At 42.6% G+C, this 121,896-nt stretch overlaps 7 protein-coding genes across 11 annotated transcripts; 3 read left to right on the forward strand and 4 right to left on the reverse strand.

The window, feature by feature from the left end:
- Nucleotides 1-39,541: 39,541 nt before the first annotated feature.
- Nucleotides 39,542-44,521, reverse strand: LOC127593015 (C-C chemokine receptor type 3-like). Of its 2 annotated transcripts, none has more exons than XM_052054189.1 (3): nt 44,202-44,521; nt 43,808-43,992; nt 39,542-41,404 (listed from the first exon to the last, which is right to left on the reverse strand). In XM_052054189.1, the coding sequence occupies exons 1-3, from the start codon at nt 44,430-44,432 to the stop codon at nt 40,552-40,554; spliced, it is 1,269 nt and encodes a 422-aa protein (XP_051910149.1). In that variant the 5' UTR covers nt 44,433-44,521; the 3' UTR covers nt 39,542-40,551. The 2 variants fall into 2 exon arrangements, with proteins under 2 accessions (XP_051910149.1, XP_051910150.1); XM_052054190.1 differs by having other exon boundaries at nt 43,808-43,997; nt 44,202-44,380.
- A 1,328-nt stretch (nt 44,522-45,849) lies between these two features.
- On the reverse strand, nt 45,850-81,476 carry si:dkey-225n22.4 (collagen alpha-1(XXI) chain). The gene is made up of 30 exons (XM_052054200.1): nt 81,347-81,476; nt 78,166-78,290; nt 77,716-77,852; nt 77,086-77,205; nt 76,283-76,399; nt 75,905-76,091; nt 75,565-75,730; nt 75,235-75,457; nt 73,842-74,015; nt 73,516-73,593; nt 73,381-73,392; nt 73,016-73,108; nt 72,286-72,330; nt 72,052-72,096; nt 71,843-71,887; nt 71,728-71,763; nt 71,281-71,334; nt 65,236-65,271; nt 63,958-64,002; nt 63,826-63,870; nt 60,499-60,552; nt 59,858-59,929; nt 59,529-59,564; nt 57,420-57,464; nt 54,182-54,214; nt 52,424-52,579; nt 52,224-52,278; nt 50,159-50,353; nt 48,354-48,431; nt 45,850-47,977 (listed from the first exon to the last, which is right to left on the reverse strand). Exons 2-30 carry the CDS (start codon nt 78,245-78,247, stop codon nt 47,790-47,792), a joined length of 2,652 nt encoding a protein of 883 aa, XP_051910160.1. The 5' UTR covers nt 78,248-78,290; nt 81,347-81,476; the 3' UTR covers nt 45,850-47,789.
- Nucleotides 81,477-82,981: 1,505 nt separating this feature from the next.
- On the forward strand, nt 82,982-93,728 carry zcchc2 (zinc finger, CCHC domain containing 2). 2 transcript variants are annotated; one of them, XM_052054171.1, is made up of 14 exons: nt 82,982-83,933; nt 85,043-85,163; nt 85,400-85,470; nt 86,547-86,618; nt 86,986-87,086; nt 87,258-87,361; nt 87,938-88,000; nt 88,279-88,333; nt 88,433-88,556; nt 88,680-88,741; nt 88,926-88,996; nt 89,191-89,319; nt 89,529-91,097; nt 91,703-93,728. In XM_052054171.1, the coding sequence occupies exons 1-14, from the start codon at nt 83,154-83,156 to the stop codon at nt 91,762-91,764; spliced, it is 3,384 nt and encodes a 1,127-aa protein (XP_051910131.1). In that variant the 5' UTR covers nt 82,982-83,153; the 3' UTR covers nt 91,765-93,728. The 2 variants fall into 2 exon arrangements, with proteins under 2 accessions (XP_051910131.1, XP_051910132.1); XM_052054172.1 differs by lacking the exon at nt 87,938-88,000.
- A 4,980-nt stretch (nt 93,729-98,708) lies between these two features.
- Nucleotides 98,709-107,264, reverse strand: ift74 (intraflagellar transport 74). Of its 2 annotated transcripts, XM_052054187.1 has the most exons (20): nt 106,986-107,264; nt 106,181-106,320; nt 105,877-106,012; nt 105,603-105,651; nt 105,321-105,419; nt 105,158-105,218; nt 104,794-104,853; nt 104,584-104,645; nt 101,756-101,894; nt 101,598-101,660; nt 101,308-101,451; nt 101,113-101,153; nt 100,956-101,035; nt 100,760-100,813; nt 100,348-100,445; nt 100,038-100,164; nt 99,772-99,935; nt 99,423-99,548; nt 99,056-99,116; nt 98,709-98,970 (listed from the first exon to the last, which is right to left on the reverse strand). In XM_052054187.1, the coding sequence occupies exons 2-20, from the start codon at nt 106,307-106,309 to the stop codon at nt 98,855-98,857; spliced, it is 1,809 nt and encodes a 602-aa protein (XP_051910147.1). In that variant the 5' UTR covers nt 106,310-106,320; nt 106,986-107,264; the 3' UTR covers nt 98,709-98,854. The 2 variants fall into 2 exon arrangements, with proteins under 2 accessions (XP_051910147.1, XP_051910148.1); XM_052054188.1 differs by lacking the exon at nt 106,986-107,264 and having other exon boundaries at nt 106,149-106,289.
- LOC127593017 (leucine-rich repeat-containing protein 19-like) lies at nt 101,935-104,613 on the forward strand. The gene is made up of 7 exons (XM_052054194.1): nt 101,935-102,266; nt 102,517-102,628; nt 102,734-102,981; nt 103,140-103,251; nt 103,498-103,585; nt 103,775-103,966; nt 104,042-104,613. The coding sequence occupies exons 2-7, from the start codon at nt 102,527-102,529 to the stop codon at nt 104,338-104,340; spliced, it is 1,041 nt and encodes a 346-aa protein (XP_051910154.1). The 5' UTR covers nt 101,935-102,266; nt 102,517-102,526; the 3' UTR covers nt 104,341-104,613.
- Nucleotides 107,265-109,474: 2,210 nt separating the features above from the next.
- Nucleotides 109,475-116,415, forward strand: LOC127593020 (cAMP-responsive element modulator-like). 2 transcript variants are annotated; one of them, XM_052054197.1, is made up of 5 exons: nt 109,475-109,943; nt 113,725-113,878; nt 114,760-114,906; nt 115,827-115,935; nt 116,207-116,415. In XM_052054197.1, exons 1-5 carry the CDS (start codon nt 109,938-109,940, stop codon nt 116,349-116,351), a joined length of 561 nt encoding a protein of 186 aa, XP_051910157.1. In that variant the 5' UTR covers nt 109,475-109,937; the 3' UTR covers nt 116,352-116,415. The 2 variants fall into 2 exon arrangements, with proteins under 2 accessions (XP_051910157.1, XP_051910158.1); XM_052054198.1 differs by lacking the exon at nt 114,760-114,906.
- Nucleotides 116,416-119,371: 2,956 nt separating this feature from the next.
- On the reverse strand, nt 119,372-121,553 carry LOC127593019 (MORN repeat-containing protein 3-like). The gene is made up of 7 exons (XM_052054196.1): nt 121,391-121,553; nt 121,211-121,303; nt 120,589-120,746; nt 120,350-120,507; nt 120,011-120,167; nt 119,746-119,930; nt 119,372-119,635 (listed from the first exon to the last, which is right to left on the reverse strand). The coding sequence occupies exons 3-7, from the start codon at nt 120,731-120,733 to the stop codon at nt 119,570-119,572; spliced, it is 711 nt and encodes a 236-aa protein (XP_051910156.1). The 5' UTR covers nt 120,734-120,746; nt 121,211-121,303; nt 121,391-121,553; the 3' UTR covers nt 119,372-119,569.
- Nucleotides 121,554-121,896: the final 343 nt, after the last annotated feature.

Below are 121,896 nucleotides of genomic sequence, written 5' to 3' on the forward strand. Positions count from 1 at the left end.
CAACAAATCAATTCACTATTTGATTCAATTTTTGATTTTGTCCATCACACATTCGCTTCAAGTCCATGCATTATGCCGTAGGCTACTGCTCTGCAGATTGCCTTGCCCTCTGTGTTTTCCCCACAAATAAATAAATAGTCTTCGATCATTTTCGTAGTGGATGTGGCACTTTGTCAAGAAACACGCGAATGTTCGTGAATTAATTACTGCCCATTCATGCTTATTTTGTTCATGACTGAAGCACATCTCAGTTTGGCCAAGTGTATTCCCCAAGCCAATTTTCAGATCAAAATATATCAATTAATCATACAGAAACACAGCTGGTCACGAATGTGAAAATGACGCCTACCAGTACTGGAGAGTAAAAAAAAAATAAAAAAGAAACCCCAAAAAGCTCAAATAGCCTACCGGTATATAATAATTTCGTAATATTACCATATGCCATAGGGAGAAGAGGTGGCCTTTTGCTTTCACAGCATGATGAATCATTCCCAATTTCATACTGTAGCCATAACCTTTGCATTACATTTGGATATTTCCCCGAAATCTCAAATGTAAGTGGAACACGACTTCAAATTTTATATTTTGTGGCTGACTTATGGAATCAATTATACTTCGTCATGAGGAAGCAAAATGACCGATGTGGCTTTCCGACTTGTGTGAATGGAAGTTCAGGTCCATGCCGTGGCCGGGGTTTGGACATGAAGTCTGTGTATGGGAGTGATAGTTTTTCCCTTATTGGGAAGTGATTTGAAATAGGGAGGCGTGGTTGGGGAATACTAGAAGCACATTCACAGCAATAAATAATTACCTGTAATGTAAAATGAAAATGTGTGTGTGTGTATGTGCGCGTTCGCAACAACAATAAACTTCTGAACTTGGCAGGCTGTAGCCAGTCTTTTTTTTTCTTTTTTTTTTTTGGATATACCTTCCAAACCAATACATTGAGGCAAACATCTCCCATTGCCGGTTTTGTTTAACCTCAAAGTCTCTGAGACAGTCGGACTTCTTTTGCACATTCACACAGACAAACAAAAGCATCCTCACAATCACAACAGATGGCGCAAGGCCACGCACAGTGATTTGCATCGTGGTCATTTGTCTTGCTACGCCGTTTCAAAAGTAGCATCGAATAATGGGAAGCGAACGTGAAGGGAAATCAACGGCGGGAGTACGGTAGGTGGACATTTTCTTCGTCGAGCGTGACGGCGATCGTTTCAGCGGATTGCACCACTTGAAGACTCCACACTGTCCCATATACCCGCTTGTGTACACCTTGTTAAAAATAAACGAGCGAGTCTGTCACTCCACATTGGCAAAAGGTGACTGATATGCCACTGACCTGTGCACTGACTAATTGATCAGAAAGAAAATGATCCAAATCTAAAACGCAATTTTCTCTCATCGTCATTCATGTGATGATTCTACAAGAATATAGATAGACAAATACAAAAGCGTTTTTTTTCCTTTCTATCCCATCCCATATGTTATGGGAACGTACATCTGTTTACTCAATCACATCTTGAATTTATTTGCACCCACAATCATATCATTTCAGGGTTTTGTGTGTGTGTGTGTGTGTGAGAGACAAACAGCCTTGAACGAGTCTCTGAGCGTTTCCATTTCACACACTCCCGTGACTTCCTGCGTGAGCTAAATGAGTCATTTTCACCAAGATTTGCTTCAAAAGTAATTGGTAGAGATGCTTATCAAGATCCAGACGCCGCCTTGTCACCTTTAGTTATTGCCCAAACGCAACCCCTCGCTGAGCTTTTTAATATCCTTCGAGATCAAACGAGCCGCTTCAAAAAGCACGTCAGCCATTCTTGGACTGAACATTTCGAAATACCACACTTCAAGGCAAATCAGGAAAAGCGTACGCCCGATACTCATTATAAATTATGAGATTCCAAAGCTACAGGTTCTTATTGTCCAATTAAAAAAAAAAAAACGCCTGAGGTTAAAGGTCACTGTCAAGTGTGTTTTATCCGCATCTCTCATCACATTACGAAACCACCATGAAGAAACTTCTCAATGTCGTGGAGTTAAAAGGTCAAAGCGTGTTTATAAGTTCTCGGCTTTCTGCCCATTATAACACTCAAATGATTTTTCGTAACATTTCAAGGAATAACCATTTTGGCAGTATTCTCATACGCTTGCAAATAGATGGAAGGTGGCGGTGATGGGGGGGGGGGGGGGGGGGTAAAGCATAATTTTAACATGGATTGAAAAGCATTTACACTTGGAGTTGATGGCACTCCTGTTGGCAGCATAACAGCTAAATGCTGCTTCACCATGTTTGCTTTGAACTCTGGGCTCCGCTACTTGACTCGAGGCAAAGCCCAAAGCCCGACTGGCATTCACATTTCTTTGAGGGACTTTGAACCATTCAGAGATTATTATTTGAAGGGGGGAGAAAGTTAGGCGACTGGTAGGATATCACCCACCATTAAGTATGTTTTTATTATTGAAAATTAGCATTCAGTGTATTCATGTAAAATAAAAATGTGATGAATTGGCAACTGGGGCAGCGAAGAACAATTGCAACTGTTAATGCAGGTGAGTGGGTGATGGCACATTTGATTCGAGTGTATCCTCGGATACAAACACATGATAGACTCCCTGCTGCAGATAATACAGAGCCACATGATACCCCTCCTTAAAGTAAATGGAAGCAGCTGGGGACATTTGACTGCGAAGAGCAGCGACACACTGATGACGTGCTCCAGTAAACACGCTTCATCAAACTTGGTCATCATCTTTGTTTGGACAAAAGATGAAGCCTGCTTCAACATGGCCAGAAAAACGCCTTTTAGCCAGGCGGTTGGAGATATGGATTTGCTGTCTCTTTCTCTGCGCCTTTCTCTACGTGACATCACTCAGTACACACGAACATACAATCTTCTGTTTTCTTCCCGCTTTCCCACCCCACACATGCAGCCCACTGGCTCAGTTTGCCAGGGTGGATTATAGCCCTCTCACGGCTATCATGATCTTACACAAACAGCATTTGTCAGCTCATTTATCACAGTTCCCCCCCGGTTGTCCACTCTTGTCTATTCATCTGTGCTCTATTTCTGCATCCCTGCCTCCAGGGTGAAAATACATGCTACCTCCACAACTGAATATAACCCCCAAAAGATCTCGGTGACATGTGTGCAAATGTGCAGGCGTCAATGGCAACGGGGCCGCGCCTTGCTAATTCCTTCCGACTCTTCTTTCATGCAAAATGGGGTGCGGGAATCTATCAAAGCACTGACACATTTTCATCATTGTCGCAGATGTACCTTTTAATAAGAAGACAATGCAGCTTTATATGTCCGTCCTCAAAATGCCTCACGGGGGAACAGGGATTCTATGGCTTGATCCGTATGAGTCACAGCACTTTGATACACATCATTGCTCAAACCTGAAGGATATGTGAGCTCGTCCTTACAACCACCCATCCAAGTATTTTCTAGGAGGGTTTTCATGTTGGAGTCAAAATAGGTAAAAAACAAAAAACAAAAACTGTGACAGCATTTAAAACTCAGCCGGAAACCTTTTTAATAGTCTTAGTGTAGATTATGTTAGGTTAATACTTGATAACACATTTGAATAAAAAAAACAAACACTTTGTTTGTTTGTTTGTTTGTTTCACACGGGGGGTTCAGTGTGATGGTCTGTAGCTGCAAATCCTTCAGGTGAACGTGTGGCCATCATTTGGTGCACTGAAAATCAAGTGCTCTTGAGGTTATGCAACAAGACAACAACCCGAAATGTAACAGCAAGTCCACCTCTGAAAAGCAAAAAAAAAAAAAAAAAGGGATTTGATTACACAAAAGCAAATCAATGACACTGTGTCCAGGATGACCATTGCATTTCGTAGGAAAAAATTGAGCTAAATAACAACAGGTGAACAAAGTTGTTGAATATCAGCTTTCAGCATATAGTTGGCTCATTTATGGGGTTTTTTTTTTGGTGCACAACTTATTGATTGCTTCCTTGACTCTTTTGCAGAGGGCAGCTGCATAGCTCCAGAGTCATAAAAGCAAATGCGATATTCAACTGCCAGTCCCTGTGGACAGTCGAGAACAATTTTTCAGCAGACCTTGGCCAGAGAGGGGAGAATAAACCTCAATAATGCACGGCGCATTCATATCAGGTTTTGACGATAAAAATGAACAGTAACGCTGACTCAATTGTAGCATAAATGAAGGCGTTTTTGGTACAGTGTTTAAAAGATTGTGTAGCCATGAGGAAAAAAAAAGGAGCAAGATGAGCGTTGACAATGCATGTGTATGTGTGACTAATCAAGGACAGGCGAGTTTGGTGAACAGCTTTTTTTTTAACAGAAAACCTTGAAGCGGGCAGTGTAAGAATGTTCAGGATTAATAATATGCCAATCAATATAACAAGTGCAGACCTTGAGTCTTGGGGAACTTGGGAAGGGTTCCGCGGCCTGGACATGTAAAGTTCTGAGATCCACTGGTAGCTCAAGCGGGAAGTTTGTGAGTTTGTTGCAACACTGCACCAAACAGCCATGGGGACAGGAAAACAGAAAGCAGAAAGGGTTTTGGAAGATCTTTTCATCTGGGACAGCAGCCTGAGGTGATGACCGAGAAAACAACGAGGCAAGGTCAGTGGCAGGCAGACTCGAAAATGAGAGCAGGGAGGAAGTGTATGTGGAAGTTTTGAAATCTGGCGAAGAGTGAGTTTCTTACCACGCTTAGAGAGCGTCTGATTGCTGATCTAAGCGCACCGATGGGCCCAGGCTGGGAATGGCTGACTGGCAGTGCAGAGCAATGCAGAGACATAAGTGGAATAACACTGTGAGCACACAGGCAAAACAATGGAGCCAAATTGGGACAATTATTATTTTTTTGGGAGGGGAGGAGTGTTTTAAAGGAAAAATATAACATTCTGTTGGCAGTTCAGCACAGATCCGAGGCGTCTTTATAAATATGCTGCATGTGCCGATCGAGCCGATGAAAAATTTCCCTCGCGGGGGCAGCACTTCATGACCAAGTTACTGAATTCGACACCATGTGCCAGTCAGTGAATATGTATTATGGGTAGCTAGGCGCTCCAGAGACCGATTTTTTTTTTTATCCAAGTACCGGTAATTATCTTCAATCGTAAAATCAAATAGTCCTGTAAATGATTCTGTTGTCCATTTGGCCGACTGGCATTGCAATGAGCAAAGGAGACGGTACAGCGTAATCATTTTGAGAGTCAATGTGACCGCATGCTGGTAGGGAATTGTTGGTGAGAGGAAAAAGAAAAAGAAAAAGAAGAAAAAAAAATTGCAGCCATTTATCAATCCCAGGTCAGTGACATCATTTCAAATGACACCTTCCTGTGGTGTTACTGCTGCTGACTAGGGCACTGTCAGCAGTGATGTCAAGCACCGTTTGTTTGGCGATGGAAAAAAGAAAATGCACACCAGCAGAGGTGGGGAATTTCAAGCAACATTGCCCCAAAGTTTAGGACAGCCTGCAGGCTTAGAGCAAGGTCACTGACACGAAGTAGACAAAAAGTGTTGCTCGAAACGAGCCCAGGATGCCATTTTGAAAAGGATGGATACATTGCACTCGGACTGAGACTTTTTCTCCAGTCGGGAAAATCACTCCGACTCCAGAATGTGTACATAGCACCGATTACGCTGAGGTAATTGAAATATGAACAGCAAATATTGAATGTTTGCTTTTACGAATTTAATATGTACATATTCTAGATGTGTAGTAAGAGGCCATGAATTTATTAGCCCTCTAAACACCCCCCCCCCCCAAAAAAAAGGATGATTAGGCTGCAATTGATTTGCTACGAATAAAGCTATATCTTATTTTGTATTTCTACATCAAATTTGAAACCTCGCACGCACACCAACTTGCTGCCAGGGAGAAAAATGCAACAGCCGGATTTCTGATCGGGTACCGTGCAATCTATCATTTTATTCAACAAGAAACATGGCAGGATTGTCACGCCGTCATTGACTCTTTGAACCTGCCTTATTTCCTAAATAACGACACGTTTTTGCCTTCGCCCCTGCTTTTGCATCACAACCATGACATTTCACGATACTGATTCAACTGCGGTTAAATGTTTGGCCCCATTAAAATGCCAGAGTGGTTTCTAACAACAGATGGCTATTTCAACTCCCCCCCCAAAATAAACGATGTGCTCTCATGCAGCAAAAACGACAGCGTCGTTTTATTTATTAAATTTTTTCCCCCGCTACAGTCAAGACGAGTTGTCATGAGACTCAAGTCAAATTGCTGTTTGCACTCCCTCGTGAGTTTCCCGTAATTAGGGTTTAAAAGTGCAAGAATAGCGGCTCACTTTCTCGCTGTTTCAACATGAGCTCCTGTGACCGGTGTTTAGAAATGCCAATACCTCAAACAACAAATTATGGCCGTGTGTTCTAAACTATATAATAGCGAGGGGGTGGGGTGGGGGGGGGGGTGTGATTTGAACAAATGACTCTGTCGTAATGGCAATGGTGTCGGTTGTATGCACACAGTTTTTGCGGACCTATAACTGATATGGTTGTTGACTGAGTACGGTGGACCATCATTCTTTCCCTGATCTAACAAAGTATTCGCTCTTTCGGGCTACGGAGTGAAATGGATTTACATCCTCCTTGCGTATCGGTGCCATTGTAATTGCGTTAAAGGGTCGGAGAATGCAAGTTGAGCTCTTGGTTTTTGTTTTTTGTTTTTTTGCCTCTGGCTGATGATTACAAACGACCGCGTTAAATACAATTATAGGCACTTATCATTCATACGGTAAGAAAACCAAATAACAAAAGCGTCATTAATACCCAAATGGATTGTTTGTGTATGCCCGCAATAGGATTTTCTTCCAGCTGATCGAATAAACGTGAGCTCAAATATTCAGACGCGAACATTTTGTGACACGTTCATATTTCAAAAAATGATGTTTTGTATATTTAGTCCCAGGGTCGAACATCCAGAATTCAATTCTGGATTTCTCCTGAAATCGAGTCGCGTAACCTTACTCACCCGACAACAAGAAGATCCGTGAGCCGGATTTGAAATGCTATTTTGGCCGATCGGAGGCCTGACAAAGCAAGCGCTGCCACTTTAGTTTCACAATTTCCTACTAAGTCTCAATATATGGATATTTTACAAAGTATTACACGCTTAGGTTTAAAAATGTGGACTTGTAAACTCGCCATTAGACAAAGAAGAACCACTGAGTTACGCACTTTTTACCCCCCCTCCCCTCCCCACCCCGCCATTGTGACACTCGGCTCACCCCTCCTCCACTGAAAAGTTATGCAACAGATCTGCTGTATTTCTGTGCTTAGAACAACGGTTCTAACTTTGAGTTACATTCTCCCTGACTTACTGGACCTTTACCCAAAGTCATACTGGGAGCAGCTCGGCTCATTTGTTTCACTGCCAGGCTGTTGGCGGTGTTAAGGCACGTGAGGCTCTTCATATGCTTCAGGTGGCTGGACTGTGCTTTGCTTCCTGGAAAGGGAACCGGGCAGAATTGTCGGATGCTTTCGAAAGATCGAGTCTCCCAGACCAAGTTCAGCCGAGACTACGAAACTCGTCGTTTGTTTCATTTGTTTTTTTTCTTCTTACTGTGGACATGCATTTGTAATTGACATGTTTATACTGTAGTGCATCTTCAAGTTTTTCTATAAACATTCATGCTGTATTATACATCATAGTCGGCGGCCATTTTATTGGAAATGGTTACAACGAACTTCTGTTTTAACGTACAGATTCGTTATACCCCCGCCACCCCCCGGGCAATGTTGTAACGAGGTTGGACTATATTTGGATGCAAGGCATGCGTTACGGTAATTTCTATTGATTAACTGTTCACCCCCCGCCACTCCCAAGTCATCAGAAATTGCTCTCCATTAATTCCTCACCATATATATAATGACTACATTTCATAGTGTCACTATGGGGTGTTGTGTGAAGAATTTTCTGAAACAATCTTATTTCAAAATAGATTTTTTTCACAAAACAAAATGAAGCAGTAATTACTTATTACTTTCTGGATGCGCTGTATCCGTCATCGTCGGAAATTGCCTCGCCTCACTGACAAGATCGAGTGCATTCGATGAAATCACCAAACAATGAGTCACACAAAAGATGAAATAGCAACACAACACAATTCTTCGTTAAAGTGGATTTAAAAAAAACAATTTAAAAAAACCACCAAATGACTGCATTTTTTTTGATTGCTTGTGTTGATACAATACATGCTAACTATTCCGTTTACTTCATCAGTCCCAGGGGGAACCTGCGCATGTGTTGACACCTCATGTTAGATGATTATTAATGGCTTGTTTGTTTAAGTCTTGAGAACTTCCTCTTCCTTGTCATTTTTAATAAGGGCGTGTTATGATAACACCATAATTGTACCGGCATAAAAATTCATTAGGAGTGCTTTATTTCAGGGACCCAATTAGCAAAAGTATGCGGTCGCCGCTTGTCTCTGGCAAATGAACGTGCGCCGTGCAAATCGCGTGCATGTTCCGCACGGAGGATGCTGAAAAAAGCAGTAGCTGACAAGCGCTCGGCGACCATGCACAAATCACAGAGGCGGACTTGCCTTTGATGTCTGCCTGCATGCGATGGTTGAATATGGAAAACGCATGAGGGGGAGTTAGGGATTAGTTTATTTGGCAATTATTGTGTTTACTCAACTCAAACTTTTTTGGAGGGGAGGTGTGGTGGGGGGGGGGATGTTTTGAGGCCCTCTGATGTGATCCTCATGTGGTCGCCTGAATTTTTATCAAATACAAAAAAGATTGGCTGGTAGAATTGGCTGTGCACTCCAATTTACGATTTTCTTAAATTGCCAACATAACAGGTGGGAATAAGGAATGATTGTTGACTTTTGTTGTTCCAAAGCTCCCTTTACAATGGCGCGGAGTGATCATTTGTGGTAAAGCCAGACTGGAAGCAATCAACATGCCCATTGACAGTACGGAACAATCTGTTTGCGTGAAAATGCAAGTCGTCCACAGGACTTCAGCAAGCGGCGGCGAGACGAGTTGTACATGAGGGGTGACGTAACCAGAAAGTTGCCTTGAGCCGTTTTTTTAATAAATGCGCCTTGCCTTGAAAGTGTACGCTATGCCTGGCAGCTCACGGCTGGGGGTGGTTTTGGAGGAAGCGCAAAATCCAGTTGTTCAGAAACCGGTGCCAGCCCACATGTGTGCTCCACATTGGCCTTCTGAAGTCCATGCTTGGATGGTGTTGAAGCACTTGGAAAAATCAAAGAACATCATCCTCATATTGCAAATGAGGCGTCTCCGCTGTGGAGAGTGGGGTCTGGGAGGCGGGGGGGTTATGACAGAAACTTCAATACTCGGTCCGGTAGCGCAACTGTTGCATATCCAGCAATGATGATTTTCTCGCAGCCTGCAGCTGAACCTCAAATCTTGAAATCTGTTGTCAGATTTCATTGCGAGAAAGATTTTGTTTCATTATTGACGATGCAATACGGTATAACAATCGCTTTGTGATTAAGCGGGTGTAGAAGTCAGAACTCTCCCGCCACCCAAATGCAATAATTGGGCAAACTGGTCCAAAAACTGGTTGTAAAAAGCTAAGCGGCCGTGTTTGGTGGTTTACCGTGTGTAGCTGGAAACTTTATTTCTTTCTCGTAGAATATTTTTCTCTTTGGCACGCCGTTTGACGACCGTACTTATGGCAAATCAGTAGTTTCAAAGTGAAGTCGCAGAAAAACCGAGGCTGGCTGGATTAGAGGCAGACGGGGCGGAACTAATCTGACGATATGTAGCTCTGTGACAAATAAAAATGGACGCGCACACCATCGCGGGACAAGTACGGAGGCGTTGGCGCATCTTTAATCCTGTATAGGGGTCTCGTTTACAACATCGAGTGGTAGCTGTTCAGACACTCCGATTTAATTCGCCCGGGACACAGTTTTTGTGCTGCTGTTCTCGGCGAACGGCATAATTCAAAACTCTGTAAGGTCCATTGGGGGGGTCTTTTACACGCTGTCATTGAACCCGGCTCACTCTCTGATAGCCACCCCCACTTTGAGGAATAAAAGATTTCAAGAGAATTATTTTCATGTGGATCAATGCACTGGGGCTGATAGTTTTGGAATTATACAGTCGCGGTCATGGTTAAAAAAAAAGTCGGACTTTTTTGATATTTTAATGAAATCAAGCCCAAGGAGGCCGACTGCCTTCATTAGAATAACAAGCCTTTATTCTGTCAGCGGCAAACAGGAGAGGGAAAGTTTTGCATATGGTGGTACAAAAACAACAACTTTGACCCCCATGATTGTGCCAAACTGTTTACGTAGTCTGAAAATCTGATTTATTTACTGACTCCGTTGAAAGTGCAAAATGTTAACAAATGGATACACTCAACATCGCCACGCGTCGCCATTGACAATGAAGGATATAACCCGAAGTTCACTCTCATTACAGTTATTTGTGTTCTCAAGGAGAACAATGCATCTCATACATAATAATGCCTTCTTAATATACCTTTGCCTAATTGGTTTTTTTTTTTAATCGCTCAGGCAGAAGTGACTGAAACTACAAAACAGATCACTGTAACAAAGCACGATCCTCTTCTTTGCTTTCAAAGTTTCTTTATTTTCCGGTCCTCCCACGGCCGGCTTGAAATAGCCAGAATGGCGAGTTATTCACAAGTATCATTAACCCACCTGACTCTTCATTGTGTTGTTTTCCCCCTCCGGAGAACGCCAATCTATTCTCATTCGCTGAGGAATTGTTGCAGCTCTTTTGTTTGCCGCCCAGTCAGCAGCAAAAGGCTGATTCTTGATTTCGTCAACTTTGTCGCGACTTTAATGCAAAGTCAAAAGGAGGGAATGCCGCTTCTTTTTAGCTTTTGAAACAATTTGTATTGGAGTGTGGAACCCTGACACCAAATGCGTGTCGCGGAGACAATGCGCCCTCCCAGCAGCCTTATCGTGGCGGTCAAATTGGATACGGAGTGGAACCAAAGCCCGGCCCAATGATTTTTAAAATCTGAGACACCCCACACGTGACGTCATTCTTTTACTGTGTGCAGTTCTTGAGAGGACCAACACGGCACATCACACACACACACACACACACACACACACACAACGATGTCGTAGCTGACAATCAAGACTCTGGCATTGTGCCAAGACTGACCCATGAGTGACGGTATGGTGTCGCAAAGCATTTGGACTGCGACTGAAATACATGCAGGAACAATTTAGGAGGGGTTTCGGAAACATTGGCATTTAAAAAAAAAAGCCTTTCTATAAGCGTCTACTCTCTATAGAGCTTTAAATATGGAAATGTAGGTCTTAATGATTACTCCAGCAGTTTCTCAGTCCTCCCTGTGAATCATTACTCTGTTATCAAATTCTGGAAAAAATGTAGAGCGGAGCGAGTCCCTGCCAAGATGTGACGAAATCAAAGCTGCTCAGACTGTTTCAATTCCGGGGCTGCTTTGTTCCTCCAGCCCTGGTAAATATATTTGACAGTGAAGCAAATCATTAGTGTATACCTGGTGTCTCCAAATTCCCCATCCTCTGACTCTCTGTGTGGAAGGGGAGATGGAACGAAGGAACGCCGATTATCTCCACTGCGGAAACCCCAACGTCAAACCATTGGCTGTCAAATAATCTGTTGGCGTCACATTTATTCCAACAGAGAAAACCGGAGTGGGGTAATCAGTGCTATTGTAAGATGGAAATCCGTACCGCGCGTTCTTGAAATGCGATCCTCTTATAAAATGACACTTTATCCGCTGACATACATACCCATGCGTGAACGCCGCACTTGGCTGCCGACATAATCATGCAGGCAAAACTGACATTCACCATTATTTTGTCTCTGTTGGACTTAAAAACGCTTATAAGGCTCGCTGCACGTCGACCATCCATTCCATATTGCTGTTAAACTATAAAGTGCCAAGAGGTAGGACAGCGGCTATTTATAAATGGGTTTATTTGAGAAAAAAACCCGAAGCCCCTCATGCCTGAGACAAACACTCGGCTCACCACAAAGTCCCCCAATAACAACAGACTTATTGGATTGTCACGATCACCCAATATGATGTTGGCGCAAGTGGGCAAATTGGCCAAAAGCAATTGGGAAAATATCTGCTTCGATTCGCCGGTCTTGCTGTCAAAGTGTCCTCGAACACGATGCCGAAGCCCTCGTACTGTGTCATCAGACAACGTGCGCCATTATCATTTTGCCAATAAGACGGCATTGCAAAAGCGCTCGGAGTACCTCTCCCGAGAAAGACGCGCCATGCCTGTGAATGGAGCCAATTTACTATTTAGGTACACTGGCTGTCTGTACTGTCTGTTCCCATCGCCTGCACTCAGAAACCACACAGTCAGCGAGGCAAAAGATTTCCTGTCAGAGATAGGAGACATGTGTGGGCTATGTTCCGAGCACCTTTTTCCAACCTCTCACAATTCACTCGGCTTTCACTCTCGCTGCTCAGGGATTCCTTAATGACATTCTACTTGAAGCTTTCCCGTGACCCGTCAATCATGGAGGTTCATGCTAAAGCACTGAACGCTTGGCAGAGAAGCGAGACGCATCAACCCCGCCCCTCTCTGCTGTCAGAAACCGCAACGTTTTTGGAAACGGCACTTAAGATTCTAAAATCCTAATACCAATTTTAGCGGTTGGGATGTATCTTATCAACATTGGCCCATTTCAAGCCCCCAGTGGACCCATAAAGACTGCAACAAATGTTTTAATGGATGCATTTGCTGACCCCACCCCCTCCCATCCTCATTGTCGTGAATTTTAAATGGCTTCTGTTTAATTTAGTGCCGTGGAATGTCAGGTTCTTTACGGAAAACGCTATGGTTTAGCACTTGCTCTGCAGAGGTATCGGCATCTGCTCAATCCGAAAGGTGCTCAATCATAAGGTGCACGGAAGAAGATGTGCTATTTTGCAGGCAAGGGGAACTGTGAAGACAGCCCGAGTCAAGTGAAAGTATCTTTATTGGCAAAGTCACACCGAGATCTCCATCTGTCGGAGCATATGCTCCTCGTGAAGCCGTCTGCATGGAGAGCAGGCAAAAGCTCAAGCCATGCAGCATTACGATTCCATTACCATTTCCGTCTGTCCTCAACATCTCTTCGCAGCTGCTCTGCCGTCTCCTCCTCGCTTTCAATTCAGGATTCCGTTGAATCCTTCAAGGTAGTGGGAGTGTGTGTCCATGTTAAATATTCCCTCTTGAAATTGTGATGAGTGATATATCGGTCAAACGGCTCTCGTGCAAGCGTCGTGACGGACCGTGGTGAATTACAAAACAATTAATCGACTTATATCAGAAGGATTCAAATGGTGATGGAGTTATTTGGAGTGTGTGGAGCATCTGCTATCTTGGTTTGCATACTGAAAAAACGACAGTTTCATTTTTGCATTTTTCGATCAGGATCGTTAATGTGCTCGTGTGTGCAAATGGGTGAGCGCCGATCGTTTGTGTTGGAATAACTGTTGGCTGAAATGAAAGTTGCGGTGAAATCCGTTTTTTTCTGCTTCAACTAGTCAACCATGAGCCGTAATTACAGTATATACTCGGTGTATTTATTTAGTGGCATTTTTCACTCTGTACCTAAATGGAAAAATGATCGGAGTCCTGTTTTAGCATTGCCCCACTGCTAATCTACAGTAGATATTATTCCATACAAGTACATTGGCTGGGATGCGTTGTTGCTGTTAATTTACTCCTGTTGAAACAATCTAAATGGAAATTGCGCTTCTCTATCTGTTCCTCCTAGACAAAATGAAGTAAGAATATAAATGACTTGGTTGTTTTTCATCCAGTCTGACACAAAGTGGATATTTAGAGAGAGATGGACCAAATTGGAAAACAACCTCTATGGCAGCAATGGCCGACTTGACCATTATAAATAGAAGTTATAAGACAAACAACATAACAAAACAATCAGTACAGCTCATTGCAAAGTGCCACCCAACCAATGGATTCAGCAACAGCTTTCTATTGTACTGTGCTATTTCTGAGCTTCCGTTCATTTCTGAGATTACGCATTCTGAAGCGAAGCTGGCTGCTCGCGCCTCGCATACAGGTGAGGCGCTGCCTCCCCTGACCGCATGTCCTCGATACACTATTTTGGACAACAAGAGCAATTGGAAAAAATAGCATGCTCGGGTAGGAAACTTGACTAAATATATTTGGAAGGTTTGGAAGACACAAGTTAAGTCGGCTTTTAACATTTTAAGGTCGGACGAAGTCAAATCTGAAGGAGAACGTATCCTCATTTGGACCCATAGCATGAGCAAATCATAATTTGTTATGGTCCTCCTTGGTGATAAAAGCATACGGAAGCTGTTTGGATCAGCAATTTCGTAACATGCCTTTCACCTGCCTCTCACAAAATAGCTCTCTTGCTTTTTATATCTATATTTTTTCCCTTCACAATCGATTTGACATTTTATTTTCCAGGTCGGGTACAATCAGGTCCCGAACATTAAGTCATTTAACGCGATCGATATGACACGGATGAAAGGTTATAGAGTAACAATTGCGTACCTCTGGCAATACTCTGACACCTTAAATTAGCCGTTGTCGTGAAAATATTGGCAAGTGGGCATGGTTCCGGTCCAAAGGGAGTAAAGTTTATACTAGGAAGAGACAAAAAGTATTCAGAGCAAATTTTACTCAAAGTAGTGCATTAATTGTACTGGTATTCCAAGCGATTAAAATCATTTTTTATTTGATGACAAGATAAGTTACTCACCCACATTATATGCCGACGACAGTAATTTTATCGTGTTTTTGTAATTCAAATTCTTACTTGTTTTAGACTGCCTTTTGAAATCTATCGGTTTTTAAATCTACATTCTGAAACAATAACATGTCACATGGTGACTGCATGTTTTATTTTTATTTTTATTTTTTTGTGTGTGCCTCCCGTGGTACAGCATTTGTTTAGTTACATGAGAATACATTACATAGTTCCATCATTCATATTTCTGCAGCAAGAGAATCCTTTGAATAACATAACAGCCAGGGAGCCATCTGACTTGATCAAATCCTGCCCGGCAGTCATTTATTTTTGCGGGGATTTTATTCCTGCTTTTTTGGAGAAAAGGACAGAATGTTTGTGTCGGTACATTTTTCATACTTTTAGTTGCAAGTGGATTCCCTGGAAATCTTTCATCCCACTCATGCATAATGAATATCTAGTGAATTAATGAAATGCGTATTTGTCCCAAAGTCCAGATTTTGCTCATGTAAACATGACATGTTTTTCTTCACATCTAGGGAAGGCCACGATAGTCACCCAGACATAACAAACTCGATATTAATTCACGAATAATGCGACGGTTGTATTTATTCATTTCTCCAGGGTTACAAATATGACAGAACCCATTTGCTTGTTAACATAAACAATGTCTTGTAATTTCCCTTACTGCACAGCATGGCCCTGTGTTAGCAATTTAAAATGAGAAATCCCTCACAAACCTGTGGCTGGTCTGCACCGCTCCGATTTTATGGGCACACCTTTATTCTTTGTCAATATGCAAGCGTCTTTTTTTTTGTTTTTTTTTGCAACCTGTGGCCATCTGTCACCCTTTGCTGCGAGTCAGAATTGTGGATTTTCGGCAGTCCTTGATGCGGTGACACTTTTGGCCACAAGATCTTGCCGCATTCTCTGCGGGCTCTTCCAAGTGCTGTCCTTTCTCCACCGGCCTCGCATAAAGCCAATGTTTACATTGAAGGAAAAATAACAGTTTCATAATGAGCTGCCCAAGTGCAGAAATTTCACCTCGCTCGAGCTTGACGTCCAGCTTCAGGAAGCAGGTTGCGGTAAATTTTAAGCCTTTCCGTTTTTCTTTTAATAAGTGGAGGAGTTACCATTTACTCAGAACTTGTGTAATCTTTTAAAAACGATACTCTTACTTGCGCACTGCACAATTCCTGGCTCCTCGACCCACTTCTGGTTGCAGCTCACGCGCACTTGCCTCTCAATTGGCATTCCTGACTCCGTTAATAAAGCCTGTTGGTACAAAGATGCAACGTAATGCTTTTGTAGTGTCTCTGAGCGGGGTTAAATTATTAACCCTGTCTGCAGGGAGTGCTCGGAATGATCAGGCTTTTCAAAATTCTTCTGATGACAACGATCACCTTGTTTCTCAGGATAAAAGAGAATCATTTGATAAACTCCTCTCCAGAATGATTGACAAATCACGTCCCGAGCGATGCCACGAGAACCCTGCAAGCCACAGAAAAAGAAAAAAAAATCTGAAATTCCCAGTGAAATGACATCCTTCAGTAATTGGCAGGTAGGAAAGATCCTGTCTTTGGGTGATCGGCGGGGTACACCCTGAACTGGTTGCTGGGCCAAACGCAGGGCACACATAGAGGAAAAAACATCCACAATCACACTCACTCCTAGGGACAATTTTGAGTGTACCATCAACCTGCCATGCATGTTTTTGGAATGTGGGAGAAAACCGGAGTACCCGGAGAAAACCCGCACAGGCACGGAGCGAACATGCTAATCTGTCGACTACTGGGCTGCCGCAAGCATATTTTTTTTTCCCGGTTGCTTGGAATCCATTATCACTTCTCAAGTCAATAACACGATCCTGACTGGAATATTTCAATAAGAGTCGCAGATATAAACTTCTAAGAGGATTTAGCCAAATGTCATTTAGGATTATTCAGCGTTTCTAAACAATGGCATTTTGGTGGGGCAACGCTAAGAGCATTTTAAGGCCGTTTTTGGATGTTTTGGGATTACAATTACTCAAGGCTTTATTTAAAATCGTTCATCTCTATAATTAGACGAGAAGGACTCTGTCTGATAGCGCAACACCAACGCAACTATAAAACTTATATGGGCAAAAAGATGTTATTGCGGCTCGTTAATATGCGACCTTCGGGAGTCTTGCGCAGGTGGGAAACCGCCAAAATGAATCTGCAGTGACAAAGGCTGCTGCCGAGTTTCAATTTAAATCCGCTGCCCGCTCCTGTCTGAGCCCAAGAATATAATGACCGCAAACAACTGAGAGGAAAATGGATAAATGCAGACTATAATTGTGTTTGGAATTTGCAATTACTGTTATCGCGGCCCGTTGTCGCCGGGGTTTAGTGTATCCGCGCAAGCAAACGGCAAAGATTGTCATTGTTTGAGTGGTCTGGATCAATATATACTGTGAGCTTGCGGCTTCACTTGTAATTACGGGTTTTTTTAATGAGTCACATCAACTTGTGTTGAGAAATAACAGGTCGATTTTGGAGCCTTGATAAAACCCTCCATATTTTTCTTTTCTTTATTTTTATTGCCAACTGACTCTGGCATATTTTGGCGCATTCCTTGTTTGCAAATTGCTCCGGCTGTCTAATTTTTAAGAGGTGTGTTTTGGGTCTTTATCTTATTACAACCCCAGGGGGGGCTTCCCTAGAACGTACAGTAGTGTTGATATAAATTAAAGCAGTGACGATACAATGCTCACGGTGATGACTTGACAGGATTCCCGCAGCTTCGATTTATCATTTAACTTTAGTTTGGCAGAGTTGGAGAACTCCAATTAACTGAAAACAAGCCGGTGCAATTAATCAAATATGATGTAATTACCAGTGGAGAAACGTTAGATTTGTTACCCTTCCAAAGACCGCGTAAATATTTTCCAGACAGATGACTTGCATTGATCACTTTGACAAAATTGGACAACCCGCATTTTTTTGCGGATCGGAGGCCTGAAACCAATGCATCTGTAAATTTGCGGGTATGCCACAGGAATGAATTCAAACTATTCTCCCAGCAACTACATTCATGATATTTTGAACATTTTGCACTGACTTTCTCAAAGAAGGTCAGACATGTTTATTTTTCTCCTAAAAACCATGTGCGTACAATTGTTGTCTCTAAAATACTCCTTTTCTGTGAGGTTGAGGATCAACTCGCAAGCAAAAAAAAAATAATAATAATTTTTTTAAAAACAATTCAAGGCTTCAAATACACCCAAAGCACCCCAAAGAGCACTTTTTGGTCTCCTTGCGCAGTCAGGTCTTGCCACACAATCTTGTTTAAAGGATCGGAGCAGGGCGTCATCACCTCTTGATGCTGAGCACAGCAAGCTTCGGCCTGGCTCCAAAGAAGGGTGCGACCTGAAAGCCTCTTCAGCATACATGTTTTTCAGAGGCAGTGAGCCAGGCAATTCTGCCATTTCAAGCTGGCGAAGCCAGGATAACGTAACCTGGCCAAGGATAATCGGATTCGTGTCAGAATATTGCTGATCATTAAACATGAAAAATCAAATTTTCATGAATTATTAAAAAAAAAAAATTAAAAGTCACTGACACTACAACTTAGCTTGATTAAAATCTAAAATGTCGTTCGTTTTTGCCTTTCATTTTAACTGCTTTTATTTTGGTGTTGCTAGATGGTCAAACATTTATTACTATATTGATAATTGTAGTTTATTAGACAAAACTTCATGAACTTTTTTTTTTTTAAATCTTGCAGTTGACAAATACTACACATTTGGGGGCAAAAGAAACCAACAAAAATAAATAAATAAAACAAGAACTAAAAGTGAAATTAAAAAAACAAATCTTTTTGAAAGAAAATAAAAATAAACCAACTGAAATTTAAAAAAAAACCTAAAAACTCTCATGCCCACCAGCCAGCCCACTTCCGCTAGGGTGTTGACTACCACATTTTGCCCAAGATCACAGCAACAGTACCGAACAAGGAGACAAGCATCTCCCCTAGAGCAAGTCATAATTTTTCAGTCCATTTGCTTTGTCCATATTGAGCAACAACGCACAGATTAAATTTAGACATGTAATTTCAATTAACAAAAATAAAAGACTTTACTTTGATTTTTCCCAGTACACCAGTTATTTACAAATTCACCCAACCATCCAAAGAAATGAGAAATGATTCGCAGCTCAACTAACAAGCAAGTTCTTGTGACTCTGTCATGTTTTATTTTCCTGTGCTCCACGAAATCTTGGCAGAAGTCCACCGGCAGAAGAAAAACAATGTATTTTTAAAAAATCATCAGCGTGAGCATGCACCTAAGTGTGTGTGTGTGTGTGTGTGTGTCAGTCTGTGTGTGTGTGTGTGCGCACAGCATATGGTGTCCTGACAAGTCCTCCGGACCACAAGTCTCCTGCCAAGACCTTTATTATTAAAGTGGCACATGGAAGAATGGGACTCTCGAGAGATCACAAACTCTTTCTAAAGACGCCACGAGGGTAAACTCCACAACTCGGCTCACGAAGCAGCACAGTCCCTTTGTTTTTGTTTTTAATAGAGAGGCCATTTTCACACAAACATATTCACAAGCCCACACACACTCACACACACCTCAACGATGAAAGCTATTTGGTAGGGTGCGGGGGGGGGGTAACGTTTCATCTCCTTGTGCTTTCGGTGAGATAGGAAGAGTCTGAACATCCCTTTATGTACAAGGACTATTAGAAGTGACTATGTGCCTGTACTTAAATATGAGGTGTTTGGCACCTGCCTGTGTGTGTGTGTGTGTGTGTGTGTGTGTGTCCATCTGCATGACGGCCCAGAGCAAGCTTCTCCCCAGAATATAACTTTCACAAGCATTTCGTTTCCTGCAGTCAGCATTCATTCAAACCCTCCAAGGAATTAAGTCGATCTACCTGCTTGGCATTTTCTTCTGTCGCTCCTGGCAGGCCTCTCTCACTCTCTCTCTCTCACACACACACACACACACATACACACAGTTTCCTTTCAAGGCATTGTCTCCCCACTCGGTCTGCAGGTAAGATAAGACTGCGTGCTGAAGAAAGGAGTCAGGCGTGATGGATGGTGTACTCAGCTGCCACAAAACACTATACCATTAATGCCTTATTGATTTATGTCCGTCACGATGTAAGAACCCCAAAGCACCTCCGTCCGTGTCCACTTCAACATCTTGTTGCTTATCTGCTAATTTGCCCCAATAAGATTATTTGGACTGCCTTAACTATCCCCATGTGATCCGTTTGAGATGTGTTCAATGTTTAAAACGTTTAGCAACCCAGTGGTCGTGTCAAGCCATCACCAGGAAGCAAAACGCATGTTTGAGTGACATGAGTAAAAACGTTGACTTTCCACAAGTCGGTAAAGGCTCATTTGACTCGCTCATTGAATGTCACTTCAAAAGAAGATGGTAGAGGACAGTAAATTGCTTCAAAGGGAGACTGATAAAAATAGACAGAAATTCAGATAGTAAGTCAGACTGACTTATTAATTCACTTGTGTTGCGCTGATTAATGGCACGGATGTGCTTTTTTGACGGTGAAGTGGATGCTCGGGTAAAAGCTGGTAATTGGGTCGGGGGAACTGTAAATGACGGTAAACCGGCAACCCAATCAAACGTTTGAGGCATAACTGTGAAAATGTCTTTCAAAAAAAAAAAAAAAAAAAAAAGAACCCACGATTGAGATTAGGTACTCAGTCTACTCCTTCTCGAAGTTGCTACTATGCCTTTGCAAACGTTCAGAAACAATCTAATGTATTTGGCGGTATAACAATTACTCTTGATTGTTTTTCATTTCCATCCACGTGGTCAGAAAAGTCACGAAAATGGTATGTAACGCTGAATCTTTACATGATTATTTGGTACTTCCATTTTGGCGCCGCCTGGTGGTCACGCTGCAGCATGTAAAGAATGGCGCGTATGGCTTTTATGTTTCCAATGGCCGCAAACAATCCGTCTGTGCAAGTACCACCTACGACAGGTACGCACAAATTGACAAAATGTCATTCCATGCCTTGCTTGGTGATGTAGCGCTACCTCCACTCGGATGACTTCTAATGACTTTTAGGGCACCCAAGAGATATAATCCTCGCTAAGATGGCAACATACTGTCACTAGATTAGTCACAAAACTAAAAAAAAAAAAAATTCAGCTGATAGATCTGCCATCTGAAAAACCTTCTCAGAACAAAGTGAATTTCATCTGCAAACGATTTTACTTTGAAACAAGTTTGGCCAAATAGCTGGCGGCCACGTCTGAGTGGCTCACCTTACCGTTTTTATTTTTATCAGCACTTAATGGCTACGGCTTGCAGTCTTTTGATGAAATTAATTTGCATCGCGGTGCATTCTTATGAAAATAAACTTGAAACAAACAGTTCCCTTCCTCTGGGATACCGAATGGTAAAACTTCAAAGGAGTGTAATGCACCGAAGGTGAGCTTACACTTTGCATGAAAAAACATCAAATTCCAGTTATCTCCTGCTCAAGACGTATTTGTGATTCCATGTGCTTCTTGAATAAAAAATAAAAAAAATTGGCTAATTTAAAAAAAAAAAAAAAAGAAGAAAGACTGAAATATGTCTTTTGAACCACGAAACAGAAGGTGACATTTTTATTGGGGTGATAATATTCCCATTTGAGCGCAAGCCACAGGATAACACCAAGCAGTATTGATGAAGCTCCAAAAAAAATATCACTCCACAGAGAAAAAAAATGAAGCTTAAATTAGGATAATTAATATATGATGAAAAGTTTTTTATTGACTGTGATTTCTCACATTTGGATTCTCCGCTCCACTCTCCCTGGTTTCTGCTGTGTTTATTTTTTTCCATCAAGAAATCATAGTCATTAGTATCTATACATAAACCAACATCGTTGCAAAATGAACAGAAACGACATTGTATGCAAATTGCCGAACTGAGGTTAACCGAGACGTGCGTTTTGAACAACAAAAAAAAAAAAATTGAGTGAATTTCTTTCTTCCACTTCACTATTCAAAACAATTAAAAGCAAGTGCCACCAGCAAACATTTTCCAAAACGGACTTCGTAACAACGCGGCTTGTGGCTGCAACGCAAAAATCAATTACTTGCTTTAAAAGTTCATTTGGACACAATTGTCTGCGCCGCTTTGACAGATGCCCGGGCAGCAAAATTGGGGGGGGGGGGGGGGGGAGAGGTAGGGGTTGGGTTCACAGCTGATAACACGTTATGATGGCGTCTGCAAGAGGTCATGATTGCCGCGGCTCCGTGATGGTTTCATGGGCTGCGGGGTAACAATCAATCCTGCCTCTCGGCACGCCGCAACCCCCCCCCCCCCCACCACCACCACCACCACCACCCTCGCACAGTATTTATGTGGCACTCTCCTCTCAACTTCCACCTGTTTCATCCGTCCCGCCTCCTCCTCTTGTTGCCTTGCTTGCGACACAAAGGATGATATACAAACCTGAAACGTAAATTGTATTGATTATTCTGGCGATGTCCACTTGTGTTATATTCGCCCCGATATCTTAATATAGTTACCCGCTCACTTGATGGGGGGTCGTAGCTCTTGCAGGCTATATAGTGTGTACTGTATACTGTATATCATAGCACTGCTTCCTTTCAGTTCAATTTATTCTTTTGTCTACAAAGCCTTTCTGCAACCCGCCCCGCTCCTCCTCCCGTGCTTGATATTTATAGATTCTTGCATTGAACCCGTCTCATTTATGCAGCACAATCTTTTTCATGTTTTTCTCTCCATTCTTGATGTCGTGCAGTATTTTCATCCTTTTTTTTTTTTGTCTAGCACATATCGAACTCGACTCATGATGTCACATGTTGCTCCAGGTTATTTGACCAAGTCAAGTGGAAAAACCAGATTGTGGCTTAAAATGATGATTCCGGCCTTCTTCTCGACCACCCTAGCTTGGATGTGTGGCGCTTCAGTCAAAAAGAAAAATGCTTTGTCGGGTAAACGGCCTGGATGGGAGAGCAAATGGTGGCCGTAATTTACATGATAACAGGTAGATTGATTTTAGCCCCAAGACTAGCATACACATTTCGAAATGAGCCAAGCCTTCATCAGTGATGCCATTTGCCTATGACAAATTACGCTCCAATTACTTCTTGGATTTACTTGCGTTGTGTTTTGCTCTTGCCTTCGTTCATGATTGACCCTTTCCCTCCCTGCCACACGTAATTCTTGTCGTTTTCCGAAATAATTCATATATTGTTTCGCCACAGAGAATTTTGCTGGGTTAAGACCTTCCCCGTTCCACTTCACTGTTATTTCCATTCAATATCCGAGCTCCAACGCACCACTCGGGCGGACCAACCTTCAACATTTTCTTAGTAAACCACCAAATGATTATATTTCCCCAATGAGCCCGCAAGGTTGGAAGCCATCGTCGCCCGGGAGCCAAAGACATCATTGTCCTTCGGTACCCCCCCGCCCCCTCCAAAAAAAAAATATATATATATATGGTACGGCTGATCGGCCCTATCGCCGCCCGCTATGAATGTCACTGCACTTTAATTTAAACTTACGCGCAAAGAAGAACAAAACATTGGAGGAATAAGAAGAGGGCATGCGACAGTGCGGGACACCGGCAGCTATCGTCGATTTCGAGGTTCATCAGTCCATAAAAAGTATTTGTTCAACATATGAAATAGGTGTGTGGTTCTTTTCGGGAACAGATAAGCATACGCATCCAACAATGACCTATTGTACTTAATTTTAAGCTTCTTTAGCTTGTTTGGCTTCCTGTGTTTTCTCTTGTCACCTGTCGTACATTATGTGTACATATGCAGTATGTTCCACCAGAGATAGAGCTTCTCCTATCCGCCCCCCCCACCCCCCACTCCTTCTCAGATGTTTATTTGATTTCTTCACCCAAACATCCTGCAGTTTTGATTTGGGCATGAATGTTCATGGGTTAATTACAGCCTTTAAACATTGTTTGCCTTGATAGAGAAAGTGGACAAAATAAAACCTTGTCGTGTGGGGGTACAAAAACCTGGAGAAGTGAAAAAAGAAATTCGGATGTAATCTACAGCCCAAAGGGCAACATTGGAATCTTTTCCAGTGGTTTGCCACTAATGACATTGCTTTTCTTGGCTTTAGAGGTGACATCTATTAGCAGTGGAGTCTGAAAACAGTCTCCAATGTCTCCTTCGGTCTTTCTTTTTCATCATTTGGCTCCTTTTAAATTTTTTATAGACTCTCTCGTGATGAATTCATAATGACGGGGGGTTGATGACTGGAGAATTTTTGGTTCCGTTGTTAAGGCTAATGTTCGGTAAAGTTTTTTGGTTTTTTTTAGATTGAGGTTAAAGCTTCTCTTTTTCATATTTCATCACGGTGCATCATAAGAAAATACTTGCCTGTTATGACAACTTCATCCATTATTCATTCCGGAGTGTCATCGTTCTCTCACCGCTTTCCGGTGTTTTGTTTTGGGATAATCTCGTCATCTCTGAGTAGCATATGTTCAGCCAGAAGACCTGCCTTTGTTTCAAGAAGTCAGAAATCAAGAATTTGAGATAAATCATTCATTGCGGAGCGGCCGATAAGCAGTTGGGATGGGCTTGTCTTGCCTGAATTCAATTATTCCGCTATATTTCTGCTTATGCCGTTATATTGTTTGGTTGCGTGCAAATTGGGCCCAGCAGTCGGTCAGTCATTCATCATTCGCAGTCGGCCGGGCCATCCGTCACTCCGTTATCGTTATGCTAACCGTGGTTCCGTCATCGGAAAAATTCCTGTCCGTCACCACTATTTTAGGACACTCAAACCGACTCCGCCGGTGACGCATCGGCGACAGCCAATCAACGTCGAGAACGTACTACTTCTTCCATTTTAAAACCTGCTTCTGTTGGTGCTCAGTCTGTCAGTTTTATCAAGTTTCCCGTCATTTGTCACTGGCCGACCAATCGGATGTCAGCCAGCGATGGACTGATGGACCTTCTGTCAATGAACAAATTTAAATACAAATATTAAAAATTCAAAAAATACAAGCCCCCTTTCATCTTGACTTTCCCCCCACAAAACAAGTTCAATCAAGGCGGGTTCATTTCAGAAGAGAATTTTTCACTGAACAAAATCAAACATCCCGTGGGATGGATTTGAACACGGAATGAAAGCCTTCTGCAGTCGCGTTATATGTTAGGCGGGAGAATTGATATGCAAATGCCAAAGACCTTTCCCGCCTGACTGGAAACGGAGGCGTTTTTCAAGTGTCGGCAAAATCAAATCGCACATCACTCACGTTCAAACTTTGTCACCTTGGCACGGCTGACGGTTAAACGGCCGATGCTTGAACCCCCTGCTACCCTGCCACGCAATGATGGACAAACACATTAGACATGGCTGACAGCAATAACAACTCACCGAGCGCACTTGAAAGTTTGACTGCTAATTCGTGCATGATTGATGGGAAGAAAAAAAAAAACTGGCGCATGATCCCACGCAAAGAAATGAAAGCGACCCCAAATTCATGCGCCATGATTAAAATACGGCCTTTGTTTTTGTACACGTGACGGCAACATTGTGTGAGTAGAGACTTATTTGACCCTCACAGGCCACTGTGTCATTGGCAATACAAAGTGATTCTTCCTCCTTTGAGTCATTCCGGACACGCTCTTGCTCTCAACACCGCTGCCTTGCCTCTGCCTCTCTGACCCGCGTCTCCGAGCATGATGTACATGGCTTCATTAGAGACCTGCCGCACCTCCCAAATGTCTCTACAAGACCCGTCTACAGTTCACTATGTATAGCATACGAGTGAGTGTCTGTACTATAATAAGCTGAAGTGAGTCCATTCCTCTGTGTTGAGTGAGCAACCATGTGTGCAAAAAGCCGGCCACCCCTGTAATATTCTCATTATTCATCAATTGCCAGCACAAAATGCGCATTTCTTTGTGGTTTTTCTTAATAGTGAAAAAAAACAACAACACTGCTTTATTTTTTGGCGGCCCGGTAGTCCAGTGGTTAGCACGTCAGCTTCACAGTGCAGAGGTACCGGGTTCGATTCCAGCTCCGGCCTCCCTGTGTGGAATTTGCATGTTCTCCCCGGGCCTGCGTGGGTTTTCTCCGGGTGCTCCGGTTTCCTCCCACATTCCAAAAACATGCGTGGCAGGCTGATTGGACACTCTAAATTGTCCCTGGGTGTGAGTGTGAGTGTGGATGGTTGTTCGTCTATGTGTGCCCTGCGATTGGCTGGCAACCGATTCAGGGTGTCTCCCGCCTACTGCCCGGAGACAGCTGGGATAGGCTCCAGCACCCCCCGCGACCCTAGTGAGGATCAAGCGGTACGGAAGATGAATGAATGAATGAATGCTTTATTTATTTATAGAGGGGGGGGGGGGGGCAGGTTGGTTGTCGAGTGTTTAACGCATTGACCCTCCAGTTTAGAGGTCATGAGTTCAATCCCGGCTCCGGCCTTCCTCTGTGGGTTGCCAGCGTGGGTTTTCTCCGGGTACTCCGGTTTCCTCTCACGTTCCCAAAAACACGCATGGCAGGTTAATTCGACACTCTAAAGTGTCCCTAGGTGTGAATGTGAGCATGGATGGTTGTACGTCTCTATGTGCCTTGCGATTGGCTGGCAACCGGTTCAGGGTGTCCCCCGTCGACTGCCAGAAGACAGCTGGGATAGGCTCCAGCCCCCCCACCCCCCCGGCGACCCTCGTGAGGATAAAGCAGATCGGAAAATGGATGGATGGATTGATGGATGGGGAAAAAAAGAACAATAAAACGCAATTATACAAAATGGAAATAAACTGTAACATAAAGTGGAATTAGGGCGGCCCGGTAGTCCAGTGGTTAGCACGTTGGCTTCACAGTGCAGAGGTACCGGGTTCGATTCCAGCTCCGGCCTCCCTGTGTGGAGTTTGCATGTTCTCCCCGGGTCTGCGTGGGTTTTCTCCGGGTGCTCCGGTTTCCTCCCACATTCCAAAAATATGCATGGCAGGCTGATTGAACACTCTAAATTGTCCCTAGGTGTGAGTGTGAGTGCGAATGGTTGTTCGTCTCTGTGTGCCCTGCGATTGGCTGGCAACCGATTCAGGGTGTCCCCCGCCTAATGCCCGAAGACAGCTGGGATAGGCTCCAGCACCCCCCGCGACCCTTGTGAGGATCAAGCGGTTCGGAAGATGAATGAATGAATGAATAAAGTGGAATTACTCTCCATTGAGTGTGCACCTTTAAGAGGCGTGGCCTTGAGTGGCATTGCATATCAGCTCGACCTTAATCAAATATGACATCGAGAAGAAGGCAAGGCTCGGAGCCAAAAAATTGACGCTCACCGCAACGAACCAATAGGAAAGGCCCGTAGATGAGGAGTGGACCGATATTCCACAGACGACAATCCGTAACCTGACAGATCGTAGCGAAAACAAAGTGTTGTGATTCGATTTTCGTAAACTATGTTTCTGTGCTCAAAATGACTGAAAGTTTTATTAAATGCTTACGAGCGTTGCGTGAACGAGACACCTCGGGAAAGACAGCCAGTGTCATAAAAGGTGAATGTTTGTGCCATTGAGCTATTGTAAAAGAAATATTACCCGAGATAGGAATTAAAAAAAAAAAAATCTATTGATGGCTTCTGCCATGTGGCAGTTAATGGCAAAGTGGATTACAAGGTAAGGAATAAAAGATCGTAAAACCACCAGCTGTGAAGATAAAGTACATCTCCTCATTATATTTATCATTATTATTTCTTTCTTGTCTATAAAGCGGCAGCTTCAAATAAATGGCACGGCTTGTATTGGTGAGCTTCAAAACGATGAGATTTCTTTTTTTGTTGTTTTTGTTTTCCTCCACAGCCTCATAATTGCGTCTCAAAGATGTTGAATCGGCTCTGATTGCAGAGGCTCCCCTAAATGCTCGCCGCCAGCGAGCGAGCGTCTTGGATGAACAGATCAAATCCACGTCTTTAACTTTTCGCTCATCGTTGATAAAGTTGTTCTGGGTTCGTTTTGCTAAATGCTTGCCGAATAGGATTTGCTTTCGTATACAGAGAAGCTTCCGTTAATTAGGTCCATATGTGCTTTGACCTCTCTATGTATCCGGGACATCTTGGGTGGAAGGTCCCGCTCATAAAATGTGCAATATGGTCAGCAGAGCATCTCTCCTTCGGTTTTTTTTTTTCATCTTTATTTATTGTGCACGCCATCTGCTTTGGGGTAATTCAGTCCGGCAGCCATATGTTCTCTCCGAGTAACTCACGCGCCGGCCTCCATTTTATCGAATGGACAATCGTGACAAGAAATTAGGGGTCATGTACAAATGACATGAGGTAAACTCCCCTTCCAAAAAGTATCGGAAGAATGCATCCGTTGATTTCGTCCTTCAAAACGCGCAGCCTTTGCTATTCGGGTTACTCGATGTCACAGAGGCGTGAAGGCGTTTAACATGCTACGTGCGACGCGGGCCATCCGCCACGGCCCGCGCTTGATGAAGCCATCGCCCCAAAACCATCAAATTACCCCCGCCCAGCTGGCTTTCAACAACTGCCTCAGCAGGGGGCGGAATAACTCCGGAGAGAGCATTTGGCGGCCATTTCAAGGGAAGATTTGCCATAGCTCAGGAACACACTGCTACGTCCATAACATACTCGCTGCCATGACAGCCAGAAATACCGATGTTGTTCAAGAGGGTAAAATGAGACACCCGCTTACAATCAAAGTGCCCAACGCAGCAGCAAACGGCGTTAGAGACACTTTATGTTCATTTATCTCAGTTGTATGCCTTGTAGTTTTGGCTGCGACTTTGAAACAAATTTCAGCAACAACAATTTTGACCTAAATTGTTGCTGGCACACATCACGGCGTGATGTAGCGCTTCAGAGCGTCATTTCAACTCAGTCGGCATGCGCAACATCGTGACCTCTTGCACACTATTATAGAAATTACAAGAGGTGTTTCTTCACAAAGAGTAGTAGTAGCGGCGTGTCTTTTTTTTCCCCTTATGCTAATGAGATGTGTGGCGGCCCGGTAGTCCAGTGGTTAGCACGTCGGCTTCACAGTGCAGAGGTACAGGGTTCGATTCCAGCTCCGGCCTCCCTGTGTGGAGTTTGCATGTTCTCCCCGGACCTGCGTGGGTTTTCTCCGGGTGCTCCGGTTTCCTCCCACATTCCAAAAACATGCGTGGCAGGCTGATTGAACACTCTAAATTGTCCCTAGGTGTGAGTGTGGGTGCGAATGGTTGTTCGTTTCTGTGTGCCCTGCGATTGGCTGGCAACCGATTCAGGGTGTCCCCCGCCTACTGCCCGAAGGCAGCTGGGATAGGCTCCAGCACCCCCCGCGACCCTAGTGAGGATCAAGCGGCTCGGAAGATGAATGAATGAATGAATAATGAGATGTCGGCAGTCCAGCTCAGTTAACTCACAACGAGTCACTTGCTATCCGCCATATGCCTTTTTTTGTCTCAAAGATTCAAAGTCACGTCATGGTCAGACGTGTCAAACGCACCGCTTCATTGTTTCGACAATTTTTTTTTTTAATCCGACCACCTCCAAACTTGTCAATATGCGAATTTATTTGACGACACAATGGCCACAAAAATAAAACGCGTTGGCTTCATTCTGAAAAAATCCCCATGCAACATGAATTCGAATCATCAAATAATTTCCGCTCCTCTTGCTTTGTTCATCAAACGTCTGTGTTTGTATGCGAGGAAATGATGAGGATTTATCTCCCAAATAATCACAGTTGCCGGCATAAAATATTATTGCGCAATATACCCTGGTAGAGTGAGATTCCCCAAATTTTTAACCGAAACTGAGTGAACTGTTTCCCTTGTCGTTTTATAGAATAATCGCATGCAATTATGCATTCCATGTTGTCCCTTGAAGAAAAAAACCAAAACAAAATAAACATCTCAAGCCGCAAATGAATCTGAGGTTAACCAATATCTCTGTTGTGACTCCTTTTGACCTCTTTGTTCCGCACTGTGACTCTAAACTCTTCCATTTTAGGGTCACAATGGTTTGAAGTTTATTCCGTGTCACTTTTAGCAAGAGGCGGAGCACACCCCGGACCGGTGTCGTTAAGGTTGCACGGACGATTTGTTTTAAGGCAAAAAAACAAATTGAAGCTCCGTTCATTCATTCTTAATTCATTCATAAGCCATTCCATTTAAGATGCTCGTTGCTCAGACATCTTTAATGAGACACTGCTGCCGAGCGGACCATAATGAAAAATGGGGGGGGGCACTTAAGCTAACCCATTAAGAACCAATTAATGCAAAAGCCTCCTTTTAATGCAAGTAATATTTTAAAGATAGATTAGGAGAACGTCGTAATTTAATTAACGTTTTGAAACGATATCTGACCGGTATCTTTTCCTCAAATATATAATACACGCACAAACAAAACGAAACGAAAGAAAACCCCGACGTAAAAATAAAAAAAAGGGTATTATCCATTCCCGACACGCCTGCATCCTCCTGAATATTGTTATTACATTTGAATGTCCACAAGCAACCGTTTCAGGCTGTTTTTCTTTATTACGGGAATAAACAGGCCAACTATAATTTAAATATGGAGCAGACCTTGACAGTCTGAGTGAATGTGGCAACCTTTTTTTTTTTTTTTTAACCTGAGGTGAAAAATAAACAAATATGTTTAAAGCAGCAAGTGGCTGTGGCGGTGAGTCCAAGAAATTTTGTGGCAAAAATAAGATATATTTGTTTTGCCCCGGGATAATCGTCAGCAACACATCCCGCAATAAAAGAGCCAAATAATTACTCTGCCAGAGGAATTGAAGTGTCTGTAGCCCCAAGTGCTGGTCGACACACTTCAGACGACCTACTGGCTGATGAGACGCCGAGATATGAGGGAATGATCGAGGGAGGTGTGAGTGATGAAAGCACGGAGGGGGAAAAAAAAATCAAGATGGATGCCAGTGTGCAGAATATATACACACAATATTTGTATTCTTTTAAAACTTTCTGACAAATGATCATCTTGAAAAAATGTTGCATTGCTAATGCACCTGCGGGCTATTTTAATGGTAACAAGAACTGTCCGAAAAAGAAATGAACCCCAAATTGAATCCAGAAACGTGGAAGCAGCAAGCAGGTCACAAAACTTCACGACTCTGATGCACTTTTCCAAACTTGTAAATCTGCTGGAAGACGTGTGCCCCAATGCAAGTGGACTGTAACGTTAGAATCCTCCCGAACAGCAAATTGTGTTGTTTTTGCATCAGCCTTTTAACTATTTACCAAACAGCGATTAAAAAAAAAACAAAAAAAAGTCTGTTTTAATTTGCGACCTCACCAAGACCATTTCTAGATTCTTCTTTGACTGAGAACAGGTTTAAAGTGCAGTCGAAACCTGACTAGATGGGATTGTGTGGTGAAAAAGTGGAGGACCCAAAAGCAGGAGGAAATCTCAAAACTGTTTACTTTTTTTTTCTTAAAAAAAAAAAAAGTATCTATGTAACAAGTGGAATAAACCCACAACAAAAGGAAACATTACACGAATCCAGGGAGCTACTGTAACAAACATCTATTTAAATTTGACCACGGCCGATTACCGTCTCGTGACATCCAGCTTTCCACTCTAGCCTTCGAGAGTGGCTTTTCAGACATTGCTATTTCCACTTAGCTCACATAATCTGCCTCTCAGCGTCTCACAAGAGCTCCGGCTTCCTTCGGAGTTCTCGCAAAAGGGCAGCCGAATCTATGCCTGTGTGTGCTGCCTGTTTAATTGGACTGATGATGTGCTTTGAGACGCGTCTGGGGAGACTTGATTCCAACTTGAGCCTGAAGAGAAACAAGAAGCTCACAGCCGTGTGTACACGTTAATGCCCGAACAGATCTCGCACATGCTGCCTAACCTACTGCGTTGGTGCTGATTTTTCCACCCGAATAGGCTTCTTCAAGCCTAAGACGTGAACTCCTGCTATGCCGCACCCAACGGCTTTTTGGTTGTATAAAGAAACAAAAGACGTACGACGTCGCCAACTCCCAGGCGAAAACCCCGCCATGTATTTTAGAAAATGTAGATGTGTGTTTCTGAGTGAAATGGAATCAATGTAATTGAGGCAAAGTAGATGAGGCATGAACTAGTAAGGTTCATGCCTCATCTCATGCCCACTGAGCCTCCAGATTATGATAAATTAACCCATATTTCCAGTCATGCATCTGCACGTTTTAGAATGGATTTACACCGCAGGTCAAATCATACAATTAATTTTGTGCGTGTGCGTGCGAGCGTCCGTTTTTACATTCACTTAGCAAAAAAAAAAAAAAATATATATATATATATATATGTACAGTATATAAAATAATTTTTTCTAATGTTTTTTTTAAATTAGCCAAATTAGTTTCCCATTAAGGCACTTAGCAAATTGGAGAGAACCAGAAACAGTTCTGCTCAAAGCCCCAGACCAGAGACTTCACTTGTCAGCGTCGTGTCTTTTCTGCAAACATTGAAGAACTACATTCATTTTGAGTCTGTCGTTGAGCCTAAATTGGATCGAGCCTTGCAATTACCGCATGAGCAAACCAGCGATGTACAAATGTGGATTAAAGCTCAGCAGTATTGATTCAATTGACTCAACAAGGCCTAAATTACCAAAAAGTTAAAAAAAAGATACAATTTAGATCACATTGATGGAGGGGCCATCGTGCTAAACGCGGTATATTCACAATATCTGTATTAATTTCCTCTCCATTTCCACCCAGCGGGACAATATCTGGAAGTAAACGCTGCAAAGTTGATCTCTGATCTCATATTCATCTTTGGACGTCAAAACCAAATGCTCTCAGTCTACGGCAAAGTCATCGGCCTCACTGTTCCGATTTGCATTTACTAGACAAACTTGCGTGTTTCGGTAGAGCATTTTGGTGTTCAATTCCACACAATGTTGAATTCTCTTTTGCCTTTGAGTTGTAAAGTAAGTCGAAAACTGCGAATGACAAAGAAACAGCTTGAAGCAAGCACACTTCTTATTAGAGGAACTGTGCGAGCAAGAGCGAGAACAGGCACCAGGGAATACTAGGGGAAAAGTTTAAGTGTGTGGGAGAGGTAAAACTGTTGTATTTAAAAAGAAGTTGGGGTTTCTTTCGATATATGGTGTCTCCATACCACAAGTTTTTACTCATTGTTGGTCGTAGTTTTTAAAAACAAAAAAAAGAAGAGACGGAGTGAATCATATAAATCAGCATGTAGTGTATTGTATTGTATTGTATGAGAAAAAATATTAGTATGTACCGGTAGTATTATTGTAGTAAGTTTTACTCTCTGTCGTTTAGTGGCAGAGCAATACTTCCATGCGGTGCCTTGACAGTTATTTAAATGGGATATCTTAACACCGCATCTTGTTTAAGACATCCCATTAAGGCAGCTTGAAGTGTTTCTAAATGGCCTCCCAAACAAACTCTCTATAGCTTCCCGCATATTAATTTTGGCCTTGTTTGAACTGTAATTTGCAACTCTTGAAAAGCGCCACAAAAGCGGGTAAACCTCCGCGTACTTACACAAGCCAAACAACTGCCCTCGGAAAACTTTCCGTTTTGTATCACGTCGCCACGTTCATTACGGCTGAACACGCTTTCAAGCGGGTCGCCTAATTAAGATCTTGTTGTCCGCATAACAATAAAGATATGCATTTCAAGATTACACACGTTTCTTATTCGACAAGCCGCTACAAATGGAATACCGAATCCCTGAATAGGCTTCAAGTAAATGAAGCAATTTGGTTTCCCGTGACATGGGAATACATATCTGAAATGTTCGTGGCCCACTTTAAATGAGTCATACAGCAATTGTTCTGAAATACACTCTTGTAACCACTCCTCATCAATATACGCGGAACAATTTGACCCAGTAGCAGGGGTCATATCGCACACCGATATCCTGCCGTCGGCGTTCAAGTCATTCTATTAGTCCGCTTGCTGATTCTCCTCTCTAGCACCCTCTGTTGGCCACGCGAGGCTAAACGCATTGCTTGCAATTATTTCATTTCATTTCAGTCACTTCCATTCGTTTAGAATCACTTTAGAGTAGATGAACACAACAGAGTTTTATTAGGGCGATGTTTCGACCGAACCTTTACAAAACGGTTAACATAAAGTAAAATAATAAACACAAGCCGTAACAAAACACGGACAGTCGTGCAATCTTAACTACTTTTCCCTCATACTGTTGTCCCCAAAAAGGTTTTTAATTACACATCGTTGCCACATTTTAGATGCCAAAGATGTTCTGTTTGTTTTGCTTCACAGCAGTCGCCTCCCCTGTGTGTTGTTATTTTGTTTGGGCAACTGTTTGCCACTTGCCTCATCAATCCCTCCGCTCTTTTTAGCGCAGTACAGCAAACCGCACGGTCCATCTATTATCCACAGCAGCGTTTCTCTACCTTTGATTAAAGGCAGCCATTTTGTCTGAGGAAAAATCTCACGGCACCCCATCAAACAAAAATAGTGTCATCGTGATAATCTCACCTCCATTTTTTTCCCCCCAAATTATCTATTCATTAAATCCGGGCTTGTGTCATGAAATCATGAAAAGAAAGCTATGCTCTCTCTCTCGCTCTCTGTCTCTCTCTTATACGTATATCTTTTGCAATTCGCTTCACCGGCGGTGACACCAACTGTAATTGTTTTTTTTCAAATACTGTATATAGGCTACACAGTATTCATATGTCGTGACAGAGTACACTCTGAATATTTTGAGACACTCTCTTTCTTCTGCTGTCTCCCGATTTACATCGCTTCTACTACATTTTCGTGAAACAAGAACATTCAGTGGCCCGGTTCTGGCCTTTCCTTTAAGTCACAACACCAGAGGCAAAAACAATTCATCTCCCATTGCCTCATTGTCAATTCTGTGTGCCACCCACCCCCCACCCCCCAAAAAATGTCTCTGCAAGGTGGTAAGAAGCACTGCTAAGAGGGCAAAGAAGCCTTGAGCTATATATAACAATATTTATGAGCTAGTGACGCAAAAAAACGGAACCTTTTAAGTATACAAACGTAGTTTCAGGCAATAAAATAAGGCGGTGCTCAAAGAAACGGAAAACTGCGGGATATGCTCAATGTGCCCAGTTGTGCAGTTCGAAGTTTATTGATGAATCAAGCATGAAAATGTCAGAAATTGTATTTTGTGGGGGTAGTGTGTATTTCGGTTTTGTTTTGATGGAGTGTAAAGCTACGGTGCCTAACGATGATGATTTTCCAAGTGTGACTTTGTCAGTGTCAGCCCTAGTTTTCTATTGTATGTTATGGTCGTGTAATAGTACAGCAATTATCATGCAAGGATTTAAAGGTTACAGTATGAGAAACTGACTCTAGAATTGCTTGTGCTCAAATAGTGGGGGTCTCAGGAGTGCCTGCCCACTCATCATCTGCGTTTCTGAAATGTCGCTTATTTACGTAATAACCTGCCCCGCAATTATTTCATTCGCCCCTAACTTCACAGTTTGGGTGGGCAAAGATCAAGCATCCGGTTGTCAGACTACGCCATCGGAAACACGATGCAATTGCCCAAAGGTAAACAGAGCAGCGCAGTGTTGTTGGAAGCACTAATTGGCGATAATAGCGAAAACGAAGTCTGATAAGTGGCGCATAATTGACTGCACAGAGAAGCTGTCAATACTTAAAAACATGAAATAAATGATTTGTACTTACTCTGTTATATATTCCCACATGCTTTATTTGATATTTTTAGCGTTCCCGTCTTGCTGCAATCAAGCCCATTTGACTCCTGTTGCGAGCCAGCCGTCATCCAGCTTCTGTTACATTGACAAGCAAGTGAATTCATCTGCCCCGTATTAGGCCAGAGCTCTTTAAACCCCCAGAAGGCTTCATTTTGGCTGGACGTATGAAAAAGCACCACCAAGTGCCAAGCATGAGATATGATGCTGTGGGATCAGAGAGTGTTGATTGTACTGTCATGCTCTTTACATGATTTATGACCGGGAGCTGGTCGTCAGTGATGATGACTTACTCAAGGCAACTTGAGCAATAGAACATCAACCTATACACATGACCCCGATGTGTGCTATAATGAGTGAAATGTAAAAAAAAATGTAAAAAAAAAATGATCAAAGCAATCTTTCAAGGCAATCTTTGCAGATAGCAATAGCTTAACGTAGCACGCGCGCGATGATAATATGCGATGTCAACCACACACAACAAAAAAACAAAACTTTTTTTTCATTCCTAGTGACCAATTTACATGATGAAGGAGAAAAATGCCACGTCTCGTTCCAATACCGGGCAACGCTCACCATACATCTCCGGGTGGCTTTACATGGAACAGGAGATCTGAAAGATGAAACAGAAGGGGAATCTAAAAGTGGATCCACATGTGCCCAGAAGTCAGTCAGTCAGTCATCCAGCCAAAGCGCCTCGCTCCCTCAAGGCATGTTATCAGCAAAGGCTGTGTGCAGGGTGAAAGTAGCTCTAATCCTCCAATTAATTCTCATTCCCCTCAAATGGATGACCCCGGAGAGTTTTCTTGACACTTCCATTAAAAAAGTAAAAATGAAACACAGCATGAAGGTGAAATGAGAGGGATCCCTTTCTTTTTGGCCCGTCTCAATAGGAGTAAAGTTTTTGGCAAGTACTTAAGTCCTCTTTCGTATTTTCTTTCTTCCTCCTGCCAGGCGTGAAAAGAGTTGCCATTCCGAACAGAAAGTGTTCCTCTACGGTGGCAGGAGAATTTGGAGAAGAAATACTAATTATGTTTCTAATGGGTCCCTATCAGTGGTTAAGGCCAATGATTTGCATAAGTCTCATGGACACAAAGAGACTCAATTTACGATGATTCGGCACGTGGCGTGACTCTCTGGCCGCTCGGTTTGCATGACATCCCGCGGTGCTTTGAAATTCCTTCTCTCTCCTCCTGCTGAGCCGACGGATCTCCTCTGTTGTCTGCGCCACGGCAGCCGTGTCATATCTCGCGGTGCGTTCTAGCTAAGTCCTGCACTGCTTTTCCCGGTGCACGTACACAGAATCATTTTCATTCAACTCTACGTAACACCACCCCGCAAGCAACGTCTGGAGTCGGTAATGAGTTTGGAGGAACTTTTTCACGACACCTTGCTGATCTTGTTCATGTCTAGCGGTGGCTTGATAAATGAATCATATCTCCGAACAACAGCCCTGAAGGCTAGCTGCTTTTAAATGCTGAACAAATGCTTACAAGTGAGCTTGATGATAAACGGGGACGCAAAGTGTAGTATGTTGGCTTCTTGAGTTCAACTGCATTTCCAAAAAAATTACAAAAAAAAAAAAAAAAGTTTACTGACTAATTTGTCAGGACTCACTTTCCCTTATTCTTGGTTTCGCAAAATAGGACTTTCATTTCGTATGTGATGCTGATGGCATTAAAAAGGATAACCGTTTGCTCTACATCGCATTGACATCTTGAGCAACTATACACACTTTTTTTTTTTCTTTTTTGCAAAGGTAAACTCATCTGAGGTATGTAGAGTCAATATCACGCAGTAAAAAAAAAAATAAAAAGCAGCTTAGTGTTGCAGTCTGGCTGTTTACTACTTGGAAGTGTGTGTGCTGGCCAGCTGACAAATTCAGTAGCTGCTGGATTAGATGACTGGCACGGTAATGGCTGGAGGTGCTGGATGACTTCCAGCGGGCTACTATATTGCTGTTGACTGACTGTAACCCAGGGGAACAGTGTACTTTTTTTTTTCGTTTGTTTTTACTGCAGACCAAAGTTAAATACTGGCAAAGGGCGATCTTTGGAAGGGCTGTGAAAAGTCATGGCAGCAGCCTGTTTTTTTGTCTAATTGTTATTCGATACTCCAAAAAGGGCGCAGTTGTCAGCAACGATCATGCGAGATATAAATCGCCAAACGCTATTTTTATTTTTTTTCCGGGCACTCCCTTAGAGATAAGGTGAGAAGCTCGGTCATCCGGGAGGGGCTCAGAGTCGAGCCGCTTCTCCTCCACATCGAGAGGAGCCAGATGAGGTGGCTTGGGCATCTGTTTCGGATGCCTCCTGAACGCCTCCCTGGTGAGATGTTTCGGGCCTGTCCCACCGGGAGGAGACCCCGAGGAAGACCCAGGACACGCTGGAGAGACTATGTCACCCAGCTGGCCTGGGAACGCCTCGGGATCCCCCGGGGAGAGCTGGAAGAAGTAGCTAGGGAGAGGGAAGTCTGGGCTTCCCTGCTAAAGCTGTTGCCCCCGCGACCCGGCCCCGGATAAGCGGTAGAAGATGGATGGATGGATGGATAGATGGATTTTTTTTCGACCTCCTCGGCCCTCCGTCCTCTCTTTACACGTTAGCTCCTCCCAGCAGACATCCTATCCAGGAGATAACGGAGAAATTAGACGCTCACTATCACTGTTATTAATTTATGGGAATGAAAGATCCATGTTGTTTGTGACAAAATGTGTAATTGAAGCTAGAAAACACTCTCTTGACAGTGTGGAAGGAAAACCTTAATATTCGTTTAATGCAGTACGGTATGGACATGTGATGAGTCGTCAACGTGCTGAAAATGCGACGCCATGCATTTGTGACATCGCTCTCTATGATGGGAATGTGAAGTTGAAGACTTTTGAGTGCATCTGATGGTGTTCGGAATCATATTGTGGTGTTGGCAATCAAGCGTTCTCTTGCTTTAATCAGGCGGCTGTTGACAGCAAACCGCCTTTGTTGGTGGAAGGTGCCACTGGTTGAAATACCGACTTAAGTGCAAGTAAATATGTTCTGTATCGTAAGGGTTTGTGATATTTGTAGCACGTTCGGATTGCCATCCTTTGCAAATGTTTCGGAGTAATACGCTATCGACATCAGTGGTGGCCATATACTGTACTTTTAAACACGACTGTATGGCGAGTGTAACTTCAGCATCGGCGTGCCTCATACATGTTTGTGGTTTTGTTTTTTTTTCCATCTTATAAATACCTCTTTCCACTCCCCAGCGTCTTTGGCACAAGATTCCACTTCCTCTTTCCTCCCGCGTGTGTGTAATAACTAAACTGGTGAAATACAAGGCACCTCTTTCAAGCAATACTTTTGACTGTAGCTCATTTGCGACAGCTTCATTTCAGTGTCTCCCTATCTCTCCAACAAGTGGAGGGAGGCACAAGTGTAGGCGAGCAGTTTATCACCAGCCACCATACACGGCGCGAAGCTCCGTTGAAGGGATTTAAAGCCAACCGAAGGCTGGAGGGTACTTCTGCTGGTGATCTACCTCTGTTTTAAATCAGCGCTCATGCTGGGACTTCACAATGGCAATGTGATAAATGAAAGGCAACAGTATGGTTGGAAATGTAACATAAATTCTTTTTATTTATTTTTTTTTACCGGTGTCATGTAGGCTATATATTTTCGCAACTAATCCTGGGCCGGGTTGTAATATTTCCTTGGAATGACTGTCACTGGAGTTGGGGTGATGAATACTAGCATCATTTACCCAAGAAAGGCATCCCGTCTGTGTGCTGTGCCTCTAAATTTTTGAGAAGGCAGACGATCTTTATCAGCGGTCACCATCCTGACAACCACAGGCACCCGCCGGCCTCTCGGGATCACCTGAGTGTTCTAAAAATAGCTCACCTCTGGTGGGAGATTGTGATTTCCTTGGAATGTTAGAGAAGGGATCGCTGATGAGTATTTTTAATATGTCTTGTCAAGAATGTTCACATCGATGAATAGCGTCAATTGTTAATAACATACTACATTATTGAAGGTCATTTGAACAAATGTGTCATTTCAGATGTTTTTATTCATAGGTACCAATAAGCTTCCACAAAAAAAAAAAAAAAATGAAGCAACTCCACTTCACAAAGACATACTTTACATAACAAAACTTTGTTTGGGTGGATTTAGAACGCACAGAATTGGATTATTTGTAGGGAGGAATAAATCTCAAAAGGCTTATTTCATTTTTACTCTCCATCACATTCAAATGTGTTTAGTCTCTGAAGGCGTACTGTCAATGTTTTTTTTTTTTTTTTTTCCCAACACGACCGCCAAAGTTTGCATGTGCGGAGTTCTTGGCAGATCAGTTCAAGATAAGCACAACCGGGATCGACATTAAATCCGAATGATGAAATAAAAAGCTTGGTAAACATGGTACAGCAGGTACAGAGTTGTTCACAAACAAACAAAAAACAGGTTGATACAAAAACAGAGGATGTATTTATCAATCAAAGTGAAAATAAAAATAGCTCATAGGCAAATGAATGAAAAAAAATACCCTACAGTCGTGGTTGTTTATCAAAGGCTGCTGTTTTATTAACATAATCCTTTCTTGACCTTGCATTTTTTTTTGGTCCATATTATTTCATGTAGTTCAGTGACTCAAATTCAACTTGATCGGCCAAGCTGATTTAAATCACAGAGGACGAAATGTCACCAGGACCAATTTGTAGGCAGGACAACCGGTGTGCCAATGGAAAGCTTTCATTTTACAGAACCATTTTTTTTCTTCTGTAATTTACCGGATACTGCTAGCATGTCTCCTCTGTCTTTATTTAGTCACCTTGACAAAGTTCTCACCGTGATCCTAGTGAATGTTAAAAATAATAGCTTGCCTATTTATTCATCATAATTTTTTCTGGGCGCAACCGACTCTTCACACGAAGACTAATATTTGAGCGCGGTTGCTTTCGCGACTGTCAAATTATCGTTTTGCACGGCTACCACAGAGACAATTATTATTCTGACTAATGAATTAATAAGAAAATTGATGTTTGTTTTTGTTTTGTATGGCTAAACATGCTGGGTCACAATGACTTGTGGGAATTTTGTGACCAAAGATTCTTTCTTGAACTCGTCTGTTCAGAAAACATTTTCTGTAAATGTCATCTTAACGGTGTGGAGGAACCTTCCCGTTCCTAAAACTAGTACGCCGTGCTTTTTGTGGACATATTGCTTCTGCTGTATTGAGAGCTTCTCAAAGATTTCTTGGATTTGGGGAAGTGTTTCAGGATCAGCTGTCTGAAGTAGGTCTGGAACTTTTTCCCAATAAAAGTATAAAAGATGGGGCTGATGCAAAAGTAGATGTAAGCAAAGTTACGTGTGATGTGAAGGGCGTAGCTTCTCTCCCGCGCCTGCTCACAATTTGGGGATCCGCCGTGTATCAGGAGCGCAATGTTGAATGGGGTCCAGCAAATGAAAAACAGCAGCACAATGACGAACACCAGCTTCACCGTCTTGAACTTGGCGACCAATTTAGACGAGATGACGGTGACGGCAATTCTCACGTAGGAGTAAACAATAATTGCCAGGGGGAAAAGAAAGAAAAGTATCAGTTGAAGGTAAAACCCAGATACTCTGACCCGAGACACGTCGATGGACGCAAAGTCTCCAGGATACTCTTGACAGTACGTCTTATTATTCATGTAATTGATGAAAGTCGTGTGGAGAATCATGGGCTCGATGCACGCAAAACTACTGATCAACCACACCGCCAAGCAGGAGACGACCGCGTAGCTTTGGTTCCTGATTTGAGATGTGCTCAAGGAGTACACGACTGCGAGGTGGCGGTCAAAGGTCAAAAGAGTCAGAAAAAGGACAGAACTGTAGAAGCCCAGATAGTAGACGGTGCCGACGACCTTGCACATGAGTTTGCCAAAGATCCAGTCGGAGAGCTGCATGTAGACTCCCAGAAAGGGAAGGCTGCTCATGAAGATCACCGAGGACGTCACCAGATTTAGCAGCAGGATGTTAGTAACCGTGCCCACCTTTTCGAACCTAGAAACACCAGATCGACATCAGGGACCGAATGTTCACCGTCCCATGTGGATTAAAAAGCCTACCCTTTTTTTCCTACCCATTACGTGTGATTCATCACATTGAAACGTGTTCACTGAATAACCCGCCCCCCCTTGCTTTGAAAATGACAGTTCGGCGTTTATTCCCGAGTACAGTGGATAATGGCCATTCATTTGTCGCAATCAGTGCACATTCACCTTAAGCAATTGGTGTCGAAAGGTTTCAGGACATGCCAAGGGGTGTCATGCAGCGCAAGCTTGTACGACAACAATTCAAAGAAATAACAGGCTTGGATGCATCGGGATTTTCGAAGCCGATCATTTTCATCAGTTGCCTAGCTTGCCGGCACTGTGTGAGAGGCGACAACGCGACGAGAAGCACGGCGCGTCTCTTTCCAATTATTATCTACTGGACTCAATAAACAAGAATGAAATTATGACATAGCGAAATGATTAATGTATTGCTGCGCTGTTATTTTGCGGGCTTGACTTTTGTCAGGATGTTACGGCAACATTATGCTAACGTGCCCGACAGTTGCCGAGCGGGCATGGAAAATTTGCTATTGCGAAGTGCAAGTATTTTTATTTTAATTGTTATTTTTAGGGACAGCGGAGAAAGCCTGAAAAAGAGCATGACAAAAGAAGGCATCGTGTCAATGGGTCACACGTTTGACGCAATCGCATCTTGACCGCTTCATGAATTAATCGTATTCACCACGGTGCTATTTCGTTCGAAATAACGCCGCCTCGTAAGATTCCTACGAGCCGCGGATGTAAATACCTGGAAATAAAAGCCGTGAGACTGTTAAACTCCCGTTTGCAATTATAGCAGTTCACTCCATTTTGCCTCAATTGCTTCAAGCCGCCATTAATCAACAATCAATTCCACGCAATTGAACACATTCTTAACGATCAATTAATCGATTATTATGCCCACCCCTGGTGTTAACGAACCATGTTACCGTCGCAATCATCCCTTTTATGCATGGCATCAAGCTTTTAAACTGCTTAAAAGTCTTTCACGTTCCAGAGTCCTGCAATAGTGACACATTTTAAACAAGTTTATTTCCATTCTTAAAGCGACGTAACTGGAATTTGAATCTTGTGAGCGTCGACGCGCGTCGCCGGCCGTCCTCAACCCAGGCTAAAAAAGTACTAACGTTATAATTATGGTAAATTACATTTTCTTCAGAGCGTTTCCACCGGAGAAAATCAAGATCTTGAAAAATGTCCTTCAGTTTGATCCACGAACGCAAGAACATATCGTAGGTCATTGTACTGTCTTTGCTGCCCCGTGTCTCTTTGATGTAATTACAAGGAGAAACTTTGAGCTTTGACGGGTCATTTTGAATCATATAAATGAGCCACCACTCTATGTGGCTGAACAGCCTCATCACTTATGATGCCTCACATTCATGAAATGCAAAAATGCTGAGTGGTACACTCAAAGGGAATGATTTCACAGCTGACATCTTATTTGACTTAATTTCAGTTTGGGGACCTATCAGTATATTTAATTAAATTATTTTTTTGCCCAGGAGATGACATAGACTGCCGCCTTGCATTTCCATAATTAGCCCATTGGAGTCCATTAGAGGAGATTTCTACTTTGAGGGGCCAGTAATTGACACCTATACGTGACGCTGTACCGAAGCAACAGCAACCCTACACGGAAACCACTTCTACTGTAATAAATTCAAACCAAAGTTTGCAGATTACAGAGGTGGCTATTTGTCACTGAGGTAGATGCAATACACATCTCAATGAACTTCAAAAAGTAAAAAAAGAAACTTTACACACTTGTATTTTTTGTTGGTGTTGCAAATCTGATTGTCTCTTAGCGGATACCATTCCTCATCAAGGCTTTCGCATGGTACTTGTTTGTAGTCCTGAACTTTAATGGGTTTTATATCTTCTTCTGAATAATGAGCACAATGTAATTCCACAAAAGTCTTTTCCAGCTCGCATTCCCATTGTGTTTCCTTGAACCTATTTTCTCTGATTCCAAAAGGCTGAATCAAGAACAGCGCTGGAGATGCCAAACAATGTGGAGGTGACCTTCGGTTTTGATTGAAAGTGTAGGCAAGGAGGTTAAGTGTGCATGGTGAACATTGGATTCTGTTCTCTGACAACCTAATTATATGTACTCGGTGAAATAAATTATTACTTATCAACCTGAGCGGCAAAATGTAGGCTAATTAAAAATCGCAAGGCATTGGCTCAAAGAGTTTTACCGTTTTGATGATCCCAACCTTAAATGCCTTACATGACTTTGAGACAGCAAAATAAATAAATAAATTAATTAAAAATAAACTCAGTTTTCTCTGCTTTAGTCCAGAGATGGACTCTGTGCATTAAATTGTTCAAGATGACACCCACTCACCGATAGATGATGGTCAAGACAAGTCCGTTGCCAAAGAGACTGAAGAGAAACATGAAGTAGTAAAGGATGGACAGCTGAGCCCCCACGTAGTTGTCGACATCCCCATCGCATGGCGCGACCAGTCGCGCCGGATCATCGCTGTAATTATCGTAGTCATAATCGTATGTTGTCGCTTCCATCGTCGCCTGGACTGAAACAAGTCAAATATGTCAGACAGAAAAATGCTGTATTGACGTGATGGGATGAGTAAAATGAGCTACTATAAACTTGTTTGGTTCTACCAAACAAACACCACTCAAAAGTAAATAACCTTCAGGGGGGGGACCTCTTGCAAAAAGCAACATTTTTTTTTTTTTTTTTGGAATGAATATCATGTTAATGAGAGCTGACTTACCGTCTGGCCTTGTCCTTGTTGTCTGACTCTCGGGACTCGAGCGAAGCAGCGAGCTGACTCACAGTGACTTCCAGTCACCCTGTGATAAATCAGACGGCAAGGGGGAAGGAAGTATCCGGGAATAATAATAATTTTTGTGCGTGTGTGTGTGACTACTGTTTGTTTTTTGGGAACTTGGAAGGCCTTTGGAATTTGTTTACATTTTGAATTTGTTGAATAAGGCAAAAACATCGAAGTACCTCGCTATGTGCGGGAGAAAGAGTTGAACCCTTGACCTCAAGACTGTGAGGTGAATGTGCTACCCACTTGCACACCGTGACACCAAGACTGTCGTGTAAATATTAATGTCAAATGTGTCATATGTCAGATCCCTGGCAATCCTGAGGACATTCAATCTGGCGGTGCAGGTTCTGCCTCAAGCTGATATCCGCAGCAGGGTCCACCTTGCCCACCCCCCCTTACATTAAAAGATTGTAATATGCCAACCGTGACAAGATAAGAATCATTTTGAGTGTGGACCTTTTATGTTAAAATATAGAAAACATTTCAAATGGCTAAATAATACCAAGTTACTAATTAAAAATGGACTTTTACTCAAAATGAGGTCAGCGTATGAATACAATATATCTATCTATCTATCTATGTATCAATCTATCCATCCATCTATCTATCTATCTATCTATCTATCTATCTATCTATCTATCTATCTATCTATCTATCTATCTATCTATCTATCTATCTATCTATCTATCTATCTATCTATCTATCTATCTATCTATCTATCTATCTATCTATCTATCTATCTATCTACTGTATCTATCTATCTATCTATCTATCTATCTATCTATCTATATATATATATATATATTTTTTTTTTAAGCCTTTCAGGGACAGCTTATCATGTTGTCTGGTTTACAGGGTGCATGAAAGAGTTAATATACTTGATCTGTTTTTAACTGTTAATAGCAGTTTGACTGAAATTATGTCACGTACTGTATAGGAATTGAGTTTGTGTTCAGTGTTTGTCCGGATGGTCCCAAACACTCGAGCTGACAATATTTATTGTCATATAAAACACACTTTTAAAAACAAAGCACCGCCACACATATTTTTTTCCAAACATCAACAAAGATTTTACTTCCGGATACATTGATAAATAATGCCCAAAAAAATAGAAATTACAATTTATCTTCCCGGGATATATTAAAGAGACATTTATGGCTTTGTGACACACACACACACAACACAAATGACCAACTAAAGGCAATGTTTGAGAATCTATCAATATAACTATTCAAGGTTTCAAACTCAGTCACAGTGTACGATAAACGGCGGGCGGGTGTGGAGGTATGTTACGATTTTAGTAAGACAAACCGTGTGATGTTGAGGCAACTACAGTCCACATTATTTGTTACGGCAAAAGCAGGAGAGTCAGCATGGACATCCACGAGTGTGATTTTGTGCTTTCAATGGTTGTTTTGAACCCGCTGTTCTGCTTGGTGAAAATATCAATACTCTGTCCGTGATTTGCCCTCACACGCGCCATAAGTCATCCGTGTGCTGTGAAAACCTATGGGCGCATTTCCTTCTTCTTGCTGATGCGCGCAGGCATTTCTGACGGTTTCAAATAACAGTTTTGTGCAGATTTTGAAAATTGAGAGAAGCCGGTTGTTCCGAGGCACCACAATTGAATCTGTAGCTAAATGCGGAGTGATACGATTTCAGTTTGAGCCAAAATTCTCCCGCTCCTTGCCGCCTACGCCTTGTAACTAAATATGTGTTTTCTTTTTGTCTGGAGAAGCTAATATGAACGCTAAATGCAGCTACCTGTCTGAAATAGCTGCTGTTTGTCTCAACGGCCGTGAATGGCTTCGGTTTATCTGCAATACCTTGGAAGCATCGTGTAATTCTGCTCTAAACGGCTTTGAGTCCCTCAGAAAGAACGTAAGAAAAATCATGCACACAAGTCATTGGGTTTTACCAGCAATCCTATTTGGGGGTTAAAAGTCGATTCAAATTGCCACCATCTCGCCTCCTCCTGCACGACTATCAGGAAAATTTCCCTTAAGAGCAATAGTCACAGAGGAGGTTTAAAAAAAACAAACAAGCTGAATCGTGTATCGGGAAAACAAGCAATAATAAGTCACACAGGCCATTATCAAGCGCTGCTTTTCATGACGGGAATTGCTATAAATCCAGATGAAAAATGTCACTTGCACTCAAAACAAAACAAAAAAATAAAACAAACAAAAAAACTCTATGCAGAGTTACTTTTCACTGATTCTGCCGCAAACATGTCAAAGGAGTGAATATTATTTTATGATATGCTGACAATGCTCAACTTAGGCGTTTTCAACTTTTTTTTTTCTTGATGACACATTAAATGAACTAAATGAAGAAAAATGGTCTGCGTTGAACAAGAATCTGAAAAAGCACACATTTGGAATTTCGGCTAAAAAGCTTCTTTTTTTTTCTTTTTTTTCCCCAGCAGGTCGCAGGCTTCTATTTAAAATATGAGAAAATATACAGTAAAAAGAAAAAAAAGTGTTTACATGTAAATGCGTAGATCCTAAAGTGTAGGTGAGGTAAATGAGAGATTTCTTCTGTAGCCATGCGCGGACATTCCACGCGTTTCGTCAGTTTTGCTTAGCAAGTCAATATAAATATCAGTAACAGGATTCCCCACGGCCTGTTTGTCACAGTGACGGGATTTTGCCCTTTTTATACCATTACAACGGATGTGAAATAAAACGAGCACACTTGATTGAAGAGCTACCAATGTACCATTGTAGTAAGAAAAAGGAATCATTTTGAGGCCCCGAAAGGGGAGGTCGTCGGCCTAACTGGATTGTAATATGTTAATACCTTATTTTTTTTAATTAAAGATGAAGGTCTACACTTAATTTACATATTGATTTTTTTTTCTTGTGGTGGTGGCAAAGATTTTGGTCAAGTCATCGTGCCAACCTTTCTGCCGACAGGCCTCGCTTTAATATGTTTAACCCTTGTTCTATTGGGTCATGGAACAAGTTACAGTTGGCTAACCCGATCAACTTGATTTGTACAATGATCCTCGCAAAACATCTTTAGATTCACTTTTCAAGAACATACTGACACGACCGCACGGTTCATACAATCATTATCGCGGGGCAGCACTGAAGCGCTCGAGGCAGAAATAACACAACTCATTGGAACGCTACTAGCCTAACCTTCACTCGGCTACGCATCAGTCAAAGTTACTTAAAGGAAACACCACTAAGTCCAAAAAAATCAGTGTTCCTATGTTTTGATGGCACTTGCGACCATAAACCTGCGGTGACTGAAAAGCGGAATTTTGTACGGCAGAACACCTCCCTCAGCTGACACTTGGACCACAAATTCTGTTCTCTCGGAATCATGCTCCACCCCTTTTCAGTTTGACTCAACTTCTGAGGTTATTTCTGCCTCCGGTTTGGCTGTGCTGCGCGCAACGTGCTCGTGCGGGGAGTCAACGGTCGCACATGAATCAGTGATTACAGTCAATGGCCTCTGGATACGTGCGGGTGTTAAACCCAGTGGCACTTGTGTCCCTCGCTGCTGCGGACGCCATCAGATATTGGGTCCTTTGCTGTAATGTTCCCTTAGGTTGTAGGTCTGATAACACACGGATAAGTCACATATCCCCGGTGTCCCTGGATTACCCCTTTTACCAGGATCTCCGGGGGGTCCCGGCTTCCCAGGAATTCCCTGGTTGCCCGGCTGTCCGATCCCATCAAATCCGCGAGGACCTCGAGCCCCTTTTAGTTAAAACAAAGGAAGAAAAAAACAAAGAATATCAGCACACATGACTACTGGTGTGATGCATAATTGATGGAGCAGAAAAAAAAACCTAACAAATCATCTGACTGACTGATGTAACCATTGCAAAAAAACAAATACTGTGCATAGCATCACCAAACAACGTTATGTACTGTAAGTGCTCACCAAAAAGCACCTACCCACGTATTTAGTTAAAAACGGAGCATCCTCCGTACTTTCCCATTAAAAGTGCACTCGTGTTTGATGAGAGCTCAGATGTCAGAAAACGGCGGTTGGTTGCGGAAACATTTGCCGCTCTCGAAAACGCAGTCATGGGAGTCTGCTAAATGAGTCTTTGATTCTCTTTTTCCATACCTAGCGGGCCGGGTGCGCCTGGGCGTCCGTGGTGACCTTCACCTTTGCTGCCCTTGAACCCTCTTGGTCCTACGTCACCTGGGGACATACGTGGGCTGCTCACAAATCAAAACATCACGTTGAACGTCACAATGGCTTCTCGAGAGATTTTCCAGTCCTGACGATTGTCGACTTTGCCTCTACCGGTGCAATGATTAATCAACAAGTAATTGATTAAATTATTTTTGGTTATTGAAAAAACATTTATCCAAATCCTTGAATTTACAGCTTTCTGTAGGGCTCCATGAAGCCAGACTGCTTGTATATTAACTATATGTTATGTGTTGTGTTTATTATTTTACTTTATGTTAACTGTTTTGTTAAGCGCTTTGTTACAGCTGCCGCTGTTGTGAAAGCGCTATATTAATCAGCATGTATTGTCTTGTATTGTATATGACATCATCTTGAAAATATGTCTTAACTGGAATACATTCCACTAGGTCTGCATCACTCGTTAAAGGTTTCTCTCAGCGAAGGAGCGGATTTAACTTGGCGGTCAACAACGAGACAATAGTGTCAATACAAAGCAATTACCAATGAGAAAGATTTGATCGGCCCTACTTCACATCGAGCATACATTTCTTATTTCACATCAGCTGCGATATCCCGTAGCTCACCTAATGAGGATGAGTGGTATATAAAAGTGTTTTCTAGCCACGCCTAAAAAAAAGAAAAAAGTTAACAAAACGCATTTGCTTGTATCTTTAAGTCCTATATGGATTTTTTTTTCATGGTCCCTCTGTGCTTCCGCGGATTTCCTCCGGCTACGCCAGCTTTCTCCCACGTTCTATAAGATCCATGTTAGAGCAATTGAAGACGAAATTGTCCAACAGGCTGAATGCGGGTCGAATAGCTTGTCCGTCTTTAACGCGTCTCGACGTTTCCTGTGATTGGCATCGGCTTAGCGGCAAACTAGAAAATGGATGGACGAGGATTGTATACCGTTGTTTGAGAAAGAATGTTCGCCTTTAGGCATGAGTCCAGTCCACGGATGGCTGAAAAATGTGCAAAACTGTTTTGAAAGGCATATCATCTGCATTGAAACGATGCACAGTTGAGCGGCAGTCTGCTTGTGGCTCCCACGCGTTCCATACGGTGTCAAACGTGGCTCTGACCTTCCATCGCAGACAATTTACTTGCGCGTTGGAGTTCAACTCTTACATAAATTTTCTCTTGCCATACTCACCAAAAAAACATGATAATAAAATCACTGAAATGAATCTCAATATCAAATCTCTGATCTACGTGCGACTCAAATTCCTAACGATTACTATGTATGATCGTTCTTATGCCGTTTCACACCTTTGCTGCTTTTCAGGATAACACCGCAACCCTTCCAATGACTTCCGTCATCCTTTAAACTAACAAGGTGAACTCACATTCAACAGCGAGTTGTTAGAGCGTGGCATCTTCCACAGAGGATTAGCCACGTGGAAGGGTTGATAAATCAAAAAACAAAAGCTCGTTTAAGTTGCCCGTGCACGCAGTATTTATTTTATTTTGCTCTGCTGACTTTTACTGGTGCTCACTTGTTTAATAAGCTTGTTTTACGGGCTACGTTTGAGCGTCAACACATCCGATTTGTTAGCCGTTGGCGCTCTTTTGATTTTAATCGTGGCTGAAAGCTGATGTAAATTTTCCCGAGCTGTTGTGTCTGTAAAGAGGTGGAGTCATTTGGGCGGGGGGGAAGGACATTGCGCTGACCTGTGCTCAGGATTAATCTGTCCATAATGTACGCCGACGGGAGTCGTTTCGCTACGCTTTACCTTTCAGGCCCGGCGGACCCTGCGCTCCAGGAGTCCCTGGATATCCTGCAGAGCCAGTCCTGCCAGGATAACCTGGGATTCCCATTGAGCCTTTGGGTCCCGGGGCACCAGTCTCGCCAGGGGGTCCCTTCACGACATGGCAGGATTCACATCTTGCCGATCGATCCAGGGTCTGAAGAAGTGCCGGGAGTTGAGCTAATGGCCAAAGACGCATGTTAGCCATTTTCCCCGAGATCTTAGGACACAGGATGCATGTAGAGTTTGCAATGAAGCCAAGATCAAATAATCATTTTCAGACCAATCAACATTTGTCTCCACACGTTCACCGTGTTGTTTTCTCCAACTTCCACTTTGAGACCTGCTTTTAAATGTTTGTGTCAGGCTCCAACAGGCGACGGGCCAAAACGACACCACATGAACGCATTCCTAGTCGGATGATGCCTTGCGAACGGAAACGTAAATCTCCAAACACAATTTCAAGTTAAAAGACATCTCGAACCACTTTACTCATATTATTTATCGTCCTCTTAAACTCTCCGTTTCTATGCCGCCACCCTTGAATAAGAAGTCAATCAGTGTTCTGTTTACCATTCAGCCGCAGCTAATAATGCGTTCCATTCTTCGCCTCAATGGTCTGCCGGTGATGGCGAGCCACTTGCTATCGCTCAAGTGACATGAGGAGGGGGAGGAGAATGGTCTGTAGACCTGAGGTAAAGTGCCCCGATACTTCAAAACTGCATTTAAATACACGATTATTGACACCACGGCCAGAACAACCTCTCCCATTTTCTCTCCTGCTGGGATTCGTGATTCGAACCTGAACCTCAAAAGTGTCAACGCGACGAAAGATGTTAATCGAGTGCAGTGAGTTGTGTTTCATGTACGATCTGGAAAGCGTGTACAACACTGGGATGCCAGGGCAGAGGGTCACCATGGTAACCACGTGTTACATCCAAACAACAGATGTGGTTGATCCCGGCGCGCACACCCAAGTTTTCCACACTGCTTCCCACTGCCTCACATTTCCCAGATCGCCGATCGAAATGGGCTGCGCCTCCTCAGGTAGGCCTTGTTACCTCGCGGTCCCCCCCCCCCCCCCCCTCGCCTCATATTCATGAAAGCTAATTGCGTCTGCTGAGTCTTCCTTTGCAACAACTGGTTTGTAATGGGAGACACCGTCATCTTTCTCACCCACCCACCACCAGCCCCCGCCCCCCCAAAAAAAACATCGCTCTCATTATTCTATCAGCATGTAATCAATCATTGTTCGTGACACCAGCAGTAGATCAATAATCACTTAGGCAGCGACCGACTGTGAGAATTTGTTGTGTCCGTTATTCATCGTTGACTTTCAGAAAGTTCATGAGATTTTGTAGTCTTATATCTGTTTTGCTGGGATGGCGGGGGGGGGGGGGCGCACATCATTTTATGCGGCCTGCTAAAGCACATGAGTTTGATTAATTCATACTTCTTGATAAATGGATTTGTTGCCAAAATAGTAAACCGATGAGTTAAAAAAAAAAAAGACAATCTAACCTGCAAACCTCTGTCAAGCTTTTATCGCTTTTATGACTGAAATCATTTTCTGGGTCGCCAATCTTTGGAATTTTGAAGAACTGGACTTTCGCCAGGCATTTTGTCCATCACCAAAATGAAGGTGGGCACTCTGCATCATAGCAAATTGGAAGTATGCCCTTGAAGAGCTGCGAGTAGAATATCATCCCGCATCAATCAATCCTATTATGAATCTGTTTCCTTGGCACCGTTGCGAAATTATTCATGAGCATGATATCAACGTCGGTCTTCTTGCCCAATATTATGAAACCTATAAATGGGCTGACTTTCTGGTTCAAATCTCTTGACACACGGGCATACTAGAACGAGTACAAAAAATCAAATAAAAATTTGAGCTTTGCATTCTCTTCAGTCTTTCAGCAGCACTCATCCAATGATGTGCAGTTGAAGAACAACAACAAAGACGGATTCAGATCATTTACGGTTTTCCAAACAGTCGTATTTGATGCGGTGTGTGGAAATCCTGATCACATTAAAAATGGATACTTACTGCGTAGGACATCAGTGCAGAGCTTCACAAGATGCTCATCTGATGGTGACTTGCCCTGAAAAACACAAGCAGATCTCAAACCAGCTACAGGTTGAAAAGAAGGTCGTAATTTTTATCTAAAGCCGGTGGCCACAAATGTGACTTTTCCATATCATGACAGGAATCACCTTTTAGTGAGATAATAACGAGCGTTCACTCACCGGCTTCCCGGGAAATCCGGGCTGGCCCGGTTGACCCGGCAACCCATCCAGGCCAGGAAATCCCCTTGGACCGACGGCACCCATGTGGCCATTGTGGCCCATGTCCCCTTTCTTTCCTTCAGGCCCCCTCGAGCCCTCATCCCCTTTCAAACCTTTCTGAAGGACGACAGATGAGAGAAAATCTTAACGTTCTACTGTCAGAACATCTTTTTGCGGCAATCAATCTAACCGCAACTTTTACAAGTTGCCCGGGCACCTCGAGCTTTGTTTTTTTTTTTTTCATGACTTGGCCTAAAGGCCTCGGTGGTGTCATCATATGACTGATAAAACAAGAAATTTCATGGTGGCCGAGACTTGAGCATGGTACTTTCAACAGCAGTCGTATCTAGTATTGATCCAAAACAAAAAAATAATTTGTGTGAAGTGTACTACACGCATCTTTTTTTTTTTTTTTTTAATGAATTACTCGATTGACATTTTGCGTATTGGTTGTGTCTGTCCACTGCTTGACAAATGAATTGTTTAATTATTTTGAAGGGATTATGATGACATGCACCTTATGATTTTGTTTCTTCGACCAAGAATGGACATGTCCTGATCATAAAATATAACAATAATGTCATTTCATGAGTAATTACCATCTCTACTGTGAATGTGAGCAAAGTATAAATACATTGCAGGGTGAAGCAATACTCTAATACAAAATATTAGGTATATACCTGTATATATTCATTCATTCATTCATTCATCTTCCGAGCCGCTTGATCCTCACTAGGGTCGCGGGGGGTGCTGGAGCCCATCCCAGCCGTCTCCGGGCAGTAGGCGGGGGACACCCTGAATTGGTTGCCAGCCAATCACAGGGCACACAGAGACGAACAACCATCCACGCTCACACTCACACCTAGGGACAATTTTTAGAGTGTTCAATCAGCCTGCCACGCATGTTTTTGGAATGCGGGAGGAAACCGGAGCACCCGGAGAAAACCCACGCAGGCCCGGGGAGAACATGCAAACTCCACACAGGGAGGCCGGAGCTGGAATCGAACCCGGTACCTCTGCACTGTGAAGCCGATGTGCTAACCACTGGACTACCGGGCCGCCTACCTGTATATATATATATATATATATATATATATATATATATATATATATATATATATATATATTTTGTAACTTGCCGACAAGTGGTGGGGACTAACTAACATGTTACTAGAAACGATAACTGAGAAACGAAACACTGAATCAGGCGCCATCCAGGTTGCAATCGAACATGTCATCTCACAATTTCCACTGGAATTGCTGCACGCGACGACCTAACTATCTAGCAAATTGGTTTTCCCCTCTTTCGATAATGTGGTGACATGAAAGTTTAAAAAAAAAAAAAAAAAGCCCGCAGCAGTTATTTGTTCGCCATCCAAAATGATGCAGCCGCAGGGGAGAAGTCTGTTTTATACATCATCAACAAATGAGACAGCACGTTCGCAAGCAGGGGAACGCTCGAGCTCCATAAATTTATAATGCTGCAGACAGTACAGGAAAGTGTTTGCTATTTCAAATGTGTTCCGGCTTTGGAAAGAATGCTTTTGTGATGTATATTTTTGCCCGGGGGAAGGTTAGATTTCCCCAAGCCTGAAGGTATTGGCTCTGTAAGTCTTCCAAAGAAGCCGTCGCGCGCAAGCTTGTCAGGGGCTCCTCACGGTGGGGCAGAATGAGAGAGAATGGATTATATCTAATACCGCAAAGTCTAATTTGACATACCTCTCCTTCCCTTCCCCTGGGTCCCACGTGGCCCTGATGCAAGAAAGAAAAGAGAGCAGAGAGGTTCGGGGGATGAAAAAGGAGACGGGGAAGAAATGTTGAAACATTAGAAATGAGTGCTTACATATCAAATGCTGAGACGGGAGTGTCAGAGGAGCGACGCTCGCAGCTCTGCGTTGGGGATGCGGAGCTGCAACCGCCGCACGCACGCACCCGACGTCAAAGCCCTCGGCTTACACAACGTTTTGGATTGCTTATTCCAATGCAATCTCCAACACTCCTCCTTTTGTATTTGAACGTAATGCAATGAAAAATGCATTTGTGATTCTTTTATTCTTTTGAAAACAGCATCTGCCGCTAACACCCATTCTGTCGGGCTCTTTTGCCGAATTAAACACTTGAACATCGAGCCGAGACTCTCGGGTCGCTCAATTCTTCCCCCCCCCGAAAATACCTTATTTTTGTTGTAATGAATCCGATCTGACGGCGGGTGTCATGTTTCACAAATGACTGTTGCCTCTATGGAGGCCCTTTCATTCACAGGCGTGGATGGCAAACATGATTTGGATTAGCGATGATATTGCGAGCGGAAATAACGTCGCATTGCAAATCAAAGCTTGCAAATGACATTTTATTTTTCTAAACAGGCCCCTTGGCGAGTAATTTTATCCATCCAAGTGCTTGAAGGAAGAAAATAAGCTTGTTCTCTTCAAAGTATTTAAACATGTGTCTTTGGAGATTACTTTTTAGATTAGATGTTTAATGAACCAATATTGTGGCAACAGTGTTGTAGCAAACACTGAGGCAAGTTCACTCGGTTGTGCTGCGTTGGCCTGAATTTAATTCCGAGCACAATGCTTCTTGCCTTCCTGCTGGATGATAAACAAAACAAGTGAATTTAAAAAAAAAAGTCCTTGTTGACAACTAAAATGACAACTTCAGTCCCATTATATTTATATCACGGTGTCTAACAACACCAAAAATGAATAATTCATTCTGATTGTTGTTCCAGTTGTTATGAATTGACTTGAATGCACTGAAATGTCCAGACTAGGAAACACAGAGCTGAATCGAACACGAAGAGCAGCCGGGGAGTCTTAGCAACCACCTGCGCAGCGCCAACATACAGTATACGGCATGAACATTGCCTTGAAGCCTTTACGACTCCCGTCTGGAGTGTTCATGTTCACCGGCTGCTGAGCTTCCCCAGTTTGTAGACCCCGCGTGTGTGATTTGGATCGTGACAAGTTGGACCTGATTCACACTGCCTACGCAAAGATGTCGGCTCGCCCATGCCCGCCGCTGACACTCGGTTATATTTTTTTACTCTACATTTTGATTGGACAACAATGATGACACTTTGCTGCAATTTAAAGTGCTCACGCTGCAGCTTTTGTAAGAACAGTGTCAGATAACTCAAAAGGCACAGCAGGTCGAAACCGCAGTGGCACAAAACGTGCAGAAAACCCCCCAAAGGGAAAATGTCCAAACTGTGTCCAAAATGTCAAGATTTTGTGTGGCCACCATAAAGTAGCAGCACTGTTCAAGTGAGCTTTACGGGTTGCCGCTGGAATCTGGAAATGGGGACAAAAGCTCGGGAGGGGCTGATGTGCGAAGAGGCAAGAGGTCCGCATCAAGCTCGGACAAATTTGTGATAAAAAAATTACGTTTCCCCGTGCCATCGTCTGACGAGTTGGAACTCTTTTATTGAGCTGGGTCATGCTGCCCACAAATAGATTCAGTACCATGTGAATCATGTCCAACGTTTTGGATTCTCACTTTTGTGTCGCATTATTTTTGGCAAATTTCAATCGTAACATACCGCACTGTTCTAAAAATATCATACTCATAAAAGATCGTGACTCCTTTTTATATATTCATCTTTGCATCCAAGAAGAAAAAAAAATTCTCTTCTTCGAAACCACGGCGTACTTATTCAACCGCATAGGAATTAGGAAGTCTTACAGAAGACAAATCGTCCCGCACATTTCAGCGGTGACACATTTGTGATTCGCCGCTGATACGTTTCACTTTAGGAGCTTGCCGCATGGAGATCTGGCCCTGTCGCTCAACCCCCCGGCTTTCCAGAGTCAACATTTAACCTGCACACCGAAAAATAGAATTGCTTTATGTTTCTCAAGTGTCTCAGCCTTAGATTACACAACTATATCTCCATGCGATACACGTGCCGGCGGCGAACGCAGAAATAAACCCGCATGCACTTGCATGCGCACACGCACGTGCACTGATTGGATTCATTGTCTAATCCCTCTCGGGGGATGTGACGATCAATACCGGGGTAATCAATACTTGGACTCGGTCTCAAATGGAACTTATTCCGTGTCATTAGGAAAATAATGAAATACAAATCTTGGCTTGGAAGTGGGAAATCGCAGAACACTCAGAAATGTCTGTCATCTTATCCTCACGTGGTGGAGAGTGATAGCTTCCATGTTTCAAGATTCTACAGTAGACTCAGTTACCGGTGAAAGATTTTTGATGGGGGGAAAATATTGAGAATGAGTATATCGTATTCTTTGAAGATAGTGGAATGTAGTTGATATACCGGTATATATTTTTTAAATGAAACCAAAACTGTACTAAACACGAAGCTAACTACATGATAGAAACCAGAATAGATTCCTCGCCATACATGATCTGGACGAATCTGCGCTAATTAAGAACATGCCTGAATAATCTGATCATATTCAGTCATGGAAAGCAGTTTAACTAGTTATGACGTACGTTTATGTGGTATGATTTGCAATATTCTGCAATATAATATTGGGGTTACTGTGACTGATTCAAGGGCACGTCAGCAGAGATGATGTTTCGTAAAAAGCAGTCCAATTCCCATGATGTTGCAGAGACTTGTTTTGTGTTCCTTTTTTTTAAATACTATTTTCAACAAAGTAGAGAGGGCGTGGTGGGGGGGGGGAACAATATGATTGGTGTACAGCATGGGCACGGTTACTGCTTTGACAGGCTTTGGGTAGAGATATGAGCCCCCAAGCCGCATTAAAAGGCTGTAACTCCTAAATTAGGTCTTGAAGACAAGACATTGTTCTTCCGGAGGATTTGCCTCATCCCCGTGCCCTTGTGCAGACACTTGTTCTCCATAAACTCATTAAGATTCACCCAAACACACATTCCCATTTTCAGTCCCTGTGCAGCAGCGAAAAAAAAAAAGCCCCCCCAAAAAACATAAGCATAAGCAACATAAGACGCCCGCACTTACAGGTATAGCTGGAGTTCCCGGCTCGCCATCTCCCCCTCGGTCCCCCTGCGTTGAGACACATCACAATTAGGGAAATGTTTGTTTACATCAGACGCGTACGTATTTCTTCTTATGTTGTGTTTCGTGTGCGTAGATGAGATAATATATGCAGCAACCGATGGAAACACGCTTGCGTGTTAAAAAAATAAATAAACAAGACATGGAGAGACAGAGAGAGGAGAAAAGGTCACGCTTACCTCGAGCAGCCAATAACAGAAACCCACAGAGAGAAAGGATAAGAACTAGCTGGCGGTAACCTTTAACAAACCTGACTCTTTCTGTCTCGTATGTGACTTACAAAAGACACTATGTATTTATTTATTTTTCATAACACGTGTGTTGATGTGTTTTCTGCAACCCTGTTACTGATACTGAGGCCCCCGAAAAATATTTTAAGTTTCATCCATCCATCCATTTTCCAAACCGCTAGATCCTCACTAGGGTCGCGGGGGGTGCTGGAGCCTATCCCAGCCGTCTTCGGGCAATAGGCGGGGGACACCCTGAATCAGTTGCCAGCCAATCGCAGGGCACACAGAGAAAATAGTGCAAATAAAATAAAATAAAATAAAATAAAATTGTATTCAATACTTGACTGACATTTACTCTAATTATAGGAACAAGGTTGAAACGCCATGCTCTTGAGTTTTTGCTAAAGCGTACGTGCTAACTGTGTTCGCGGGGATGCTAACTGGTCGAGAATAAACTTATATGAAATAAAAATAAGACACACTTTGATATATAATGTCTTAATCTGATGTGTAACAGGTTTGTGACCGTTAAAGTGACACACTCAATTACAGATGAAACGAGACAACGCTTTTCTTTGGTCGACCGCCGATCACAGCAATTAGCTTGATGTTGCCATGTCGCTCACTTTTCTTCCCTTGTTCTCTCGATGCCGAAACCGTTTTTTGGTGACCTGTGTGCATGTATTTGCATGAAATGAACCTTGCACTGTTTATATGTGTGATTAATAGTGATGCACCAAACGTAACTGATTCTAGCTAATGGGTGGAAATTCAACAAACAGCCTCATTTCTGGCTGTTGCAATAGGCATGCTTATACAGTATCTCGTGGATGCATGTTCTAATGGCGTAGTACATTATCCGTCTCCTTTTAAGAGCAATAGGTTGGTTCACTGTCCTGTTGTCATGATTCGACGTGTTACTTTCATGGAGGGGGAAAGATGTCCATAAATACTGCAGAGAGAGAGCTGGTCCAAAGTACTGCAAAGGCAAAAGACCTCAACTGCCTCCCGGTGGCTGACTGCGGTACAAGTGTATCCCCCCACCCCCGCCCCTTCCACCAGTGTTGGCAGATGGGGGGGGGGGGGGGGGTGGGGGGAATGTAACATCTGAGTACTTTTAGTGAATTCAAAGGGGATTTCTATGTTGTCCTGCATTATTACAAATGTTAAATGTACATTTTTCAAAAATAGATCTAAAAAAAACAGGATACAGTCATTGCTCACAGCCGCTCTCAATGCAAGTGTTGTCGAGAAATGTATACGTTTTTTTCTGACAAGTGCTGTTGTTTAAGCGGAGAAGAGTTCTAAAACCAGTGTTCCGGAACTGTCATTGTCTGTTTCAAAGCTATTAAAAACTTGGCAGACTTTGCCTCTAAATGATGCATGACAGCTTCCCCGGTATATTTTGCCTTTGGTAGGCTTTTTGTGGTGGCAATTAGGGAAATTTAAGAATTGACTTTGCACATGAACGGATAGCATGTTCGTACTTTATTCAGCATTACCTTGCACATTCTTGTTGTTTCAATGTTCATTGTTAGAGAATGTCTCGAAAACTCTCCAATAACAACAAGTTGTTAGAATGATCGCTTCGGGGATCTGAGTGCCCACTACCTAAGTTTTATGACTCGGACCATAAGCACACAATGCAGTAAAGTGGCGTTGGTCATCAATGTCTCATTTATATGACTATGCTATGTTATGTTTAAAAAAAGAAAAAAGTCTAACAGTGACTCAACGACTCTGTTAACATTTCATGTGTGAAGTTTGTGAAATGGGTAAAAGCGAGTTGCTGTGAGGAAATAACAAACCAGAAGCAATGTACCTTATTTCCTTTTGGGCCAGGCTTTCCTACTTCTCCCTACAGAAAACATTTATGTTAATACCTACATCAAGAATTCAAAGAAAACAAAACGATGGCATGTAAAACAAGTCGAATTAGAATTATCTATGATGCCCTTTGGTGCAATGCAGCAAGGACATGAAGCCGAATCTACGTCGTTAAAGTAAAAAGAGTCATACGCGACATGGAAAAGCAAACACGTCGATGCCCCATAGCAAACCAATAAATTATTCATCAAGCTTGAAATCTAAGGCCATCTTTTACTTAAGGCGAAAACAGTTTTGCTCACGCGTAACGTTAGGGACTCTTACCCAATGACCTTTGTACCCTGGATGGCCTGGGGCACCTGGCAGCCCTGGAAAACCTGGCTCCCCTGTTGAGCCCTGGAAATGTACATTTGTTTAAAATAAAATTGACATTTATTTGGTGGTGTGTTCTTAAATATTTCTAAGCTAAAATATGTGTTGGGGAAGCACTGGTACACTGTAGCACAGCCAATCCCTGTGATGACTTTGTAAATTGATCTTGCTGAAGTGTGCCTGTTGCATATGGTTGAATTTGCTAAAGAAAAAATAATAATAAACAAACATTGAGGCTTACAGTTGATCACACATCTGTTTCACAGTCAAAGGTGTCCAAGAGCTCTCAAATTCCTCCCAGGTTAAAAACAAATGCATGTTCGGTTTGTTGAAGACTTTAAACTGCCCATAGAGGTGAACGTGAGTGCAAATGTTTATTTATCTTAATGTGCCTCGTCTGTTAACTAGGGAGGAGTCCAGGATGTACCCCCCTCCTCTCTCCCTTGAGGTTAACAATGATAAACTCCAGCTCACCCGTGATGCGCAAATTATTTTCCCACTGAACACATCCCCCCCCCCCCCCCCCCCCTACAACAAGATACTGAAGGTCAGACCTTAGCAATGGAAGAAAGTCTACAATCTGATCAACTCACCTTCTGCCCTGGTGAACCGAGACAAGTATTAACCCGTGCATCCGCGCAGTTCCCCTTGAAGAAAACACACACGGTGTTTGTTAGATGCAACAACGTAGCATGCAAGTGAGTGAGGGTGCACCATACAGCTAGTTGCATTCGATATAGTATGGTTTAAATGGCCATTTAAAGAGGGATAATAGACCTGAAAATGATCGTAAATGTGTAGTATTTGCACTCCCGGTCCATTACAGGTCTCATTCCTTGTATAAAAGCACCAAAAGTGCCAACCTCAGTATTTCAGTGGAATCCTAGATAGCTTTCTCCATTTTTGACAGAAATACTTTGTGAATGAAATGAAGCTATTTTGTCACCCGATGCTCCGCACAATAACAATTTTTTTAACACCTCCGCCCCCTTTTTATGGATTTGCTTCATCTGCAATGCCTCCAATCCGAACATCCTTGCAGCCAAATGACCTCTGTCGTCCAACACTATAATGGGTGCCAACGATTGGAATCGAACTTCCAAAAAGCTCCGCCGACGCCGGCACCGAGCGTGGAAATGAGAGTTCTTATGGTGAGGAAATCAAAGTGGATTTCACAACAACACCATAACGAAAAACAAACAGAGATTGTATTTTTTTCTGTGATTAAGGGCTTTCAATAGCTTTTGGAAACCTTTCGATGATGACGTCAATAGAAACGAATGACCATAAAACCAATTGCAAACGTGCTAGTTCACTCGAAACTCATTTACTCTGTTAATTAAAAGTGAAGAAAAATGTCACGCAAATGTGCCATTTATTTTGTGCTGGTTGATTGAATTGTCCAATGATGAATTACCATTCTTGTTAAAACAAGCGGGATCGGCCTTCTAGGAACCCCCGCCCAAAAAAGAAAAAAAAAATCAATTTACTCCCCCACCTCCTTCTGTTCCTATTGTGCATCCTCTATCTCTGTGCTGCATCATGTAAACACACTGAAAAACGGCATGGGGCATTCCAAGGTCATGGACCTATCATCAGCGTGTCGGTGCACCTCCTTCTTCAATTGTCGTGATGGAATCACAAGCTCTTAACATCCAATTTATCAATACAATGACTGTGTTGAAGGATTTAGAACCCCAATAAAGTTTGATATGTGCGTCCGTGTGTTTGAATTCCAAGTGAATGGCAATTTTCATATGGTCAAGGCAGACTGACAATTTGATTTCCAAACCGGCTTACTCCATCCCTGCCAAATAAGCAAAATGAATTTTTCCTCCACAAGATTGTAACATGATTACGGCAGGAGGTGGGGATATTTGAACAGGCTGAGAATAGAGCCAGTCGACTGGGGAGGGCCATTTGCATAATAACTAATGATGACGTTCAACGCACAGACCCTGCGACGATCTTGGCTGATCTCAGCCGGCAGTCTCCGGGGGCCCCTGGTAGTGAGGGTGGATATTTGGATGGGAAGAGGGGGGGAGAAGGAGAAAGACGAGGGTGTGATGCGAGGGGGACGAGAGAGTAAAGGGATGAGAGGGAAGAGAGAGTTGGATGAAAGAGAGACACTGTGCTAAGGGCTGAATGTGACAGAGTGCATGACGGCTTAGTCAGGAGGCACTGGGGGAGAAATGAGATGGCTCGGGTCCACGCGCACGCATGCGCCGCATTTGCATTCTGGCGAAGGCGCACACATTGCCGAATCCTAAGCTACCAAACGGAGGGCTGCATTGAGAGGCCGGCTCGCGGCGGTGTATTTGATGAGCAAGTTGTGACTTCCGTCGTCTTTTTTTTATTTAATTGTCTTTTTCAATAATGCAGTATTTTTTTTCAATCTGTTTTTAAATGCCATATCATTTTTTGGTTTACTTTGAGTGACATTATCTATCTGCTGAGCAGACATTGTAGATTATTGGTTTTGGAAAAATAAGTCCGTCACCGGTCACGACAACATCACAAACGGGAACATTGGTAGCACCGTGATTGAAACACTAAAAATGTTGACTGCCAAAACTTCTAACCTCAAGTGCACCTCGCCCACGCTCCCATCCTCAAACAACTTGAATAACAAGTTTGTGTCTGCAGACCAAAAAAAAAAAAAAACTGCGTGTGTGATGATTGACTCTCAGGCGGGATACCAAGTCGGCGATAATAGTGGGGGACGTTTGATGGCTGTGTAATCATAGAATTTTGATTTTAGGGATGAAAATATGTTAATTGTAGCGGAGCTACACATCTGATGTGACGGTTAAAAAAAAAAGACTATAATTACTCAACTCCACATCGCAGATTTACATTTCATGTATAAATAAGCAGGCAGGTGTTAAAACGACGGCATAGTTGCTTTTGAGGTTCAAAATGGCTACAATTTAATTTAACTGCATTGCACAGTACAATAATATGAGGAGATTTAGTTGAAAGGAGAGTTTCGTTCTATTCATCTTATTCAAATGGCATATCGGGAACCGAACATGCCATTTGATTTATTTTCCATTTATTCGGGTCTAACAATAGCCTTTTGGAGTGTGTGAGACTTTGTCTTACACTGTGGTGCGCGCCAGACATCTTTCATGATGCGGTCTGCTGGGCAGCAGCATCTCGACAAAAGACAAAAGCGGGATTAACTAACAGCTCTGTCCTGAATCTGCCCCTGGACCCAGCGGACAGGGGTGGTGGTGGTGGTGGTGATGGGGGGGTGTAAGAGGTGCATACTCTAACAGCACCCACAGTGCCAGAAAGACCCACGGATGCTACGGTAATTAAACAATGCTCCAAGTCATCCCTGGAACTTGAGCATATTCCAATTGACTGAAAGCGAAAGGTGAACTATTCCTGAACGAGTCAATCAGGGACAGGCAAATATTCACACTCACATTTGCGCCATTTACTTCTCGTGGGAACCACATTTTTTTTTTTTTTTGCCCTGCATGGAAGTCAAACATATTAACTTCACTTTATGTGACAACTCTATTGCTATTTTCTCTCACGTTGGGCCATATGTCATTAAAAAAAAAAAAAAGTAAAGGTACTGTGAAGTTGCTTTATTGTCCTGCCCTCTAAGTCTACCACTATGTCACAAGAGGGCAGCAAAGCAGAGGACAAACTGCATAATCATCCACATGGTTCAAAAACATTGGGGAGAGGTGGACAAAGCAACCCTTCGCCAGAAATGCATCCTCATAATGTCACATTGTGCTTGTGCTCCTGCCACGATGTTATGACGGGCTACGCAAGTCAGCACAATCGTGCTGCAGAAGAGCGCTGGGGGGTTTTAGTTTGTTTTTCCCAACCAGTATCAAAATTGTCAAATAAGTCTTGAAGCTAATTCTTTCAAAAGTTCACAGCAAAGTGGAACCAACCGGTGGTCCTTGTATCCCAGGTGGTCCTTGGAATCCTTTCTCTCCCTGCAAAAAAAAAAAAAAACACACTGATGCTTTTTTAAAAAGTAATCGTTATCGTTCTGCCCAGATGCATCCCGGTTTGCCGTTTACCTGAGGTCCCCGTGGGCCTTCTTCTCCTGGTGGTCCCTGGACACCCTGATGATGTCAGAGCAACATGTTATGTCATTTTCAAGGCATCGATCCATCATCAAACCATACCACCACCAACTTGAAGGTAAATACTGAATATGAAACTAACTAATAAGAACTCATTTTTACAATTGCATTTTTGTTGTTGTGTTTGTTTACTTGTGATGGGAATCAGTTTCAGGCGGGGCAAAAAAGAGACAAACTGCAAGGGGCAAAAAAAAAAAAAATAAGTGTACATTTTTGGACAATTTCTATTGGTCACTTGCTGTGACATACACGTCCTTTTTCAATAAAATAGCAAGTTGTGCAAAACACACTCAAACCTTGAACAGGACACGTGCAGTCAAGTCTTCAGCGAGGGTGAAGTTAAGTTCAGCTGCTAAGGTTAGAGTGTATTTAAAGTTCATGCTGACGTTCCATAGCCTTAATTTCCCGAAAGAGTGGATGCTCGCCACTGAATTGAACTCATAAGACTCCTTAACCTTCCCTCTGACTGATCAGACTGCAGCTAATGGACAGCTTTCAGGTGTCTGAATAAAGTGAAGTATTGGGAAAATGCTCAGTTCATTAGGTCTACATATTAAGCATAAAGTGTTGGACTAAATACGCACTGCTTTCCTTTAAACTAAAACATCAAAGCGAAAGATTTTTTTTTTTAAAAAGCAAAGGGGGATTTGGCTTTGCTAGTTGAGCATTCCAGTCGTTTTCTAGAACACTCGGGTGAGATAGAAACTTTCTGAAACTTTGACTTGGGGGGTTGGGGGGGGGGACTTCTTTTTGTTCTTTTGTAAACGTACATTTGCTTTCACACAAACAGGTTTTCTTTTTCTTGTTTGGTGTTGCCGCATCACAGACGGACAGATTTATTTCCTCCACCGTGTTATAATTATTTCTGACTGCACCTTGTCCGCGTGCGTAGGCCCGAGACAGCTCTTGCCATCCAATTTCCCAGTATTTGTATGTATGTTTGCTTAAATGCAGGCTGTAAGTGTACCGGTGTTTGGACTGCAAAAATAAAGCACGTGCGTTCTCATGCTGATGTCCTAATGACTCTTTTCCTTCAAATCTCACGTGAGCCCAGTTCACATAAAAATGGCGCGGCGCCCCTCTCCACAAAACGCTTGGTTAATGGCAACTTCGTTTTGTTGTCATGTTCTGCAAGTCACGCACAGAATTTCATGTTTTTATTACACCCCTCGGTGCAATGCAATATGAAATATCAGTCCCGCGTATACTCACCGGGGCTCCTGGAGCTCCAACAGCACCAGGATCGCCCTAAGGACATGACACATGTGTCAGCGCTTTTACAAGATCCGGTGTGCTTCCTGAATAATGTGTGATGATTATCTTAAGATTTTGTCGGGTAAGCTTGTCAACACATGAGAAGGAGTCATCAAACACATCCTGAGAAGAGACAAGAGTGGGTCGTTTAGAATTAAATGTCGAGTTCCTGTTGCTGCAGTCTGCCCCGTCGACGTTTGGAAACACAAAGAGCACGAACACGAGACTGTCTGTCCCCTGACGGAGGACAAAACGATCCACCTTTTAAATATATCGTAACAAATTTGAGTGTTTTGTGTACAAATTGTAGACCCACAATCTGGCGACATATAATGGAGGTGACAAATGTGCCAATAACATTGTTGCTAACATCAGATGAAAAAAAAATGAATAAAAGGTGAATGCACAAGACATATTTTATAGTTGAAAGGAAAAACTGTCGTTTTCATTTTGGAAAGGTATTCATTTAGGGCGCCGTATTCATGAGAATTTTATATACCGTCGACTAAAATCTTTGTCTATATCTCAGTAAGATGTTCCGACTGTATCAACCAATCAGCTGCCGCGCTTTGTCTAATTTGTGATGAAACGAGCCATCCATCCTTGCGTTCCCTATAGCTCGCTTGACCTAATTTGTTCCAAAGTTTACATTTCGTCTCATCTCTCATTTTCAACTCACGCCTCGAGTTTGCCTCCCTGCCGCTAATTCGTGCCCTCTCACTGAAAATGCTCACTGGACTGCAGAGTATCATTTCATGACTCTTGTGCTGTGACTCACGGACACAAGAGTTTGCGGGGAACCTTGTGGCCAGCGGAACAACAAACTAACACATGCCGGACCACAACACGGCGTATAATTAAGGTCGCAACCAGGCCTCGTTCACAAGATTCGACTGCTTGGTTTTGCTCTCCGACCTTTCAGTACTTTTATGTTGTTTGTTGAACAGCTGCAGTATACCATGACTGGCTTTCCGGGGAAATTTGTTCCAATGTGCTTCGGTGGCAATGAACATGTGAAACGTGCTTTTAAATGAATCTCATGTCGCTGGAGTTGCAATCCTACTCTGTGTATTTTGCTCTTGTCACCACTTTTAGAAATTGCCATCTGTTTCAATGCAAACATATTCAAAGCATGTCTCAGATCATCCGACTGAGCAACTGCGGATGAGGCTGTTTTACTCTCATTTGCGTCACGGACCGGGTGAACTGGAGATGATCCCAAATGACTTTGAGGGAAAAGCTGGAAAAAAATCAAAAATAAAAAAAACGCACACAACAACTTAATTCTACGGAACATACAGAAAATAAAAATGTGCAATCATTCCACTGATGGCGCTTGCGTAGTAGCTGTCTACTTGAATGCCACTCAAACTATACCATTGCTTCGTCTGCCAAGTCGCGCTGACATTCAATCGTTAAATCAACATTTGAACCCGTCCAACCTATTTACTGAACTGAACTTGAGTAAACAACTAGCTTGTCTTTCAAATAGCCCGACAAGCTTAGGTCAATGGGAAAAATAAATTCACTGTAATTCCATGTTAAACTCAAAATCCCTTACCCCAAAATGTAGCATTTTAAACGGTGTATTCATCCACCTAAATAAAATGTTTTCCACCTCTTGGGACTTGGATTTGGCCCCAAGGCATCATCTGGTCGTCTAAGTACACAGCTTATAGTATATGACACGGCATAGGTATACAATAAAGGCCTTTCTATTTGATTTTCTGCGCACAGAGAAGATTCCAACTTCACCAACCATGTATTTGAAGTTTTAAAAAAAATGCAGCATGCTGGCAGGGAAGAAACAAGTGAATTAGCTCTCTCCAGCATCAGTTTTTCCCCTTCGAAGCACGAGGAGCAGCAGACTGCATAATTATAAAGTCAAGAAGCAAAGCAATATATGTCATGTGTCTCTGGGTGTGTAAAGTAAGAGCAAATGTAGAAGAACAGTGATACTGGCACTTTACATTTATTGAACGGACTTTGCTGTATATTGCTCCTGCTAGAGAGACGGGTTCCCGGGTTAAATACTGTCCACTGGAGCTGGAGATCTGACATGAGCATTAATAAATTGAAAGGGCAGCTGAACAATGTGTAACCGTGCAATACATTTTACCTGCTTTGTTTTACGGTATGAATAAAAGGTCACATCGGTTTCACTTTCCTGCCCTTTATTATAGTGTGGCAATGGACTGCGCAGTCAGTCCTACCAAAAGCTTACCCATATGTGGTTGGACCGATGTGATGCACGTTAACGCCACCTGCAGTCCTGTGCCAGTAATGCCCAGGTACAGTTTATGAAGTGCCCATGAATTTGGTTTGGATTTTAGTATGTAAGTCCAGTATCTCGTTCTCATGATTATCACCAACGGCCTTCATTATATCTGTAATTAATTGCTCAACTAATTAGACTGTGGGACTACAGTTAAGTGTTGGGTGTATTGTCTCTTGTTCATTTGGAGAATATTGCTCATGTTTGCACTCTCAAACATATTTGCGTTTGCATTAATGTGTTGTCCTTTGGGAGCCATACAAATGACTTTACATTATCAAACCATCCCTCGGTGCAACTATTGGTGTGATTAATTCATAATAAATATTGTGCTGAAAGTTGTCATGGTTCAACTCAAATGAGTGTTCTGTAAATGTCCCGCGAGGATGTTTTAAAAGTCCTGAACGCGATTACTTCCAATGGATATTGTGAGAAAAAAAATGATTACGAATTAGACATATGACACGGGCAGAGAGTGTTTCCTGAAAAAAAGCAACTCGGCTTTTGTGGAGGCTTTATATGAGACGCAAATGGGATACAGGTTGATGGTGTGTTACAACCTGAAAAGTTAGAATTGCTCTGGACTCTGAATCAGGAGAGAAGAAAAGATTTTTTTAAAAAAATATTGCCATGAAACTAATTTGCCCCAAATGGGACAAATGTTACTTTCCTGGGCAACATAATTTCAGGCATTCAACATTTTCCCAAACCGGGCGTTTGATCGGTGTAGAAGCCCCCCAAAAAACAGAAAAAAACAAAAACCGTTTGATCCGCTTCAAGTTGCAAAGAGGTAGTAATTGTACTTTCATTAATTACAAGAAGAGCGGAGACAGAGGTACCATCTTCTGTCACATGGAATGTCAAAAATGTCTAATAACAGACATGAAGCTGATCAGCTTTCTTGACATTCCGGTGTTTGCAAGCTTTGTGATTTTACAGTGGGAAAGTAAATAGATGCATACATGGCATGATTAAAGCCAATGTTTAGCACCTTATATGGTGTACTCAAGTTCAAGCCTCATTAAGAGTCAGTGGAGCCCGTCATGAATGGGGCCAGACATGTTTTACAGTTGATAGGAGATCTTTCTTGAGGCGATGCGTTTGTTTGATCCGGCAAGACTGACTTCTGGGTGTTCTTATAAATTCTCAACAGCTCAACCAGTAGCAAGGCAAGTGGATTCCAGTCAAAGTTGGCTGCGTAGCCTCCGAAAGCCACCTCAACATGCAGGCAACCGTTCTTTAAAACAAATAAATAAATAAGGCGGCCATGTTGAAATAGGATATCGAGTGATATCACTCGCAACTACGGAAATCTGTGTCTGTTGTCAGTTCCGGGACCATCTTGTCAACTGGACATTGCCAAGCCATAATAGCCAGGCTGTCAGGAAGCGTGATAAGAGTCCAAGATTTCGCCAGTGACTCATTGTGGTGACATTCTTTTCATACTTTATAAGAAAGAATAAGCAGTGTAAGCTTCAAATTGCCAAGTAACTAAATCGAGCAAAACTCCAACATCACATTCTCGCTCTGTAAGCAACCTGTCAGATTGTTCCATTAACAAAGTCAAATTGTACTGCCACTGTGAAAACAGCAGTGCATTTCCTTCACTGCGACTCGAGGAAAACGCAACTGCTTCACTCAGTTCAGCACGTGTACTCAAAATGAACTGAGTCTTTGTTGGACTTGCGGGGTCTTCGGCTCACCTGTGCAGGATTAAAAGTCAGAAAATTCAGCTCCAAAATAAATGTCAACAAAATTGGAGGGAAAAACAAAACATGCACCCGTCACACTTCAAGTACGTCCAACTAATGTTTGTTTGTTCACTCAGTTCAGTGTCAGTCCAAGCAAAACATGTCGAAATTACATAAATATCCACGGTATAAATATTGTATCCGTCCATCCATTTTCTAGACCACTTGTGCTCATGAGAGTCACAAGTGAGAGAGGCGCGAGAGGGTTATCAACAGTAAAATAAAACGCATGACTACAGTAAAATCACTAGGTCTGAAGACAATCCAGACATAAGTATTAAACTATGCTCAAGAGGCAATTACAGTGCTGCTATCCACGTGATCTTCTCAGAGCAGACCGGTTCCAGTAAATCGTTAGGGTGTTTAATGTTCCCTGACTTGGGTGCAGAAAGCCATCTTATCTGTTTATTGGTGTTTGTGAGTCAGCGCTGGTAGTGTCTCGCATTATTCCAGACAATGAGGATTATCGTGTCTCTTATGTACGGTTCCTACACGGCTCCACTGGGCTTATCGGAGCGGCCATCTGAATCTGAAAAAGTCACCCGGCTTCATGTTTGAGCTGCTTCAATATAATTCACAGCTTCCGGTGGCTAAACTATATGACATTGGGTCGGCACGGAGTTTTCCACACTGTGACAACGAGGCACTCTATAACAGCCACGTGAGCGCAAAGTCCCGGTCCACTTGTTGCCCGTTAAGTCCGATTTATTCATTTATTTTTTTCACTTGTTCTTCCACTCATCTGGCGCTTCCACCTCTCCACACTTGACATGCATGCACTCATGGTTGACTATGAGGCACTCTAAAGCGGCACTCAAAACACTGGTTTGTCTTTTTTTCGGTGATGTGTGCTCACTCATTGTCGACGAGGAGCTCTAAAGTGGTCATGGCAGTGAAAGATCCAAAGAGAAGCTGCATTTATGGGGTGTACTCACTGCTAGATTGCTAAGTGCACGTTGCAATTGAGCCAGAATCCATCATGCAAACAAAGAAGCCCAAGTTCTTAGACGGTGAAGTAGGGGCAGTGTTTTAACCACGCCCAGAAAAAAATATGGAAAAGATGAATCCTAGAGTCCCACAGTTGAGTTCTACATTGTTCTCAGTTTTGCACATTTTCCACAATTATCTTCCAAAGCACATCTCAGAATTTTCTTTACAGGGACTTTAAACAGTGGTAATTGCATTCACATTTTCAACATTTTACATTTTACTTTCCACTCAGGGCTTCTGTACACCATTCTCCTTTCTGGTGTAAAACACTTCCAGATTCCACGGGGGAAACACGGTTTATTATGATAGCAGGAAGAGTCCCAAATTACTGAGTAGACTTAGGCTGCTGCGGTAGAACACTCCGAGGAGTTCAGAGAAGGCCGAAAATAGCGGCGCACACATGTAACAAGTGGGCGCGCTCACAGATGTCTCTGTGTGTGCTCTGATTTCGTCACTTGCTGTTTTCGAGTTGCTCATACCGAGTGTAGCCGTAGAGTCACGTTTAGTTTCAGCGATTGACTACATGTATGTGGGCCAAACTCTTGGCCATCCGCGGCATGCAGCAACATCCTCACCACTAGCCAATGCCATGACTGAAGCAGTTATGACCGTTGTGTGTCTTGCATAGCAATTAAAAAATGATTTCCATTCATTCTGACCTTTGATCATAATGACCCCAAACAGCCCACTGATGCATGATCATGATGAGTCCCCGTTTCCACCTGGGTCAACATTCTGAGCGGAAATGTAGCATGACTGTGGCCAAATACAACATCGTGACAGTCATTATCTTGTTTTTCCTCCCACTTCAAATACCACCAAATGTGAGGTGATAGGGGGAAACAGATGCGCATACACGCATATCCAACTCGCACACGGACACACGCATCCGGCTAAATCCGGTGTCAAGATTTTTTTTCTTTACACCTTTGGTTGTCTTCAACCTGTGTGTGAACAGTTGACCGCTTCAATATAATCGTATCCTACCTTTAAACCCACTTCTCCTGGATGGCCCGGCTGACCCCTCTCCCCTGGATGACCCTGACAGGAAAATAGATGAATAATCATGACCAATGCATTTCTTTTTATATTGATGAAAATAAGGTCACCAATTACTTTCGTGGGTTTGTACGGTTCACTCGTAAAACACACTTTCCGGCATCACGATGGCAATAACTGTGATTCTGCAATGCAATTACCCTTAAGAGGACACATGCACTACCGTTTCTTGAATTATTTTACTATGCCTTACATTTTTATTCACAAATGTATTATTTATATATCTATTCACTTTATTCACACAAAAAAAAAATCTGAACATTAAAATTCAATAGATGCCGGCCTGCTCTGCTTTATATTCCTTATTTTAATTCAACTGGAGTTGTATGCACATATTAAACAATTCGTGTTTGAAACGTCTATATAAATGATTACCTGTGGTCCTGGTAAGCCCGGCATCCCGCTGTCACCCTGGTTAAAGTCACGTTTAATACAAACGTGATTATCAGTGCTACCCAACATTCATTCGTGTGTTTCTTCACAGTCTTACCTTCAAACCAGGAAGTCCTCTTGGTCCTGGCGAGCCATCCACACCCTGCAGAACCAAAAGCAGAAGTAAGTGATTCCATTTGAGAATTGGCTCAACATCCTTTTCTAAACTCAGCACACAGTCAGCAGTTCACCTAAAAAATAAAGAAACGGTATTCGACATCTGAGAACTGATCATGAGAAAATTTTTTTGTGCTTTTTTTTTTTTACCTTCTGCCCGTGATTTCCAGGAGGGCCAGGCTTCCCAGTTCCACCCTGAAAGAGAGCGAGAGAGAGAAAAAAAAGTACTTGACGTTTGAAATGTCCAAACAGCATGACTGATACATTTGCTCCAAATTTTTAACATATCAAATAAAATAGAGTTTCATACATTATGCGACAACACAATTTGTGACAATTCACTATATCATAGCACAGAGATAAATAAATAAACTGCGTACTCACAGGCTTACCATCAGCTCCGGGTAATCCGGCTTCTCCTTTGTCCCCCTGGAAACATAAAGGAAGCCTTTATAGAGAAATGCACATGAAAAGAAAACAAAAAACAAAACAGCAACACCATTATCCAGATAGCAAACCGATGGCCCAAACTGCATCTAAACCATCTGCTGTTTCTCAAAAGGACCAAATCACTATTTAAAGGTCGCACCATCTCAAGCTGCAATAAAAGCTGTTCAATTGGCCGCGTCCTTACTTCAAAATCTTCAGAGAAAGTTACAAAGAGGGCGGTAATCATTACTGGCGCTTAGTTGTGGTCTACTGCACCCACTGCCGTGTTCCCGCCTTTTATCATGCTGGTTAGCTTAGCATGGTTGCTAATCGGATCATTCTGTGTATTAATTCACTTTCGAAAGCTTAACAGATTCAGGGTCAGTGGAAAGTGGGGATCTAAGTTCAATGGTGTGTTCTACATTTTCTTCCTGCCAAGCAAATCTTTGGTTCACACCACTCACGACTCAATAATGCTATCAAAACAAAATAATTGAACCTTAAACCAAAACTAAAGTTGGGAGTCACCACAAATGTGATGACAGAATGGCGGGATTGGGAAATTAGGTGAAAACAAAAATCAACCGCTTCACACACTAAAACACAACTGCAATAAAATTCAGAGAGCTGGCTGATGTCGGTGACATTCTCAAAGACAAACAACTAATTGACGGCTTTTTTTTACCGTGCGTCCTTGCGGGCCGCGCTGCCCAGGGGGTCCAACTCCACCATAGGAGTCGTCCGCTTCTGCAATTGTGGCTTTTCGATTCAGAGGACACTGCAGAAGCAAGGATTGGACAAATGTTTAAGATAGCAAAGCCAGCCCAAACTTTTACTTATTTCATGTTTGGAAATTGCTTACTGTACTTTTTTTTAATTTTAATTTTGCCTTTAAAAGTGTATAGCAATTCCAGATTGACTGTCCTTGGAGTTTACAAGGAACAGCTACTTCATACCAATTATAGCTACATCCGCCTGAATTTGGAAGTGTTTGATAAATAGACTCTTACACACATTTGGGATGATAATTATTCAAGTAATTTCACTTACCCTTTCATCATCCTGTGAACCATAAATAAAAGAGAAGACGAGGGATGTTATTTTCAGGGTCGCATTATACATATAAATCAAACCGGGAAAAAAAACTGACATTTGCATTACTGTACAATCAGGTTAAAGGTTTACCACAGAGAAGATCTCACAAGCTGTCTCCCTCTCACTCTGAAGAGGATCACAGTACAGACGCAGTTTCTGGATTTGCATCTGATGTGAATCAAAAAAAAATCAAGAACAGCCGATTAGTGCCAAGAAGACTTTTGACTTTAGAAAATAAGTACAGATGTGGAAGCTAAACTAGTTGCGGTCAACATTATACCCCCTCCTAATTGCAGATGGCAATTAGCATACTAAACGAAATATAGCCAACATCATACCCACTAATGTTAGTATATTGGCACGTGTTAGCTTGTTTACATTTCGTTCAGTGATTCAACATAATGATGTGTACTTACAGGGACTGTGGCATCTGTTCCACGCCTCTTTGCCACCTGTGTCTTCCCATTGATGTAAATGGGCTCCATTGGCTCCGGTGTTATTTCCTGAATCCGTTGATCGTCAAGGAAGCTGGTGACCTGGCTGGGTCTCACCAGGAGTTTAAATTGATGCCACATCCCATCATAAAGAGCCTTACAGAAGGTACGAAAGATTATTTCAGATTATTAGTGTGGGTTATTCGTCAAAGCTTCAGAGCATCTCACTAGGTAGGTACAATGATTGTTGGGGATTACTATATTTTAAATTATTTTCACTTTACAGTCTGATGCTTGAGGTGCATGTTAGTAAGCACCCATAATATGTATTACCACCATTTACAGGATTTTAATCCATGCTATGTGGTAATCCTGTGTGAATCACATACAAGGGAACTCATATATAGCAGCCCTTTCTTTAATTTGTCTTCCCTTTTTTTTCTTGTGCGGCCGTGATGTGATGTGTATTCCTAAAATATCCCCAAATAGTGATATGTATTTAATTCAAAAAAATTGTAATAAATACCATGGGCCATTTATTATTTCCCTAATTGTCCTTTATTAAAACCGTAAGCCAAATACAAATGTGAGGAGAACAGAGCAGGCATTGTTTCCCATTTGCTGAGCCATAGCCAACGTCTTCAAAATGACAAATCACAGCCTACCACTTTGTGCCACATCAAAATAAATAAAACTCAAAGAAGTGCAAAAAAACAACATAATTGCAACCCTGTTCAGTGAGCCACGCTCAGTCTAGGTGTGTTAGAATTGAAAGGGGGAGTGTGCGTTTGGAAAAAAAAAACTGGCTGCTGTCTAACAGGACGTGTTATTATAAAGTGCCATGGAAATCGAAGCACACGTTCCAGGTGCGACACATTCACCAGCTAGTTTCCACCAGGGAAATGTTGCGGTTTTGATTTGGAAAGTTTTTTTTTCTTGTTTGTTTGGTTTTGGGAGGGTGGGGTGAGCTCCTCTCTGTCATCCTTCATATTTCATCCTCGGTGATTCATTAAAATAAGTGCCTTTCTTTTACCTGGAAGTACTTTTACCACTTAACAAATAACAAGTCAAGTCAAGTCAACAGTATTTATAGAGCACTTTCAAACAGCCATCGCTGCATACAAAGTGCTGTACATGGAGCAATTTAACATGCACAATAAACGTGGCAAGGGTGCCCTTTAGCGTCATTTGTTCTTTACATGTTACAGCAAAACAAGGCATCCTTATCGGAATTTAATGCAAAAAAAATGTCACTAATGCTCTTTTGCGAATCTTAGCCTAACAATTACCCACATTGACTGAAAAGTACTTCTAATTGTGCCAGATTTTTTTTCGACGCTAAAGGTCTGTGTGGGACAATCCTCATACCACTCACCTCGAGTCCCATATCGAAGACAATCCTCTGCTCCTTGTTGGTCATTTTAGTCACGGTAAAAGTGACAGTTTTGTCCTTTCCATTCAGTGTCACTGCAGCCTGGATCTTCTTGTCCTTTGATAGCACCCTCCAAAGGTCAAAGTTCAACTCTTTGGCAATCCCTTTTAGACGAACGGTGGCTACAAATACGTAGGATGGAGGAAGGCCCTCTGGGAAAATCTCTCTAGTAAAAAGAAATTTTGTGACGCATTGTATGAATGCAGCATAACATACATACACACTTTCTGTTCATGGAACATAATTAATTAAACTCTCCCAACAGCATGATACCTGGTGTCCTCAGTGATGTCAGTCGAGGTAGTTAGAGCAAATGCCGTCTCCGACACCAGAGACCCATTAATTTTCTTGCCTTTTTTCTCAATGTTCATGCCCACCATCAGCTCGAAGCCTTTCTCATCACGAGACGCCACTGGAATTCTTGTGGGACACACGGACTCTAGAATAAAAATGATCATTCGGTTAGACAACTTTAAGCTGGTCGGAAAAAAAATGTGCATAACTCTACATTAAAATGAATCGCGTCCACGCGTATGACAACTGTTTTAGTTGCATGCATTGTTGCTCATTGCATCTTGGTCGTGACAAAGAAGAAAGCAAATAGGACTTGTACCTTCGCAGAGCTTTTGTTCCATGGAGTCTCGAATACGGTCAATGGTGGTGTAATCTTCAGCGTACAAAACATAAGTGGAAGATGGTTTGTTAGCGATCGAGATTAGCTCCGAGTTGGTGATCTCACTCCCAACTCCCACTGCAAATACTGTTATGCTTTGAGCTCGCGCCTCGATGCTGGCATCCACCTGAGGAACAATTCAACTTTTGTGAAAAGGCAGGATGCGATTAGGTGGTGACAAGAAGAGGGAATGAACAGAATCGCACGGTATTAACACAACATCATTCGGATATTATCACAGTGTGGTTTGGAGCGCTAATCACATATCAACAATCGTGTACAGTACAATGTGTCACATAAGCAGTGAAAAATATTTACGACGTCATCTTGGGATTTGCCATCTGTGACCACAACAGCAATGCGGTTCTTGACTTGGCTGGCTCGCTGCGATGTTGAGAAAACGTGGTCCACGGCAAATTTGATGGCTCTGCCAGTCTACAAAACAGACGTGTTCAATTTTAGAACAGCTCAACCCCATGCATCCTATAATTGTCACCAAAAATGTGTTATGAGTATGGACATGCTGTGCCAAATGCAAGTAATAGATAACTCCCAGAAAAAAAAAACCTTAAAGCAGAGCTAGAGTGGGCACAGTACAGTGCCTTGTTTCTTGAAATTTCCATGGCGCTTAAGTTTTACAGTAACACATCATAGGAATGCTTCAAGGCAAACTTGGACCAGCCATAAGGAGAACAGTTTCCTAAACTGAATGTTTTGTTGCTTCCCTTCTATTCACCCTGCTTTTCCATCCCCTCTCAGCTTCAGAATTGCTTGTCTTGCCGGCTCTCCGGTTTTCATTTGGTTACACCTTGAACTGGTATAAATTTGAAACTGAGTGTTGACATTCAGCTGTAATTATTATTTACCTATTTAATGCAATGGGTAAGAAAACACAGCTGTCAAATCGTGATGTAAAAAACAGGAAATGTAAAATGAAATGTTGCCAATGATTCCAGTCTACAGCATGAATTAAAAGAATTGCCATCACTGTAAAACAGTAGGATGTATTTTCCTCCATGTCATAACCTTGATCCTAAAAATATAGCATCTATATTCAGATTTCACTTTTTCATGGAAATGAGGTTTGATGGTTGTTATATAAAAAAAAATGCTGTGCCTGCCTGTGTGTTTCCTCCCATGTACTTGATGCCTCTTATGGCTTTAATGAGTTCTGCGGCGCTTTGTTGTTTTCCCAGCGGGATCTCCAGACGATGAGTGTCACTGTACTGGATCACAGCAACCTGCAGTGGACACACCAAACATAAATGGTCGCTCTGTTGGCCTTGATCAAGATAAGAAAGCTAAGCGATGATCCACATAAAAAGGAAAATGACAGTAGGATATATCTTTTTGTCAGAGGAGATGCTCATAATCTCCTGTGATTGGAATGCCCCAAAAGCCAATGTTTGATTGCATATCACGCAAGTATTTCGTGCCACTCAATCTTCTGAGACTCAGCAAGTATCAAAGGACAACTTTGACTTAACTTTTTTGTTGTTGTGCAACCCTTATTCCGTGAGATAAACTGACCTCATTAAAGGGTGTTCAGCAAATATAAAGTCTCACTTTGATTGTGTCTCAGGTTATGACCTTTCCAACTATTTCCGGTTGGAAATGTTTTGAAAGGCATACAAAGCAGAAACAAAGCAGAATTGGTTTGTCTTCTACGCTTTCGAGTTTGTGTAGCGCTATATTATATCGAGGGTCGAATTAATGAGTGAGGGCGCGTAGGCAAAAGTGAGCCGCTCCACCTGGGTATAGTGGGAACTGATGTCAAACTGGCTGGTGATGTTGATAAGCCATTGCTTGGCCGTTTCGAAATCAGCCACGCCAACACTCCACGAGCCATCGACGATAAAGACCAAGTCATTGACTGCGGTGCTGCAGCCTGAACACAATACAAGTACAAAGGAAACAAAGCTCAACCGAAATAAGCAAACATGCATACATATCACAAGAAAGATTTTAACTGGCGTCAGAATTGACTGGGATTTTTCATCCCAGAGACAATTTGCGGCATCTACAATCTAGGATTCTATGCTTGTAAAATGAGCCCAGTTACATCCCATTAGTCTCTGATGAAGGCATTAATGGGAGGTGGAATCCCATCAGCTTGGATTTTAGACTGACGGGATGTAACCCAGCTTTTTACATTCCACGTAAGATTAAGAAATCTCATGATCGAACTGCATCATCTCTACCTGCTCGGATATCGTCTTCCTTTTCTGCAGCTTCCGGTGAAATCAGCAACACAATTATGCTCCACAGTGCCCAGAGCCACATGGCGGTTTAGGAGAGCGGTTCCCCTCAGTTCAGTCCAAGTTGGCTGAACCGTGATTGAAAACAACATGAGAAGATGAATTACACATCCAGCATACATGGTGATACATGCTTTGTGCGCGTGGTTGTTCCGTGTATATAGCCAACCGTTTATCCTGTTCAAGGTCACAACAATGTCTGGATCAATTTATCAAGCTAGTTGAGAGTGGATCGCCTTTGCACTTGTTGCCACTCATTCACAGGTGAGTTGGAATTGCTCCTGTGCCTGCTGCTCACCGACAGCTATGCGAGTTACTTGACGGCCTACTTCTTCGAATTCATCTCAACTCCAACATGGACACAGTTGGATGTTCCGACAAGATGATGATCCCAAACACATGACTGTTTTTGGAATGTATGGCGCTGGCAAAATAAATAAAATTGCCTCTCGAATTATCTTCCCAAAGCCTCGCTCAATCTAACCGAAAATGTGCTGATTGCCTTGTGTCCCTTTTACTTTGCAGACATGGTTCCACCAACCATAATGTTGGGCCTGACAAAATAACAATGTGCGCACTATGAAGAGCACTGATGGGAAAACTTCAGTATAAACATGGCAGAGAGCATTGCAGAGTTTTGGCAGGAGTTTTAAAGGCATGGGAGGATCGGTCAGCTGAACACAAGGCAGAGAACTCTTTTTCTTCACTCTTGGCATGTCGGATGGAATTTGCTCTCGTACAATTATGCATAATTTTGTACCAAATAACCTGAGGCCAAAATGGAACATTGAGAAGTGTGAAAACTACAGTGAGAATATAGAAACCATATTGCAGACTAGGCGGCCCGGTAGTCCAGTGGTTAGCACGTCGGCTTCACAGTGCAGAGGTACCGGGTTCGATTCCAGCTGCGGCCTCCCTGTGTGGAGTTTGCATGTTCTCCCCGGACCTGCGTGGGTTTTCTCCGGGTGCTCCGGTTTCCTCACACATGCCAAAAAACATGCGTGGCAGGCTGATTGAACACTCTAAATTGTCCCTAGGTGTGAGCGTGGTTGGTTGTTCGTCTCTGTGTGCCCTGAGATTGGCTGGCAACCGATTCAGGGTGTCCCCTGCCTACTACCCGGAGACAGCTGGGATAGGCTCCAGCACCCCCCGCCACCCTTGTGAGGATCAAGTGGTTCGACGAATGAATGAATGAATGAATGAATATTGCAGACTATAAACACCTCTTTATGTTGTCGCTGAATTCGTGGGGTGAATCAGAGCCTTTCATCTGCAGTTGGGATAGAGTTTGGAAAAAGTGTCCTGGTAATACCAAAGGATTTCTCATCTTGTCATCCGTCCATCGATTTAGTTACCACTTAGCCTGTTCTGGATCACACGTGGGACTGTGACTGAAGACTATCGCGGTTGCATGAAATGAGTGCATTTCACCATGGCAAGTAATAAGCTGTAAAAATTAATGTGGCTTAGAAAACGCCATAATTTACTTCTTTAATATATGTTGACATCCTGCAATGGCATATTGTGACGTTTGAAATGACATGACATGGTCGTGGTTCTAATGGCTTTAAGAACTCTTCATCAAGCCCTTGAGTGTGTATTTTGTTCATGAAAAGTTCTGCTGCTTACAACTGGTCTGGATCCGTAGTGCCTATTTATAAACATTGAAAAATGCAGTAATCATGTCATCCAGTGTGGCTCTACTTGGGGTGGAAACAGTAATCAAAAGGAGAGCCCACGCTTTCTAAAAATGACCTTCTAGGCCCCCCCCCCCAAAAAAAAAAAATCTCTCCTCTCGGATTGCATCTTTTCATCAACTCCTTCAGTCTGTTCTCTCTTTCCTTTCAAAGCGTGTCATTCATGACATACACACAACCGGTATAGGTACGTGCTGACACAAAATTCCAACTGACCTCACGGTACATTTGCCACAGCCGTGGTGCAGTGCGCCCACCACATCAACCACCTCCTCTGGCTTCTGAATCACAGAACATTCCTTGTGCAAAGACGTCGCAGACTCCCTTTTTTAATTTTATTTTTGGGGGGTTTTGTCAACCCATTCCAGAGACCACTTTAAGTTCTCGATATGATACCGGTAGGAGTATTGTTGACAATCTTTCTGTACTGGATAATAACTCTATTGTTGACACTTGGTTTGACCAATGAAATAATAATTCAGTTTTGCTAGGTTTAGCTCACTCCGGTTTCCTCACGAAATTCCAAAAAGCATCCATGGCATGTTAATTGAACACTCTACATTGTCCCTAGATGTACTTGTGATCGGCCGGCAACCGGTTCAGAGTGTCCCCCGCCATTTGTGTCTTTTGGATGTCCCCCCTGTGGTTTTGTGGGTCCACTCTGGGTGATTGGGCTTCCTTTCAGATTCCAAAAGCCTCCAAGTTACTTAAGACACTAAATTACTTGATGTTACTGACAATCTGCCTCTGGCTAAAGTCAGATGGGATCGTCTCTCTTTTGACTCCCTTGACATGATCATACAAAAATTCATTTGCTAATATTTGCCATTATGTAATGGTCACACAAAAAAAACAATTCTTCCAGTGTTGCAGATAAACATGAATTCTAATTTTCATTTCCAACGCGTTAAAAAAAAATAAGTTACATTACTGTCAAAGACAAGAGCAAGGACTTTACATAAAGAAACTAATTACAGTTTACAATCATGATTGTACAGTTTCACGTCTCGTAAATACGTACAATGGAAGAGGATTTTAGACTTTCCAGCTGCATTTCTTTGAAATACCAAAAGAGGTGATGGGAAGGGCTAATACTGCTTTAGCCGAAAGCAGAGAACCTCCCTGACCCATAATCATAGTGGTTCATGTGAGCGGTATATTTAGCTTTTTTTTCCCCCTGCATTGTCCTGATGGTTGGTCACCAGCAGCCAAACCAAACTAAGGCCATGAAAATAAAAGAACAATGAAAAGCTATCCAAACTCGCATCGGCTCAGCATACAACCAAAATCAATTAATTTGTCACACTGCTTGCAAATAACTTAAACTCCCTTTTGCTCTGTACATCCTAAAATTAAATCACGGAATGAAGGGCCCCTCCGCACATCACACAGCAGTGAGAGGAATTACAATAAACAAGCTTGCCTACCCTCTGTGGAAGCACAGTCAAGAAGTGATGACAGGGCCGTGTGTGACCTGCAGCGTCAAGTATTCACAAGTGACTGTGATGAGAAAGTGAGGAGAATGGAGTCCCGAATTGGTAGTGACAGTCCTCTCCCTGGTTGGCACATGGACTGGTAGGAGTGTCAGGGCCGGCCTTTATAAATCGTGGCAGCCTTCACCACAAAATGTAGCCAGAGCCCCATGCTGACGTCCACTCGACATGTGCATGTACCACAGCTTTTGGGTTTGTGTTTTACACATCTTTTGGTGTTCATTTTGTCACAAAGATGATATGGAAAGCCTCATTAGTTAACTACGTGCTGAAAATATTTTACAAAGGTAAGAAGGTAAGCTATAAATATGAAAAGAGGATGTCTACACAAATTCCTAACTAAACACACTAATTCAACAGTGGGGTCCTATTTTAGCACCAAAAGGAGGGACCGTGTGTAAAAATTTGCAATCTGTGTCAACTGGAACTGTGTAAACGAGTGTGTGCTTTCACTGAAACCACACAGTTTCAATAAATGAAAGGCTCAACAATAAATGTGAGATAACACATCGTGCACGTTGAAAAGGTGAGAATTGTTTTTTGTTTATTCTGGTCTTTCTGTGTGAAGTTTGCATGTTCTGATGCTTCTTGCTATACTTGTGTGGGTTTTGTCTCAGTACACTAGGCTTCCTACCACGTCACATTGTACAGATTCTCAAGATCTGTGCAAACGAGAAGTCACATTTGTTAAATTCAGAATTGTACAATCTCAGAGGCATTCAAAAGAGCTTGCAAATGCAAAAAAGTTAAATTACCTGTCACGACTGGATACATTACTCACGTGTAGTAATTATGCAATCTTTTTCTTTAAAAATATATAATTGATCTTAATACATGGAGCAACAGAGGCACCTTGCTTGTACAGAAGATTACCGGTAATAAGGACGTTGAGCTACTGGTGCCTCCTACTGGCCTATCACAATGAGAACAGTGAGAGACATTCTCAATGAAAACTCAATACGTTGGATAGAGAAGCAACCATTGCAGCTGTTAAACTATATTTTGTGTTATCGAGACAACAATTTTGGTTCTCACGCATCAATGAGAGGGGAAAAAAACAACAGTGGTGGTTTAAATTTCCTTGAACAACACTTCTGAGCTTTACCCAAACACACAGTGACAAGTTCATGAGAAAATGATGTACTTTGGATAGATGAGGAAAAAAATGAATATTTTATGACGTCACCCATATTCACACATATTTTCATGAATTATGTTTAAGGAATAACTATTCTTGTTGTACCATTTTGGATCTTCATCCAGTTATTGGCGGCCACACGGGCACTATCTGGTGCTGTATCGGTCACTTTTGCACGCGAAACTTGTTTTCCATTGCCTTCTGGTCACTTGTAGTCATAATTTACAGTACGCATGTTATCTGAAAGAGAAACAGGCAGAAGCATGGCTATTATGCCATAAAAGTAATCCTGAATTCCAGCCCGGGCGGCCTCTGAAGATGCTGAAACGGCTTTCGATTAATTTTGCTCAATTCAGTTGAAGTACTAAAAATCACCGGGAGATGGCAGCATTGCGCTGACTGCTAATGGTTACGCTACCGGAAATGATGTCATAGAAGAAGGAAATAGTATTCCACCACGGAGCCGCCCCGTTTAATGGCGAGCTAACAACAGCAACACTACGAGAGAGCCACTCAGGATGTGTTATATTGCCCAAACACGTCAATGATGTAGTCGCTTTGCTCCGCCATTCTGACTTTGGGCTCGTTCTCGCATCGCTGACAATGCCGAAGATGAAACTGCGGATGAAAACGGGCGAGGAAGGTGGCAACGAAACGACGGAGGAAGATGCATTGGCTCCGACGGAACGCCAGCATATCCCCAGCGTGGTCTTCTCCCCCACCTCGATGTCCAACAGCCTGGAGTGTTCTCCCAACGCTTGTGTCAATCCAGCCCGGCTGGACAAGGAGACTGTTTTTGAATGGTTCGGTCTTCATCTAAACCCTGCCAAGCGAATCGAGTTCATGTGCGGGCTAATGCACATGTGCCAACCCCTGGAGCTTCGCTTTTTAGGATCCTACTTGGAGGATCTCGCTCGCAAAGATTATCATGTTTTACGGGACTTTGAGCTTCGCGCAAATACTCCCCACGAGTTGGGGATTTTAACGGACTTGATCGACCCGGTAGTGAGGTCCAAGCTACTGGTGTGTCTCTCCCTCCTCGGATCTGACAGCAGGGAATGCGCTGGAATACTCTTTCGCATACTGAGCCATGTAGATCCGTCCCTGTTCTGCAAAAAATACGACTACTCCCTTCCTTCATTCAGGGACCCTCAGCACCACTCGTTGCATTCGGATATGAATGCTTGCAAGCAAACTTGCGGCGTCTCGACCACTGAGATCTCCCCTGGACCTTTGGACCAGTTAGCCCTGCTTTTCAGCATGGCCTCTTTACACCCAGCTTTTCATTTTCACCAGCGAGAGACGCTTCGGACGCAGCTTGATAAAATTGAGCTGGCAATCGAAGAGGAAAGACGACGGCTTCATCGAAACGCACCAACAACGGTAAGTCGAACACGGTGTCGTGCTACGTTAGCTCTTGTTTACTTTTATTTCACAACGTTAAGTTAAGGTTTCATTTTCTGCAGGTTGTTTTTGTCTTTAAATGTGATCATCAGCACGGTGGGGTCAAAACTAAACGTTATTTTTCTTTTTATTGAGCTTTCTTTCACGTCTCTCAAGTGACAGCTGTTGCAACAGCTAAAGGCTAACTTGCTGCTGGCGTGCTTAAAGTTTTGTAACTCGCGACAGTTTTACATCAGAGCACAGGTGGGGGTCATGTTACGCGTGTGCAGGTCTTACAGAGTTATGCAAATGAATGGCCTTTCACTTGTAGAGCGCGTTTCTACAATCAATGTGCCAAAAATGAGCTTTTAAAGGTCGTCCTCGTTCGCCTACTGATGATGCAGCATCACGAGCAACTTGCTCAAGGACACCTGAGGACAGTTTACCTGTTGGTCCATGCAACCTCATTACTTAACCTTCAAGACTCAAGCAAATCAAATCACCTTATTAATACAGTCATATAGCGAGAAGTACCTAAATAACAAATCATGACACAAGCGACTTTGAATCTCCACCTCTGCAACACAGTATAGGGTGCATGTGCTGTTGTCATGCCATATTTCCTCACTGCAGTCACTCCAAAGTACAGTTTCACTTCTGGGAAAATGAAACCATTGGATTTGGTTTGCTGTCCAGTATATATTTCTGATGCTGTTTTCCAACTCACCTTAATGCAGCAAGGTTGGGAAACAAAGTCAGTGACAATGGTGGTATACCTAATGAAGTGACTCATGAGCTTACAACTGTACAGTATATCTTTTGAAAGGTCTCATTTTACTCAATTAGTGTCATCATTAATGTGAGTGGAGGGAGGCCATGTGTGCTAAAGATGCTGTGCTCCTAATGAAATACATGTGCCCATTTTTAGAATGCTGTGCTGTGTCAGGACAAATGCGGTTCACCGAGCGAGTGGGGCTAATAAGCTTTGAAACAATGGCTGAGACTGGATTTAAAATGTTTTGCAGCCCATACATCACAAAATACACCACAGAATGCATGCGAAGAATACATAATGATAACTGGGGCCACCGCTCTCTGTTGAAACCCAGGATTTGCCAAGCCAGAAGGTTGACTATCTGCCCTCGTCATCTTTGGGTTTGGGAGAATGTGCAGACTCGCACGCTCCTTGCCAGAGCCGACGCTCTCGACGTAGGGCGATACAAAGAGAAGGTTAGTATAAACACAAGTAGATAACATACCATGAATTTTCTGCATTAAGGAACGGCGGCGAAACTGGATGGCTGCCACAAATTTTGAAGAGCATGTCAACAAGCTTGAAAAATAACATAGCATGTTTCTCAAGTCTTTTATTTTGTTACTGTTGTGTTGTGACAGCCACTAAACAAATGAAAATACAATTCTGTCACGACAGTTTTGTATCAATGTCTTCTTTTTTTTTCCCCCAGCTGTGCATATAGAGGCAATTGTGCTCAAGTGTATCTCTCAGACCAAAATAGACAAGGAATACAACTTTGAGGTGAGTAATTGAGCCGAAAACTTTCCACTCGACTCTATTCAATGCAGCAAGTCGAGCAACAAGTATCTTTGTGTGAGCAATACCGTCAATATTGAAAAAGGCTCCATAGGAAAAAGAATGTACCAGTACATGTAGAATTTGGTTAAAGAAAAGACTATTTCAACCTTGCTGAGAACGCTGACATCAATTCTAGCGTGCTCTTTCTTTGCACAATTTTTGTTGTTGACTAGCAAAGGCGTTCTATCAGTCATCCAACCGATGTCACTTGACTCTTTGGCACACAGTGCTCCCTTCCTTAAAGGGCAACATGCCCGCTCTTTCACAGAAAAAGAAACTTTTGAAATACTGTACATAAGACGATATCAAGTTGATAAATTATCGGTAACTGACTTTAAATACCCAGTCCATGCTCAGTTGTTTTGGTGTTCATGATGTAATTATTATTTTTTTTTATTATGATATTTTTGGGGGACTGTACATGCTTTGCAAAATGACCCACTTGGGGCTCTGCCACATGCTCAAAAATGATCCCAGACACCTTTCGAAGCACATATTCACTGTAGTATGCTCATATCAAACCGTCATGGAACAGTTTTGCTTGTTCTTGGTGTATTCTTTGAGCCTCCACCTCAGTGACCTTAACGTTTGCCGTGTTCAGCACAGCTATAGCTCCCGGTGTTGCGGTAGCCAAATAAGGCTATAAAACTACTTGTAACTGATTTGTATAAACTGTGGGTGACGTAGCCCTCACTTTTTTTTTGTTAAAAACTGGTAATGTACTTAGAAAACACATGGATATGATATATTTTAATGCAATCTTAACTGGGAGTGCCAAGTACTTGAATTCAAATCTGTAGCAACAGATGGCTCTTACAAGCAAACAGCCTTCTTGGTGCGACATCCAAAGCTCAATGTTGAGTCATTTTCCATGAGATTCGACTGAGTCGCACCATTGAAACACATCACTGAAATTGTTTCTAGTTTGTTTTTTTGAAGCCCCATTCTTAATGTAACAGCACATCGTGACTCTCGCCTTTTTTTTCTCATTTAAAAAAAACATTTTTTAACCGTTTCAGGTGAAGTGGTCAGACTCCTCCTCAAGTAAGGTGACCAAAACCCATTTGGAACTGGAAAATTTCCTTTTCAAGGTAAGCTCATTTTAATGGCTTATCCATGCACAAAGTGCCACAATTGTAGTAGCGGTGCAAACCTACCGTGATGAGTTTTGTGCATTGTGCATTGTGGGCACTAGAGTATGTCATGTACTTAAGTAATAGTTTTTTGGTTGTTTTTTTGTGAACGTATTCGTCAGAGGTGTTTGCACTGCTAATTCTATGCTTTTCAGACAATTCCACAAAGATAGCAGCCACTCGTCATGTCGCTATTTCCAGTTGAGCGTCATTAACATTTTGCAAGCCCCGACGCTGCGTTTGTTTTTGTTTACAAATCTTGTTGCTTTATTCCCTGCCGGTTATTCATTTTCCACGTTGAATGTTGTACACCTTCTCTCCGCAGCTTCCTAAAGATCAATGCACGGAGTCTTTTGAGAAGAGCCTCCTGAGACTTTTGAGCCAGGGGCACCACTATGAGAGCAGAGAGAACGAGAAAAGCCTCAGGTACATTATGCACGCTGGCACACAAACACCCAAACGCGACTGCTCGTTGAATTGAGTGAAACTGGGAAAACCTCGAAAATTAATTTTGAAGGCGTTTTTATGACATTTTGTTCTTCAGCTACAGTAGAACGCCCCCCCTCCCTCAAATTTTCCTTGTTCCCCTATCTCCAGGGAAAAGTTCCTTGCTGCTCCTCCAATTTTCAGGCAGACCAGGAAGGTGTGCATGTTCTTCAATTGTGAATCCGCTTACTCTACAAAACCGTCAAGTTGCCGTTGTAAGTAGACAATCATTCAAGTAAAAGCATCAGTCAAGTCACCAAAAACAACCAGTCACCATAACTCTTGATGCAACTAGCTGAGTGACTCACTGCCTTGAGACACAGGTGACAATAACACGAGCCATGGATCAAGCGACCTGATACGTCACAATGAAGTGAAAAGAACACAAAAAGGCTCGTTTTACAGTTGGCTTCCAGGAAGTAGTTTAACGCAAGAAAACACCTCCTATTTACTGATGTAGTGCTGAGATATTTGTTTTTCAGCAGCGAGGAAACAAAATCATTCGTAGCATAAAAGTCAAATTGACACTAAGAGTCCCGGCTTTTTCCAGTAATCATACACAAGTAAATCGCACATTAGCCACGTGTATATTTATGTGCACCTATAAAATTTGGAAACTGACATGCACATCAGAATGTTAAAAACATAACAGTGTAAATTTCGATATTCCGTGTTGGGTATTTTGATTTATGCCCACATCCTGTCAGATGAGGTCTTAACTGTGACTGTAAGAACGACGTATGTCATTGTAGAGCAACGCAGTGCAATTTCCATGTTGTTTTTCTATCTAGGCAATTGTCAGCTGGGGAAAAACTTACAAGGTGATTGCTCTGACGCCTCTAGTCAGGACGAAGGTGAGAGCTCATCATTTAAAAAACTGCTCTTATGGCTCCAAGAAAAGTTTGGGTTGCAAGAGAAGAATTAAGTAACGATAAAAATGCCTCGCACAGTCGATTAATGAGGCCCGACAAAATAAAGCTTTCCTGACTTTGGCAAAATGTAATTGTTGTTTCAAAGATATATGCATTCTCACTACATCATGATGTGCTGCCGTTTGTGTGTTTGACAATAACGGGGAACAATACAAATTGAACAATCTCGAGTTGGATTTTTATTTCTTTTACTTTCATAGGTATAGACTCATACAGTCAGGGGCACAAGAAAAAGCACGGACCCAAGAGTCAAAGGTAAGTAAGGAGATCTTGTGTTGTGAAGGGGGGAAATCGGTTTCAAACAAAAGCTCCTACAGATTGAATTGATTCCTATCGGAAGACTTCTCTCTTTAGTCTGTCTAGTGCCAAAGGCCCTCAGGGAGATAGTCGGAGGGGACCTCATGTCGCCGAGCTCAGTGGTCCTTCAGAAAGGAGGAAGAGAGGCTTCATCCCGAGAAGCATGCCGGAACCTGAACAGGTGGACAATCATCGTCTTAAATCTTTTTTTGGGGGGTCTCAATAAGGATTTCCTAAAGAACCTGATCAGAACCTGACAAAACAAAAACAGTCAGGTTTAAGTTTTACTGCCTTCCTCCTTCAGGACACAGAGAAGCGAAGCCACGCAGGAGCCAAGACTAAAAGCAGAGTCATGCCCACGGACAGGTAAATTACTGATAATCTGCAAACACTCAATAATTATTATTATTATTTTTTAATGACGAGCCAAGTCGTTATGCACAGTATAGAAAGTAAAATTAACCCAATGAGTTTGAAACTTATGTCAAGATTTATAGTTCATGCAGTCAGCTAGTCTGCCTGTTCCATCCCGATATTTCTTTGTTGACAGAGGCACGCAAAAGGGATCTTCATATGTGACCAATGGGAATCTGCCACCAACTCATTTGCCTCAGAAGAAAGGTGGGTGTTTGTGTTGTCATGCCTGGAAACTGTTTTTTTTTTTTTTTCTTTCTCCAGAATAGACTTGTCCATTTTCTGGTTGTGTTTTCTCTTCACTTTTCTTTGTGGATCAAGTGTGCAACGTTTACCGCACACACCACGAACATACTGCATGTTCTTTGAAGAATCGCCTGTTGCCATTGTGTTCAACGCAGGCTTGGTGGCTGTCGCCGGCTACGGACTGGACACGTTTGGTGAAACGTCATCAGAGAGCTACAGTTCTCCATCAAGTCCTCAGCACAGAGGAGCAGAGACTCTGGATAGTGACGAGGATAACAATAAAGGTAGCAAAACAAAACAAAAAGTGAATTTTCTTGTGTAAAAAAAGATTCCGATTGTTTCAGATTCTGAAACAGCCTTTGTATGACTGTGATGATGTGAACAAAACCGTGTGACCAAATTTGCTTTTAAATAGTTGAAATCATCATTAAGCATCGATGTTGTGGTTTGAAGACCGTTGTGCAAATGTTTAGTTTTTATTTTCTTTCCACAGATACCGACAGCCACTCTGATGACTCCTACAAAGTACCAGGCCCCGGCATGTTCTTCACTCATCAAAGTGATCCAAGTGCTGTGGGAAGCGCCATGTCTGTCCACCCTTTGCCCCCTAACATCCACGCACCCCAAATGGACTTGACTGGCCCCGAGAACAGCTTACCGTTTCCCCCCCTTTCTTTCATGCACCCTCTGCCTGACGTGCTCCCAAACGGCGCCAGTGACCCTCCGCTGACGGGGCCTCCGCTTCCCAGCATTCTCGCGGATGGGAAGCCAACCTCTGGTCCTCTGCTGATGTCGATGCCTACGGTGCTTCCGGTGATGCAGAGCCAAGGAGAACCGGATAAAAGGGACGTAGCGTTTGGTGTTTCATCGATGGGCTTCCAACCTGGTTTGCAGCCTCTGGTCCAGAGGTTCAAAACAGCTTTGCCACATAACCAAGGTGGTCACGACGGCTCGTCAGGAAGCACTTCTACTCCTGTTGCCTCGCAGTCCGCACAGCAAGCCCCGGTGCGACCTGCGGGGGCCGCGGCTTCCGGCCTCGCCCTGTACCCTTCCTCTCTGCCCTGCACGGACCCGGCCACTCTCAGTTCAGGCCTGACGCGGTCGCTCCCTCTCGGAGAGGCTGCGCATGCCAAGCACCCTGGTTTAAGCTTACCATCTGCTCTGCCATCCCCCTACGCCTTGCAACCTGGAGGTGCCCCTGCAGCTATCGGACTTGTAGCATCTCCCGGACACGTGCAAGCAGGCGCGCCTGCGGACGTACCCACGCACACCCCGGGGCCCGCCCCCAGCCCCAGCCCAGCACTTGCTCACAGCACGGCGCTCAGTGACTGTCTATCTTATAGCAACGCCAGTGCTTCCTGTGGAAGTGGCTGTGACAATCCTATCGCGCTTCAGCAAAGTCAGCAGCAACAAGTGCCCCCACAGCCGCCAGCGCCGCTGCCACCACCACCACCGCCGCCGCCGCCGCAACAACAACAGCATCTGATGGGCTGCGGGACTTGCGGCTGCCACAACAACTGCGGCAGTCGAGGTAGCGGCAACAGCATGAGCGGCTGCCAAGCGCCACTGTTTTTCCCCAACCACCAAATGGCAGCAGCGGTGCGGCAGGTCTTCAGTGTCCCGCCCCCTCTCTTCCAGCTCACGAGCCTGTGCATCAACAGCTACCTCACCCAGGGCCAGCCAACCCATCAGGCCAACGGGGCCGCCACCCTCCCTCCATTCTACCTAAGCGCCCCGCCCCCCGGCCACCATTCGGCCTACGGCCACCTGCACTCGCACCCTCACAGCCATACAGACGTGCCATCGCACATGCTGAGCACGCAGGTGGTAGCGGCGGCCGCCGCCGCCAGCTACAACCTCCAGCAGCAGATGACGCCAGGCGCGTCGTTCCAACGCATTTACCAACATGTCTACCCAAATCCTCTGGGGATGCTTCAGGCTGCTTCACTGGGTGCCGGCGGGCTCAATAAGAAGAACGGGAGCGTGTCGTGTTGTAACTGCGGCGTGAGTGGACACTATGCTCAGGAGTGCAACCAGCCCTCCATCGACTCCACGCAACAAGGTAAAATAAGCGCTCCTACTGTCTGATTCCAGTATTAGCTGATAATGAGACTTGGAAGCAGGGCGCAATATTATTGACTGCTTGCAGAGAGCGGAGGGGTGAGCAGTTACACACAGCAGTGGAGGGAGGAAGCAAGACAAAAAGGACACTGCAACCCAATGCAATTTTGCTCTGTGCATTGTTTTTTTTTTTTTTTTAAACAATACCAGCAGGTACTAGTTAGCACAAGTTCAACATGAGTAGCCCATGGTTCTGTACTAAAAATAGCCCACTAGTGGGACATTGTAAATTACAAATAGAGAAATCTTTAAAAAAAATTAGACTGTACTATAATTACCTATAGATGCCACAACATGGTGGAAAGGGACATATTTTGTCAAAAACAAGCTCCTATGGCACCAAATGGCCCATTGCTTGACGAGTACAAAAAAGGCGAATAGGTGAGTTTTTCAGCAAATGACCCAACAGGCAGTGTCTGTTCTCATTACAAGGCAGTGTAGCATTAAATCCTTTGACGTTACAAAAATGCGATCATTTTTTTTTTTTGTTTGTCTTTCTGCATATTCTGTTTGTGATCGCCTTGAACGCTTGTGTTCTCACGCCAGGTGGCTTCCGGCTAAAGTATGCAGCTTCACACGTTGCGGAGACACTCGATGGCACTGATTGAACAAGTGGAGCTGTTCTCACGCTAACGCTGATCCCGCCCTTCTTCCTGATGCTTCCGTGCGCTCCGAAAGAGCAACAACAACAACAAAAAAATGAAACCCGAGCCTTGTCACAGGCAGCGTTCCCTTCTAAGGGCTCAGCGGACAAAACCGACGAAAAAAAAGTATTTGTGCCTAAACGATGTTGACATGAAATAATTTCAATGTCTTGTGCACATGAGTTCCTCCCCTTTCAGTTAATTTTGGATGTTTTTTGCACTGAGGGTTGGAGAACATTTAACTTATTGTTACTTGATTATTATTATGACAATTTTGTTATTTCTTTTAGGGCGCTTTTAGAGATATTTTACTTTTTAAAGTGAAGATAAGCCTAAACAACAAACAAACACAAGTTATTCTGCTTCTAAACTGTAGTATTTATGCTTTGTCAACATTACTGTTTTTTTGGAATGTTTAATTTGTTTCACAGATTTTTTTTCCAGATAAAAACAATAATCAAAAATGTAATTGTTAAGAAAATAGTGTTTTGACCTCACTGTAAGTTTTTGAATGTATGTCACATTTAAGGAAGCTGATGTGAGATGTGTGAATCCAATGCTTGTTTTGCCACTCAATAAGATTGTGGGCATTTGAAGGTAATTGCTGCTTTGAATTTGAGTTTTGTTTTTTTGTTCCCCGCTTTTTTCCAAATGCCCCCCCCCCCCCCATTGTGCACTACAAAACCATAATAAGAAAATGAGTTCTGACTCATTCCAGTAAGTACAGTGAACCCTCGCATATTCACGATGTGGCATTCACGTATTTATGATTTGTTGTTTTTGTTTGTTTATAGTGTTTTGTTTTCGGTCTTACCCCGTTATTCTCTGAAAAACTTACCCTCATAATGGCGGGTAAGGGGGGGTCTTGTTGGTCTTGTTTACGGCCACGTAAGTTGTTTTTCTTGCGCGGTCATGATCTAAAACATTCTTGCAATGGGTCAAAAGGTCTGTGGATGCAATGTCAATCAGGTCAGACTTGTTATGATTCAATTCGTTCACAATAATGAATGCATTTCATGGATGGATAAATTGGTTAATTTCATCCTCTATAATAATAAAAAAAATTCAAGTGTTGTGCTTTGGATTTGTGGCACTCACTTGTTTGTTTTGGGCATCACCCATTCCAAAATGTCAATTTCTATCAACTACATGATTGATAATCAAGCAGGCACAAGAATTGCAAGCCAAATATTGTCTCATCCCAACAAGTCTGGGCTGAAATTTTCGGTCAAGAAGATTAGAGACACTTAATGAAAACCGCAGTCCACTGTAGCTTTAAAACCCAGTTTAAGGTACTATTAGTATCCTTTGTTTTCACAATTCAGTGCTCAAGTAGCAGGGCACACTAAAACCGCGGTTTATTTTGGGGATATGCGGTAAATGCACAAGCCGCTTTCCATACCAGTTTGGTAACAAAATATCCTCCGCTGAGTTCTCTCTCCACGTCCGTTGTGTTCATTTGAGCTGCTTGCCGTCGCAATTAAGAACTATGCATGTACATTTCTTGACACGCTAAGGTGTATCACTTAATGGTTGATTAGTTGGGATAACACTGTTGTCAGGATACATTTTCTGCAGTTTACTTCTGTTCCACGCTGCTTCAGAGAAATGGCTCCCTTCCAAATTTGATAGACTGTATCACAAGCATCGACGGCGTCAACCAGTCAAACTTGTGAAGAGGGAAGTACTGTGTAAATATACTGTGCAGGAGGGGGCGGGGCTTAAACTTAAGTCTTGTGTTGACCTCAGTGATGTTTAAACAACAACAAAAAAAACTGTTCACTTCCTCGGGGTCGCTCTTATGCCCCGCCCAGTTGAAATGTTTACTGTACTCTTTGATACTGGAAGGCCAGATATTTCTAGAGCAGAATTTGGATTTTATGCAAAATGTTTTAATTTCAATTAAAAGCAATAAATGGAGAAAAAAATGCCATCAATATCAGAATCGTGCTCCATTTAATGTGTTTTATTTCCTCACTGTTCAACAAAAGTTTCGCTATTTTTTTCAGTTTGTCAATGTTCCAATGAAACCACTGAAAAGACACCAGTAGAGCGGCCTGGTGTTCGACTCCAGGTAGGGCTTTGATTGTCACGCACATAGCCTTACTAAAATGGTTTTTGGCCGAAAACAAAATAAACCATGTATACATAGTAAGCCGTTTTTGGCCGAAAGAAACGGCCATGTATAGTAAGCATTTTTAGCAGAAAAAAACGACCATATATAATCAGGCGTTTTTTGACGAAAAAAACCAACCATGTATAGTAAGGCGTTTTTAGCCGAAAAAAAAAACGACCATGTATAGTAAGGCATTTTTAGCCAAAAAAACGACCATGTATAGTAAGGCGTTTTTAGCCGAAAAAAACGGCCATGTATAGTAAGGCATTTTTAGCCGAAAACAACGACCATGTATAGTAAGGCGTTTTTAGCCGAAAAAAACGACCATGTATAGTAAGGCATTTTTAGCCCCCCCAAAAATGAACATGTATAGTAAGGCTTTTTTTAGGCCGAAAAAAACGACCATGTATAGTAAGGCGTTTTTAGCCGAAAAAAAAACGACCATGTATAGTAAGGCGTTTTTAGCCGAAAAAAACGACCATGTATAGTAAGGCGTTTTTAGCCGAAAAAAACGACCATGTATAGTAAGGTGTTTTTAGTCGAAAAAACGGCCATGTATAGTAAGGCATTTTTAGCCAAAAAAAACGACCATGTATAGTAAGGCGTTTTTAGCCCCCCAAAAAACGACCATGTATAGTAGGGCGTTTTGAGCCGAAAAAAACGACCATGTATAGTAAGGCGTTTTTAGCCGAAAAAAACGACCATGTATAGTAAGGTGTTTTTAGTCGAAAAAACGGCCATGTATAGTAAGGCATTTTTAGCCAAAAAAACCGACCATGTATAGTAAGGCGTTTTTAGCCCCAAAAAAAACGACCATGTATAGTAGGGCGTTTTTAGCCGAAAAAAACGACCATGTATAGTAAGGCATTTTTAGCCAAAAAAAACGACCATGTATAGTAAAAAAATGAACATGTATAGTAAGGCGTTTTTGAGCCGAAAAAAACAACATAGTATATATAGTAAGGCTTTTTTTAGGCTGAAAAAAACGACCATGTATAGAAAGGCATTTTTAGCCAAAAAAAACGACCATGTATATAGTAAGGCGTTTTTAGCCCCAAAAAAACGACCATGTATAGTAAGGCATTTTTAGCCGAAAAAAACGACCATGTATAGTAAGGCATTTTTAGCCAAAAAAAAACGACCATGTATAGTAAGGCGTTTTAGTCGAAAGAAACGGCCATGTATAGTAAGGCATTTTTAGCCCCCCCAAAAATGAACATGTATAGTAAGGCGTTTTTAGCCGAAAAAAACGACAATGTATAGTAAGGCATTTTTAGCCAAAAAAACCGACCATGTATAGTAAGGCGTTTTTGGCCGAAAAAAACGACCATGTATAGTAAGGCGTTTTTAGCCGAAAAAAACGACCATGTATAGTAAGGTGTTTTTAGTCGAAAAAACGGCCATGTATAGTAAGGCATTTTTAGCCAAAAAAACCGACCATGTATAGTAAGGCGTTTTTAGCCCCCAAAAAAACGACCATGTATAGTAGGGCGTTTTTAGCCGAAAAAAACGACCATGTATAGTAAGGCATTTTTAGCCAAAAAAAACGACCATGTATAGTAAAAAAATGAACATGTATAGTAAGGCGTTTTTGAGCCGAAAAAAACAACATAGTATATATAGTAAGGCTTTTTTTAGGCTGAAAAAAACGACCATGTATAGAAAGGCATTTTTAGCCAAAAAAAACGACCATGTATATAGTAAGGCGTTTTTAGCCCCAAAAAAACGACCATGTATAGTAAGGCATTTTTAGCCGAAAAAAACGACCATGTATAGTAAGGCATTTTTAGCCAAAAAAAACCGACCATGTATAGTAAGGCGTTTTAGTCGAAAGAAACGGCCATGTATAGTAAGGCATTTTTAGCCCCCCCCAAAAATGAACATGTATAGTAAGGCGTTTTTAGCCGAAAAAAACGACAATGTATAGTAAGGCATTTTTAGCCAAAAAAACCGACCATGTATAGTAAGGCGTTTTTGGCCGAAAAAAACAACCGAAAAAACAACCATGTATATTAAGCCAATTTTTGCAAAAAAAAACGACCATGTATAGTAAGGCGTTTTTGGCCGAAAAAAATGACCGAAAAAACAACCATGTATAGTAAGCCATTTTTAGCCAAAAAAACCCCACCATGTATAGTAAGGCGTTTTTGGCCAAAAAAAACGACCAAAAAAACAACCATTTTTAGCCAAAAAATAACGACCATGTATAGTAAGGCATTTTTAGCCAAAAAAACCGACCATGTATAGTAAGGCATTTTTAGCCGAAAAAAAACGACCATGTATAGTAAGGCATTTTTAGCCGGAAAAAAAACGACCATGAAGAGTAAGGCGTTTTTAGCCGAAAAAAACAACCATGTATAGTAAGGCGTTTTTAGCCGAAAAAAACGACCATGTATATTAAGGTGTTTTTAGCCCAAAAAAACGACCATGTATAGTAAGACATTTTTAGCCGAAAAAAAACGACCATGTATAGTAAGACGTTTTTAGCCCCAAAAAACGACTTCTTTCTTTTGCCATTGATGTTCAGCAAGGCTTGTTTGAGGAAAGACACCCTCAAAAAAACAAATACACCTGCTAGGGAGCATAGCTCAGGGTTAGAGTGATGGAGTGCCAATCCAGAGGTTGGGTTTTCGAACCCGGGTGATTGCAACCATGTCATTCTTTCTTTTGCCATCAGTTTAGCAAGGCTTATATGAGGAAAGACACCCCCCAAAAAACAACGACCATGTATAGTAAGGCATTTTTAGCCAAAAAAAAAACGACCATGTATAGTAAGGCGTTTTAGTCGAAAGAAACGGCCATGTATAGTAAGGCATTTTTAGCCCCCCCAAAAATGAACATGTATAGTAAGGCGTTTTTAGCCGAAAAAAACGACAATGTATAGTAAGGCATTTTTAGCCAAAAAAAACGACCATGTATAGTAAGGCGTTTTTGGCCGAAAAAAACGACCGAAAAAACAACCATGTATATTAAGCCAATTTTTGCCAAAAAAAACGACCATGTATAGTAAGGCGTTTTTGGCCGAAAAAAATGACAGAAAAAACAACCATGTATAGTAAGCCATTTTTAGCCAAAAAAACCCCACCATGTATAGTAAGGCGTTTTTGGCCAAAAAAAACGACCGAAAAAACAATTTTTAGCCAAAAAAAAACGACCATGTATAGTAAGGCGTTTTTAGCCAAAAAAAACGACCATGTATAGTAAGGCATTTTTAGCCGAAAAAAAACGACCATGTATAGTAAGGCATTATTAGCCAAAAAAACGACCATGTATAGTAAGGCATTTTTAGCCGAAAAAAAACGACCATGTATAGTAAGGCATTTTTAGCCGGAAAAAAACGACCATGAAGAGTAAGGCGTTTTTAGCCGAAAAAAACAACCATGTATAGTAAGGTGTTTTTAGCCGAAAAAAACGACCATGTATATTAAGGTGTTTTTAGCCCAAAAAAACGACTTCTTTCTTTTGCCATTGATGTTTAGCAAGGCTTGTTTGAGGAAAGACACCCTCAAAAAAACAAATACACCTGCTAGGGAGCATAGCTCAGGGTTAGAGTGATGGAGTGCCAATCCAGAGGTTGGGTTTTCGAACCCGGGTGGTTGCAACCATGTCATTCTTTCTTTTGCCATCAGTTTAGCAAGGCTTATATGAGGAAAGACACCCCCCAAAAAACAACGACCATGTATGGTAAGGCGTTTTTTGCCAGAAAAAACGACCATGTATAGTCAGGCGTTTTTAGCTGAAAAAAACGACCATGTATTGTAAGGCTTTTTTAGCCGAAATAAACGATCATGTATGTTTTTCGACTAAAAACGCCTTACTATACATGGTCGGTTTTTTTGGCTAAAAATGCCTTACTAAGTCGTTTCTTTCGGCTAAAAACGCCTAACTATACATGGTCGTTTTTTATGGTCATTTTTTTCGGCTAAAAACGCCTTACTATACATGGTCGTTTTTTTCAGCTAAAAACGCCTTACTATACGTGGTCGGTTTTTTTGGCTAAAAACGCCTTACTATACATGGTCGTTTTTCACTGTCATTTTTTTCGGCTAAAAACGCCTTACTATACATGGTCGTTTTTTTCGGCTAAAAACGCCTTACTATACATGGTCATTTTTTACGGTCATTTTTTTCGGCAAAAAATGCCTTCCTATACATGGTCGTTTTTTTCGGCTAAAAACGCCTTACTATACATGGTCGTTTTTTCCGGCTAAAAAAGCCTTACTGTACATGGTCGTTTTTTCCGGCTAAAAAAGCCTTCCTATACATGGTCGTTTTTTCCGGCTAAAAAAGCCTTACTATACATGGTCGTTTTTTTCGAACATTTTTTTTCGGCAAAAAATGCCTTACTATACATGGTCATTTTTTTCGGCCTAAAAGCGCCTTACTACACATGGTCGTTTTTTTGGGGCTAAAAACGCCTTACTATACATGGTCGGTTTTTTTTGGCTAAAAACGCCTTACTATACATGGTCGTTTTTTTTTGGCTAAAAACGCCTTACTATACATGGTCGTTTTTTTCGGCTAAAAACGCCTTACTATATACATGGTCGTTTTTGTCAGCTAAAAACGCCTTACTATACATGGTCATTTTTTTCGGCTAAAAACGCCTTACTATACATGGCCGTTTTTTTCGACTAAAAATGCCTTATTATACATGGTCGTTTTTTTTGGCTAAAAATGCATGACTATACAAGGTCGTTTTTTCGGCTAAAAACGCCATACTATACATGGTCGTTTTTTTGGTTGTTTGTCCATGTGTGCCCTGCGATTGACTGGCAACCAGTTTAAGGTGTAGGATAAATGTACATTTTATTCACGTTAAAAATAAAATCATTACATATGATCTCTGTTACACCCACCAAAAAAAAACCTCAAACTAAAATGGTCTTAGTAAAGATCCCTGTACATTACAGTTATCAAAAACAACAATGTGTGTATTCAGCTCCTGATGTTCTGCAGTGAGTCTATGAGGCTCTTGTTGTAATCTGCCACTCGTTCGTAGACTTCCTTGGACACGGAGGCGAAGTCACTCTCCTGAGATTTTGAAGCGATGACTGACGTTGCCGTTAAAGAAAACAGCTTGCATGGAAATCGCACGACGACCACTGTCTCGGCCCACAGCACTTTTGGAAAGGATACATTCTTTCATGACAAAGTTATTCTGCTCCAAATGTTGCCACTTCCTCTCCAGGTTAGACAACTACCAAAAAAAAAAAAGAAAAGAAAAAAAGAACATGCGCAAACAAGTCAATTGAAAGTTAGGACTGATTCAAAATGATTCATATTCAACTCTAGGTCCATGTAATGCAGGTGTACAGTCTTGCCAATGAAATTATCCTATGAGAAGCAACAACAACTAGTCAGACACTATTTCCGTGCTGAATTGTCTTACTAGTGAGGGCAAAGAGCTTACTCGTGGATGGACCTTAAGCTGTCTGTCAAGGATGCTCAAAACATGCTCCATATGCAATTCATACAAATGCATGAATGCGTTCAGCATACACACCTGCGCGTGGGTCTCGTTTTCTTCCAGTTTGGTCCTCAGCGCCTCATATTTGTGGCTCATTTCCTCCAAAAGTTGTCGGAATGAATCTCGCCGTTGTATGAGAGCAACTCGCTCCTCTTGTAGTCTCTGCACAAAAACATCATAATGATCCTTTCGAACACCGGTTGCAAACTTGAGGCCGCGGGGGGCCAGATTTGGACCGCCACATCTAAATTGTTTTCATGTTGATGTTACTCGCAACATAGCGGGGGCAGGGATCACCGTGTATTGCTCCTCAAAGTAAAATCAAGGTTCTCGAACCAAACTGTCGGTGTGTGTACTCCTTTATGTGTGTGGCAAAGACCCCTACCATCTTCCTCTCATCCGCTGTGTGTCTCAGGGTTTCCAGGTCCCGGTAGGTGAGCAGCTCGGATTCCATCTGTTTGACATTTTCCTTCAGTGAGCTCAGCTCTCCCGTGATTTTGCCTTCCAGCTGCTGCACTTTCTCCAAGTCCTGCTGCAGGCGCTGGGACTCTGGGATTCGGACACAGGGCATGCAATGTGATTTTGGCGGGACCACGGAGGGGCGGGGCGTCAGGTGCGGGTCTATGTGGGGGGTGGGGGGGTGTCACCGACCAGAGGTCAGTCCTTTGGCGGTGCTGGCTGACTGCGACACCTCCGTCTCCTTGGAAACCAGCACGTCCTGCATGTTCCTCAGCTCGCTGGCAGTAATTGTATCCACTCGACGGAGCCGCAACATGTTCTGTAGCAAGTACATACTCGCACTCACTTATGTAGAATGTGCTAAAAGCAGTTCAAGATGGGGTTGGTTGGTTAAATATATTTGCCGGAAAAAAAAGTGTGTGTTCATGAGTGGATCCCCCGTTCCGCTTCCATCCCCATTTTTCTTCCCCTCCCCCTTTGCATCCCCTCCTCCTCGACTCACCCGGCTGCAGTGCTCCAAGAGGGAGATGATGTTCTCCTGGCTCTGAGTCATCTTGTTCTGTTCCTGAGACCTTAAATCCTCAAAGGCTTGCAGGAATCCTAGCAATGAACAATTCGGTCAGAGTAAGTTACAAGGAGCTGCGCACTTGACGTGATTGAACCCAAAAGGCAACCAATAAAACAGTGTGAAAAAAATATTTTGATAGGACTATTCTATGACAAGACATTAAAAAAAATGTACAGCATCCATAATGCATTTAAATCCCTCTCCAAATCTTTTATCACCACCAGTATATATGCAGGCGTTCAACATCATCAGCTGTTGTGTTCAAGGCTATTTTTAGATCTTGTCGTGTAGCATGTACAATGACGTGAATGTGAATAGAACAAGATGACTCCCGTGTATCAGTTACCATCAATTTCTTCCTCTTTCCTCTTCAGTTCCTTGTACTTCTGCTGACACTCCCCTTGAAAAGAAGACGCGCGTGATCATTTTCATGAAGTCTGCTGCAGATGTTTTTGTTTATGTTTTTGTTTTGTTTTTTTATACTGGCTTCTTTTGTTCAATCGAATTAGATCCGTTTTCAACAACTTGCAGCAGATGATGACCTTGAGCTTCCTCCGAGTCTTGCTCGTGTTGTCGGATCTCATCTGCAATTTGACCAGTCCTGTCCCTGATCTCCACCAGTCTGCCAACACACAACGTCACAGATCAATTCGTGACACAATTGGCCCATCCACTTTTTCTCAAATCAAAGACACGCACTGTCTGTCCATGCTGGCGATTTCCTGATTATCCTCTTTCACCTGGAAAACAAAGAGCGATGGTGTATGGAAATATATATATATAATATTAATATGGTTATCATGGACTTGTGGTGGTTGTCGTCGTGGTAGACATCTGAGCATCTACCCGCACGCAACACTGTTCTTCCATTGTTCCGTTTAATCCCAACCCAACCTGTTTCAATAGTTTCTCTCTCTCCTCTTGAGGCGTGCTGAAACTCTTGTGCTCCGCCTCCATGTTGTCCCTTTTGGCCTCCAGCGTCGACAAAGTTTCGTGTAGCCGAACCACTTCCTGTTTGATCTGCGAATGGGCCAGCTCCTACGCAAAAAAAAAAAAAAAAAAAGGCATGGAACAAAACAGAGGATAATCTTGCTGGAGATGCTTCAAACCTCAATCCGCAGATCAGGCGCCCATTGTTCTTTTCTTCCGTTTGTTTGCCTTTCTTCTGTTTTGAACTAACTCACCGCTTCGTATTCCTCCTTCCGGGTCAGCAGGGCATCCAGTTCTTCTTGGAGAAGAGCCAGCTCCTGGGAGGGAATGAGGCGGCAACATTCAAGTGATGGTCTGGGCGGTATGGATATTTTTTGGGCACACTTTACAAAGAAAGTGGCACAACAAATACCTGTAGCAGCTCCTCATTGGCTGTCGTCATGGTGAAATATTTCTCCTGCTTTGCAGCCGGCATGGCTTGGACAATCTCCTCGGCAACACGCCTTTCCTTCTTGATTTCTTCTTCAATGGCCCTGATGGCATCCTCTCTTCTGCAGAGCAAAGACACAAGAGAATAAAGGACGAGACTTGGTCAGAAACATTCAGAGAGAATAACCGGAATGAAATTCCCCCAAAAAAGAATACCAGCATACACACACAAAAAAAGGCTGACTGTATATGGTATGTATGTGTGTACGGAAGTGTGCCCCGAGAGTTGACTTCCTTGTCACTTGGGGTTGTGCTCAGGAACGAACAAGGAAACGTGCAACGACGAGCGACGTGATCAGACAACTGTTCCCTCCGGTAAAATGTTGCATGTAAGCTTTTCAGCGTTTACAACAAGGGGCAAAGGTCCTTTGCTGCGCCGGCTGCGCCGAGGTTGACACGCGAGTTCATCATCTTGCTTCTCAGAGAACAAAAAGGTATGTGGCTCGTGTTGATACTTAATACTATCGAGAAGACCATCAATAGCTGCGAGCAACGGTACGCTCGCGGGCGATTCCTCTTTACAGGGGTGTTAGGGGGTGGGGGTGGGGGGGGCCTCACCAATAGCACTTTTGCCTATCACTGAAAAAAAAAAAAAAACGATTGATACTTCTGTTTGTCCGCATGAATTATGTTCACCTCAGTCACTAATGGTGCCGGAAACTTTTTGCTTTGTTCCATTTTAAGGAGGCAGATTATGGGCCAGCCGCAGCAATTGATCCACCTGCTGTGGTTGGTCGCTTTCATAACAATATGGACAAAAAATAACCACGCTACGGTTGCCGTGCGAGATGTCCACGTAAGGATTCTCTCTTATTTTGATCTGACGTAGCACAGTCAGCAATGGCAGCTGGTCCAAGTATAGTTTTCATGCTCTCACCATCCATTCACGCTTATGTGGCAGGTGCGTAACTTAACCAACGTGTTTCTGAAAGCTATCCCCCCCGGCGACAACAACTCATCTGTGACTAGTCTTGTGGTTGAGAGGAATCAGATTACGCTGTCCAATGGGGACAAAATATCCTTGGCTGGTTATCCCCAACTTGTGGAGCTCCACCTGGATCTGAACCGGGTCACCTACATACCTGCTAGGTACCTATCGGTTGTGCCCAACCTCAGCGTGCTGTCGCTATCCAACAACCAAATCAGCAGGTAAATAGACATTTACAAAAATTAATAACTGCAATTTTGTTGATCCAGTATTGATCTTCGCAGTAACTAGCTTTTATGATCCTTTGACCAAAAGGTCAACATCAGTCTTAGTTGTTTAACTACCACTGACATGACTGTACATTTGGGTTTTATTCTAGCCTAGTACCCGAGTCTTTTTATGGCCTCGATGCACTCCGAGTGCTGAACCTGTCCCACAACCTGCTGACAAGTCTTCCTGCACAGCTATTCAGACCGCTTAATAATCTACAGGTAACGAATCATATACTTGAATCCCGAGATATTTACAGCATTGCGCAAAAAGTCTTGAGGGGGGGGGGGGCAACGATAGCTTTGTCATTGTAACGACGACTTTTGCAGAATTTTAGACGGCTAGAATAATATATTTTAAGAGACGTTTGTATTGGCGACTGACGATAACCGGGATAAGTGGAAAATAAAGTTGGTTTGATCTCCATAAAGGCATAATCCTGATCCACTCTGAATGAACTCTGTTAGGTGGTAGACCTTCAGGGCAACCCGTGGAATTGCTCCTGCCGACTGCTGAGCAGCATTCAGGAGATAAGAGCAATAGGAGTCACCATGGGTAAGAAATCTTCACCTCCGCCTTTTGTAACAAACGTCTTGAGAATCACGTCTTATGAATAAATCAGGAGCAAAACTATTGAAGAGTGATGATAGTGCAATTCTTTCTGTGTTTCTATTTAAATGTAGTCAAATGTGCAATCCTAATATATGGTCAATACGTAGTAGATAATCATATTTGGATCCACAGCAGGGACAAATACGACATGCGCTTCCCCTGAGCAACAAGCTGGAACGGATCTTTTCGAGGCTCTCACTGATTGCTATCCAAAATCAGCGGACCCCTCAAATCCACCATCCGGCACGGTCGGCCACTCTCAACAACCAAAGGTGCCACCCAATTTGCCAAAGGTTATGCTGACAACCAGTCCGGACAACAACGGTAAGAAATATCCAATTTTATAAGAAGCCGTGTGAATAGCTGTCTAAAAAAAAGACTGTTTTTAATTGAAACTAGTCCAAAAGCCAGCGCCCGGGAACACTTGGAGGTTCGCGGCATGTGTCGCGGCCTTGGCATTGGCTACATCCATCCTGATCGTGTGCGCCGTCAAAGGCCCCTCCTGGTATCGGCTCTTCCACAACTACAGACATAGACGACTCCAGCAAGAAGACAACCGAGAGGGCCGCGCGGCTTCAAGCATCTACTCAGAGACGGACGGGGGACACGTGAGCCAGAAGACGTTCACCTTTACGCACCCTGAGGGCGAAGAGGACCTGCACTACTTTGAGGATCCGTACGTCAAGGTACAGGAGTAATGGCAAGGACAAGCGGGCGCGAGGATTAAACCGAAAGACTTGGAGCAGACTGAGCCACATCAAATGATCATAGCATCACCAAAGGCAATAAAATATTAGCATCATTCAGTTGATTATTTATAATGTCTTATTTTTGCAATGAAAGCAAATCTATTCACTGGAAAATCGGCTACTTAGCTGAGACGTCATTTTTTTTTCCCTCGCCAGCTGAGGGCAAAAATTCAACTCCTCCGAAATACTTACTCTCTTCTCTCAATGAAGATGCTGTCGATGCTTTCTGCCTCTCTGTCATTCTGAGCTTTCAGCTGTTTGGAGGGGGGAAAAAAAGTGAAATGGTATTACATTTCACATTTTTGTATTCGCATCATTGACCATTCTTTGACTTTTTTTTTTGTCCTTTCTGGATCATTTATTGACAGCAGAGCTTATTGTCTCTTGACAGAGCGCACTTACACTGTTGTAGTCGTTGATCATTTCCTCCATGTCTGAGTTGGTGTTGAGTTTGTCCATCAACTACACATGAAATGACAAAAAAAACTAAGTCAGATGGCTATGTATCAAAAGGACCTCCATAGTCTTCAATTATGATTCCACTTGAGGCAAAAACGCTTTTGGTATTTTTCTAAGGCGCCATAGGTCCGCCATGATTATCTATATTTGGGAAAACGTGGTGAAAAAATATTTTTTTTTTTACTTTTTATTTTATATGTATTATTATTTTTAATATATATTTAATATAATAAAATATATATATATATTATTTTTTTAATTATTATTCTTTACACTTGATTAAGTGTAAAGAATTCAGGTGGCTTACCATGTTGTAGTCAGCGAGCTGGCCCTGCAGATCCCTGATTTCTGCAGCCAGACTTTCAGCCCTGGGGGAACAATGGGCAAATAGATCCATAAATTTGATCAATATAATTTATTGATTATCAACTGCAACTCAGTCACCTGTGCCAACCGAGATGGCCACTGACCTCTTTTCATAGGACAGGTAAACGGAGTTCTCCTGGTTGAAGGTGTCGATCTCTTTGTGGAGTTTGCTGATCTCTGCGGTTAACTCGTTGATCTTACTCCTAACACAATGGCAGCGACAATTAATTGGACCCCGGTCATGGGCTTGGATGTAACGACTTCAGTCTACACTTTCAGATGAGTGAATATAAATGATTTAAGGTGTAGGTAAACTATTTTTGATCACCACCACCCTCACCAAAACAAAGTAGTAAGTGACAGAGGTATGAATATCTGCGTGTTACCTGAGAAGACCCAAGTAATAAGACTTGTCCAGAATTTGTCTTTGAGGTCCTTCATGGGGATGGCGATGACATGGTAGTGAGAGACAATACAGAATGACAATTCATTGCTCAATAAATGTGCTTAAGATCTACATTTTCTCAATGCATGAAGACTGTTTACTAACACGCAAAATGAACACGCAGACTTAAAAAATGCATTTCTGTGTTCCCCGTTTCCTTCCACTTTGGGTCCACAAGGTCCTGCGAGAGGTGATGACTAGAAAAACTTGCTTACCCTTCAACCCGGTCTTCATACCACTGAGGCCTTGTTGCGTCACAGGCCTATCGGTCACTTTGATCTGTGCGGACAGGACTCCAGGACTGGTAATGAGAGCCCTCACGCCAGGATGAACACCCGTTCCCGGAACCATCTGGAGGATGAGTAGAAGAAACTCCATTTGGTAAAACCGGAAATACGGGTGGTTTATAGAACGCAACTGAGCCTTGGTAAAGGAAAGTTATGTGATGCATAGTTTGAGAAAAGAGACTGAAAAACATCTAACATACACATAGTGGAAGTACTGCAAACATTGTCATACCCCAGTTGGTATGCGTATGGCCGTAGGAGGAGGTCGAACTGCTGTTAATGGTCTTCCGCTTCCTGGTACCGCTGATCCAGTACGACTAATGGGCCGACCCATACTGGAGGGAGGCCGCTGACTCGACATCGTGATGTAACCTGTAAACACATTACATACTGTAAATGTATTTTTTGTGCGGTTGTTTAAGTGTTACACATCGTACTTGTGGGGTTTTTTTTTTTGTATGGTTGTTGAAGTGAACTATTACTGTGCTGTATCATAGCGAGTGTGTGGATAATACAGCCCCACATGCATTGACTTATGGTGCCAGCCAGGTGATTCGCAAAATAAAGGAATCATATTTGAATCAATACTTTTTGGTCACTGCTCACGTGCGATCACTTCATGAAGTGATTTGACAATTCAGACAAATTTCGGCTCGTGATGAAAAAATAAGTTTGACACACGCATTAAAACAAACGCTGTAAAATGTATTGACCGCCATTCTGTCAATGCAAATGCCGATTACCGGTAGTTTGTTTGCACAACCTCAGTTTGTGGATGATTTGCTGTCATGTCTGTAAATTGTACATAGAAGCTAAAGCTACCTCTATATACAAGCAAGACTTGCATGGCGTTACTGTCAGACATCATCTAGTCGTATTGATCGTTCTGTCTTGAAATATTGCGGGACAAATAAAGGATATCTTAATGTTTTGTATCGCTGCAGTATTCGCCTTTTTTGTACACGAGAAGCAGCAAGCCACTAAAAGACAGCACTGTCATATCGCAACATGAGTTTTGCAAAAACATAGTACATTACCTTGATCGCCGGTTTGCCTTTTTCGCCAATATTTCAAATGTTTATGTCGTTTGTCTTGAAGTTTGTCCCCGGAGCTAGCAAAAGAATGTCTTTACAGAAAACCCTCGACTTTGTTAATGTTACCATGGCAGCTTTCTTCATCGCTGACATTGCGGCGTCGTTTAAACACGAAAAGGCGTACTACTGCCACCAGCTGTCAATATTGTGTCATGACAGACCCAGTGTTACTTTGTCATTTACTTCACTGTATCTGTAACAACTCCCGGTACTTCTATACTGTATATATAATGTGCTAACATAACTTTTCAAATATGAATTTTTCAAATCGCGCTTTTTGTTTTTGTAAGTGTGTACGTGTGTGTGTGAGTGTGTTTTCTCCCCTGTGTCGTCAATTCATGGGGACGTCAGCAAGAGACGGCGTTTCATTGACGCACACCACAACAGTCGTCTCCGTGGTGGAAAAGGCATCCCATGTGATCATATTAAAGTGGGCGTGTGTTGCAATACAAATTTTAATGTATGAATTATGATAAAAGTAAACAGTGAGCCACTAAATTAAACGAAATTCGATCCACGCTGTTCAGATCCGCTGTAGTAAAGCACAAATACAGTATATGAAATGCTGTCCAAAATAAAAACAAGACACTTCATCATACCTCCACGTTGAGCCACGGACACTGTTGAGCATCTTGGGTACGAGTTGCCACACTTTTACCAGCGCAAAATGACATGTCGCGATCGTGTTGTGTGCAAGTAATAAAAGTTCATACGCGACACTCTCACGGATTCACAGCGTCGGAATCAATAATGGCCACGTTCAAGTTTGCGTAAACAGAACTGTTGTAAGAATAAGGAAAACGTGTTTGAAGCGATATTGTTAGTTGGCTTCATGCACATACGTCCGACTCGGAAGATTGGCTTCATATCCCAGAAAACGCCACTTGAGGACAAGAGGACAGGCGCACTTATGTAAATCACTTTCGCAGTACTTGTCAATATTTTTTACGAATATATTTTTTGTCGACAATTTCACAATGCTCGTGTGGAGTACCGGCCTCTTTGGATATTATTTATTGATTTGCTATGAAGATCCCCCCCGGGGAGTACTTAAAGGAGGAAGTTTGTTCGCACTTTTTTGGGGGGGTGGGGGCGTCTTCATGCCACCTTTGACATGGGTTCGGGAAAGGGTTCATGTTACCCATAATGCTCGACGGCGGCAATATTTCAGTCAAGAGGCCACCGACAAAGTTGACGCATTCGACGTCAAGACGCTTGAGAGCTGCGCGCTGGAGACTTTGACGTCACCAATGCCTGCGTCACGCGGGGACGTCGCTAGGAAAATCGCAGTCGAATGATAGGTAAACGAGGTTGCCTTTTCCTCCTCAAAAGAAGCCACTTTTTATCACGCCTTGACCTGGTGACGTTTTCTACAAAGTTTAAGGAAAGGTTTTACAAAGGTTTGGAGATGAGACCCCCTGATGTCCATAAATGAGTCATAACGCATGTCCCGATTGCATACCACAGTCATCTAGGCCAATTTGAAACTGCGATATTATCATGAGCAAAATACAAGACTTGTTTGTAATGTGTACATATGTGAATTACACCCACATTGAGCTCTCTTTTTCTTCAAGGCACCAATTTTAAGTGTTCAACATTTCTTCACATTCTTAGTGTGAAATTCACATCTGCCAATGCTTGTATGTTTTCCCGAACCAGCATTTACATCTGGCAAGCTCATGCTTTCCCGCTTGAAATAGTCAAATCAAAATGCTTTATATATCAGAATTTTAACCCCAGGTGTTTGTCGTTTCATATTCCACGTGTCTCAAATGTTTTAAACGCAACAAAGGGGTTAAAGTACACATTCACCTTTATTTATGAGGGTTATACATGATTCTGATTCATCGCATTGCCAATAATAAAATAATAATCTAATAAAAATCCACACGTGAATTCACACGCGCCATATTAAAACACAATTTACTTCTTCTTTGCATCATGGTAATCAGCATTTCACTGTAATGCCAATCGAGATGTATCTAATCAAATGTGCATATGAGAGAAAAATACATGCATGGTAGGCAACATGCATTACACAATTTTTTTTTCAATGTAAAATTATAATGATAGACAATGTTAAAATAAATTCCTGTATTTTAAAGCCTCTGTAAATCGGAAGGGTGTGCCATAAAACGGTAGACACATACAGGTATGTATTAGACGAACAGTTTTCTTGATTTTTCTACGTATTGATGTATTTTTTCCACCGACGCAGATTATAGCTGGAGAGGAATAAACAGTTTATTTCAGATGGCAAAATTAGCGTGATGATCCGCGGCAATCACCGCTTTTGGTGGCCACTTGTGAACTATATTGAAGGTCACATGAGGATACATTACTTGTGAACTATATTGAAGGTCACATGAGGATACATTCAAGCCGGGGTTGTCCGGGTTCATTCATATCTGAATGAATTCGTAGAATTCGCAAATACACGTGTGGCCCACGTCATACAGATGCCAGGCAAGTCCTACGTAAAATGCTTAAGACCGCATGTTTGATCATGTAGTCCACCAATTGCGCCCTTTGTTTGGACTTTGTCGCAAACAAATGACAGAGCAGGATCACATTCAAACACGCAAATGGTTTCATCTTGATTTTTTTTAAAAAAACACTTTCGCGGACGGTCGAGTTGACGCATGAATTACGTGACGTCTAACAAAGTATCACTGTGGCACATTTTAAGTGTAATAAGAATATTTCCATACAGAGCTTTGGTGACATAAGGTTCGACGCAATAAACAACCCGGGTTGAAAGGAAGACCGGTTGGCCTTGCGATATTTTTCCGCCAGATTTGTTGTCCTTTTGAAGATCATGTAAAGTTTTACGTACAAAGGAAGCGCAAAAGACATGTGATACATGAATTTTGGCACCGTCGAGTTTCAGCAATGGATGTGAGTATCACAATTACTAGTTCTGGTGTCGGGCAAGAATACGACAAATGATCATTTATATTGCATATACATTTATATATAATGTGTTTGTTTATCCATGTATTTTATTTACTCGTCGCTGTAGTTAATGAAATCGAAGTGTGTGGGTAATTGTCCGTTTTGTTGATTTTTTTCAGGATTCTATTTAGACAACGTTTACAATCCAGCCATTTTTTTCGTTTTGTTTCTACATTATATGATTATATCAGATTGTAGGATGCACACAATTGATTTATGATGCAATACGAATGATTTTTTTAAATGTTATCAGGGGAAAAAAAGAATTGTTAATTTCTGGTGACAAACGAACGAACACCATGTTATTATCTTTTTTTTTTAAAAATACCAACCGACATTATCCACCGTGCTGCACTAACGAACCTACTACTACTACTTTTAATAATATTTTTTTTGACTTATAACTGCTTTTGCCTTTAGGCTTGCTTTCTCCAAATGTTTCTGTGCACGGCAATCTTTCACCTTCTGTTATTGGGCTCAAGTAAGTTTTGGCATGTTTTACCAGTTCATGCCCTTCTTGACCCTACAAAGGTTACTTGCGGTGCGTCGCCCACTTTAGAATAAAGCCTACCACAATCACCTGCAAAGTGTGTATTAGTTTATTGATTTATTTGGACGTTTAAATAGAATAGTCGGGCGGCCCGGTAGTCCAGTGGTTAGCACGTCGGCTTCACAGTGCAGGGGTACCGGGTTCGATTCCAGCTCCGGCCTCCCTGTGTGGAGTTTGCATGTTCTCCCCGGGCTTGCGTGGGTTTTCTCTGGGTGCTCCGGTTTCCTCCCACATTCCAAAAACATGCGTGGCAGGCTGATTGAACACTCTAAATTGTCCCTAGGTGTGAGTGCGAATGGTTGTTCGTTTCTGTGTGCCCTGCGATTGGCTGGCAGCCGATTCAGGGTGTCCCCCGCCTACTCCCTGAAGACAGCTGGGATAGGCTCCAGCACCCCCCGCGACCCTAGTGAGGATCACGCGGCTCGGAAGATGAATGAATGAAATACAATAGTAGATGAAATGTATGAAATTGGATAAGTTAACCAAAGGAAAAAAATGCATCAATTGGCACAATTTCTATTTTCAAAAGAAGCAAAGGGGCTCTTAGATAGGTTAATATGATATTTGTGTATAATGAGGGTCTGGATTCTGTTTGAAGGTGTTTTTGCCCATTCTTCTTGACAAAACATCTTCAGTTCCGTCAGGTTTAATGGTTTCCGAGCATGGACGGCCCGCTTGAAATCACACCACATGTTTTCAAAAATATTCACAACTGGGGAGTGAGATGGTCATTCCAGAACAGAACATTGTACTTGTTCCTCTGCAATTCATTCCTCGGGAGAATTTGAGTAGTATTGAGAGTAGTTGTCTTGTTGAAGTATTCAGCAACTTCCAACGTTGTCACTGATTCTTGAACACTGTTGGCAAGAATCTGCTGACTGGAATCCATGCGAACTTGAACAAGATTGCCAGTACCTGCACTGGCGACCACGGCATGATGGAAAAATCAACACCAAATTTTACTGTGCGTAGCAAGCGTTTGTCTTGGAATTCCATGTTGTTCTTCCGCTGTGCATAGCACCCCATTTTAGGTCCAAATGATTCCCCATTTTCGTTTCACGAGTCCACAGCACCTCATGACAAATTGAATTCGGCTTGTCCAAATGCGCTTTAGCGTATCTCAAGCGACTCTTGTTTGTAACACGTGCACAGGAAAGGCTTCTGCTGCATGACTCCCGCGTACAGCATCTCCTTTGTGCAAAGTGCACTGAATAGATGAGCGATGCGCAGTGTCACCATCTGCAGCAAGATCATGTTGTGGAGGTTGTTGGAGCTGGTCTGTGGGTTGAGTTTTGACTGTTCTAACTGCTGTCCTGACACTCCGCCTGCACGAGAACTGTGCCTGTGGTTTTGTTTCCTCACAATGTTCCTCACGGTAGTGATGGGACCAACGGCACTGGTGTGGTCAGCACTGCGCCAAGTGTGTGTCAAACTCTGTGTTGGTGCGTGCATGGCTTTAACCGGTCTCCAAGAGTTGAAATCACCTTGAGAAATCGGAACAAAGACACTTAAAAAAAAAAAGTAATTGTTCCTCAATAAAAATGTATGAATTAATCATTTTTTTTGGGTGTGTTTTTCATATGATTGAACACTTTGGCACCCGACATCCCATACGTAAGTTAAACCTTTTAATTATGAATGAACACATTTGCTGTATTTTGCATGCCAACTCATTTGAGCATTTACACAGGGAGGAACATTTAACTCGGTTAAATGGAGCGAATGAAATTAAACAAATATGAAACCATATTTGAAGTAAAACTTAGCACTTAAATAAAGTTTAAATATTATTTCACGGGCTTATTTTTGGGTTCACAGCATGCAAGTTGTTCCTTTTTTTTTTTTTTTTTTTTTTACATTTTGTTGACCTGCAATGATTTCAGATGTACAGCAGAGGTCGCTATTGACTGACCAACACACTATCAATATAGTGTCAACAGTTTTTTGAATACACTCTTCGAGGTATCGTCTACCCATCACTGCTTAGCAGCTGAAACTGACAGCTGAAATCTCAGAGCTGTCTTTTTGTATCCTTTCTTCCGCCCATCGATCCATTTTCTAATCCGCTTCTCCTCACGAGGGTTGTGGGAGCCTATCCCAGCTGCCTTCGGGCAGAAGGCGGAGGACACCATGAACCGGTTGCCAGCCAATCGCAGGCCACACAGAGCCAACAATCATTCGCGCTCAACACTCACACCTAGGGAAAATTTAAAGTGTTCCTGAACCTGCCAGGCATGTTTTTGGAATGTGGGAGGAAATCGGAGTACCTGTAGAAAACCCACGCAGGCACGGGGAGAACATGCAAACTCCTCACAGTCGTAATCGAACCCTGCACCTCTGCACTTGTTTTTAGCCGTTTTTATTGTACCCTATTGGAAGACCCTTGACATGCAAGTGTGGCAAGCTTCCTAATTGAGCAGCACATTTCACTCCAGAATGCTTTGAGAGTGTTGATTTTGTTTTATTTTTTTTTGCACCCAGCAAACTTTTATCAAAGCTGCCAGATTTATCAAAGCTGTTTCAGGACATGACTGAGCCTGCTATTTGTTCCACAGTATTGGGTGCCAGTTTCTATGTACACCAGGCACAGGAAAAAAACTATTGGTACTGCCTTTATCATAAGAAAATTGTCCAGAAGCAGGCTTCAGGATTTTTGTATCCCTGGCTAAAGGGGGCGTAGACTGGGGGGGATGATAATATCAAGAAATATATCTTACAGTATCAAGCCAAATGCAGGAGGATCTTAACTGGGGCTGCACAGATTTGTGATGGGGCTATCGCAACCCCTGACCTTGGTGTAGTGGCACCCCTGCCCAGGAGTATTGGAGCTTGTCAATATGTATTTTAGCACATTCAGTGATTTTGTGCCCAACCCCCCCTCCCCACCCCATTATTTATCAAAAGGGTTGCATTGTTTTCATCCTGTGCCATGCGTACGAGCAAAAGAACATTGTATCAACTTGAAACAGCCAGCAGAGTCAGTTATGTTCTGGGGCTGCTTTGCTATATCCGGCACAGGGTGTCTTGAACCTGTTCCGGCTAGAAGTAATCACAGGACTATCAAGGCATTCTGAAGTAAAATTAGCTCCAGACAGCTTTGTGGAAAGGCAATGGTGACTTGACCTTTTCTCTGGTCATTGCTTTGCTAAGGACCTTTTTCTTTTTCCTTTTCAGCCTCCTCAGTCTCACACTCTAAACACCGAGGGGGCACAGACGCTGACAGCGATGACGACAATCAACCCGCAGACGCTTGCTCCTGAATCCAATGCTTTTGGCTACTATCAAAACATGTGGAATCACCCGAATAACTATTTCCCTTCAATACAAGGTATATTCCTCTTATCAATTGTCAATGACGGTTGTTATCTATAAAATCCGGGTACACGCATAAAAATCCGGAATATCGTTACCAAAGTTTTAAAAGTGAGACGGAAAAACAAGGTTGCACATTTTCACTTATTCTTTTTGTGTGTGGTGTACTTGAGATCACCGCCACAGGACATCCACCGCACACGTTACGATATCACCACCGACAGTCGAGACTTTCTTCCTCCAAATTAAATTTCTGTCGGTAGAACCAAGACTGACTTTGTGTAAGATTCAGCAGGGCACCCAAACTGCCAGAAAATAAATACCTAAAATAAATACAACAAGTGAGGCTAACTGTTAGCTGTTATCTGGTAATTGCGTCACAGATACAAACGCTTGTCATTGAATAAATGACTTGGGAGACTTCATTTATTGTCTGGAAAAAGCAAGAGTGACCGATTAGCTTCCTAATTGGCGATCATTCGGGTTCATGTCACAACCACGGAGTCTGTGGTTGTGTTGACGACACAAAAAAAAATCGGGATTTGCAATTATACATTTTGAAAAGGTTGAACATCCACACTTGGTGGCCCCAACCATTTTTCCCTCTTAACAGCCCCCCCGCCACCCCACACCACAGGACAGTTGGTCGGGATCATGCATTTTTTTCGGAACATCCAATAATAGGACCATTGCTGACTTTTAACCCGTGACTGTGACATCCAAACGACATCACATCAATTGTATTTACCACAGTAAAGCTGTTACACCAACAAGCTAACTCTTAATTTTTCTGTGTCCAGCAACATCTGGGGTGCATTTGTCAAAATGTAAGACCAGGCAAAATGTAAACTAAAATCTTATGCTTCTTAAATGACAGACTTTTCTTTCATTTTAAAGGAGGTCCTTTCTGTTATCAGAATGAGGGAGCACAGACGGTGGCAACAATGGCTATGCCAAGTACACAACCAACACAATCTCTACCCATTCCATACTGCACAGAGCGGCAGGATAACCTGCAGATGCAATTTGCTCAACCGCTTGCAGGTACAAATACTGAATTGCTTTTAACGGCACGCAAACAGGAGGTATTAAGCATTGGAAGGGTCATAAAAGTTGGAACAGTTACGAAAACCAGTGGAAAAGTGGCAGCTTTCTAATGGTTGTGGTGTGAAGGCTGAGGTGTGTGGATCCAAATGCAAGGAGGCAGGGTTGAAAACGCCTCACAAGTTGACTGCGATGGACTTTTCAGTTCATCGCGATCTAATAGAGAGGACAAGCCGTTCGGAAAATGTGCTTTGAGAATGAAAAAATAATAGTAAATAGAACTGTGCTTTGAAATGCTCAGTGACAGTTTGAAATTGGGGTAGCTTTGAGTTATAAATAGCACAGCTAATAAAAAAAAAGACTATCTATTAAAATTAAGTAAATGTAATTGTAATTAGAACCTGGTAAAATATTACTTTAAAAAAACAATTTCCAAACTCAATCCAAAAAGCAAATGCAATGACTTCTAAACAATGCTTGATGGGTACTCAAGAAATTAAAACGGTGTTAAATTACCGTTGAACTGGATGGAGTACATTATCTTGAGAGGTGTTTTACATGCACGCGGGCTCCCCAAAAAAATCAAAATAAAAAATTGCCAAGAATGTCATGATTTGACCATTTACGAAGACCAGTCAGTCCTACTGCGCGGCGTGAATAAGAACGGACTCGCGATAGGATAAGTCGCGATTCGCCCTGCCCAAGACAAAATGACTTGACTTTCTTAGAGACTTGAAGGCTACGACTTGAGACTCACTTGAGACTTGCATGTTTTGACTCGATCCCATCTCTGCTAATAATGTACTCCTTTGGTTAAAAATAGCAATACCTTTTTAAGAAATAAGCATTAAGTTTGATATCTTGGGGAAAAAAAATGTTGGGGTGCAAGTTCTGAATGTTTATCTCTGCCGGTTTGGCAGGTGACATGACCGCCACGCAGCTGCAATATGCCAACTCCATCCTGCCACAGGGCGTGGCACAGGGAAGCGGTCCTCGGAACCAATCGGAACGTAGCTTGATGAAGAACAGGTACACGGGAATTTCTGTTATTATGAAAGTGATTATTTTTTACAGACATTTCCAAAGCTTGAGTCAAATGGCAACGTTGGGTCCAGAGCTGTTTCGCGTTTGGGATCAAGGTGGAACACTTTGGCCAGCTACAAATCAGAATTCGATGGCGCTCGGCCCACAATCGAAATGTCAGTCGACAATAGAAGGGCACAAAGGGTTAAATGAGAATTATGTTTTAAAGTCCATACCAAATTTGATTCAGTCGCCTAAACATTTGCAATCCTTGCAGGGAAGCCGCCCGGGAGTATCGGAGGAGGAGAAAGGCGTATGTGCAAGGCTTGGAGGAACGTGTGGCAAAGCTTGAAAATCAGAATAAGGCTCTGAAGGAAGAGCTAAAAACCTGGAAAGAAATGTGCCATCATAACGGCCCTTGATAGGGCTGTTAAAATGGCTGCGTGGACTGTAAATATCATTTAATTCATGTACTTAAAAAAAAAATGCTGCTATCGGACGATGCCAAGGAAGGAAGTCGACCGTCTTCTTGACACATTGAGGACTAAGGGCTTTATACCTTACTGAAGAATAATCGGAACAGGTCAGATGAGGAAGTTGGGTTGAAAAAAAAAAAATCTTTCAATATACTTGACCTGCTCTGCCGTCACAAGCTCACATTGTACCAGAATACAAACTTGGAAAAGTATTTTGCACTGTGCTGGCCCACATTTGCACTAACTGTTGTGTATAATTGTCAGAATTGTATTTTAGAATTTTAGAATTTACAGAGATTTATCAAATGCCAGTGGTGGATGCTGGTCTGTCAAGGAGAGGAAGCTCAATTTCGGGCTGCATCATAAAATGTATCCTGGTTATTTATACATGAATTCTGATTCTCCGATCCTTTCCAGGAAAATGATCCGTGACCCTGTCATACCAACAAGGCGTCTTTTCCATGGTTTTAACTGGGGTGATATAAGTCAGTCTGCAAACACGAGCAACTAGAAAAAAAACACACCAGAAATAACAGATTCATCTGTCACTAGAGTGTGGCTGAGATGGTCGGCCCGGTAGTCCAGTGGTTAGCACGTCGGCTTCACAGTGCAGAGGCTCCGGCCTCCCTGTGTAGAATTTGCATGTTCTCCCCGGGCTTGCGTGGGTTTTCTCCGGGTGCTCCGGTTTCCTCCCACATTCCAAAAACATGCATGGCAGGCTGATTGGACGCTCTAAATTGTCCCTAGGTGTGAGTGTGGGTGTGGATGGTTGTTCGTCTCTGTGTGCCCTGCGATTGGCTGGCAACTGATTCAGGGTGTCCCCCGCCTACTGCCCGAAGACGGCTGGGATAGGCTCCAGCACCCCCCGCGACCCTAGTGAGGATCAAGCGGTTCAGAAAATGGATGGATGGATGGCTGAGATGATTAGAGGAAGTCTCTAGTTCAACTCAGAACCGAATTCAGAATTGAAAAATGCTCCCATGGATGCCGACACCATAAGATCGGTGATTGACTCATTTAGCTTCAATCAAAAAGAGATTCAGCCTCAGACAGATGTGAGATTTATGTGTTAGATTTATATTAGATTTATTTAGAATGCTTTTCAGTACTGCTTTTGATAAATCGCCATAACGCTCTTCAGTCTATCTACAACGTATGTTGACCTCATGGCCTATTCCGACAATATATATATACACAGTAGATTTTATTTTTTTTACCAGTCACTTAGCGTAATACTCTTCGAAGATGTTTTCGTGACGGGTGCATATGTAGCCCTGGTACAAAGATAATTGCTGTCGGTGTCCTGTTTTTCCCCTAGGCCAGATTTAGCGTTTATGAAATTGTCCTGTAGTCTAAGGTCCATTAAGACGTAAGATGTCCCAAATAACCTCCAAGTCACGACTAACTGACATGAAACTGAATGTAGCAAATCAGGTGACCAATCGCAGGAATTGCGTCTTGGTTCCTGGTTGTGTTTCCTCATCTTGGTTATTGTGGGGTTTACGTTTGATCGTGCAAGATGTCTGTATGGGAAGACTAGGAACTGAATTTTTATTAGGAACTGAATTTTTTTATTAGGAACTGAATTTTTATGCATGCACTGTGCTGCGTTGAGATGATCGGAGCACACAACATACAGTACGATCAAACCTGAAACTTTAAAAATGTCTGAAGATTAAAAAGAAAAGTTGTGCGTAAGCCTTTGGCAGTTTCTGTCCTATTTTTTCTGACTTTGATTTCAATTTGGTCCTCTAACTTGTCAAACTGTATATATCCCATCTGAGCTCATTGATTTTTGCCGGATTTATTTTCACTTGGGTGTCTAAATTTGAAAATGTGTGTAGACCGGCCCTGCGTCAACTATCCAAACTCCAGGTGTCTCAAAAAGCACCGTTGAAATTGGCAAACATCAGTGGCCATCTTGGCAGATGATACCCTGACCAACTGCTTTTTCCAGAGCCTGTTTCAGACCTCAAAGTGCACCCGTATTGTCCTCAAGAAGCATGACTCTACCAAATCTGAAACTGGATTCTCATGGTCCCTGGACTTCCCGATTCAGCAAAATCAAGAAACTGCCTCGTCTCCACACAGATGAGCACAGGACCTCATAATTCCAACTGTCACTTGGTTTGCGTCAGCGGCCGTTGAATGGTGGGACACTTCCCAGCAAGATGGGAAAATCCGAGCGCGAGCTCATGATCCACGGGTCACCGATTGCGACTCGATCCTTCTGACATTCTTTCAATGGTCGGCCGAACATCTTCGGAATAGGTACACTGGAATTGAAGATGCTGTAGAAAGTTGTGCCAATCACTGTGCCACTCAGGGCATCAAGAATCCATCGTCGGCATGGCCCAGCAAATCCACTGCAGCTTTGAGGTGTCTTCGTCATGCGCAAGAATTTCCACAAGGTTTTGATTTTCAGGTGACCTAACCAGAGAACCTGTTTCCAGGTTTTCCGATAACGGGGTTATCTGGTAATGCAATAGTGAAAACAAGTGACCAGTCCCAAGAATCACAACATTTTTTGAAGCCTTTGAACCCTGAAGTCCTGTCATAATGTCATCCTATGAAGTTTTGTTGGCGCCAAGTCCCAGTGAGGATGTTGAAAAGTTCAGTTCCAGTTTAAGACCTCGAGTTTCCTGAAACCGCCACCAACTGGCAAGGACGCAGATGAATTCCACAGGAGTCCCGTTACAGCTCGAAGTACGTCGTCGACCCGCTGAGTCCGCCGTTGTGCCTTTGAGTCTGATTTCGTGAATGACACTAAACCCTTGGAAAATCTCTGAATTTCTTTGTCTGGGTCGGCCCCTCAAGTACATTTCAGACACATCGATGCTTTCAACATTTATGAGAACGTTTTTTGGTCATGTCCTTTTCTGTAGACGCACGGCTCACAAAGTGCACAAAGGTTTGTACAGGCATCATGGGATAAACTTGGTCGGTTTGACCAAGACGTTCACTTTCACCGCAAAATTCTTCATGGGCTAAAATCCTGCCACACACTCAAACACAGAAGGTGAGTCCAAATAATCCATTACTGCTACAGAATATGCGCATCCTCCATTTTTTTAGTTCATTAGTGCAATGGCCGGTTGTTGTGATCCCTTTGTCCATGAACTCAAATGATTACAAGTGTATCGCTGGAGTAAGGTAATTTCCCATCAGCTTTCATCCACGTATACCGACTCGGCGTCCCTTAACACCCTTTGAATGTCCATTAGTGTTACCTAGGTTAAAAAAAAATAAAGTTTTATTTGAAGCCACAACTATCTTCAGAAATTTTGCAGATCACTGTGACGGGGGGTGAACATTTTGCAACATGAAGTGAGAACGTTACCTGTGGAATTGGATACTTGGTGGGGTACGGCGCCGTCTCTCTCCCAGAATCAGACAAAGTGCCACATTTTGCATCACCGTCAACCCAAAGGCCTTCATAAATGAGACCTTTGTCAGCATAGTAGAACTTTCCATGACCGTTTTTCTTGCCGCCCTTCCAGCATCCTTCATACCAGTTCCCGTTAGCTTCGACGGACAGTTCAAAAGTTAGACTTTCCAAATCATTGGGATGCAATGAATTAAAAAGAAAAAAAAATAAATCTTACCAAATTGAATTACGCCTGTTCCGTCTTCCTTATCCCATAGCCACTCGCCCTCGTAGAGATCCCCACACTTATAAGTGAGTCTCCCCCAGCCGCTGCGATTGTCCTCGCTCCACTCGCCCTCATACGTCGCATGCACAGCAAAGAAGGAACCGTGGCCCTGAAGAGGTGAGAGGTCAAAGCGAATTCACACTTCTGAAATTTTCTTCCCCACATCCTCTCTGGCTTGTTTGGTCAATTGATTTTTTTTTTCAGCAATCTCAACAAATTGCAAAATTTCATCCGGTGAGATCAGGAATGTGCCGTATAAGTCGGTGCGACGCCATTGAGAGAAATACCTACGTGTTTCATGCCATTTTTCCACTCTCCACAGTACTGCGTTATGTACTTCTTGGTGTCCGGTCGGAGTACACTGAAGATGCCATAGCCGTCCTGTTTCCCAAATTTCCACTCGCCATTATAAATCGCACCGGATGACTTCCACTCTTGGGTGCCCCAACCTTTAATGATCACAAGATGACGCTTTGTAATGCAGCTAACATATTGCCATGGAATTTGGAGACCAAACAATTTGAACTCACCGTGTTTCTTATTGTCCAGCCACTCCCCAGTGTAGTTATCGCCATTGACAGAAAATACGGTTCCGCGAAGCCCGGATTTCTTCGCTCTGTTATCCAAGACTGTGGAGCGGGGCAGGTTGAGTCGAGCTTTTTTAAGGAACGGCATCCCCTGCGGTCACCTGGTGGTGATATTTTGGGCAAGATGAGTTGCTGCAGTCACAGATTTGCTGAATTCATTTCACAAATATGAGTGCAAGGTTGATTCGCTTTACAGACATCCACAAACAAAATAACTAAGCTTCAATAATGAATCAATCAGTCCCCTGCGTCCTAAAACAATGTCCCGTGCAAAAATACCACATCCTACTTTTACAGCTCTCTTATAATCAATCACTTTTTAGTATGGAGCAGTGACGTCAAGACAACACATGGGCGTGGCAGAGTTTTCATGATAAAGACGACACGAAATTACAACACAAGGATTCATACAGTAATATCCACAAAATATCACTAATAGTGGCGGGTAATTAATTTTGCACAGGAATTTGGACCGTTATTGATCACAATCCCAACCGTCCGTCAAATCCGTCATGAATGAGTATGCGTAGCTAGATTGTGTCTACTCTGTCATTTAACTTCATACCTGAGGTGAATGAATTTAGCAACAAGCGACAAGGGCTTGACATCTGCAAGATGGCGCTAACAAACTTCATTCAAAGGCGGTGGTTTCAGGGCACTGCGGGAAATGCACATCACATGAATTAGTTCGGATTGCAGCATCTGAGCTTTTGGGCTTGGATATAAAATGGACAAACATAATCACCTGTCAAAACATATCGAGATCGCCGAATGGCGTGGAAAGATGTTTGGTGTATTTGGGAACACACATTTTAATCAGATGGCGAAGGTATTCCGAATACGAAACGTAGCAAGCGTCGTGACGGTAGGATTGGACAACGTGAAGCGATGACATAACAAAGGCCTCGAAGTCTGTGATGGTAAATGATGTAAGGGTGTGACAAAGACGATGACAACATTCAGAGCCTTCGAGAAAGGTGTAGACTCCCAAGTGTTCATGGCCATTGGTTAGCTCTAATAACTGCACGTAGTCATTTAGAAGCGGGCAGGCACAGTCAAGAAGTCTGTGGTTCCAAACTTGGATCAGGCTTTTCTGTGTGGAGTTTTCAGATTGGCCCGTTGCCTGTTTGTGGTTTTTTTTTTCCCCTCCAGGTACTCCTGATTCCTTTCCAGTTCCCAAAACATGCGTGCGAGTTTAATTGAAAACTAAGCTGATCACGCTGCAGTAATTATTCTATAGATACAAAAAAC

This window comes from Hippocampus zosterae, chromosome 20 (assembly GCF_025434085.1).
Source record: "Hippocampus zosterae strain Florida chromosome 20, ASM2543408v3, whole genome shotgun sequence".
In the NCBI taxonomy this organism is placed as follows: Eukaryota; Metazoa; Chordata; class Actinopteri; order Syngnathiformes; family Syngnathidae; genus Hippocampus; species Hippocampus zosterae.

Coding starts and splice junctions, on each gene's coding strand:
- LOC127593015 (XM_052054189.1), bottom strand. CDS start 44,432: ATGTTTTTGCCTTATTCAACAAATTCAAAATGTAAACAAATTCCAAAG. Junction 43,993..44,201: donor AACAAGGACAAGGCCAGACG/GTAAGTCAGCTC, acceptor GTTTCAGTCCAG/GCGACGATGGAAGCGACAAC. Junction 41,405..43,807: donor GTCTTGACCATCATCTATCG/GTGAGTGGGTGT, acceptor TGGTGTTTCTAG/GTTCGAAAAGGTGGGCACGG.
- si:dkey-225n22.4 (XM_052054200.1), bottom strand. CDS start 78,247: ATGTGGCTCTGGGCACTGTGGAGCATAATTGTGTTGCTGATTTCACCG. Junction 72,097..72,285: donor CCGGAGCTGATGGTAAGCCT/GTGAGTACGCAG, acceptor GCTCTCTTTCAG/GGTGGAACTGGGAAGCCTGG. Junction 63,871..63,957: donor AAGGCCCACGGGGACCTCAG/GTAAACGGCAAA, acceptor TTTTTTTTGCAG/GGAGAGAAAGGATTCCAAGG.
- zcchc2 (XM_052054171.1), top strand. CDS start 83,154: ATGCCGAAGATGAAACTGCGGATGAAAACGGGCGAGGAAGGTGGCAAC. Junction 87,087..87,257: donor GAGAACGAGAAAAGCCTCAG/GTACATTATGCA, acceptor CCCTATCTCCAG/GGAAAAGTTCCTTGCTGCTC. Junction 87,362..87,937: donor AAAACCGTCAAGTTGCCGTT/GTAAGTAGACAA, acceptor TTTTCTATCTAG/GCAATTGTCAGCTGGGGAAA.
- LOC127593017 (XM_052054194.1), top strand. CDS start 102,527: ATGGGCCAGCCGCAGCAATTGATCCACCTGCTGTGGTTGGTCGCTTTC. Junction 103,252..103,497: donor GACCGCTTAATAATCTACAG/GTAACGAATCAT, acceptor GAACTCTGTTAG/GTGGTAGACCTTCAGGGCAA. Junction 103,586..103,774: donor AGCAATAGGAGTCACCATGG/GTAAGAAATCTT, acceptor TTGGATCCACAG/CAGGGACAAATACGACATGC.
- ift74 (XM_052054187.1), bottom strand. CDS start 106,309: ATGTCGAGTCAGCGGCCTCCCTCCAGTATGGGTCGGCCCATTAGTCGT. Junction 105,219..105,320: donor TACCTGTCCTATGAAAAGAG/GTCAGTGGCCAT, acceptor TTGTTCCCCCAG/GGCTGAAAGTCTGGCTGCAG. Junction 101,154..101,307: donor GAGAGAAACTATTGAAACAG/GTTGGGTTGGGA, acceptor TTTGTTTTCCAG/GTGAAAGAGGATAATCAGGA.
- LOC127593020 (XM_052054197.1), top strand. Junction 114,907..115,826: donor ATTTGCTCAACCGCTTGCAG/GTACAAATACTG, acceptor CCGGTTTGGCAG/GTGACATGACCGCCACGCAG. Junction 115,936..116,206: donor CGTAGCTTGATGAAGAACAG/GTACACGGGAAT, acceptor CAATCCTTGCAG/GGAAGCCGCCCGGGAGTATC.
- LOC127593019 (XM_052054196.1), bottom strand. CDS start 120,733: ATGCCGTTCCTTAAAAAAGCTCGACTCAACCTGCCCCGCTCCACAGTC. Junction 120,168..120,349: donor GGAAAAATGGCATGAAACAC/GTAGGTATTTCT, acceptor TCACCTCTTCAG/GGCCACGGTTCCTTCTTTGC. Junction 119,931..120,010: donor AACAGGCGTAATTCAATTTG/GTAAGATTTATT, acceptor TGTCCGTCGAAG/CTAACGGGAACTGGTATGAA.